General features: G+C 42.4%; 3 protein-coding genes across 3 annotated transcripts; 1 reads left to right on the top strand and 2 right to left on the bottom strand.

Moving 5' to 3' along the window:
* The first annotated feature begins 298 nt into the window (after positions 1-298).
* Positions 299-92,932, top strand: NID2 (nidogen 2). The gene is made up of 20 exons (XM_019968677.2): positions 299-593; positions 1,244-1,552; positions 10,495-10,727; positions 17,610-18,295; positions 30,563-30,712; positions 31,128-31,373; positions 32,795-32,995; positions 34,292-34,522; positions 70,244-70,387; positions 71,082-71,210; positions 72,404-72,547; positions 81,786-81,905; positions 84,973-85,194; positions 85,806-85,975; positions 87,821-87,950; positions 88,349-88,520; positions 89,155-89,312; positions 91,032-91,155; positions 91,890-91,999; positions 92,242-92,932. The coding sequence occupies exons 1-20, from the start codon at positions 366-368 to the stop codon at positions 92,250-92,252; spliced, it is 3,918 nt and encodes a 1,305-aa protein (XP_019824236.2). The 5' UTR covers positions 299-365; the 3' UTR covers positions 92,253-92,932.
* Positions 25,667-26,972, bottom strand: LOC109565037 (large ribosomal subunit protein uL3). Its single transcript, XM_019968679.2, is given in 3 exon segments — positions 25,667-26,378; positions 26,381-26,661; positions 26,664-26,972. Coding segments are annotated over 3 exon segments (1,212 nt in total). The 5' UTR covers positions 26,950-26,972; the 3' UTR covers positions 25,667-25,733.
* Positions 92,933-93,047: 115 nt separating the features above from the next.
* Positions 93,048-107,643, bottom strand: RTRAF (RNA transcription, translation and transport factor). The gene is made up of 8 exons (XM_019968678.2): positions 107,482-107,643; positions 105,617-105,741; positions 102,718-102,817; positions 98,477-98,566; positions 97,496-97,584; positions 95,397-95,465; positions 93,476-93,524; positions 93,048-93,368 (listed from the first exon to the last, which is right to left on the bottom strand). The coding sequence occupies exons 1-8, from the start codon at positions 107,540-107,542 to the stop codon at positions 93,214-93,216; spliced, it is 738 nt and encodes a 245-aa protein (XP_019824237.1). The 5' UTR covers positions 107,543-107,643; the 3' UTR covers positions 93,048-93,213.
* Positions 107,644-107,960: the final 317 nt, after the last annotated feature.

Below are 107,960 nucleotides of genomic sequence, written 5' to 3'. Positions count from 1 at the left end.
CCCAGTCAGGAGGGCGGAGATGACCTCCCCTCCCCGCGAGCTCTCGGGGAGGGGAGGCGGAGGAGAAGTAATTCCGATCACCCCTAGCGGGGGCTTTCACCTCTCCAGCCCCCGCCGCTCCGGTGACCGCTGCCTTAGAGAACTTAACGAGAACCAGATGTGGTGGCCGCTGTCGAACTTTCTCAGAGCCGGCGATTGGGTCCGGGCCCAAGTCCGCGGCCAATCAGCGCTTTGGGAGGGCCCAGAGTCCCGCCCCGCCCCGGCACCCGCGGGGATCCAGGTCGGAGGCCCGCTCGGCGCCGCTAGTGGGCTGGCGGGCCGGGCGGGACGCGGTCTGTCGCGCGGCAGCCCAGGGCCGAGCAAGCATGCGAGGGGACCAGGCGGCCGGGTGGCCGGCGCCGCCGCCGCCGCCGTTGCTGCTAATGCTGCTGCTGCTGCTGTCGCGGGCCGCGGCGCTGCACCCAAGCGAGCTCTTCCCCTACGGGCAGTCGCGAGGGGACCAGCTCCTGCAGGAAGGCGACGACGAAAGCTCAGCCGCCGTGAAGCTGACGCTTTCCTTGCGCTTCTATGATGCCCAATTCAGCGACCTCTACGTAAGTTTAGCTTCTTCATAGTGCGGGACTCGGCAGATTTCTAGCAGCTTCTGAACAGGGGTCATTGGTAGTGTGGATTTCACCGGACCCCTGCCTTCCGAGGGGAGGAAATAGTCCGCATCGTCGGCTGTCCCCGAGCGCCCTTGGGGTGGGAGCTGGCTTTTTGCCTTTGCCAAACGCACTGCTTTCCCCTGCTACAAGGGGACAGTTAAGAATTGTTCTCAGCTGCATAAGCGTCCCAGGCAGAAAAGAAGGTGGGATTCCTAAGGCGGCCAGTGCGTGCGGTCTAAAGTTAAGTTCAGCGAGAGGGCCGTGCAAATTTGCAGAACTGGGTGCGCCTTCCTCGAACCCAGAGCTTTTCCCCCAGGGTTGTGCGGGAAGTGAAAAGGTATGTTAAGGAGTTTAGGGCTCCTGGAGCTATTGCACTGCACGTGTGGGATAGGGTGGCAGGGCGGGGCGGGGGGGGGGGGGGGGGGACGACGCCGGTTGAAGTTGCACTGGTCGCTCTGAACCAGGAGTCAGGCTTCCAGAGGATGGGAAAGTGGGGAGTTTCATGCCTCGAGGGCTCCCTTCCCTCCTTGCGGTGCCAGGGTAGGCTCTCACGTCCTTGGGCTTCCTGCGGTCACCTTTTTGTCCCCCTCATTCCCCAGGTGGGCACCAACGGCATCATCTCCACCCAGGACTTCCCCAGGGAGACCCAGTATGTGGACGACGATTTCCCCACAGACTTCCCGGCCATCGCCCCCTTCCTGGCCGACATCGATACCAGTGGCGGCAGGGGCCGGGTCCTGTACCGCCAGGACACCTCTCCTGGGGTGCTGGGCCTGGCCGCCAGCTATGTGCGCACAGGCTTCCCGCTCTCCGGCGCGCACTTCACTCCCACCCACGCCTTTCTGGCCACCTGGGAGCAGGTGGGCGCCTACGAAGAAGCCAAGCGTGGGGCCCCGCCTTCGGGAGAGGTAAGCGACCACGGATGCTTGGCCTCTGTGCTTACTGAAAGATGGGCTTGAATTCTGGGTTGGAACCCAGGCTTGAAGTTTCTCCTGAGTCTGGTCTCCTGATGAACCTCATGTAGGGTTTGGTGGCACCGGGGCTGAAGTGGCTTGGTTTTCTCCAGGCTTTCTCTGAGGGTCTGAGAGGTGGTCACTCTTATAAGGAGAACTGCTTAGGAGATGTGAATGCCCCAGTGCAGATGCAGGAGGGAGTTTATGATTTGATTGTTTCATTTTAGAATCACCTCATATATACAAAGAATTGTTTCTATGTTCATTGAAGGAAAAACATCAGAAGATGGCAGGCAGTTTTGAAAAGAACAGCCACTCATTTTCCTGCCACTTAAGATATCCACTATTAAACAGTTTTGTGTGCACCTGCCAGAGCTTTTTCCTATCCGTATCTGTATGTGTCTCTATTAATGATGGATTCACACTCCACATACTGTTTTGTAAATTTTTTTAGTAAGTTGCGAATATATTTCACTGTCAATAAATATTTCTACAACATCGTTAACGTTTGTATATTCCATCCAGTGGATTTCTCACTGTGCTGTGTGGTCAGCAATGTCATTTCCAATTTTTCATCATAAATTTGTGAAGCACTTTTTCTTTTTTAGGCTAAATCTTTATGCCATGTCACCACTTGACTTTCCAGGAAGTGGAATTGATGGGCCAAATTGATGCATTTTATATGAAGTTTTTGATAATTTTTGCCCAACTGTCACTCAGGTACCAGTTCACATGCTCCCTACTTTACAGGAGACTGCCCTTGAGCCATTGTATAGCCTCTACCTGAGATATTGAGAACCTTCTTTGTGCAGGGTATTGGGCTAGGTGGGGGGTTGGAGAAAGATAAAGAAGGTAAGTATGTTGCATGCATTCATTCACTGAGGTATTCCAAATAAATTATCAGATGGGTCAGGGTGGTTTGGCAAAAGGTTACTTGCCTCATTCCTGGGATAGGTAAGGGTTCCTACATGAAATTCAACCTGAATCTAAAATGTCGTACTCCAAGGGCTGAAACTCTCAGCTTATCTCTATTTAACTCATCAGTGTGATTTTTAGCTATATAGAGGCAGTACATATCCTCCTTCAGGTTCAGAGAGGTTAAGTAGCTTGCACACTCTCCCTGAATGATTCAAGATAGTGGCCATTCCTACTGTGTTCCCTGAGTGAGAGGAGTATCTTCTAAAGACTCTACTAAGCAAAGAGGATCTAGAGATGTAAAAAACCATTTGAATTGATTTTAGCCAATTTTTTGGAAACATCTAGTTCTGTTTATTGAATAACTTTTTAATGCATAGATTTGACATTTCAGTTATTCAATTCAACAGAGTATATTTAATTCAAACACATATATTGAGCACCTTCTTTGTGCAGGGCATTGGGCTAGATGGAGGGTTGGATAAAGATAAATAAGGTAAGTATGTTGGTTGATTCATTTATTTTTGCCCATAAGTTTAAAAAACATATTTAAAGTTTAACATACCTATAATACAAAGTTTAGAAAATAAATGCAGTTTATAATTATACTAATCAGAGGTCACCACTGCTATTTTGTTTTCTTCCAATCTTCTTTTCTAAACATATATATGTGATATATTAATATATGTATGTGTAAGTAATTTGTATTTAAACATAGTTGAGATCTATTTATCCAGCAAACTTTTTTGCACACTTACTGTATGTCAGGATGTGTAGACACTGTGAAAGGACACATTCTTTACTTTCAAGAATCTCAGGGTTTAATATTGATTATGATTCAATATAAGTGAAGTGACACCTTGAGACTAACTCCACCCCTCCCTGGTTAGGGAACCTAATCTGGGAAAGTTTCAGTGAGCAATTGTCTTTAAATCGGAGTTGAGCAGAGTTGAACATTCCCTATAGAAGGGGTAGCATATGACGTATCACCTACGTACTGTATCGTTAATGTGTTTTGGGGCATTACATGTGGTATCCTATTACTGAAAAGGAAGGGTGGTGGGAATGAGGCTGGGAAGGCCGTGGGGTAGGGGCAGATCATGCTCTGCTAAGGGTTTGGACTTGGTTCTTTGGCACTGGGCAGCTCTTGAGGGATTTTAAATAGAAGTTTTGTTTTTCAAAGAGTGCTCTTTTTGACTATTGAGGAGGTAAGGGTTCAAAGGAAAGGCTGACTACTTGGACAATGATTATGTGTGTTGTTTATTCAGGATATCTTGTTAATTCTTATAACAACACTTTATCTTGCTGTCTTCTCACAACACTGCTGCAAGACAAGTACAGCAAAACTCACTGTTTGCCATTAACTAGTAAGTTAAGGTGAGTGTGCATAATTCTGTACGTAGTAAGGCAAAGGCAGGTTTAGAATACAGACTTTCTTTTTCTTCTTTTTTGTGGTGTGTGGGATCCTCCATTGTGGCATGTAAACTCTCAGTTTCAGTATGTGGGATCTAGTCCCCTGACCAGAAGTGAACCCAGGTTCCCTGCTTTGGGAGCGTAAAGTTCCAGTCCCTGGACCACCAGGGAAGTCCCTATAATATAGACCTGTTGATTCTTAGGTTTTTGTTGTTGCTTCTACCCAGACTTTTCATGCAGGACCCATTCTATTGGCACAAGTGATGTAGGCAGACAGAGTAGTTATGCCTTTTCCAAACATTTCCAGTAAATGAGGCTTGTTTTATTTTTTTGATGTGATCTTAGTACCAGAAGAGTCCTTGGACTCATATCTCATTCAAAGGAAGAATGAACTTGGAATGAAATTTGCCAAGGATACTATTGATGCCTTATTACTTCCAAATTAGTATTCCAGTGGTCTGAAGTGAATCAAGCTGCATCTGTCTTTTTCAACAGAGAGAAAAAAGGTAATGTTGAGCTGAGTGAGATGATTTGTAGAGATGAGCAGTTGCACAGAACCTATGGGGTGATGAAGTCACTCTTAGAGCTTCAGGAGTCCAATTTTATCAGCACTTATTTGAAACTGAAAATTGTAATGCAGACAAATATTTTTCTCTTTCATCTGTAGCATGGAAATAATGCTTCTGATGTGAAGATAATGACAAAAAACGTTTTGAAAGAAGTAGTTTATGAAAGGTTATCCAGTGACTTTGGAAGCAATGATCCAGCCTCAGTCTTAGTTTACTAACCTGTAAAATGAGGTAGCAATGCCTACCTTACAGGACTGCTGTGAGAATTCACTAAGGTGACATTTTAAAGTAGCCATCGTAGTCCCTTAGTCTTAGCAGGTGCATTTGCTCAGCAGATCTGTGTTCCCCTACATGGGGTTGATGTAGGACCAGATTCTGGTTCTTTGATTTCTCTATCTTGAAAGGATACTGTGATGTGAGTCTTTTAACTTAAGGACTCTTTAAATACAAGGTTTTCTGCATTGCAACTTCTGTCTGGGCCTCTTTATGGTGGGGGCGGAGCGTGGGAAGATTTGTAGAATCCATCTCTTACTTTTCTAATTAAAATTAATCTTCAGAAATGTTGCCAAATGTTGAGCTGGCTTCAGAATGTTTAATTTAAAAAGGAGATAAAGATTCTGTTTGGAGAGAGGATGTTTTTTTAATTACCCACATTGAAGGTTCCTTCTGAATACTTTAAAGAGCCCTGTGACATGTGTTGTAGTTTTAATAGTTCTTTGGAAATAGATTTTGGCAAACAGTAATCTACTTTGCTTGAAGGACTGTGTGGGTTCTACATGGCCTTCTTAAACCTTGGCATATAACATGTTGCAGAGTTACCAGAAACTTGAAGATGTCAGAGGAAAGGCATTTTTACCTTTTAAAACTGTTTCAGATGTTGTCCTTTCTCACCATGGACATTCGTGATGGATGTGATGGGATGTGGTACCTGATACTGTAGGAATCTAAAAAGCTATGACCAAATAGTGTTTGTCAGCACAATCTGAGACACCTTGAATTGTCATAAGTACATCACAGAGCAAAGTCACAGTTTAGTTCAGTTGCTCAGTAGTGTCCGACTCTGAGACCCCATGGACTGCAGCATGCTAGGCTACCCTATCCATCACCAACTCCCAGAGCTTGCTCAAACTCCTGTCCATTGAATGAGTGATGCCATCCAACTGTCTCATCCTCTGTCATCTCCTCCTCCTCCTGCCTTCAGTCTTCCCCAGCATCAGGGTCTTTTCCAGTGAGTCAGTTTGACCTTCAAAGAACTTACTGACGGGAGACATAAAGAGGACTAATGTTTACTTTAGCTGTGTCTTTTTCTCGAGGGTGGTGTGGGTGAGGGTGTTGTTATTTGAGGGATGAAGGGGGATAGAAAACTGGGCTTCATAGATCTGTGTGGTACAGGGAATGTTTTGTCGACTTTTAAGTTGGGCTGAAATGATGGATATTGAGTATGTGGCAACAGGACAGATTGTGCTGGCCGAGGATGTGTCCCGGGAGAAGGCCAAGAGAGCTGAGGCTGAAGATATGGATGAAGGCAGATGTGGGCAGTAAAATAAGATGAGCAGAAGGCTTCCTAGTGGAGGCCTCACCTCGGGAGTGAGATATGCCAACATGTTTCAAAGAACGATGGTCATTGATGGAGGGGGTTGGATCCAGTGAGAAAATGAGAAGTACAAGCAGGACATGGTTGTAGCTTTTTTTGAATTTTGAAGCTGAGGTCCCAAAGAAGGGAGGTCTACAGTCTGTCTGAGAGAGTTTAGCTTGTGTCTGAGATCTAGCTATGCAGACATAGAGAACAGAGACATACATGGAAATTGGTTAAAGAAATGCTGAAGTTTTACTAAAGACCAAGTGTTAGAAAAGTTATAATATTAGGGATGTGATAGTACTGGGCATTTATTTTGGTATTTTTGGCAGGATCTGTAGGATTAAGGGCAGAAAAAATGAATGAGGGAAAATCATGCAAGTGACAGTGATGTATAGGTAATGGTAGATAGAGAAATATACTAAGGAATGGAGATTAGCATTCACACCAAACAATGGAGACAAGAAGCTAATAATGCTAGGAGTGTAGAGAGCAGCAGCTGCTGCTGCTAAGTCGCTTCAGTCGTGTCCGACTCTGTGCAGCCCCATAGATGGCAGCCCACCAGACTTCGCCGCCCCTGGGATTCCCCAGGCAAGAACATTGGAGTGGGTTGCCATTTCCTTCTCCAATGTATGAAAGTGAAAAGTGAAAGTGAAGTCGCTCAGTCGTGTCCAACTCTTCGAGACCCCATGGACTGCAGCCCACCAGGTTCCTCCGTCCATAGGATTTCCAGGCAACAGTACTGGACTGAGTTGCCATCGCCTTCTCCGAGTATAGAGAGCATGAGGCCCTAAAGAAGACAGGAAGGGGAACTTTGTGACCCTACTTCTTAATTTTCATTATAATTTTTGTAAGCCACTTCAGGCAAACCCTTTGGGACATGGATGGTATTGTTGTGATATTTGGCCAGATGGCTGAAATTAAATAAATTGCATAAACTGGGAACTCATTGAGGAGCATGCTTTGTACCTGTCAGCCTGGCTTTGCCAAGCATCAAGTCAGGACTGATTGGTGATGCCCTGCACCTGGAAGGGAGAGCCCGAAGCTGATTGATTTCTCCTGAGGGCTCTGGCTTTTCTCTTTCTGATAGCAGGAAGGTGGATCCTGAAGCTGCACAGCACAGGCCCTGCTCCTCTCCTCCCTGGGATCTTGAGGAAGTTGGAAACTGCTGACCCTTTTGTGAGGTTTGGCAGCCCATCTGAGGCTTTTCCTTCAGGGACAGAGCATGTGGGGTTCTTGCAAAGTCTTTTCTCCAGGAATGTGTAGACCTTTCCGGTTAGGAAGCCAGTTAAAGAGTGTTCTAGGGGGAGGATCCCTGCAGGACATCATGAAGCAGGCTCTTTAGGGATTAGGTAGAATGTTGTGGAACTGAGAGAAAACTTTAAACGTGATCATTTGGTGTGCGAATGGTTTTTAAACAGCCAGACTTTTTTGGCTGGTACTCTGGGATCCTAAATTCTATTTAAACTTTTTCTATTTGCCTATTTCAGTGAAGACAAGTATATTAAATAAATGCTTGCCACCTGTAATAAGTGCTTGTCTCAAGGATGGCATATAAAGACGTTGAATAACTTTTCATTGAAATAAATTTGCTCATTGGCTTAAAGAATGAATAAAATTTGTTGACTAGCTAAATACCCAGACCCCACAGTAAAAAGCCAGACTCTCCCCTTCCCAGCTGTTTACATTTTCCTTCCCTTTCCCATCCCCTTCAATTCCTTCACAATCTATAGGACCTCCTTATCTCACAGAGCTTCTCTAGATGTAGAACCAGGATTCCTCCTATCTGACATTTATTGTGGGCAATCAATGCCAGAAGCTTTGAAAGCTTTGCTTCTTAAAACAGAGTCTCTTTCCTTGAGTACCTTTCTTTCTCTAACTGAACTTTATTTATTCTGAGTAAAGTAAAACTCTGAAGTTACTGAATTGCCATTAATCGATCATGTATACATTCTGTATGGACATGATACAGAATGGCCTTTGTTTACATTTGGCAGAAGTTATGGCTTCCGAGCTTTGAGAAATTCTAGAAAACATCCCTTGCCTTTTGTTTTTGGAAAAGTCAAGCTTTCCGGCTGAAACAATCAACAACGAAAACAATAACAAATATTTGAGGGCCCCCCCTTGTCTTTAAGTTTCTGAACTTAAAGGAAAGCAAAAAGCCAAGCCATGTAAGGTGACCTTTTCTATGTTGGTGATCTAGAAGAAAAGTTGGATAATATTTTGGTTTTTTTCTGGAAAAACATTTTAACACCTAAACTTTATCTTGTAAGTAAACCATCCAAACTATACTTCAAAATTAAACATCAAAAAAGAATAATTAACATTAGAAAAGAGCTTGGCCAGCATTTGGGGAAGGATGTAGGACAGGCCCATACCTATTGTCTGCTGTTTTATTTAGTAAAATGCGATATGTTTCTCTCTGCCTAACTGTGTGTGTCTAGCAAAATGGGGAGACAGTGCTCCTTACCAGTAAATAATGTTTCTAGGAGTCACATTATTTAGGGAGTAGTGGTATTTATAAATACTTCTCCTGCTCCTTGCTAAGTTGCAAAAAGAATGGAGTTTAATGAGAGGGGTGTCCTCAGAGGCCTATATATAACATTTTTTAAAAGATACTCAAGTACCATTAACTGATCACTTGAGTGTTGTGAGGGAGATAGCTGGATGTAGATAAAAGCAAAAAAAAAAAAAAAAAAAAGTGTCCTGTTGAAAATACTAGAGTAAATTGAACTTTAAGGAGTGATTCTATAAGGACCTGGGTGTTGCGTTTGTGGCTAGTTCAGGCTCCTGGCCTGTCCTTCTGGTCTGCTTTGGCTCCTGCAGTGTTTATTACCATTCACAGTCAGCCTCTGCGACGCCTGCCCATTCCAGCCCTGAGGTCTGGGGCCCACGCCTTCCTCTCTGGCCTCTACTACCTTCTCCAGCAACTCTCCTGGAATCCCAGCCATGGCTGCTCGCTGTCGTGAACTCTGAGACTGTCCTGGGTGGAGGCTTCCATCCTTTGCCGCTTTGCTTGTTCCCACCAAGCATACTGTCCAGTGCTTGGCTGGCACCTGGCTTTCTGAATTAATGTACAAATGAATTAATGAATCAAGTTTACAGACATGTAAACAGCTAATCAGGCTAAACGAGGTGACTGCTAACTAGAAACACTCATTAAGATGTTGTGGAGGGTCAGAGAACAGCAATAAATCTACAGGGAATCTCGAAAACCCCTCAGAGGTCAGTACTAGAAGGTCAGGAGTGTTTCTAGGCACAGGAAAACGTGAGTAAATAAATGTTCAGAAGCATCAAAGTACATGGGACAGATGGGCAATATTAAATAATCTGGTGAAGATACAGTGGATGTGAGCCTGGAAAGAGAGTTTGCAGCTTATAAATCACCTGGCGTGGCAGGCCAAGGAGTGGTTGGCACGGCCTGGTGGTGCAGGGCAGGGACCCTGGAGCTGGCTGGCCTGCCACTGCATACTAACAGCCTAGCCCTAGGCAGGTCTCTTAGCCTTTATGTCCTGGTTTCCTCATCTGAGAAATGAGGATAGGATAACTCTGGTGCTGGTGTCAGAAGGTAGATGGAAGAGAATAGAAAGTGAGGCTGTGAGAACAGTAATGAGGCCTTTTGATCAGCCAGTGCCTCACACCACCCCTGCCCATAAAGGGGATTCAATAAATAAGTGAATGAGTGAATGAATGAATGAATGAATGATCCCAGTAAGTGCCCAGAGCAGTAAACTAGGGCAGTGACTATGGGAATGTACACATTAATTTTGCTATTTACTCTCAGCTCTGAAAGAAGTTTGGATGATAGAAGTTTGAAACCTTAAAAAATAGTTTTATTTTTTTAACCCGTGTTTTTAAAAAAGTCCTTTATTTTTGGTTGCGCTGGGTCTTTGTTGAATTGCGCAGGCTTTCTCTAGTTGCAGCGAGTGGGGGCTACGCTTCGTTGCAGTGTGTGGGCTTCTCATGGCAGTACAGAGCACAGGCTTTAGGTGCGCGGGCTTCAGTAGCTGTGGCACGTGGGCTCTAGAGCACAGGCTCAGTAGTTGTGGTGCACGGGCTTAGTTGCTCCGCGGCATGTGGGATCTTTCCAGACCAGGAATCAGACCTGTGTCCCCTGCGGTGGCAGGCAGATTCTTATGCACTGTGCCACCAAGGAAGTCCTAACCTGTGTGTTGTTTTTTTTTTTTTAACCTATGCATATTTCAACTATTAATCTAAGTTGATAAAAGATGATTATAATAATACAGCTTATGTAATTATGCTTATAACTTGGAGAGGAAATGTAAAAGAATATTATGTTAAAACAATTTAGAGAAATCCTGAGAAGGGGGACAACACTTTGCATTTCATAATGCTTTGCTTGCGGTTTTTTTTTGTTGTTATTTGTTTGATTTATTAAGAATATTGTCTATTTTTTTTCACAGCTGAATACTTTCCAGGCAGTGTTGGCATCTGATGAATTTGACACCTACGCCCTCTTTCTTTATCCTGCCAATGGCCTTCAGTTCTTTGGAACACGCCCCAAAGAATCTTACAACGTCCAGCTCCAGCTTCCAGCCCGGGTGGGCTTCTGCCGAGGAGAGGTTGATGACCTGAATAGACAGGGACCATATTTCAGCTTGACTAGCACTGAACAGTCTGTGAAAAATCTCTACCAGTAAGTAGCATAGGGCTTAAGCCCTTTCTTGTTGGAATGTAAGGACCCTTAGGAGCTACCCAAACTTCAGTGGCTCTAAGACCATTAAATAGTATCTTGGTAGTTTCTAACTAAGCAAGGCATCAATGTCAAAACCAGGAACTAGACTAGGCCCTGGGAGGAGCAAGTTGACCAAAATATAAAAGGTTCGTTATTTTTCCTGCCGTATTGGCTAGAGATACCAGAAACCAAACTGTGTGTGTGAGTATATGTGTGTGTGTGTGTGTTTGTGTGTGTTTGTGTGTGTGTGTGTGTGTGTGTGTGTGTTAGCACAGCCACTGAGGCTTGCTATGGAAAACATTGCTCTTGGAACCACATAAAAATATTCAGTAATATAACTGCCCAGGTTGAGGTTTTTCCAGGTTAATCGTTTCACAGCTGGAAATGTTGTAAGTTAGTCTTTTATACAGATAGGTGTTAAAAGTTAAATTAAGAGTTGTGTAATTTGGAAAAAAAAAGAGAAAAACCAACAAACAGATCGCTAAGGTTTTGGAAGTCTTGGGATTTCTCAATGGCTTCATTATCTGAAATCGTCCAGATGGGTTTTTCATGAAATGCCTGGAACTGGGCACATTCCTTAGTCCCATCACGTGAGCACACTTTGCTTGTCCACATCATGCTCAGTATCTGGGTTGGCATCAGTTGATATTTACTCATTTCTGGGCTTAAAAAAAACTCTCTGCTTTTATGCTTCCCTGAATACGGGTCTACAAGCTGGACAGAATGAGATTACTGGGTACTGGAACACCTTACACTTTTGCATGCCATCCGCTCTACTCAGAGACCAGAGAGCGGGCCCTACAGCCAAACAGGGTTACTCAGAGCTGACATTTATGGAGAGCTTACTGTTTGCCAACATTATGCTAAACACTTTCCAGAAGTTCTCTTAATTAAAACTCAACAAGAGTCTCAGGGGGTAAGTCCTGTTCTTTCGTTGATGTGACAAATGAGCTTAGGAAAGTTCAATTGCCTATAATCTCAAAGTTATGAAGTGGCAAAGCCAAAATTCAAGCATGAGTCTGGAGCTCTGAACTACTGTTTTTTTTTATGCTGAATCCTGGCTTGCTTTCCCATTCTCAGGACTCACATTAGGCATCTTATGGGCTCCACTGAGGTTGCCTTTTAGTCTTGACTCTGGAGAAAACTTAGCTCCTTGCTTTTTCTGCCCTGGCTCCACCACCCTCTTCTCTGGAGCCCATGGATTCTCTGCTTTTCAGACATTATCCAAGCGCTGGAAAGACAAAGATGTCTAAGGCCTAGGCCCTGTATACTAGCAGCCTGCATTCTCCTAGACTAGATGGAGGAGCAGTTTGACAGTTCCAGAGCATGGGACTAGGTGCTAACACCGCCTCAGGGTACAGGAGGCAGTGGAGGCCAAAAAGCCTGTGGGAAAAAGCAGTTATGCTTCCCCGCCACAGCCGTAAAGGCCCCTAAGAACTCACATAGGCACACATGGACACGCAGACTTGTACACATATACACTGCTTCCATTTACCTTCCTCCATGTGGCTCAATGGTAAAGAATCCACCTGCCAAGGCAGGAGATGTGGGTTCAGTCTGTGGGTTGAGAAGGTCACCTGGAGGAGGGCATGGCAACCCACTCCAGTGTTCTTGCCTGGAAAATCCCATGGACAGAGGAACTTGGCAGACTACAGTCCATGAGGTCACAAAAATCAGCCATGACTTAGTGACCAAACAAAGCAACAACGCCTACCTCATCTTTGTCTTTCATGCTTCCTAGAAACCTCCGAGTTGCTTGATTGAAAGTGGAAGATAGGGGGCCAGAATGACTGGCAGAACAAGTTTTCTTTAGTAAAATCTGTTTAGTATAAAAACTGAAATAAGGTGCAAGTAATGCTGATGATTGTGAAATAAAAGTAAAAATCACCCATTATCACTGCTTCAAAGTGATAACCATTATTAATAGTCATTTCAGAAGTTTAGGTGTATACAAAACCTTTTTAAAACCAAAAAGGCTCTTTTGTTATACATATGCAATCTTCCCATTTACCACTGTCTTATGGACATCTTTCAGTAAGATATCTTTATATTATTATTTGAAGGCTATAAAACATGGCATCATATATGGCCTATATTATTAAAACAATAAACTGATGAACATTTAAACTATTTCTGGTTTTTCCTTTTATAATTATTGTTGCAGTAAACAAAATAATATACATTGTTTGGATGCTCATTTGTCTTAAAGATAAATTCTTAAAAGTAGAATTGCTGAGAAAAGGTATATGCAGTTTAACATTTTAGTGCACGTTAACCAAATCACCCTTCAGAAACCCTGCACCAGCTTACAATCCCACCAATAATGGAGAGCTGTGATTGACAATGTTCATTTCCTACAGGCTTCTAATCTTTTTAATATTTGTGAATCTGATAGGTGTAAATGTTCATATTTTCACTCTAATTTTTATGATTACTGGTAAAACTGAGCACCTTTTCAATGGTTAATAGCCATTTCTTTGCTCTTTTCTACTGAGGTATTTACAGAGATCTTTTACAAATAAGAAAAATCTAGTAAAAATATTTTCTCTTAAATGCCATCCATATTTTTATCCAGTTGTTCATCTTTAAAGGTAGTTACGATCTAAAAGGTATAACTTTAGGGTTGTCAAAGTTATTGGCCTTTTCCTTTATGATTTCAGGTCTTGGTATTATTCTTAGGAAGGCCTTTTCTACCTCCAAATGATAGAACAGTTCCCCAACTTAATCCTCTATTTTACTTTTTTCTTTCTTCTTTCCTTCCCTTCTTCCTTCCTTCATTTTTTTCTTTCCTCCCTCCCTCTCTCCTTTCTTTCTTTCCTTCCCATTATTACAAGATATTGAATATAGTTCCCTGTGCTATCCAATAGATTCTTATTGGTTATCTATTTTATGTATAGTAGTGTGCATGTGTTAACCCCAAACACCTTATTTATCCCTCTCCCACTTTCCCCTTTGGTAGCTGTAAGTTTGTGTTCTGTGTCAGTGTCTTTCTGTTTTGGAAGTAAGTTCATTTGTGTCTTTCTCTTCTTTTAGATTCCACATATCAGTAATATCATATGATATTTTTCTTTGTCTGGCTTACTTCATTTAGTGTGATAATCTCTAGGTCCATTCATGTTGCTGCAAATGGTATTCAGTTCAGTTCAGTTCAGTCGCTCAGTCGTGTCTGATTCTTTGCGACCCCATGAACCGCACCACGCCAGGCCTCCCTGTCTATCTCCCTGTCCATCACCAACTCCCAGAGTCCACCCAAACCCATCTCCATTGAATCGGTGATGCCATCCAACCATCTCATCCTCTGTTGTCCCCTTCTCCTCCTGCCCTCAATCTTTCCCAGCATCAGGGTCTTTTCAAATGAGTCAGCTCTTTGCGTCAGGTGGCCAAAGTATTGGAATTTCAGCTTCAACATCAGTCCCTCCAGCGAACACCCAGGACTGATCTCCTTTAGAATGGACTGGTTGCATCTCCGCAGTCCAAGGGACTCTCAAGAGTCTTTTCCAACACCACAGTTCAAAAGCATCAATTCTTCAGTGCTCAGCCTTCTTTATAGTCCAACTCTCACATCCATACATGACCACTGGCAAAAACCATAGCCTTGACTAGACGGACCTTTGTTGGCAAAGTCATGTCTCTGCTTTTGAATATGCTGTCAAGGTTGGTCATAACTTTCCTTCCAAGGAGCAAGCATCTTTTAATTTCATGGCTGCAATCACCATCTGCATTGATTTTGGAGCCCAGAAAAATATAGTCAGCCACTGTGTCCGCTGTTTCCCCATCTATTTGCCATGAAGTGATGGGACCAGATGCCATGATCTTAGTTTTCTGAATGTTGAGCTTTAAGCCAACTTTTTCACTCTCCTCTTTCACTTTCATCATTACTTCATTCTTTTTTTATGGCTCAGCAATATTCCATTGTGTATATATATATACACCACATCTTTATCCATTCATCTGTTGATGGACATTTAGGTTGCTTCCATGTCTTAGTTATCGTAAATAGTGCTGTTATGAAAATTGGAGTGCATGTATCTTTTCAAAGTATGGTTTTCTCTGCATATATGCCCAGAAGTGGGATTGCTGGGTCATATGACAGTTCTATATTTAGTTTTTTAAGGAACATCCATACAGTTCTCCATAGTGACTGTACTGATTTACGTTCCCACCCACAGTGTAGGAGGGTTACTTTTTCTCCATGCCCTCTCCAGCATTCATTATTTAAAATTTCAAAAATATGCAGAAAAGTGGAGGTAATCTAGATTTACAAGCTGTTGACATTTTGCCATCTTAATAATTTTTTTCTTTTTTATGTTACTAATTTAAAGTAAGTGACACCCATCATGCCACTCTCCCCTCAGTGCATCAGTATGCATTTTTAAAAAATAAAATTCTCCTAGTCAATAGAATTATTTTCTTCCTCAAACTTGTCTTATAAGTTTAGAGGTCATAAATTATATAATTCATAATGTGTTTGTAATAATTCTCCTTCTGCACATTTAAATATGAATGTACACATTTGCATTTTTTGAGATTATTCTTTTCTGTCTCCTAGAAAACAGTAGTTACTAAGCACTTATTATATGCAGGGCCCCATGCTGAACATTTTATGTGATTTTCTAGCTTAATCCTCCTAATACCCCAGGGAGGAAGGCACTGTCCATCTCATTTTGTAGCCTTGTTTTCTTTCTAGGAAATAAATTAACTTCTTTCTATCGCTAAGCTTTCCAAATGACCTTGGATTTTAGGATAAACTCAAACTGGCTTCTTTCCTATCATTTACAATGACAAAAGCCAGGGTAGTGATTCATATTTAAGTAGAAGGCTATTTTATTTAGCTTTTATCTGCCATAATTTGTACTTTCCTACTCTTTGAAGCTTTTATAGTTCTCTGTTTCTAACTTCAAGAAGAAATTTCACAGCTGCAACACCTCCGATGTGATAACAAACTCAACATCCTCAGATTTTCTGAGTCCTCTCTTATCTTCTCTAACATTCCTTGCTTGCTTGCCAGAAAGCACCAGCATTTAATTCTTAGAACTTACCGAGCTTACAAAGCATATTGCACAAAGGATCAAAACTTTTTCTTTCTACACTCGTTTCCCTAAACTAATCGCAACAGCAGTGGTGGTAACAACATGTGAAGGGGTGGGGACTGATTGATTCTTGGAATTGTGTTAATAAATATTATTGCTACAGAAATCCACATGAAGGTGAGCAATACCAGCCCAAATGAGCAAAATTCTCTTGTCCTCATATGAGTCAATGAATTTCCTGTTAATATTATTAGTCACTAACTGACTTCTCATGGACTGGCTGCAGAGAAAATCCCACAACACGAGAGACTGAGAGCCTGGTGTTTGGTCCGTATACCAGAGCATATAGAGATGGGTGTATTCAAGCCAGCCAGACCCTTTCTTTCTTCGGGTTTTTCCTTTTTTTTTTTTTTTTTAATTGTTTGTGGGGTTATTCTCTTTAGAATGTATCATTGACTAAAATAATGGGTCGCTGGGATATTTGGAAGACTGAATGGAGCCTGTGTTCTTTTCTAGTGGAGGTGTACAAGTGAGCTCCCTGGCTCCAAATGTTTCTGGACGCCTCTTACCTGTGACCCGTGGCAGTTAATTAACCTGCTTTCTTACCCCTCCCCCCGACTCTTACCTTTGTTCTACATCTGCTCAACATTTTTGATACTTAGGTATTTCTATTTCTTTGAGTTTTTTGACATTGATTTACCAGGGTTTGTGAATTAGTTAATTGAATAATCCATGTGACTAAACAGCGAAATGTTTCTGACGTTCTGTAGTGTAAAAGAATTAGGATGTGGACTGACTATGGTGTACTGATTATCTGACATGATGTGGATATTCAGAGCATAGGCTTTGGTGTTATTGCTGAATTCAAGTCCAAGCTCTGCCAATTATTATTGTGCAACCTTAAGAAGATTAGTTAACCTCTCTAAACCTGTTTTCTCCTCTGAAAACTCAGGCATATCACTGCCTCTACCTTGCAAGTTGTGTTGAAGAATGTTAAGCACTTGGCATGTAACTCTCAAATAAAAAGGACTCATTATTATTTAGGTGTTTGGCAGAAATGTTTAAGCATATGTTTTCTTGACTTTGTTAAAAGTGTGTGTGTGCTTGCGTTCAGTAGGTAAGTCATGTCCAACACTTTGTGTCCCCATGGACTGTAGCCCACGAGGCTCCTCTGTCCATGGAATTCTCCAGACAAGAATACTGGATTGGGTTGCCCTTTCCTTCTCCAGGGGATCTTCTCAACCTAGGGATTGAACCCATGTCTTCTGCACTGGCAGGAGGCTTCTTTACCACTGAGTCACCAAGGAGTGTTAGTTGCTCAGTCATGTCCGACTCTTTGCCACCCCATGGATTGTAGCCTGCCAAGCTCCTCTGTCCATGGAGTTCTCCAAGCAAGAATACTGGAGTGGGTAGCCATACCCTTCTCCAAGGGATCTTCTCAACCCAGGAATTGAACCCAGGTCGCCCATGTTGTGAGCAGATCCTTTACCATCTGAGCTAGCAGGAAGCCCTTGTTCCCTAGGTGTTTTCATATAGCCATTTAGATAAAACATGTAGTACAGAATTCTGATTTGAGTGTCCAGCAGTAGGCATATGGCCTTTGAAACCCATTGTTTAATAAGAGATTGTTTGCATCAAAATTCCAATATAATGCTTTTCAGTTATCATGTAAGTCTGGTTTTGTTTGGTTCCCTGCCAGTGAAAACTTAATCTGATCTGAATAGTCTTTCAGTTTTCAGATAAATTGCTCACCTTTGTAAGAAGGTGGTGGGTGGACACGTGTGCTACAATATCTTTTTTCCTTTCTGTTTAGACACAGCAACCTGGGCATTCCTGGAGTGTGGGCTTTTCACATAGGCAGCACTTCCCCGTTGGACAACGTCAGGCCAGCAACCATTGGAGGAGACCTTTCCAAAGCCCGTCCTTCAGCTCCTCTGGGACAGTCCTTCAGCCATGCTGTGGCCCTGGAGGACGACTACACTCAGGACACTTTGGATGATTATGATGAGAATGAGGAGGAAATTGAATACCCGCCTAGTGAGCCAGCGGAGGCATCAAATGGCCACAGCTCAGTCGATGTTTCTTTAGGAGGTAGGATCTCTGCTCCAGATTCTGACCTGGCCTCTCCTGAGCCACGTTCAGCATCTCAGAGTGGGCCTGAAACAGAATCTTCCCCCTTGGACCCTCACACCAAAGAGAGGAGACTTCAGGGGGAGACCGATGCCCCGGATTTAAAAGGGCGAGTCAAGTCTTCTGAACAGCCAGGGACGAGAGTCCCTGCTCCTCCAGAGACTGAAGGAGATTCACCTGCTCCTCCCGGGGAAGCCCCGCCACCCTCCCCAGAGGGAGGGGCTGGGCCAGCGGACCAGGATGCTCTTCCAGCCCATCCCGGAGGAGAGGCGGCCCTTCCCAACTACCCTGGGCCTGACCACGGCCCGCACCTGGGTCAGCGGGGGCAAGTGGTCGGGGTGGAGGACGACATCAGCTCCAACACTGAGGGTAAGTGGATTCGAACCCTGGTGCTAAGAATTCATTGAAAAAAAAATACTGGTCTTGCAGAGACTCATGAATTTTCTTTCAAGTGAGTAGATGAAGAGTTTAGCAAAAAGAAGCTGGGGATTTATTTTTAAAACCCAAGTATCTTTTCTTTGCCAAAGAAATCTTGGCAGGCAAATTCTGTTTGGAATCTGTTGACCATTAATAATACTTTTTTTTTTTTTTAAAAAAAGAGGGGCTTCTTGAGCACGTGGGGAAAAACTGGGGGTTGCTCGTGCCAGCTACGCTCTCAAGTGGAATGAAGTATTTTAGTCTGAAAGTTCAACAAAGCTAAAGCGTTTTTGAGGCCTCACACGTATTATGGTGATGGAGGGCTTCGGGCTTTGGTTTCAGGTGGTGAGCTGTGCTGGCTGGGATGAACATTCCAGACTCTTCCTCCATAATGGGATGACCTCAGTGCTCCCCTCAGTTAGGAACATGGTGGTGGAGTGTGTGGGAGAGGGGACCCCTGGGGAGAAAACTTCGAACCACCTGTGTCTTGTCATTTCTGGTTCACGGCTGTGCAGCTGTGCTATTCAGCTCCCTGGAGCCTTGTCCTCATTTTCATGACTCACTGACTAGAGCGAGGGGCCAGCAGAGAAATGCCCAGGGGAGGCCTTGGTTAATTAATATAGACACGGAGCCCATGTTGCCTTCTCTTAAAGGCGAGACTTGTCAGGTCAGCTCTTTCTTCCCAGTCAGAGATGTGAACACCTGAATGGGAAACTGGCCACAGATTTATCCCATTTGTTCCAGGGACTGCTCATCTGACCTCTGACAGGAGGAAAGAGGTCAGAGGTGAAAGCATTCTTTAGAACCTTTGTATTTTTTCTTCACCTTTCCTGTTTCCCATGGTTTTTATGGTAAAACAGGTTGACCTAGCAAAAGGTCTTTCAGGTGGTTCTTCAGTGGTCCCTGACCTGCAAGAATTTGCTTGAAGAAGCACTTCTTTTGGGAGGTGGGGGGATGAAACTATTTCATGACTGAGGTGACGCTGGATAATGATGACAAGGAGAACATTGGTGTCAGACTTAGGGTTGAATCTTGGCTGTCATGCTGGCTTCATGTAACCCCCAAACCTCTAGTTTCTCCTACATTTGTTGAGAGAATTGAAAGAGATAATGAAGTTCTTAGGTTAGTGTCTGTACTAGTTAGATCTTAGTAAGTGGTGGCTGCTGCTGCTGCTAAGTCACTTCAGTGGTGGCTGCTTTTACTAATTATAGAGGATTTAAAGCAGTGGGAATGGGGGTGGGGTGGTAGAAAAGGAAGAGTGGGCTTGTTAAGAATTTGTGCCTAAGGACCGCCTTTCTCTCAAGAGAGAGAAGTCCGTTTTATGGGGAGGCTTCAGAACTTTCACACCTTTTTAGTCTAGTCTCCTGAATTTTCAGTATAAATGACATATATCTAAAGAAAATATAAAGCCAAGTATCAAAGACTTTTTTCTTTTTTTAAAAAAATATTTATTTTTAATTGGAGGATAATTGCTTACAATATTGTGTTGGTTTCTGTTGACCAAAGAGATTTTGAGGTAAAGATGTGCTCCAAAGTGGTCTTTTCATTTGTGGGTTGTGACTTCCTGCCCTGAGAAGAGCTTGGAATATTAGAAAGCAGATCCCTGGAGTGATTCGTTAAAGGGTTAAGAAGAATGGGCTGCACGCCCTGTTTTGAGCTGTGAGGGGCTGAGAGAAGCTGGCCGTAACTGTAGGAGGCCAAGGGAACTGGCCATAGAGAACAGAGGCAGCAGCCATAACTCTCATGGGGCATGAACTATGATATTTACCAGCTGCTAGATAACGCCTACCCCTGACATCTCGGAAATGGCAACATGCGTTTGAAACATCTGGGTAATACAATGAGACATTTAGGGAAAAAAATCTATAAGTTTTTGAACTTTGAAAAATCAGCCACCATATTAGCAGAGAGGGAAAGCTTTAAAACTTGAAAGCAGAAATGAAAAATAGTTGAACCTCTGGTTTCATCTCAGGCTTTAGGAAGACTCAGTGTCCTCGGGGAATTTGTTCCCGAACCCCCTCTTCCCGTGCAGATACCAAAGTCTGTGTATGCTCAAGGCCCTCAGTCAGCCCTTCGGATCCCTGGTTCTGCAGCCTCAACTCCCTCAGCTGTGGGTTCCCCAACCGTGAATCTTAAATACAGCACAGGATCCGCAGCTCCTTGAATATGCAGGTGCAGAACTTGTGGATACCAGAGGGCTGACTGTATAGAACCATGCAATTATTAATTACTTGGTTTTTCTTGGCAGTGAAGTTTGTTGTTTTCAAACAAAACATTAGCATCCCACAGGTCTATCAGGCAAAAGTAGACTCCCTCTGGGAAGGTTAGTGGGTGGGGTGGCTGAGACTCACATTGAACACTGCCTGCTAAAACGCCAACCTTGAGCCACGTTGCCAGCTTTTTCTAATGATGGAGTGGAGGAGTGTGAATTTTGGTTTTCAGTGGACTTGAGTTTGATTTCCAGCTCTGTTATGTGGTTTGGGATAAGACATTTGCTCTGCTTGAGTCTCATTTTCTTCAGCTATGCGGCAGAGATAATGTGTGTGTGCTGTGTGTACTACGTTGCTTCAGCTGTGTCTAACTCTTTGCGACCCTGTGGACTGTAGCCCGCTTCTGTGCGTGGGATTCTCCAGGCAGGAATACTGGAGCGGGTTGCTGTACCCTTCTCCAGGGGATCTTTCCAACTCAGGAGTCGAACCTGGGTCTCATATCTCCTGCATTGGCAGGCAGGTTCTTTACCACTAGTGCCGCCTGGGACCTCATCGAAGAGCTGCAAGAATTAAAACTGGGCATGGAACCACCAGGCCCAGTAGATTTTACTTTCGCCTTTAAGTTTCATAGTAGTTAACTTGCTAAACCAAGAAATTAAATAGATTTCCCTTTTCTTTAAAAAAATTTTTTTACCTTAGTGACTATTTTTATAGACTTTTTGTTGAGAAATCTAGATTCTTTCTAGATCATGTCCACACTAGGCAAAAATGTCCCAATTTCACTCTAATTCTAGCCTCAAGCTTATTGTTTTCTTTATGTTTTTGTAGACCACAAAACCAGCAGTAAATTGGCTGCACAAACTTTCTCTGTTTCAGGGGTATTTTTTCTCCAAACAACTCTGGAAACTTGTTGTCAAACCAAAAATTACCTGAGCAGTGCCCTCCTCTGATCAGGGCACTATCGGGTATCCACTTGGACTCTGAGCGGGAACTTTGCTTGGATGGCGCTAGCGCAGTTAATCCTCAGAATTGCCCTGTGCAGTAGATCCTTCCCACAGTGCAGAGAAGGAGGCGGAAGCCTGAAGTACTGAGTGATTTGTTGGGGTAAGAGGCAGGCCAGGACTGCAGCAGAGCCGTGTAAGGTCAGAGCAAGCACCATGTAGGGCAGATCCACCTGTGGTGCGTTGGGGACATCTTCCTGGAGAAGGAGGACTTGAGCCAGGCCTTGAGGTCAAAGCCTCAGTTTTGAGAGATAGAAAGTGGGGCATATTCTGGACAGAGTAGTGACAAGAGTGGAGGTTGTAAGGTGGAAATGGGGAGAGAGAGAGTTGCAAGGGGTAGGTGTAAGAGGCAGCTGCCAGCAAGGCTCTCGCTGCCTGCAGCCTGCCAGGGTTGTGGGCAGCAGGGACGAGCTTGATTCACAGGGACCATAGAGGTTCTTAAGATTCTGAAACCTACCTGCCCAGGTGGTGCAATGAGGAGCTTTATTTGACCTCAGCTGCATGATGAATTGGAAAGGGGATACCTGGCTTTCAGCACCCTCAGGCGTTCTCACTCTGTCCTGCGATGCTGTTGATTGTACTTGGATGGCAGTCATGCAGGGAAGGCCCAGGATGTGAATAGGATTTCCCTGTGGCTTCTGGCCTTGGGAAAGGCCTTAGGGATGTGTCTCAAGTAGCTTCTACCCTGGGATGAACTCAAACAGGCTCTGCTGCCCAACCCAGCCTTCCAAACACAAAAGCCCCTCTCCAGGGGTGGGGGCACCCCCAGGTTGCTGAGGGAATGTGAACAAGAGGGTCACCCATACCGCTGAAAACACCTTAAGGGAGAGCCTTCTAGGGTCAGATGTAACCCTCCCCCAACAAAAAACAGGGTCCTAATACCTGTTTGCCCAGCCAGCTTCACTATGTACCACACATATACACCAAAAACAAATGAACACTGGAGGGAAAAGCCTGCCACTGGTTTTCATTATAAAGCTGGGTGTGGTTTTTCTTAATTTGTCTATCATGCTGTGAGGTGGGAAACTTAGAAAAAAATCTGTCCTGCAGTGAAAAATGTAGGTTCTTTATCTTGAGGTAGCAGGAAGAGCTGTTAAAGTAAAGGTCAGCCCAGTTGCCAGAGGCAGGGCCAGCTCAGGAAAGCCCTTGGTCCCCGTTTGCACGGTGAATCTGGTCTGCACTGTGGAACCTGTCAGTCTTCCACGTGGCTGGGCCAGGGCTGAAGACGAGTGTTTAAGGGTTTTTGGAGAAATGAAGACTGAAGGATGGATCAGAATAAGTGCAGAGGAGGAGTTTTCCATTTGTGTGAAAATCTCCCAGTTAGGACAAGTCTCAAGTGCCCTGGCAGTGCCTCTCCTTCTTCCTGTTATAGCCCCGTGACTCCACCCTCATTTTTTCTTTCCGTTAAGGATAGGAAAAGAGTGAAAAAACATTCAACGAAAAAAACAGAAACGACGTTTTTTAAATCCTCATTAGGGAGATGCTTTTAGCAACTGTCTAACTTCATTTAACAAAACTGCTGCAAACTGAGCCTGTTCACACCTGGCTGCCCTCCACCCTCCTGTGAGGTCCAAGTTGCCAGCAGATTTGTCCCTTCCTTGTGACAGGAGCCGCCAGGCAGAATGTGGGTCCCCAGAGGGTCTGGAGTGAAGCCTGCCCAGTGGGTAAAATTTGGGAGAGAGGAATCTGTGGGATGAAAACTAAATTTCTTGAAGTGTGGCTCTAGTCCACTTGTGGTTCTTTCTTTCATGGCCCTGGTTTAAAATGCTGATTCCACACCCCTCCTCCACCTTCTGACCCAGAATCTGCCTGTTTAAGCCAGGTCCCCTAGTGATTCTGAAGCCCACTTCAATTGAGTATTGCTGATATGAGGGAAGGAGTGTTGGATTTAGAGCCAGAAGATCATATAATCTTTGTGGAACAGGAAGAAGTGTGTGAAAACACATTTATAGGTGTGAGATAAAAGAGGCATAGAAATGACCACTGAGAAAGAACAGGTACTCACTGCACATCTCATCCAGCTGGGATTCAGACACTGAGTCCCCACCTCCATGGGGTTCAGCATCCTTGAATCTACCTGCAGTTCCCATAGAAGTTTGAGAAGTCACATTGGCCAGAAGTCTGGCTTTTCTTGCCCCGATAAAGACCCGGTCCTGGGCACCTGGTTTCCTCCATTAAGGATCTTCACATGCCACGCTTGTGGACTTAGCCTAAGTGGGCCATCCAGCGCAGCGTCCTGCTTCTCAGTCAGGGCAGGAGTGAATGCTAAAGCATTCCCTGAAACCCACCCACCCCAGGAGCTGCTAATTAATTGGTCAGATGAAATTCATTCACTACATGAAACAGCATTCTCCAACTCAGGGAAGGTTTGCAAATACGCTGACCATTGTCATCCATGGGCATAAGAGACCCCAGGAGTGGCTAAGGTGCAGACTCTTGGGATCTGCCCTCTGAGTCTGAATTGGTAGGTCAAAGGTATGCTCTAGGAATTTGCATTTTTAGTTAGGATCCCAGGTGATTCTGATGCAGCAGTTCCCAGAATTCATAGGAAGGAAGGCAGCTTTCCTTCTGCCTGGCACCATGCTGAAGGTGTAAGTCCCTGTCAGAGCCAGAGTGGAGCTTCCCAGGTGCCTCAGAGGTGCTGCCAGAACTGACCTCCCACAGACCTCCTCCAGTAAGTGGCAGCTCCAGCCTTCCAGTTCCCACACCAGGAAATGAACATCCCTGTGGAGCCCTCTCTTTCTCCTCCCCACCCGCCTCCCCTCTCTCTACCTTACCCCCTACTCCTCCTCCTCTTCTCTCCCTCTATCCAGTCCATCAGCCTACCCTGGCAGCTCTACCTCACAGCACTCCAGATGTGGTCTGTTCTCCAGCCCCTCCATCAGCACCTCCGACGACCAAGCCACCAGTCCCTTCCCACACAGCATCACCCTTCTGCTCCAAACCCTCCAGCAGCTTCCCACCTCGCTCAGACTAAAACCCAGATCCTCCCCTTGACCTCCCAGGCCTGACAGGAGAGAAGTGGCCAGGGCTACTTCTCCGGCCTTCTCCCCTCTCCCTGCCCCTGTTTCTCCCACGTGCCTGCCTGCCTGACAGGGCGTGCCTGCCCTCACTCATCCTCCCCTCCTCTAGGCCTCTGCCCAAAGTCACCTTCGCCCTCCTGTCCCTCCCTGACTTAAGTTTCTGCATAGCTCTGGATATTATCCCCGATGCCAAATAATTTACCTGTCTGTTGACTGTTGTCTAGGGAGGGGGATATAAGCTTCAGGACAGGAAATAATTTTTTTAATTAAATTTATTTCTGGCCACGCTGGGTGTTGGTTGTTGCGCGAGGGCTTTCTCTAGTTGCGGCAAGGGGGAACTAGTCTTGGTTGCAGTGCGCAGGGTTCTCATTGCTAGTGTCTTCTCTTGCTGCAGAGCACAGGCTCTCTAGAGCATGAAGGCTTCAGTAGCTGTGGCTCACGGGCTTAGCTGTTCCGAGGCATGTGGACTCTTCCCAGACCAGGTATTGAACCCATGTCCCCTGCAAGGCAGGCAGATTCCCATCTACTGCGCCACCAGGGAAGTCCAGGACAGGAATTTTTGTTTCTCTTGTTCCCTGCTGTATCCTCAGTTCCTACTCCAGGGCCAGGCGCATAGGGAGTTCTTGGTAAATACTTGTTTGAATTACTGAAAGAAAATTGTAGCGTTTGCCTTTCACCTAAGTTGGCACTGTCAGTATTACGTGTGCTCATCTGCACACGGAGGCAGGTACAGAAAAGGAACCAGATGTTCCTCTGACCAGGAGCATACCCATGTTCCCCCGCTGTGCTGGAAAGCACAGCTTGTATTCCTGGCTCAGCAAGTCCCATCCTGAGCATGCAGCTCCCCTCCCCCCTACATACACGGTTTTAAAAGATCCCCAAACCAGCCTACCAGTAGCTAACCCATTATAATTATAGTTTCAGTCATGTAATAGACTTTCATGGGGGCCTAACTTATTTTTTGTTAGAAACATGCAGATGGTGTGCCCATAAACTTTTAAACTTTGGCACAGTTGCATTTGTATGTTGCTGGCTATACTGCCAAGCCTCTCTTTTTGCCCATAGCATTTCCATGCCTCCGCCTACTAGTTTATTTACTTTTTTTCCACTGGAAAATAATTTTATTGAGATTCTACCAGCTGTATAATCTGTTCTATTAGGCCCCTTCTTCCTTTGCAATTCGGTCCTTCTTAAGTGGTCCCATGAAGGCTTTCTTCTCCTCCACAGTCTGGAAGCGACCATGACCAAATTTGGAGGTGGTGTCAATACATTTGAGGTCGATCTTCTCCAGGGCCCGCCATTTGGTCTGTACCAGCAAGGACTTGTGCAGAGTGAGCACTCACTTCTTGGTTCCCACCACGCAGCCTCTGAGCATGACAAAGTCATTGGTCACCTCACCGTAGTGGACAAAGCCACCCAGAGGGTTGATGCTCTTGTCAGACAGATCGTAATCAGTAGAGGCATTGTTCTTGATCAGTTTGCCGTCCTTGATGAGGTAGCCCTGACCCATCTTGTAGATCTTCTTGTTGATCTCAGTGCGGTGATGGTAGCCTTTCTGCCCAGCTGGAGCCACAGAGAAGGCCACCCAGGCAGGATGCCACGCCCCAATACAGGCAACCTTGCGCAGCCCTCGATGGGTCTTACAGGGCAGCTTCTTGGTGTGCCAACGGCTGGTGACACCTTTGTAGCCTTGGCCCTTGGTCACCCCAATGACATTAATCATCTCATCCTGGCCAAACACTTGGCTCACAGGGACCTGCTGCTCAAGCCTCTCGCGGGCCCAGTCCAGTTTCTCGGCCTCTGAACAGTGCCTCCGTTCACCTGGACCTCCATGAGGTATGCCTTCTTCTGGCGCAGAGGAAGCAGGCACATCTGGGTGTGGGCAATGACACGGATGACCTGACAGTACTTTTTCATGCTGCTGAAGTCCCTCTCAAGGGGCTTCTTGCTGTCTGCGTCCTGCCACTTCTTGCAGTATTTGGTGAAGGCCTTCTTCTTGGACTTATGCCAGTTCTTGTAGAAGCGCCTTTTGCACTCGTCGCTGATATGCTCAGCAAAGATGGTCTTAAAGGTCCGGAGCCTCAGGGTGTTTCCACGTAGCCCACGATGCCCACAATCACCATGGGTGGAGTCTCCATGATGGTCACAGCCTCCACAACTTCCTTCTTGTTCACCTTGGACCCTGGCCTATCGACCTCCCTCACAATGTGGGTCATGCCAGCCTTGTAGCCAAGAAAGGCAGTGAGGTGTACGGGCTTGGAAGAGTCATCCTTGGGGAAGCTCTTCACCTTCTTGCGGTGCTGGCTGCTGCGCTTCCGAGGCAGGAAGCCCAGGGACCCGTGCCTGGGAGCAGAGAACTTCCTATGAGACATCCTGCCGTCGAAAGCTGCCGGTAGAGCTCCACCTACTAGTTTAGTTCAATTAACCCAACTCTACACATCTGTAGGACTTCCCTAGTGGCTCAGATGGTGAATCTGCCTGCAATCCAGGAGACATGGGTTCAACCCCTGGGTAAGGAAGATCCCCTGGAGAAGTAAATGGCAACCCACTCCAGTATTCTTGCCTGGAGAATTTCATAGACAGAGGAGCCTGGCAGGCTCAAAGAGGGGTCGCAAAGAGTTGGATACGACTGAGCAACTGAACTGAATACAAATCCATCATTTATTAATTTGAGGGCAGAACAGTGTTTTTTAAAATTGTAATACAAACACTTTACAACATTAGTTTCTGCTGTACAATGAAGTGAAACAGCTATATGTGTGTGTATATACATATATCAGTTCAGTTGCTCAGTCGTGTCTGACTCTTTGTGACCCCATGAATCACAGCACGCCAGTCCTCCCTGTCCATCACCAACTCCCGGAGTTCACTCAGACTCAAGTCCATCGAGTCAGTGATGCCATCCGGCCATCTCATCCTCTGTTGACCCCTTCTCCTCCTGCCCCCAATCCCTCCCAGCATCAGAGTCTTTTCCAATGAGTCAACTCTTCACATGAGGTAGCCAAAGTACTGGAGTTTCAGCTTTAGCATCATTCCTTCCAAAGAAATCCCAGGGCTGATCTCCTTCAGAATGGACTGGTTGGATCTCCTTGCAGTCCAAGGGACTCTCAAGAGTCTTCTCCAACACTACAGTTCAAAAGCATTATATATATACATACATATATATACACACACATGCACATATATCTCCTCCCTCTTTGGGCTTCCCTCCACCCGCATCCCACCCCTCTAGGTCATCACAGAGCACCGAGCCGAGCTCCCTGTGCTTTATAGCAGGTTCCCACTAGCTATCTGTTTTACGCATGGTAGTGTATATGTGTCAATCCCAATCTCCCAATTCATCCCGCCTACCTTTCCCCCTGTGTCCACATACCTCTTCTCTCATCTGTGTCTCTACTCCTGCCCTGGAAATAGGTTCATCTATACCAATTTTTTTACCTGAATTTCCTGAAGATGACTATCCTTTAGTCCTGCATCAGGTCACCTTTTCACCTTTGCATCCAGAAGTACGCTAAGAAACGGTGTGATTTCTGGTGACGAGGGGTATGTGTGTGTGGAGGGGGTTCATCTTGATTTTGGAGAGGAAGAAACAGACTGCATCTCTGTGGTTTCCGTGGAGCCATCTGAGCCAGGCTGCTGTTGAGTGTCAGACATGGGGTGCTTTGCCACCCAGTTCCCTTATGCTCCGGGAGAGGAGGGTCCTGATGGCAGCTGAGGCCGTGAACACACTCACACGTATGCCAGTTCCTCCAGGGGCCGCTTCTTAACACTTAGTCATGACTTTCTGAGCTGGAGAAATCTGAGATTTTGATAAGTTATATTCATTTATTTTTACTCAAACTGGGATTTCCTGCTCTCTTTCTTATTAAACCAATGGTAAATAATGATGCACAGTTTTTCCCTCATAGCCATTTTTTACAATCTTTTTTATTATCTGTTTTGTTTTTCTGCATTGAGTTTTGTGTCATTTTCCTGTTCTTATTTTTTCCCAAATGTTCAGAGTGATGCCTAGTTTTCTATTTTTAACGAACTGGAATTTCTCAGCCATGTGCTCAAGGCCCAGTACCAAATCTTGATTCACCAACTTTATTTTCTGTTCCCAGTCAGATATTCCACTTGAGTCAAGATCGTCTGTCCTGCCAACCCTCAGCTCGCTGCTTTCTCAGGAACCTGTAAACAGCAGTCAGATACTGTCCAGAAGTGGCTGCTGCTACTCAGTTCCCTTACCTGTGCCTTTCTGCCAGGGAGATAGCCCTCTGGGGGATCTCTGCTGTCTTCTCCCATTCCATCTGATATGTGAAGTATGACTCAAACTCTACTGGTCGAAGCCTGTGTTGATTAACGCTAGTTACCTGACCAGCTCCTTTGCCTGGCTCTCAGGATAGATGTTCTTGGGCCCCACCAGTGGGTGGTCAGGTGCAGCTGTTAAGAATCTGGAGCAAGTGTCTCTGGGTTCAAATCCCACGTTGGCCACCTGTGTGACTTTAGGAGAGTCAGTTTGATCTGTGCCAAAACTTCTTTATCTGCATATAGGAATTTGAAAAAAGTCCCTGCTCTTGTGCAAACTGAAAAAATTAAGTTAAAGTTCCTGGCATTTAAAGTACCTGGCATTTATTAGGCACTGTTGCAATGTTCACTTTGTTATATTCTCACTTGCTAGTACAAGTCTTTATGCTGGCTCCACTGTTAACTTCTATGGTGGTACACCCCCCCACCCCCACACCGCCCCCCAATTTTGTCTTCTGTTCTCTTCTGGAATACTGGGTAAGTATTGGTTTTCCCATTTCTTCCTCCCCTTCCCATTTCCTCCTTTTCAGACCTAGTCCTGGATCGCAGCTGCCACTCAGTTTTTCCAAAGAGCAGGTTATCCGTGGTCATCACAGCAGCTCGGAGGCTAGCCCTAGATTCTGTGCTGTCTTTTCTCCTCGGTCTGCTCGGGGAGTCTCCACCCAACTCCTAGTTCAGGGGATCCCGCGGCAGAGGTGTGCACGGCCGCTCTGCCTCCTAGTGGCCGTGCTCGGAACTGGCATCGTCCCCAGTGTCCGGGAAAGCCTTCTTTTGTCTGTCAGCACCCCGGGCCACACCCCACCTCCTTGGCCATTCGCTGTAGTGACAATGGAATCTGGTCCAGTTCCCTTCTTTCTTGGCAGCACAAATGGTCCTCTTTCTTTTTTTAATGGGCAGAATAAGCAGGAGATGGAAGGGACAGCTACTGGAGCAATAAACTTACCTGGGGCCACGTGGCTTCCTAGAGAGGGGTGACTGTGCCCAGGCTCTCCACTACTGCCCAGACATCCCGCTTGGGTCACACCCACCACAAGAAACCCTGCTAAGCCCCAGAACTTTTCACGCCTGGGTTCCCTGCTCCTCTATCTCGACCTGCCTCCCCATACACGTTCTTTAAGGGGTGTGCGTGTATGTGTGTTCTTTCTTTAACACCCTTCTTCTCTTTCCGAAAAACATTTTTTTTTCCCCTGGGTAGTAAGACAAGCTATAGGTTATTCTCTCTCAAGTTCAGGGTTACCAAAAAGAAGAGAAGAATGGTTAGACATAAGACTGCATTTGTTAGTTTTTCTCTTTGGTCATCCTCTCAGAAACTCACTGCTAGTAATTTGAACCATATAAAATTGCTGACCTTTGGCCATTTTTTGACCCAGAAAATGGCCGTTTTGTACAGTTCAGCCTAAGACCTACTTCCTGGCTGGCTTTCCTGTCCCCACACAGAGGGTCTCAGCCTCATCCTTGCTCAACAGCTCTGCAGGGAGACCAGATGCGAGCAGTCAGCAGTGCTTCTTGCCAGAAGACCAGGCAGGTTTATTCTCCCTGCGTTGAATGTCATCCCTGTCTCTGAAACGTCAAAACTGCACTTGTTTATTACACTCTAAATGGATTTTATGGAGCAGATGCTGTGTCCATGATGAAGCTTGGCAGCCACGACATCAGAATCACTCAGTCCTTTTCATGCGAGTTTGTTTTACTTTCCAGTCTTCACGTACAATGCTGCCAACAAGGAGACCTGTGAACACAACCACGAGCGCTGCTCCCGGCACGCCTTCTGCACTGACTATGCCACGGGTTTCTGCTGCCACTGCCAGTCCAGGTTTTACGGGAACGGGAAGCAGTGTCTACCTGAAGGTGAGGGGTGATGGCTTGATTGGGGCAGGGGGCTGCTCTGGGTCTGTTCCTGCCGCTTGCTGTTTCTAGCGGCCACTTTTGGACATTGTGTCACTGCTGTTTGAGTCAAAGTGCTAGCAACTTGCGGGTGCTCCATAAATGTCTGAGGGATGAACACGTTTGAGCTGATTTCCCAATTTGAGGATTAACCAGAAATGTTTCCTCCCATTTTGCTAGTGCGTTAGAGTCAAAGTGGATGGGAGAGAGGGAGGAGGGGAGGAGAGAGATGGAAGGCAGGTCTGTCTGGTACCTAGATGGCCAGTGGGATGTTAAGGAGTTGGGAAAAGGGCTGAAGATGGAGACTGGGGAGTTGGTGGGTGGCTTTATCTGTGCGCCTGGATGATGGTCAAGGTTGACAGGGTTTTCTATCTCTTAGGGGCACCTCATCGAGTCAATGGGAAGGTGAGTGGGCACCTCCTCGTGGGCCATACACCCGTGCACTTCACCGACGTGGACCTGCATGCTTACGTGGTGGGCAACGACGGCAGAGCCTACACGGCCATCAGCCACATCCCGCAGCCCGCGGCCCAGGCCCTTCTCCCGCTCACGCCGATCGGAGGTCTATTTGGCTGGCTCTTTGCTTTAGAAAAACCAGGCTGGGAGAACGGCTTCAGCCTCACAGGTGAGCAAGGCCGCGATCACCACTGCTTTGGTGGCTTGGAGGCTTGGGTTTCCACTCAGTGGAAGAGGATTCACTTGCTTCAGAGCCACATGGGTGGGCTTGTTCTGTCCAAGGTGGTGGGGGATGGTTTGGCCTTGCAGGACTGTTTTTAAGACCCTGTGATTCCTTCTAAATGCTTTCAAGGTTGTTCTGAGAAGTAGGATGATTCCATTTGGATTATTCATGGTCTCTTACCCCATTTGTTGAAGCCTGTGTGTCACAGCCCATGTAACTGAGTTGTCATGTACGTATCTGTCAAATAGGGATGCATGTGAAAATTCTAGGGCCCCTGGAGGTGATTTCTCTTCATGGGGAGGGGTGCCTTTCCTCCTTGTCCCTTGATGACCCGTACCTATAATGGTATAGACAGCACTCCTTAGACTTTAACCCACATGCACATCACCTGAGGCCTCAGGAAAGGATAGGTTCTGATTAAGTGGGGGGAGGAGAAAGTTGCAGGGAAGGGGGGTCAGGGGTATCTGGGATCCTGTTTTCCTAGCGAGCTTCCAGGAGGTGATAATTCTGGTCTGAGGCCCACCGTTTAATAGCAAGGGTGTAGGGAATACATCCTGGCTTCTCACCTCAGTACACCTTGTTCCTCAGTGGATTTATCTTTATTGCACATAAAGTGTGAGAGAGAAGTTCTTTGCTCACCTCCAGCTATAGAGCTCAGTAGCTGTTTGTAGGGTCTTGCTTTTAATCAAGGTTTGATAAAACCTTGAGTCAAAAGTAGATAAATAAAATACAGTATACCTAGTTACATTTGAATTTCAGATAAACAATGATTAGTTTGAATAATTTCTGTAAGTATGCCCCAAATATTGTATGGGACATAACTTATACTAAAAATCTGTTTTTTTATTCACCTGAAATTCAAATATAAATGGGTGTCCTGGGGAGTTTTGTTTGGTTTTTCTAAGTCTGGCAGGCTTTGAAAGAGAAAGGTCAAGGATGTTCATGCTACTGCTGCTGCTGCTGCTGCTGCTAAGTCGCTTCAGTCGTGTCTGACTCTGTGCGACCCCACAGACTGTAGCCCACTAGGCTCCACCATCCCTGGGATTCTCCAGGCAAGAACACTGGAGTGGGTTGCCATTGCCTTCTCCGTCAGGATGTTCATAGGGGTTTATTTTTCACAGAAAACAAGTTCCTACAAAGAGAAGCAGTGTGAAATGGGATAGGATGGAACCACACTCTTGAACAGAAAGTTTGGGGAACTCATGAAATCAACAGCTGATAGTACTTTATCCTGGTTATCAGATCTCCTTAGGTACTGTCTCCAACAGCAGCAGAAATGGGGAAGTGGAAGTACGCACTGGTGATTATTGCTGAAAGATGCAACGCTTCTTTTCATTCCTGTGCTGAATTTTTATTTTTCTCTCCAGGTGCTACCTTTATCCATGACGTGGAAGTTACTTTCTACCCAGGAGAGGAGAGGGTTCGAATCACTCAAACTGCTGAGGGGCTGGACCCAGAGAACTACTTGAGCATTAAGACCAACATTCAAGGCCAGGTGCCTTACATCCCAGCAAACTTCTCCGCCCACGTGGCTCCCTACAAGGAGCTCTACCACTACGCAGACTCAGGTACATGCCGCCATTCTCACATCTGTTACATGGGGATGGTACACATCTCACAAGATAGTTATGAAGCTGATGTGAGTGACTCCATGGAAGGTCCTTAGAACAGTGCATGGCCCGTGAAATGAGTTCAATATTGGTTTGATTATTCTTGTTATTTTGTTAGTCTGAGAAAAGTGCTGGCTGTTGTACACAAGAATATCAACATCCCTACCCAGTACTTGCAAATAATAATAACATAATCAGTTACAACCTTGTCTGTGGAGTGGGAAGGGATGGTATAATTATGTACGGTTTTTAACTCTTGTCCCCTCTGGACCATGGAAAAGTACTGATTATTGGAATTTATACTTGTTCTGTAACCTCGTTTGGAGCTGCAGTGTTGTAAAACTCCTGTTAAATTTGGAGTCAGAAGATAGGAATTTTTGTCATGTGTCTAAAGAATGTGGGGAAGAAGGTCATGTACATCAGAGAGCCTGTTTGCTCATCTCTAGAATAATAACCCGCTTTCTGTCTGTCTCACATGGGTGACGTGTTAACTGTGATGTGTTCTGTGAAACACCACTTGCTTTCAAGATCCTGCCCCGATCTCAGCTCCTGTCCTGCAGCACAAGGGTTTTGATTGTGCTTTTGCTTCTTCTATGATGAAATCAGGCAAGAGGCATAGGGAAGAGAATGGGCAGCAGAGACCTGGCCTGGGCACAGGGTGACTGATGGCCAGAAACCTGTCAGGCCTCCCTACTCTGCACTCAGATGGAGATAAAAGACACCCTTCCCCACTTCCTTTCCCCAGAAGCCTTCAGACTTAAGTGCAAGGTGTAGGAAAGCTTCTTTTCTGTGCACTGATGGATGGATTGGCTGAAAACTTGGGAAGTAGAGTCAGGCCAACTTGAATTCCAGTTACCACTCTGTGTTACCAGCCTTGTGTCTTAGACTGCTTCTTAACTACTCCTTAACCTCTGTAAGGCTCTCCATACAAGGTGACAGGGTCCACCTTACTGGCTACTGTGATGAGTAAATGAGGCAGTGCATATAGAGTGCTGGGCATGGCTGGCACATAACATAGTGTATGCTTTGTGAATATTGACAGCAGGGTTTATATCTCCTGCCCTCAGCGCTTTGGTTTTACTTTTACACCCGTTCTTGGGGTTGCCTCGCAGGTTCCCGTTTAAACTCAGGAACTTCTGAGGGGGACACTCCAGCAACTACATAAAGACTGTGCCAAGAAACTCAACCCACATAAACAAACCTGTTTTTAATATTTTCAAATTTTCTTGTTTGACTGTATGATGTCTCTTGCAGCTGTGACCTCCACAAGTACCAGAACCTACTCTCTCATGTCTGGTGCCATCAACCAAACACAGTCCTACCGCATCCACCAGAACATCACTTACCAGGTGTGCAGGCATGCCCCCAGACACTGGGCCGTCCCTGTCACCCAGCAGCTGAATGTTGACCGGGTCTTTGCCTTGTACTCGGATGAAGAAAAAGTGCTCAGATTCGCCGTGACCAATCAAATTGGCCCTGTTGAAGGTATGGTTTCCCTTTTCTGTTCTTACTGGACAAAAATTACATTGAAGCTTCTCTCTTCATTCCTTTTTAGTGCCTCAGAACGATTTACATAGGTTACTAAGGGTAACTGAGTGCCAGGCTCTGTTAGGTGCTGGGTGTAAGGATGAATAAAGCAGGATCCTGTCCTTGAGGTGGAGACAGAGGTAGAAATGGAGCTTTTAGATAGTGTCCCTGCCAAGATCGGGAATAGAGCATAATACATGAGGCTGGTTTGTTGCAACACCCAATTGTGTGCACCCATCTGTGTTGGGGGCACACCTGTGATCAAGGCGGGGCCAAGTTAGGAGGGAGAATGATGCTGACAAATATTTATTATGATAGTGATAAGCACAGGGTGCTGTGAGCCTAGTTGGGAATTTCAGGGAAGATGTCCCCAAGGAGGTGACATTTAAGCTAGTTAAAGTGTAATAAGGATTTCACCAAATCAAGCTGGGACAAAGACCCAGTGCCTGAACTGGATGCAGATAAGTAGTCAGTGGGGGCTGGTCATTGCAATTATGGTCCTTGAGATAATGGTTGTTAGGATGATGATAAAGATGATGGCGTTTATTAGTATAGGAAGGATATAAACTAACATTTTCAGAGAATGGGCTTGATAGCTTATTTAGCTGACATTACTATAGAATACCGTGTAATATGGTAACACTAAGAATTCTGGACTCTTAAGGGCAGGTTCAATTTCTATGATTCTAGACATATGAGGGTTTAAACTTCTATTACTTACTCTAGCAAAGTAACTTTTATCAGACTTTTTTTTTTTAAAGAATCTTTTTGTCTTTATTTTAAAATTTATTTTTGGCTGCACTGGGTCTCTGTTGCTGTGGGCGGGCTTTCTCTAGTTGCGGTGCATGAGCTTCTCATTTGGTGGCTTCTCTTGTTGAGAAGCATGGGCTCCAGAGTGTGTGGGCTCAGTGGTTGCACTGCATGTGCTTGGTTGCCCTAGGCCATGGGGGATCTTAGTTCCTGGACCAGATGTTGAACCTGTGACCCCTGCATTGGCAGGCAGATTCTTAACCACTGGACTACCAGAGAAGTCCCTATCATACATTTCTTACATTTGTGGAGGGTGATGCTTGATGTTATAAGAGGTAGTGAGATGTGTCATAGGCATGGGAGCTAGTGTTAGTGGTGGGAAGTTTTTTCAGAGTAGATATATTAGTTAATCATATGGGAATCGAGTGTAAGATGCTTTGCTGCTGCTGCTGCTAAGTCGCTTCAGTTGTGTCCGACTCTGTGTGACATAGGCCGCATAGACCCCCATAGACCACAGCCCGCCAGGCTCCCCCGTCCCTGGGATTCTCCAAGCAAGAACACTGGAGTGGGTTTAGTTTAAAGCAAGGAAATTGTTGATAGTGTTTTATAATGAAGTTGATTGTATATAGACCCCCATAGACCGCAGCCCACCAGGCTCCCCCGTCCCTGGGATTCTCCAAGCAAGAACACTGGAGTGGGTTTAGTTTAAAGCAAAGAAATTGTTGATAGTGTTTTATAATGAAGTTGGTTGTATATAGTTCTGGTATGTGGGGGTTGTGGAATATCCTAGAAAGAGGATTATTGTGAGAGTATTTATTATAATAATGTTGGCATGTTCTGCTAAGAAAAACATATCCAATGTGCCTGCTGCATATTCTACGTTGAAACCCGCTGCGAGTGTAGATTCTCCTTCGGTTAGGTCAAAGGGGGCTCGGGCTCGGTTAGTTTCTTCTAGAGTGGAAATAAATAAATTGATTATAGCTAGGAGTCATGATAGGAAGATTATTCATAAATGTTCTTGTGATGATGGTTGAGAGTGTTAAAGATCCATTTATTAAAAGGATTGATAGAGGAATAATTGCTAGTGTTACTTCGTATGAAATTGTGTACTGCACATAAGGCTCTGATAAATGTATATTTCGAGTTGGAAGCCCATCTGGATCATAAGATGGAATATAGAGCTAGGCTTGGCATAGCTAGTATAAATATTACCCCTAGATTTATATTAATGAGGGGATAATGTATGGGTAGAGCAATTCGTATAATTAGGGCCAGGGTTAAAGTTAGGACTGGTATAGAAATGGAAGATGTAGCTGGTTCCTTAAGGAATCAGATCAGATCAGATCAGTCGCTCAGTCGTGTCCGACTCTTTGCGACCCCATGAAATGCAGCACGCCAGGCTCCCCTGTCCATCACCAACTCCCTGAGTTCACTCAGACTCACGTCCATCGAGTCAGTGATGCCATCCAGCCATCTCATCCTCTGTCGTCCCCTTCTCCTCTTGCCCCCAATCCCTCCCAGCATCAGAGTCTTTTCCAATGAGTCAACTCTTCGTATGAGGTGGCCAAAGTACTGAAGTTTCAGCTTTAGCATCATTCCTTCCAAAGAAAACCCAGGGCTGATCTCCTTCAGAATGGACTGGTTGGATCTCCTTGCAGTCCAAGGGACTCTCAAGAGTCTTCTCCAACACCACAGTTCAAAAACATCAATTCTTTGGCACTCAGCTTTCTTCACAGTCCAACTCTCACATCCATACATGACCACAGGAAAAACCATAGCCTTGACTAGATGGACCTTTGTTGGCAAAGTAATGTCTCTGCTTTTGAATATGTTATCTAGGTTGGTCATAATTTAAGGAATAGTGGTTCTTTAATAAATAATTTGACTGTGTCAGCAATAGCTTGTAATAGGCTGTATGGTCTGACAATATTTGGTCTCTTTGGAAGTTGCATATAACCTAAGATTTTTGGCTAAATTAATGCAAGAAATGCCATGGCTAAAAGAAGGGAGATGATGAATATTAAGAGGTTAATTATGAACATTTGTTAGGGAAAGGATTTGAATCTCTGGTTATAAAGGGTTAAATTTTACACAATTACTGTATTCTGTCACCTTAATAAACTCTGTTCTTGGGTAATATTTTGTATATATTAAATTAAATCATTAATTGGTTGTGTGTGTGTGTGTGTGTGTGTGTATATGGCAGCTTTTTCACATGGGCATTATTTCTCTTTGTCTTTCCACACTGGAAGAACTATATAATAGAAAACAACCTTGATTACTCTGGCCTGAAATCAGATCATGTAGGACTTTAATCATTGAACAAACACATTTTTAATAGCAGTTATACCACTGGGGTGTCCTGATCCAGCATCGAGGTCATAGACCTTTTGTCAATATGGACTCTAGAATAGGATTGCACTGTTATTCCTAGGGTAGCTTGTTCTGTTGATCAATTTTTGGATCAGTAAAGGATAATATTTTGACTAGTAAGTCTAGACTTTAGTCATTTGGAGATATTTTTATTCTCTGAGGACACCCCAACCAAAAATGTCAACCTATATAAAAATTTGTTATCCCTTAGTGGTTTAGTTAGTTTTCTGGGGAGTTAGTTAATTAAAGCTCCAAAGGGTCTTGTTTTATTTTGCTATTGCTGCCTCTTCACGCGGAGGTCAGTTTCACTGATTGAAAGTAAGAAACAGTAAAACCCTCATGTGGCCATTCATACAAGTCCTTATTTAGAGAACGAATGATTATGGTGCCTCTGTACAGTCAGGACACCATGGCGGTCTACCAGTTGTCACTGGGTGGGCAGGGCCTCTAATACTAGTTGTGCTAGAGGTGATGTTTTTTTGTTTGCTGTGTTCCTTTTACTTTTTAAAAATCTTTCCTTGAGTGCCTGCCTGCGTTGGATTAATAGCATAATTACTGAATAATCTTGAGTTGTGTTTATTTGCTGTTAATTATCAGCATATTGGGCTTCCCAGGTGACATTAATGGTAAAGAACCCACGTGCCAATGCAGGAGACACAGGAGACGACAGTTTGAGCTCTGCATCAGGAAGATCCCCTGGAGGAGGGCGTGGCAACCCACTCCAGTGTTCTTGCCTGGAGAATCCCACAGACAGAGGAGCCTGGCGGGCTATAGTCCATAGAGTTGCAAAGAGCTGGACACGACTGATGTGACTTAGCGTGCATGCATGTGTCAGTATATTATTAGTATACTGACACAGTATATTATATAATATACTGTATACAGTCAGTATATATGTATATGTGTCAGTATATACAGACACAGTATATAATAATACAGTATATTATTACTGATGTAAGTTTATGTAAGAAATACTTCTAGTTACTCATATTAACATTGTTGCCTCTATTGGTCAATAGATTAGTTCAGCATAAAGCTAGGAGTTGATTTGCTTATTATTGGTATTAAGATAAAGTTATTGAGGGCTTCCCTGGTATCTCATCTGGTAAAGAATCCACCTGCACACTGTTCACAGTAGCTAGGACATGGAAGCAACTAGATGTCCATCGGTGGATGAATGGATAAAGAAGTTGTGGTACATATACGCAATGGAATATTATGTATAAAAAAGAACACATTTGCGCCACTTCTAATGAGGTGGGTGAAACGGGAGCCTATTATACAGAGTGAAGCAAGTCAGAAAGAGAAACACCAATACAGTGTATTAATGCATGAAGTGAAAGTCGTGTCCAACTCTTTGTGACCCCATGGACTGTATAGTCCATGGAATATAGTCCAGGCCAGAATACTGGAGTGGGTAGCCTTTCCCTTCTCCAGGGGATCTTCCCAACCCAGGGATCAAACCCAGGTCTCCCGCATTGCAGGCGGATTCTTTACCGGCTTAGCCACAAGGGAAACCCAAGAATGCTGGAGTGGGTAGCCTATCCCTTATCCAGTGGATATTCCTGACCCAGGAATCAAACCAGGGTCTCTTGCATTGCAGGTGGATTCTTTACCAACTGAGCTATCAGGGAAGCCCATATTAATGCATATATATGGAATTTAGAAAAACGGTAATGACAATCCTATATGCAAGGCAGCCAAAGAGACACAATTGTAAAGAACAGACTTTTGGACTATGTGGGAGAAGGCTGAAGGTAGGATGATTTGAGAGAATAACATTGAAACATGTATATTCAGTTCAGTTCAGTTCAGTTCAGTCGCTCAGTCGTGTCTGACTCTTTGCAACCCCATGAATCGCAGCACGCCAGGCCTCCCTGTCCATCACCAACTCCCGGAGTTCACTCAGACTCACGTCCATCCAGTCGGTGATGCCATCTGGCCATCTCATCCTCTGTTGTCCCCTTCTTCTCCTGCCCCCAATCCCTCCCAGCATCAGAGTCTTTTCCAATGAGTCAACTCTTCACATGAAGTGGCCAAAGTACTGGAGTTTCAGCTTTAGCATCATTCCTTCCAAAGAAATCCCAGGGCTGATCTCCTTCAGAATGGACTGGTTGGATCTCCTTGCAGTCCAAGGGACTCTCAAGAGTCTTCTCCAACACCACAGTTCAAAAGCATCAATTCTTTGGCACTCAGCTTTCTTCACAGTCCAAATCTCACATCCATACATGACCACTGGAAAAACCATAGCCTTGACTAGATGGATCTTTGTTGGCAAAATAATGTCTCTGCTTTTTAATATGCTATCTAGGTTGGTCATAACTTTCCTTCCAAGGAGTAAGCATCTTTTAATTTCATGGCTGCAGTCACCATCTGCAGTGATTTTGGAGCCCCCAAAAATAAAGTCTGACACTGTTTCCACTGTTTCCCCATCTATTTCCCATGAAGTGATGAGACCAGATGCCATGATCTTAGTTTTCTGAATGTTGAGCTTTAAGCCAACTTTTTCATTCTCCTCTTTCACTTTCATCAAGAGGCTCTTTAGTTCCTCTTCACTTTCTGCCACAAGGGTGGTGTCATCTGCATATCTGAGGTTATTGATATTTCTCCCAGCAATCTGGATTCCAGCTTGTGTTTCTTCCTGTCCAGCGTTTCTCATGATGTACTCTGCATAGAAGTTGAATAAGCAGGGCGACAATATACAGCCTTGACGTACTCCTTTTCCTATTTGGAACCAGTCTGTTGTTCCATGTCCAGTTCTAACTGTTGCTTCCTGACCTGCATACAGATTTCTCAAGAGGCAGGTCAGGTTGTCTGGTATTCCCATCTCTTTTAGAATTTTCCATAGTTTTTTGTGATCCACACAATCAAAGGCTTTGGCATAGTCAATAAAGCAGAAATAGATGTTTTTCTGGAACTCTCTTGCTTTTTCCATGACCCAGCGGATGTTGGCAATTTGATCTCTGGTTCCTCTACCTTTTCTAAAACCAGCTTGAACATCTGGAAGTTCATGGTTCATGTATTCCTAAAGCCTGACTTGGAGAATTTTGAGCATTACTTTACTAGTGTGTGAGATGAGTGTAATTGTGCGGTAGTTTGAGCATTCTTTGGCATTGCCTTTCTTTGGGATTAAAATGAAAACTGACCTTTTCCAGTATATGTATATTACCATATGTAAAATAGATGATCAGTGCAAGTTCGATGCATGAAGCAGGGCACTCAAAGCCGGTGCTCTGGGACAACCCAGAGGGATGGGGTGGGCAGGAGGCAAGGGGGGTTCAGGATGGGGAGACACATGTGCACCCACGGGTGATTCATGTCGATGTGTGGCAAAAACCACCACAATATTGTAAAGAAATTATCCTTCAATTAAAATTAATTTAAAAACAAAAGAATCTACCTGTAATGCAGGAGACCCCAGTTGAATTCCTGGGTCAGGAAGATCCACTGGGGAAGGGATAGGCTACCACACCAGTATTCTTGGACTTTTGTGGCTCAGCTGGTAAAGAATCTCCCTGCAATACAGGAGACCTGGGTTCTATCCCTGGGTTAGGAAGATCTCCTGCAGAAGGGAGGGAACCAGCTACCTGTTCGAGTATGGTGGCTTGGAGAATTCCATGGACAGAGGAGCCTGGCAGGCTACAGTCCATGGGGTCACAAAGAGTTGGACACAACTGAGTGACTTTCACTTTCATCATCATATTAACACCGTTGCCCCTATTGGTCAATAGATGAGTCCAGTATAAAGCTAGGAGTCGGTTTGCTTATTATTGGTATTAAGATAAAGTTATTGAGCTTGAATGCTATCTTAATTGGTGGCTACATTTAAAGCCAACTGTGGTGGTGTTTTTAACCTCTAGATAAGGTTGTATCCATGTCTAAAATCTAACTTTTTTATATTAACATTTAAAAATACATTAAAGTTTTTAACCTTTTGGTAATTTTAAAAGTTGAACTAAAATTATTTTCCTGGAGAACCAGCTATCACTAGGCTCCTTAGACTTGTCCCCTCTACTTATATATCTTATTTGGCTACATAGATGAGTCTGTTCATAAGTAGCTCTTCTGGTTTCAGGATATTTAACTTCTCTTTGTTAATGTTTGCTAGTTAAATGATTATGCAAAATGTACAAGGGGTAAACTTTTCTTTTTGTTACTTTTAATGTTTCTTTCATTATTCCCTTACTGTACTTTCTCTATAGTGCCAGAGGATATTTTGAATTTCTGTCTCCTATACTTTAAATGTTGAGTGAATGTTTTATTTAATTTGCTTATATTAGTAAAACTTGTGGGGGTTTGGCTTGACTTAGTTCAAAGTATTCATAAATTATGAAATCTTCTAAGTGTAAACTAGATGCTTTTATTTAAGCCATGTTTTGACTTATTTGAGCACACTTTGCAGTATACTTACTTTGTTCCGATTTGTCTCCTCTCGTATACTTAGTGTTTATTACAGTACTTGGGGAAGGTGATGGGTGGTGTATGCATGCTCCATGGCTTTATTCGATTAAGCATTCTATTTTCTTTAAAAAATATTTATTTTTGGCTGTGCTGGGTCTTCATTGCCGTGTGTGGGCTTTCTCTCGTTGTGGCGAGCGGGGACTAGTCTCTAGTTGCTGTGCTTGGACTTCTCATTACAGTGTCTTCTCTTGTTGCAGAGCACAGGCTCTAGGCACGTGGGCTTTCATAGTTGCAGCACGTGAGCTCACTAGTTGGGGCACGCAGTCTTAGTTGTCCTGAGGCATATGGGATCTTCCTGGACCAGGGATTGAACCCATGTCCCCTGCATTGGCAGACAGATTCTTAACCACCGGACCAACAGGGAAACTCAAGAATTCTATTCTTAATTTACTACTAAATCCTCCTTTGGTTTTTAGTTTTCATAAAAACTTCTGTGTAGTGAGAAATATATTCTTGAGATAGAAAATACAGCCCATTTCTTTCCACCCCATCAGTTATACCTTGACTTAACATTTTTATTTATGATAATTATGCTTTTATTCCTTTCTTAGGGTTTGCTAGAGACAGTGGTAGATAGACTGAATTAGCAAGGGTGGTGGGGTTTATGGATTATAGAACAGGCTCCTCTAGAGGCATGTGAGGCATAGCCAAGTCCTTTGAGTTTTGAGCTGTTGCTAGTACTACTCTGGTGAATAATTTTGTTATTATTTGGATTTATGGCCAAGCATAGTGGGATATCTAATCCCACTTTGGGTCTTGTTGTCATGTCGTTAAGAAATACTAATCACTTTCATAGTCTATTTTTATTTAGCTATGGCTTTTTACAGCTTAATTGAAATTTAACTTTATATTACTCTTTAACATGTTTTGCACTAAATTTCTATTAATTTGAGTTAATCGTATGATCGTGGTGGCTGGCATGGAATTTACCAACCTTAGTTAATATAACTTAGTTGAACTTTTGTTTATGGCTTTATTTTTATTCCTACTGGCTTCCATGGGGGTGTGGTTAAGCAAGAGGTTATGAGCTACTACTGTTAGTGTGCTTGATGCCGGCTCCTTTAAATCTTAGTGATTTAGAGGGCATTCTCATTGGGTGTGGATGATTGCATATGTAGTTTTATGGAGATGTGGACGCGGAGAACAGACTTATGGACAGAGGGGATGGAGAGGGTGGGATGAATGGAGAGAGTAGCATGGAGGCTACTCCATGGTACATTTATATTACCGTATGTAAAATAGATAGCCAGTGGGAATTTGCTGTATGATGCAGGGAGCTCAAACCGGGGCTCTGTGGCAACCTAGAGGGGTGGGAGGTGGGAGGGAGGTTCAAGAGGGAAGGGGACATATATATACCTGTGGCTGATTCATGTTGATGTATGCAGAAACCAACATAATATTGTAAAGCAATTATCTTTCAATTAAAAAAAAACTAATAGAAATGCTGGGACCAAACCTATGTATTTATGGAATTGATAAACTTATCTAGGCATTTTCAGTGCCTTGCTTTAGGTTTTAAGCTACACTGACAAATTGTGTTTATATAATGAAGTAACATGTATATAATGTTTTGTGTGATTTATGCTAAATTAAGTATTAAAATTTTTATTAAAATGGTTGATCTTGGGAGATATCTGTCTATATAAATGGTAAATATCTAAGTAATTCTTTCGTATGATTAATGCTTATTTTCTAGGTCTATTTTATTTTACACATTACATTGTTGGATAGATTAAATTCTATGTATTTATATGTTTCTGCCCTGTTGTGGGGGTTTGACAGGGCATTAAGGACATGTAGAGTATAGGATTTAGTGGGGAGTGAGGGGGGTTTGTTAAATAGGTCATTTACCTGTTCAGTCCATACATGTATGTACGTGTGTGTAATTTCCTTGTTTTATAACCATTGACTGAGTAACACCTTATGGTTGACGTTGGTAAATAATATTCAATAATATTCAATTAACATTCAGTTTATTTGACTGTGTTAAGGCCTCAGATGGCCATAACTGAGTCACAGCATCCCTTTATGGGTTTTTTTTTTTTTTGTCATTTATTTTTAATTGGGGGAAAATTGCTTTACAGTGTTATGTTGGTTTCTCCTGTACAACAGTGCAAATCAGCCATAATTATATGTGTATCACCTCCCTCCCCACCCGCCCCCATTCCACCCTTCTGGGTCATCACAGAGCACCAGGCTGGGTTCCCTGTGTTATACAGCAACTTACAGCATGCCTTTAAAAATTAAAAATATACCAAATGCATGAAACCCAAGTTATGTGTGAGCATGGCTGATTAGTCGTTAGTCCAGCAAGATGTCTTATTTAAGAGGAAAGGGCAGGTCATTTTAGGTCCCGAAGAACCAGATATCTGATGAAGTTCAGACATTAATAGAAACCACCCCAGGTTATTGGCCTGGAACAAGAGGAGGGATGCCAGCCAAGAGGGGTTTATGGTTTCATGTGATTTGCTGATTAAAGTTGTGATCTATTGGATATGATGCACATGTTGACTAGAATTGATTTGACTTAATGTACTATGTACAACCAATAATACGTACCATGTAATAATAGTATAACACATATGCTTTTAAGCATGGAGTAAATAATGAATTTATGTATAGTGTATTACAGTGGAAACAGTGTCAGACTTTATTTTTCTGGGCTCCAAAATCACTACAGATGGTGACTGCAGCCATGAAATTAAAAGACACTTACTCCTTGGAAGGAAAGTTATGACCAACCTAGATAGCATATTGAAAAGAAGAGACATTACTTTGCCAACAAAGGTTCATCTAGTCAAGGCTATGGTTTTTCCTGTAGTCATGTATGGATATGAGAGTTGGATTATGAAGAAGGCTGAGTGGTGAAGAATTGATGCTTTTGAACTCTGGTGTTGGAGAACTCTTGCGAGTCCCTTGGACTGCAAGGAGATTCAACCAGTCCATTCTGAAGGAGATCAGCCCTGGGATTTCTTTGGAAGGAATGATGCTAAAGCTGAAACTCCAGTACTTTGGCCACCTCATGTGAAGAGTTGACTGATTGGAAAAGACTCTGATGCTGGGAGGGATTGGGGGCAGGAGGAGAAGGGGATGACAGAGGATGAGATGGTTGGATGGCATCGCTCACTAGATGGACGTGAGTCTGAGTGAACTCTGGGAGTTGGTGATGGACAGGGAGGCCTGGCGTGCTGCAGTCCATGGGGTCGCAAAGAGTCGGACACGACTGAGCGACTGATCTGATCTGATCTGATTATGTACTATCAGTAGGTTCATGTGCATGCTTATAAGATGGGGTAAATAACAAATAATTATACATGCTGTATATTATGTATAATATGTATTTGTATTTATTAATGTGGTAATACATGTTATGCACGAAGTACACAGTAATTTATGGTAAAAATAGGTTATTTTAACACTGAGATGGCACTTAGTAAATGTAAATTCTTGTAAATATCCCATAATAAATCTTCAGGGACTAGTTTAAATAGAATTTCAGCTTTAGGTGCTGATGGTGGAGCTGGAGCTTCTTCCTTGAGTCTTAGGGAGATGTATTATTCTCCTTTTCTGGTTTACAAGACCAGTATTATAGATATACTACAAAGACTCTTCACTTTAGGAGGTTATTTTCAATGATGCTAGTTACTGGCATTGTGTGCATGCATGCTAAGTCTCTTCAGTCGCGTCCAACTCTGTGTGACTGTAACCAGCCAGGCTCCTCTGTCCATGGAATTCTCCATGCAAGGATACTGGAGTGGGTTGCTGTGCCCTCCTTCAGGGGATCTTCCTGACCCAGCGATTGAACCCAGGTCTCCTACATTGCTGGTAGATTCTTTACCACTAGCACCACCTGGGAAGCCCTACTGGCACTGCACTAGAATTAAAAAGAAATATATGAATGCTAATTGTTGGATAATAATGAAGGGGTGCTCTACAGGTTGTCCTCCAAGTCATGTCAGTGTTACAGGTCTGCTGCTAGTACTCAAAATACATATTGACCGAGAGGTTGAAACATTAAACTTCATTGTTTGGATGTGTGAAGCATTGGGATAAATGCTAGAATTAAAACTGAAAAGATTAGGGCCAATACTCCTAATTTATTAGGAATTGGCTGTAGAATTGCATAGGCAAATAGAAAATAGCACTCTGGTTTGATATGAAGTGGTGTGTTGAGAGAGTTTGCTGGGGTGTAGTTGTGCAAGTCTCCTAGTAAGTGGTGAAAATACTGCTAATGTTATTAGTATTAGAATTAGTAATGAGGCACCTAGGATGTCTTTGATTGCACTCATGTGCGCATGCTCAGTCGCATCAGTCATGTCCGGCTCTTTGTGACCTCATGGACTGTAGCCTGCCAGACTCCTCTGTCCATGGGGCTCTCCAGGCAAGAATACTGGAATGGACTGCCATTCCCTTCTCCAGGGGATCATCCTGACCCAGGGATTGAACCTGGGTCTTCTACGTCTCCTGCATTGGCAGGCAGATTCTTTACTAACTAAGCCATAAAGGAAGCCCCTTTGATTGTATGGTAGGAATGAAATGGGATTTTGTCTATATGAGATGAGATTCCTGTGGGGTTATTAGATCCTGTTTTGTGAAGGAATAGTAAGTGGACAGCTGCTAGTGCTGCAATGATAAATGGGAGAATAAAATGGAAGGTGAAGAATTGTGTAAGATTTACTTTATCTACTGAAAAGTCATCTCAGGTTCATTTGATGAGGCTTGTGCTAATATTTGGAATTGCTGAAAGGAGATTAGTAATAACTGTTGCCCTTCAGATATTTGTCCTCCAGTATGACATAGCCTATAAATGCTGTAGCTATGACTGTAAATAAGTTGATTTCAGTGCTTCATGTTTCTAAAAAGGTATGGGATCAGTAATATAAGCCTTGTCCTACATGAATAAATAGGCAAATAAAAAATATGGAGGCTTCATTTGCATGTAGATATTGGATAACTCATCCATAGTTTACATCTTGGCAGACATGTGTTACTGATGAAAAAGTGATGATTGTGTCTGATGTATAATGTCTTGCTAGGAATAAACCTGTCAAGATTTGTAGAACTGAGCAAATGCCCAGTAGGGAACCAAGGTTTCATCATGATGAAATGTTTGATGGAGCTAAGAGATCAATAATTACATGTTAATAATTTTTATTAATGGGTGTGATTTTTGGATGTTGATCATTAATGTTCTTTTTAAAATTAATTTTTGACTGTGCTGGGTTTTTGTTGCTGCATGGGCTTTTCCCTAGTTGTGGGAAGCTGGGGGCTACTCTCTAGTAGGTGGTACACAGGCTTCTCATTGTGGAGCAAGGGCTCTAGAACACACGGGCTTCAGTAGTTGTGACGTGGGCTCAGTAGTTGTGGCTCAGGGGCTCTAGAGCACAGACTCAAGAGTTGTGATGCACAGGCTTAATTGTTCTGTGGCATGTGGGATCTTCCCAGACCGGGGATCGAACCTGTGTCTCCTGCACCGGCACACGGATTCTTCACCACTGAGCCACTACGGAAGCCATAGTGTTCTTATAGCTGAATTAACAGTGATGATTTTTCATTTCATTGGCTATGGTTAGAGTCCATGTAAGAACAATAATATACATTGTGTTTAAGTACTATTTTTGCAATTAGTTTTGCGGGGTTTTCTTCAAAACCGTCACCTAATTATGTGGACTTAGACTGATTGTAGGTGGTGGTATTGGTTGTGGGCTTGTGTTGAATTACGGTGGTTCATTTCGGGGTTTAATAGTATTTTTTATTTATTTAGGCAAAATATTAGTAGTATTTGGTTATATGTCAGCTATGGCTACTGAGAAGTATTCTGAGATTTGAGTCTCTAGTAAGACTCTTGTAGATATATTTCTTTCAAGGTTGATGATAAAATGTTCAGTAGTATTTTGTGTCTTAAATGGTGAGGAAGGAGAGATTGTATTTAAGTTTAATGGGCTAGATGATTGGGTTATTTATGATACAGGTAATTCTGAGTTTTTTGATGAAGAGGTACAGGAATTGGGGTGTTGTACAGCTCTGGTACTTGATTGATAATTGTTACTGATGTATCATTGCTTATTGGTGTTGTGGTTATTATAAAGGTTTAGTTCAGTCGCTCAGTCATGTCTGATTCTTTGTGAACCCATGGACTACAGCATGCCAGGCTTCCCTGTCCATCACCAACTCCTGGAGCTTACTCAAACTCATGTCCATTGAGTGGGTGATACCATCCAACCATCTCATCCTCTGTCATCCCCTTCTTTTCCTGCCTTCAATCTTTCCCAGCATCAAGGTCTTTTCCAATGAATTGGCTCTTTGCATCAAGTGGCCAAAGTATTGGAGCTTTAGCATCAGTCCTTCCAATGAACACCCAGGACTGATCTCCTTTAGGATGGACTGGTTGGATCTCCTTGAAGTCCAAGGGACTCTCAAGAGTCTTCTCCAACACCACAGTTCAAAAGCATCAATTCTTTGGCACTCAGTTTTCTCTACGGTCCAACTCTCACATCCATACATGACTACTGGAAAAACCATAGGTTACTCATGATAATTAAATAGATTATGCTTAGGGTGAGTGTAATGAGGGATGAAAGAAAATATACTTCAATTAGGCCTTTTTGGTCTGACACTAGTGTAGAGAATTTTATTTGAATAAGGGAAGTAGTTTTCATAGGATTCTTTCTAGTCAGATTAAATCTAGGAGGGATGATGCTGATTTCTGGCTTGTTGATAAATTTAAGTATGGTGGGAAGTGATGTATAATAATGAGAAAATATCCTAAGAGGCTGGAAAATTTGAAAAATATGAAGGTATTTAAAGTCTAAGTTTTGTGTAGTGAGATTGATTTCGAATGCCAGAGTAAAACCTAGGATGGTCACAGCAAGGGAAGTTAGTTTCGAGTAATAATGTAGAGTTATTTGTAGGATTGCTGTTGGGGGAATATTGTTGGAAGTAATGAATCCAGTGAAAATACTTCCCACCAGTAAATGTTTAATAGAATTGATTGGGAGTGAGTTGTTTTCATTAATTAAAGTTAATGAATTGTCCTAATAGTGTAAAGACAATCACGTGGGTGCTATAGACAGCTGTAAGAGACGTGGCGATGAGACTTGGGCTCAGGTGTTGGTATACGATGTGTTGGCAGTGTTGATAATTTGGGTCTTTAGAGTAGAAGCCTATGAGGAACGGTATTCCCAGCAGTGAGAGACTTCTGATAGTGAGGGCTGTTGTGGTACAAGGTAATGCCTTAAATAAACCTCCTAACTTTCAAATGTCTTGTTCATCATTTGGGCTATGTATAATGGATCCAGACTATTATATGGATCCATATAAACAGTATGGCCTTTAAAAAGGGCTGTGTGCAAATATGGAGAAATGCTAGATAAGATTGGTTAATATTGATTATTAATGATTATAAGGCCTAATTGGCTTGAAGTAGAGAAGGCAACAATTTTTTTTAATGTCATTTTGGGTAAGAGTGCATATTGCTGTAAATAATGTAGTGATATTTATCCAAATATAATGTTGTTTGGATAAATTTATTATTCTGTTAAAGGGTAAAAGTGGATAAGTAGGAAAATACCTGCTATAACTACTGTGCTTGAGTGGAGTAGGGCTAAAATGGGAGTAGGGACTTCTGTTGCTGAGGGAAGTCACGAACAGAGGCCAAATAGGGCGGATTTTCCAGTTGCAGACAACACAAGTCCTATTAGAGGTAGGTTTGAGTAAGCAATTTGTTGTATGTCTCATGGGTTTAAGTTAAATAGAAATTATACTACTGATATAATCCAATGTCTCCAGTGTGATTATATAAAATTGTTTGAAGAGCAGCTGTATTTGCATCTGCTCATCCATATCATCACCTGATAAGTAGGAAAGATATAATTCTGACTCTTTTTCACCCAATGAAAAGTTGTGAAAGATTGTTTTCAGTGACAAGAATTAGTATTGTGATAAGAAAAAGTAGTATTTAAGTATCATATTGAAAATTCCTTAACTGATCATGTGAGAAATAATTCTACTGGAACAAATATTATTGAGAAATAGTCTAATTTGAAGCTAAGTGATGATTTAAGGGTTCAGATTGAGATAATTATCTCTTGACATATATGAATGAATATTATTGTTGGAATTAAGCTGCTGATAGAAGCATAGTGGTTTTTACGTAGGATGGATATGTATTATTTTTGTAGATGTTGGTGTTTGTTATTATAATCGATACAGTTAGTATAAATATGTAGTGTGAAAGAAGTAAATAAGTTTAGTTTATTTGTAGTTGCACCAATTTTTTGGTTCCTAAGACCAATGGGATAACTACTATCCAGTTTGAAAAAGCCATACTATTATATGGGGTAGCATGAATTAGCAGTTCTTGCATACTTTTTTTTGTAAATAAGAAGGTATAGTCTCCTGTTACTAGATTCACAAACTAATATTTTTTTAAAAAAACTATATTTACAGTATAAGAACCCTAAAATGATTCAAGGGTTTAATGATAGGAGTAAGAGAGGTAAAATGTGAGAGGTTATGAGGCATTTTCTTGTGTGAATGATAGTTTAATATTACTGATATGGTATGTTTATTTGACTCATTGTGTTACAATTAATGTATGTAGGAAGATAAGGCAGTAATTATTGTATTGTGTTAATTCCTATTAAGATAATCGTGATATTTGATCATGAGAAGGATGATACTACCACAAGTAGTTCTCCAGTTAGAGTGATAGTTGGTGGTTAGAGCTAGGTTGGTTAAACTTGCTAGTAGTCATCATGTATTAATGGGAGGAATGTTTGTAGACCTCATGCTAGAATTATTGTTTGGCTGTGAATTTTTTCATAATTTTAATTGTCTAGGCAGAATAACATGGATGATGTGAGGTTGTGGGCAGTTATTAGATTTGTGGCTCCTGTATAATCTTTAAGGTGTTAAGTGAAAGAGGACAGTGAAAAAGCTGGTTTAAAACTCAACATTCAAAAAACGAAGATCATGGCATCCGGTCCCATCACTTCATGGCAAATAGATGGGGAAACAATGGAAACAGTGAAAGACTATTTTTGGGGGCTCCAAAATCACTGCAGATGATGACTGCAGCCATGAAATTAAAAGACGTTTGCTCCTTGGAAGAAAAGCTATGACCAACCTAGACAGCATATTGAAAAGCAGAGACATTACTTTGCCAACAAAGGTCCATCTAGTCAAAGCTATGGATTTTCCAGTAGTCATGCATGGGTGTGAGAGTTGGACTATAAAGAAACCTGAGCACCAAAGAATTGATGCTTTTGAACTGTGGTCTTCTCCAAGTCCAAGAGTCCCTTGGACTGCAAGGAGATCCAACCAGTCAATCCTAAAGAAAATCAGTCCTGAATATTCATTGTAAGGCTGAAGCTGAAACTCCAATTCTTTGGCCACCTGATGGGAAGAACTGACTCAATGGAAAAGCTGCTGATGCTGGGAAAGATTGAAGGCTGGAGGAGAAGGGGATGACAGAGGATGAGATGGTTGGATGGCATCACTGACATGACATGAGTTTGAGTAAGCTCCGGGAGTTGGTGATGGACAGGGAAGCCTGGTGTGTCCATGGGATCACAAAGAGTCGAACATGACTGAGCAACTGAACTGAGCATAACAAGTGCTGTGTGACTGACAGATGAATACACAATCAGTGACTTTAGGTCTGTTTGGCGTAAACAAATTGAACCTAGTTATGGTTATTCCTCCTAAAGTGAAAGTGAAGTTGCTCAGTCGTGTCCGACTTTTCACGACCCCATGGAATGCAGCCTTCCAGGCTCCTCCGTCCATGGGATTTTCCAGGCAAGAGTGCTGGAGTGGGTTGCCATTGCCTTCTCCAATGCATGAAAGTGAAAAGTGAAAGTGAAGTCGTTCAGTTGTGTCCGACTCTTAGCGACCCCAGGGGCTGCAGCCCACCAGGCTCTGCCGTCCCTGGAATTCTCCAGGCAAGAGTACTGGAGTGGGGTGCCGTTGCCTTCTCCATAAGGAGAGTATAAAAAAGGGTATGTTATGAAATCTGTTAATGTGTTTAGAATTGTTGTGATTCACAATATACCACAGCCTCAGGATCTTACTGGGTCAGCCGCTAGGACTATGGATCCTGCAACAGGGGCTTCTACCTGCGCTTCAGGTAATCAAAGGTGAAGGCTGTAGAGGAGTGGTTTTACTGTAAAGGCTGTCATACATGCTAGTTGTGTGAAAATGTTGAATCAGGAGTTGGATGTTGCTTGTGTTCAATATTGAAGTATTAGAAAATGTAGTGAGCCTGTGACAGTTTTTGTTTGTTTTGGCCATGCAGTGCAGCATGCAGAATCTAGGCAGGATCTTTAGTTCCCTTACACCCCTTGCAGTAGAAGCTTGGAGGCTTAACCCCTGGACTTCCAGGGAGGTCCCAAACCTGAGATGATGTGAGTATATACTAGTGCTACTAAGAGTAGAAGAACTCCTACTAGGGTATAAAATGAGAAGGTTCTGCTTTAAGATGTTCTATTTGATTACCCCATAGGGTAATGATAATAAGTGTTGAAATTACCGTTGCTTCAAATAAAATATAAAATGAGATTAATTCTGTGGCTGTGAATTTTATAATTAGGAATATTTCTAATATAATTAGTATGGTAAATATTGTTTCAAGCTAATGATTCTTTGAGTAGGCGAAATTGGTTGGCTATTAATATTAATCATGAGTCATATTGTTAAAAATTAATAATGATGCTGATTAAGGAGTTAGAGAAAAAAATTAGTGAGAAGTTAAGGCTACTGTCATTAAATTAAGACGAAAAAGCTTATAGACTAATTAATAAGCTATGGACTGTGGTATTAATTTAGATTATGTTCTTTGATAGTCATGTCTGTGGTATTAGTATAATTGTAGGAATAATTTTTTGTTTATGTGTTTGTCACTTTTCTTTACTTTTTTTTTTTTTTTTACTTTTTACTTTTATTTTTTAACACCAAAAACATTTTGTATTGGGGTATAGCCAATTAATGATGTTGCGATGGTTTCAAATGAACAGTGAAGGGCCTTAGCTATACCTATACATGTATACATTATCCTTCAAACCCCCTTCCCATCCAGGCTGCCACATAACATTGAGCAGAGTTCCATGTGCTGTACAGTAGATTTTTGTTATCCATTTTAAATATAGCAGTGTGTACATGACCTTCAAAGTCCTTAACTATCCCTTCCCCCCAGCACCCATGAGTTGGTTTTCTAAGTCTGTGAGTCTCTTTCTGTTTTGTAAGTTCATTTGTATCCTTTCTTTTTAGGTTCCATGTGTAAGGGATGTCATATGATATTTCTGTCTCTTTCTGACTTACTTCACTCAGTATGACACTCTCTAGGTCCATCCATGTTGTTGCAAATGGCCTTATTTCATTCTTTGTAATGTCTGAGTAATATTCCATTGTGTATGATATACACCACATCTTCTTTATCCATTCCTTTGTCAGTGCACATTTATGTTGTTTCCACGTTTTGACCATTGTAATCGGTGCTGCAATGAACATTGGGGTGTATGTATCTCTCTTAAATGTGTCTCCCAACATTAAACCACAAAGTTCTGTCAATTCTCTCATCAAGGTAGCTCTATTTTAAGTTTTTTAAGGAACCTCCATACTTACTGTTCTCCATCGTGGCTGTACCAATTTACATTCTCACCAACAGTGCAGGAGGGTTCCCTTCTCTCCACACCCTCTCCAGCATTTGTTTGTGGCTTTTTTGATGATGGCCATTCTGACTGGTGTGAGGTGATATCTCATTGTAGTTTTGATTTGCATTTCTCTAATAACTAGCGATTTTGAACATCTTTTCATGTGCCTATTGGCCATCTGTATGTTCTCTTTAGACAAATATCTATTCAGGTCTTCTGCCCATTTTTTGAGTGGGTTGTTTGTTTTGATGCTATTAAGTGGCATAAGCTGTTTGTAAATTTTGGAGACTAGTCCCTTATCAGTCACATCATTTGTAAATATTTTCTTCCTATCTGGGTTTTGTTTTTGTTTTGTTTATTGTTTCCTTTGCTGTGCAAAAGCTTGTGAGTTTAAGTAGGTCCCATTTGTTTATTTTTGCTTTTATTTCCATTATTCTGGGAGATGGATTAAAAAAGATTTTGCTGTGACGTATGTCAGAGAGTGTTCTGCCTGTGTTTTCCTCTGAGAGTTTTATTGTATCTGGTCTAACATTTAGGTCTTTAATCCATTTTGAGCTTATTTTTGTGCATGTAGTTACCGAATGATCTAATTTCATTGTTTTACATATGGCTGTCCAGTTTTCCCAGCACCATTTGTTGAAGAAACTGTCTTTCCAACATTGTGTAGTCTTGCCTCCTTTGTCATAGATTAACTGACTGTAGGTGCGTGGACTTATTTCTGGGTTTTCTATCCTGTTCCATGGATCTATATTTCTATTTTTGTGCCATTACCATACTATTTTGATGACTGTAGCTTTGTAGTATAGTTTGAAGTCCAAGCGCCTGATTCCTCCAGTTCCATTTTTCTTTTTCAAGATGCTTTGGCTCTTTGGGGTCTTTTGTGTCTCCATACAGATTTTGAGATTTTTTTTGTTCTAGTTCTGTGAAAAATGCCATTGGTAATTTGATAGGGCTTGTGTTGCATCTGTAGATTGCCTTGGGTAGTATAGTCATTTTGGGAATATTGATTCTTCCAATCCATGAATACAGAGTATCTTTCCATCTGTTTATGTTTTCTTTGATTTCTTTCATCAGCATCTTATACTTTTTGGAGTACAGGTCTTTTATCTCCTTAAGTAGGTTTATTCCTAGGTGTTTTATTTGTTTTGATGGAATGGTAAATGGAATTGCTTCTTGAATTTCTCTTTCTAATCTTTCATTGTTAGTGTATAGAAATGCAACAGATTTCTGTGTATTGATTTTGTGACCTGCGACTTTACCAAATTTGTTGATGAACTCTAGTAATTTTATGGTAATGTCTTTAGGATCTTCTATGTATAGGATCATGTCATCTGCAAACAGTGACAATTTAGCATCTTTTCCAATTTGGATTCCCTTTACTTCTTCTCTGCTGTAGCTAGGACTTCCAAAACTATGTTGAATAAAAATGGTGAGAGTGGACAGCCTTGTCTTGTTCCTGATTTTAGAGGGAATGCTTATAGCTTTTCACCATTGAATATGGTGCTAGTCATAGGCTTGTCATATATGGCCTTTACTATGTTGAGGTATGTACCCTCTATGCCCACTTTCTGGAGAGTTTTTCCATAAATTGGTGGTGAATTTTGTCAAAAGCCTTTTCTGCATCTATTGAGATGATCATATGGTTTTTATTCTTCAATTTGTGAATATGGTGTATCACATTGATTTGTGGATGTTGAAAAATCCTTGAAACCCTGGGATGAATCCTACTTGATCATGGTGTATGATCTTTTTAATGTATTGTTGGATATGGATTGCTTGTATTTTGTTGAGGATTTTTGCATCTATGTTCATTAGTGATATTGGCCTGTAATTTTCTTTCTTTCTTTTTTTTTTTTTTGTGGTATCTTTGTCTGGTTTTGGTATCAGATGGTGGCCTCATGAAATGAATTGGTGAGTGTTCCTTCCTCTGCAACTTTTTGGAATAGTTTCAGAAGGATAGGTCTTAACTCTTCTCTAAATGTTTGATAAAATTTGCCTGTGAAGCCATCAGGTCCTGGACTTTTGTTTGTTGGGAGTTTTTTAATCACAGTTTCAATTTTAGTGTTTGTGATTGGTGTGTTCGTATTTTCTGTTTCTTCCCCGTTCATTTACAGGGATTGTAACTTTCTAAGAAATTGTGCATTTCTTCCAGTAATTCCAATAAAAATACCATTTTACTGGTGTAAGTTGTTCATAGTAGTCTTATGATTCTTTGTATTTCTGTGGAGTCAGTTGTAACATCTTTTCTATTTCTAATTTTACTGATTTGAGTCCTCTCCCTTTTTTTTCTTGAGTCTGGCTAATGGTTTATCAATCTTGTTTATCTTCTCAAAGAACCAGCTTTTAGTTTCATTGATCTTTGCAATTGTGTTCTTTGTCTCTATTTCATTTATTTCTGCTCTGATCTTTATGATTTCTTTCCTTCAACTAACTTTAGGTTTAGTTTGTTCTTCTTCCTCTAGTTGTATTAGGTGTAAGGTTAGGTTTTTTATTTGAGATTTTTCTTGTTTCTTGAGGTAAGACTGTATTGCTATAAACTTCCCTTACACAACTGCTTTTGCTGCATCCCATAAGTTTTTTACCTTTGTGCTTTCCTTTTCATTTGTCTCAAGGTATTTTTTAAATTTATTCTTTGATTTCTTCAGTTATCTAATGATTGTTTAGTTGCATGTTGTTTAGCCGCTACATGTTTGTGTTTCTTAGAGTTTTTTTCCTTGTAGTTTATTTCTAATCTCATAGCATTGTGATTAGAAAAGATGCTTGATATTATTTCAATTTTCTTAAATTTACCAAGGCTCATCTTGTAGCCCAGCATGTGGTCATGTGTGGGCTATACATGACCGTATGTACTTGAGAAAAATGTGTAGTCTGCTGCTTTTGGATGGAATGCTCTATAAATGTCAATTATGTCCAGTTCATCTAAAGTGTCATTTAAGGCCTGCGTTTCCTTATTGATTTTCTGTCTGAATGATCTACTGATGAAAGTAGGGTATTAAAGCCCCCCACTGTTGTTGTGTTACTGTTGATTTCTCCCTTTCTGTTTGTTAGTATTTGCCTTACATATTGAGGTGCTCCTATATTGGGTGCATATATATTTATAATTGTTGTATCTTCTTCTTGGATTGAACCCTTGATCATTATGTAGTATCTTTCTTTGTCTTTTATAACAGTCTTTGTTTTAAAGTCTATTTTGTCTGATATGAGTATTGCTACTCCAGCTTTCTTATGATTTCCATTTGTGTGAAATACCTTCTCCCATCCCCTTACTTTCAGTCTGTAAGTGTCCCTAGGTATGAAGCGGGTCTCTTGTAGACAACATACATATGGGTCTTGTTTTTGTATACACTCAGCCAGTCTGTTGGTTGGTGCATGTCTTTTGGTTGGTGATTTAATCCATTTACATTTAAAGTAATTGTCAATATGTATGGTTCTATTACCATTTTGTTAATTGTTTTGGGTTTATTTTTTGTAGAAGTTTTCCTTCTCTTGTGTTTCCTGCCTAGAGAAGTTCCTTTAGCATTTGTTGTAAAACAGGTTTAGTGGGGTTGAATAATCTCAGCTTTTATGGTTCGTCTATTCAAGGCTGTGGTTTTTCCTGTGGTCATGTATGGATGTGAGAGTTGGACTGTGAAGAAAGCTGAGTGCCAAAGAATTGATGCTTTTGAACTGTGGTGTTGGAGAAGACTCTTGAGAGTCCCTTGGACTGCAAGGAGATCCAACCAGTCCATTCTGAAGGAGCTCAGCCCTGGGTTTTCTTTGGAAGGAATGATGCTAAAGCTGAAACTCCAGTACTTTGGCCACCTCATGCGAAGATTTGACTCATTGGAAAAGACTCTGATGCTGGGAGGGATTGGGGGCAAGAGGAGAAGGGGACGACAGAGGATGAGATGGCTGGATGGCATCACCAACTCGATGGACGTGAGTTTGAGTGAACTCAGGGAGTTGGTGATGGACAGGGAGGCCTGGCATGCTGCAATTCATGGGGTTGCAAAGAGTCGGACACGACTGAGCGACTGATCTGATCTTTGCTTATGTGGAAGCTTTTGATTTCTCCATAAAATCTGAATGAGAGTCTTGCTGGGTAGAGCATTCTTGGTTGTAGGTTCTTCCCTTTCATCACTTGAAATATATTCTGCCATTCTCTTCTGGCTTGTAGAGTTTCTGTTGAGAAATTGGCTGATAACCTTATGTGTTTTTCCTTGTATGTTATTTATCTTTTTTCCCTTGTTGCTTTAATAATTTAACTTTGTCTTTAATTTTTGTCAGTTTGATTGCCATATGTTTCAATGTGTTCCTCACTGGATTTATCCTGCTGACGACTCTCTGCATCCTGGACATGATTGACTATTTCCTTTCCCATGTTGGGGAAGTTTTCAGCTATTATCTCTTCAAGTATTTTCTAGGGTCTTTTCTTTCTTTCTTCTCCTGGGACCCCTATAATGTGACTGTTGGTGTGTTTAATGTTGTCTCAGAGGTCTGTTAGGCTGCCTTCATTTCTTTTCATTCTTTTTTCTATATTCTGTTTTGCAGCATTGATTTCCACCTTTTGTCTTCCAGGTCACTTATACATTCTTACCCTGCTGTTGATTCCTTCTAGTGTATTGTTCATCTCTGTTTCTTAGTTCTTCTATGTCCTTGGTAAACATTTCTTGCATCTTCTCAATCTTTGCCCTCCATCTTTTCTGAGATCCTGAATTATATTCACTATCATTATTCTGAATTCTTTTTCTGGAAGATTGCCTATCTCCACTTAATTTACTTATTTTTCTGGGAATTTATCTGTTCCTTCATCTGGACATAATCCTATTTCTTTTCATTTTGGGTAGCTTTCTTTGATTGTGGTATTAGTTCTGGAGGCTGATGGAATTGTAGTTCTTATTTCTTCTGTCAGCCCTTTGAAGATAAGAGGCTTGTGAAAGCTTCCTGATGGGAGGGACTTGCTGGGGAAACTGGTTCTTGCTCTGATAGGCAGGACCATACTCAGTAAAACTTTAATCCAGTTGTCTGCTGATGGGTGGAGCTGTTCTTTCTCCCTGTTAGTTGTTTGGCCTGAGATAACCCAGTCCTGGAGTCTATAGGCTTCTATAGTAGGGCTATTGGTGACCTCCAAGAGGGCTTATGTCATGACGCAGCTCCTGGGACTGTTGCTGTCAGTGCCCCCATTCCCTCAGCAGGCTCCTGCCAACACACACCTCTGCAGGAGACCCTCAAATACTCACAGGTAGGTCTGGCTCAGTCTCCTGTGGGGTCACTGTTCCTTTCCCCTGGGTCCGGGCACACAAGATTTTGTTTGTGCCCTCCAAGAGTCTCTGTTTCCCCCAGTCCTGTGGAATCTCTGTAGCCAAATCCCACTGACCTTCAAAGTCAGATTCCCTGGGGATTCCCAGTCCCTTGGCCAAATCTCCAGACTGGGAAGCCTGACGTGGGGCCTAGAACTTTCATAACAGTGTGAGAACTTCTTTGGTATTATTGTTCTCCAGTTAGTGAGTCACTACCTGTCAGGCATAGGATTTGATTTTATTGTAATTGTTCCCCTTCTGCCATTTTGTTGTGGCTTTTCCTTTGTCCTTGGATGTGGGGTGTCTTTTTTGGTGGGTTCCAGTGTCATCCTGTTGATGGTTGTTCAAAAGCTAGTTGGGATTTTGTTGCTCTGGCAGGAGAAGATGAGTGCAAGAAAAGAGATCAAGAAGGTCTGTTACTATTTCCATTATTTCCCCATCTATTTGTCATGAAGTGATGGGACCGGATACCATGATCTTCGGTTTTTGAATGTTGAGTTTTAAGCCAGCTTTTTCACTTTCCTCTTTCCCCTTCATCAAGAAGCTTTTCAGTTCTTCTTCACTTTCTGCCATAAGGGTGGTATCATTTGAATATCTGAGGTTATTGGTATTTCTCCCAGCAATCTTGATTCCAATTGGTGCTTCATCCAGCCTGGCATTTCGCATCATGTACTATGCATAGAGATTAAATAAGTAGGTTGACAATATATAGCCTTGCTGTACTCCTTTCCCAATTTTGAACCAGTTTGTTGTTCCATGGGTGGTTCTAACTGTTGCTTCTTGACCTGCACATAAATTTCTTGGGGCAGGTAAGGTAGTCTGGTATTCCATCTCTTGAGGAATTTCCCACAGTTTATTGTAATCCACACAGTCAAAGGCTTTAGCATAGTCAATGAAGCAGAAGTAGATTTTTTCTGGGATTCCCTTGCTTTTTCTGTGACCCAACAGGTGTGGGCATTTTGATCTCTGGTTCCTTTGCCCTTTCTAAATACAGCTTGTAAATCTGGAAATTCTCAGCTTGCATACTTTGAAGCCTAGCTTGAAGGATTTTGAGCATTGCCTTGCTAGCATGTGAAATGAATGCAATTGTATGGTAGTTTGAACATTTTTTGGCTTTGCACTTCTTTGGAATAAAAACTGACCTTTTCCAGTCCTGTGGCCACTGCTGAGTTTTCCAAATTTGCTGGCATATTGAGTGCAGCACTTTCACAGCATCATCTGTTGGGATTTGAAATAGCTCAGCTGTAATCCCATCACCTCCACTAGCTTTGTTCATAGTAATGCTTCCTAGGGCTTCGCTGATAGCTTAGTTGGTAAAGAATCTACATGCAATGCAGGAGACCCTGGGTTGGGGTCGAATCCTGGGTCAGGAGAAGGGATAGGCTACCCACTCCAGTATTCTTGGGCTTCCCTTGTGGCTCAGCTTGTAAAGAATCTGCCTGAAAGGCAGGAGACCTGGGTTTGATCTCTGGGTTGGGAAGATCCTCTGGAAAAGGGAAAGGCTACCCATTTCAGTATTCTGACCTAGAGAATTCCATGGACTGTATAGTCCATGGGGTTGCAAAGAGTTGGACACGACTGAGCGACTTTCACTTTCACTTCACTTCTCTCAGTGCTTCCTAAGGCCCACTTGACTTCACTCTCTAGGATGTGTGGCTCTAGATGAGTGACCACGCTGTCATGGTGATCCAGGTCATTAAGTCCTTTTTTGTACAGTTCTTCTGTTTTCTTGCCACCTTTTCTTAATATCTTCTGCTTCTGTTAGGTCTATACTGTTTCTGTCCTTTATTGTGCCTATCTTTGCACTGAATGTTCTCTAGGTATCTCTGATTTTCTTGAAGAGATCTCTAGTCCTTCCCAACCTATTGTTTTCCTCTATTTTTTTGCATTGTTCACTTAAGAAATCTTTCTTATTTCTCCTTGCTTTTCTTTGGAACTCTGCATTCAGATGAGTATATCTTTTCTCCTTTAACTTTTTTTAAGGCCTCCTTAGACAAACATTTCACCTTTTTACATTTCTTTTTCTTGGGGATGGTTTTGATCACTGCCTCCTGTACAGTGTTATAAAGCTCTGTCCATAGTTCTTCAGGGACTCTATCAGATCTAATCCCTTGAATCTATTTGTCACTTCCACTGTATAATTATTAAGGGATTTGATTTAGGACATACCTGAATGGTCTAGTGGTTTTCCCTACTTTCTTCAATTTAAGTCTGATTTTTGCAATAAAGAGTTCATGATCTGAGCCACAGTGAGCTCCTGGTTGGTCTTATTTTTGCTGATTGTATAGAGCTTCTCCAACTTTGGCTGCAAAAATGTAATAATCTGATTTTGGTATTGACCATCTGGTGATGTCCATATGTAGAGTTATCTCTTATGTTGTTGGAAGAGGGGGTTTGCTATGATCAGTGTGTTCTCTTGGCAAAACTCTATTAGCCTTTGCCCTGTTCATTTTGTATTCCAAGGCCAAATTTGCCTGTTACTCCAGGTATCTCTTGACTTCCTACTTTGTATTCCAGTTCCCTATGATGAAAAGGGTGTCTTTTTTTTTTTTTTGGTGTTAGTTCTAGAAGGTCTTGTAGGTCTTCAAAGAACCATTCAACTTCAGCTTCTTCAGCATTAGTGGTTGGGACACAGACTTGGATTACTGTGATATTGAATGATTTGCCTTGAAAACAACAGAGTTCACTCTGTCATTTTTGAGATTGCATCCAAGTACTGAATTTTGGACTTGTTTGTTGACTATGAGGACTACTCCATTTCTTCTAAGGGATTCTTGCCCACAGAAGTAGATATAATGGTCATCTGAATTAAATTTGCCCGTTCCCATCCATTTTAGTTCACTGAATCTCCTGTTTGACAACTTCCAATTTACCTTGAGTCATGAACCTAACATTCCAGGTTCCTATGCAATATTGTTCTTTATAGCATCGGACTATACTTTCATCACCACGCACACCCACAACTGGGCATCTTTTCTGCTTTGGCTCCATCTCTTCATTCTTTTTGGAGCCATTTCTCTGCTCTTCTCCAATAGCATATTGGACACTTAACAACCTAGGGGATTCATCTTTCAGTGTCGTATCTCTTTGCCTTTTTGTACGTTCATGGGATTCTCAAGGCGAGAATGCCGAAGTGATTTGCCATTCCCTTCTCCAGTGGACCACGTTTTGTCAAATCTCTCCACCATGACCTGTCCGTCTTAGGTGGCCCTACACGGCATGGCTCATAGTTTCATTGGTACACAAAGCTGTGATCCACATGATCATTTTGGTTAGTTTTCTGTGATTGTGTTTTTCATTCTGTCTGCCCTCTGATGGATGAGGATAAGAAGCTTATGGAAGCTTCCTGATGGGAGGGACTGGCTGGGGGGAAAACTGGGTCTTGCTCTGGCAAGGCCATGCTCAGTAAATCTTTAATTCAATTTTCTGCTGACGAGTGGGGCTGTGTTCCCTCCCCGTAGTTTGGCCTGAGGCCAATCTATGGAAGGGGTAATGGCAGCCTCCTCCAAAAGAACATACACCAGCATGCCATGCCTCTCAGGACTGCTGCTGTCAGTGCCCCTGGCCCTGTGGCAGGCTGCTGTTGACCCACGCCTCCACTAGCGACTCCCAAACACTCATAGGTGAGTCTGATTCAATCTCTTGTGGAGTCACTGTTCCTTTCTCCTGGGTCCTGGTGCGCACAAGTTTTTGTTGGGCCCTCCAAGTGTCTCTGTTTCCCCAGTCCTGTGGAAATTCAGTAATCAAATCCTGCTGACCTTCAAAGTCAGATCCCCTGGGGATTCTCAGTCCCTTTGCTGGATCCCCAGGTTGGGAAGTCTGTTGTGGGGCCTAGAATTTTCACAACAGTGCGAGAACTTCTTTGGTATCACTGTTCTCCAGTTTGTGGATTGCCCACCCAGCAGCTCTATAGAACGGCTAATGGCGACCTTCTCCAAGAGGACTAATGCCACATGCCATGCCTCCCAGGACTGCTGCTGCCAGAGCCCCTCTCCCCATAGTGGGCCACTGCTGACCCATGCCTCCACAGGAGACCCTCAACCATTTACAGGCAGGTCTGGCTCAGTCTCTTGTGGGGGGTCACTGCTCCTTTCCCTGAGTCCTGGCGCGTCCTCTCAGTTCCTCTGGCGGGCATAACGTTTGATTTTAGGTGCAGTTGGGCCCCTCCTACTGTCCTGTGGTGGCTTCTCCTTTGCCGGTGGACATGGGGTATCTTTTTTTGGTGGGTTCCAACATTTTCTTGTTGATGATTGTTCAGCAGCTAGCTGAAATTTTGGTGTTCCCTCAGGAGAAGATGAGTGCTCATCCTTCTACTCTGCCAACTTGTTCTAGGAACTTTAAGTGCATATTACTAACTGAAAGAAGCCAGTATGAAAAGGCTTCATACTGTGTGATTCTAGACTTTCTAGGAAAGGTAAAATTGTAGGGACAGTAAATAGATCAGTTGTTGCTAGAGGCTCAAGGGGAGGGAGGGAAGGAGGGATGAATAGGTGGAGCACAGGGGAAGCCATCTGTGACACTGTAATGGAGGATACGCATCATTATACATTTGTCAAAACCTGTAGAATGGTACAGCACAGAGAGTCTACCCCAAAGTAAACTACAATTTTAGTTAATAATAATGTGTCAATATTGATTTATCAGTTATAACAATTGTATATACTAATCAGTTCAGTTCAGTCACTCAGTTGTGTCCGACTCTTTGTGACCCCATGAATTGCAGCAAGCCAGGCCTCCCTGTCCATCACCAACTCCTGAGTTCACTCAAACTCACGTCCATCGAGTTGGTGATGCCATCCAGCCATCTCATCCTCTGTCGTCCCCTTCTCCTGCCCCCAATCTCTCCCAGCATCAGAGTCTTTTCCAATGAGTCAACTCTTCGCATGAGGTGGCCAAAGTACTAGAGTTTCAGCTTTAGCATCATTCCTTCCAAAGAAATCCCAGGGCTGATCTCCTTCAGAATGGACTGGTTGGATCTCCTTGCAGTCCAAGGGACTCTCAAGAGTCTTCTCCAACACCACAGTTCAAAAGCATCAATTCTTCAGCGCTCAGCTTTCTTCACAGTCCAACTCTCACATCCATACATGACCACTGGAAAAACCATAGCCTTGACTAGAGGGACCTTTGTTGGCAAAGTAACGTCTCTGCTTTTGAATATGCTATCTAGGTTGGTCATAACTTTCCTTCCAAGCAGTAAGCGTCTTTTAATTTCATGGCTGCAGTCACCATCTGCAGTGATTTTGGAGCCCCCAAAAATAAAGTCTGACACTGTTTCCACTGTTTCCCTATCTATTTGCCATGAAGTGATGGGACCGGATGCCATGATCTTAGTTTTCTGAATGTTGAGCTTTAAGCCCAGTTTTTCACTGTCCTCTTTCACTTTCACCAAGAGGCTTTTTAGTTCCTCTTCACTTTCTGCCACAAGGGTGGTGTCATCTGCATATCTGAGGTTATTGATATTTCTCCCGGCAATCTTGATTCCAGCTTGTGTTTCTTCCAGTCCAGCGTTTCTCATGATGTACTCTGCGTATAAGTTAAATAAGCAGGGTGACAATATGCAGCCTTGACATACTCCTTTTCCTGTTTGGAACCAGTTTGTTGTTCCATGTCCAGTTCTAACTGTTGCTTCCTGACCTGCATATAGGTTTCTCAAGAGGCAGGTCAGGTGGTCTGGTATCCCCATCTCTTTCAGAATTTTCCACAGTTTATTGTGATCCACACAATCAAAGGCTTTGGCATAGTCAATAAAGCAGAAATAGATGTTTTTCTGGAACTCTCTTGCTTTTTTCATGATCCAGCAGATGTTGGCAATTTGATCTCTGGTTCCTCTGCCTTTTCTAAAATCAGCTTGAACATCTGGAAGTTCACAGTTCACGTATTGCTGAAACCTGGCTTGGAGAATTTTGAGCATTACTTTACTAGCATGTGAGATGAGTGCAATTGTGCAGTAGTTTGAGCATTCTTTGGCATTGCCTTTCTTTGGGATTGGAATGAAAACTGACCTTTTCCAGTCCTGTGGCCACTGCTGAGTTTTCCAAATTTGCTGGCATATTGAGTGCAGCACTTTCACAGCATCATCTTTCAGGATTTGAAATAGCTCAACTGGAATTCCATCACCTCCACTAGCTTTGTTCGTAGTGATGCTTTCTAAGGCCCACTTGACTTCACGTTCCAGGATGTCTGGCTCTAGGTGAGTGATCAGAGCATCATGATTATCTGGGTCGTGAAGATCTTTTTTGTACAGTTCTTCTGTGTATTCTTGCCACCTCTTCTTAACATCTGCTTCTGTTAGGTCCATACCATTTCTGTCCTTTATCGAGCCCATCTTTGCATGAAATGTTCCCTTGGTATCTCAATTTTCTTGAAGAGATCTCTAGTCTTTCCCATTCTGTTTTCCTCTATTTCTTTGCATTGATTGCTGAGGAAGGCTTTCTTATCTCTTCTTGCTGTTGTTTGGAACTCTGCATTCAGATGCTTATATCTTTCCTTTTCTCTTTTGCTTTTCACTTCTCTTCTTTTCACAGCTATTTGCAAGGCCTCCTCAGACAGCCATTTTGCTTTTTTGCATTTCTTTTCCATGGGGATGGTCTTGATCCCTGTCTCCTGTACAATGTCATGAACCTCTGTCCATAGTTCATCAGGCACTCTATCAGATCTAGGCCCTTAAATCTATTTCTCACTTCCACTGTATAATCATAAGGGATTTGATTTAGGTCATACCTGAATGGTGTAGTGGTTTTCCCTACTTTCTTCAATTTAAGTCTGAATTTGGCAATAAGGAGTTCATGATCTGAGCCACAGTCAGCTCCCAGTCTTGTTTTTGCTGACTGTATAGAGCTTCTCCATCTTTGGCTGCAAAGAATATAATCAGTCTGATTTTGGTGTTGACCATCTGGTGATGTCCATGTATAGAGTCTTCTCTTGTGTTGTTGGAAGAGGGTGTTTGCTATGACCAGTGCGTTCTCTTGGCAAAACTCTATTAGTCTTTGCCCTGCTTCATTCCATATTTCAAGGCCAAATTTACCTGTTACTCCAGGTGTTTCTTGACTTCCTACTTTTGCATTCCAGTCCCCTACAATGAAAAGGACATCTTTTTGGGTGTTAGTTCTAGAAGGTCTTGTAGGTCTTCATAGGACTGTTAAACTTCAGCTTCTTCAGTGTTACTGGTTGGGGCATAGACTTGGATTACTGTGATATGAATGTATATACTAATACATAATGGTAATAATAGAGGAATCTGTGTAAATTGGTTAGGGGGTGGCTATGGAAACTCTATACTTTCTGCTCAATTTTTTGATAACCTAAAACTGTTTTAAACAATAAAGTGTGTTTAAACTTTTAAAAATGTTCTGGGCAAGCCAGAGGATGAGCCTGGAAGTCAGGGAACCCTACTGATGGGAAATGACTTTGTCAGATCAAGGCGACATTTTAATTCTGAAAGCCAGTAGGCAGTTTTGTTCTTGAAGACTAGAGGCACATGATGAGAGTGAAGGTTTCCCTTCAGTTCTACTGATACTCAGCAGTACTGATACTGCTGAGTCCAGAATCTGCACCTCAGATGGGTGGGTTCATAACTATATTTTACCACTAGAGCCGAGGCCTCCTTTATCACCTCCTTGGGCTCTCTGGGCAGGTGTCACTTCAGCAGTATGATAACAGGAGATAAAGAGGACTGGGTTCTCCTGTGGAATGTAGAGGTGACACAAAACAGGAATCCCGAGCTTGTTGGTGTGCTTGGTTGGTTCAGTTTTAAGAAACTTGGTTGGGGGCATAGCCGCTGAGTGTCTGAACAAGGGATTATAATGTAGCGAATTAACAGCATGAAAATAGCTGACTTTATAGAAACATGTACCTCAGAAGGAAGGAAATAATCAGTTTTTGCTGATTTCTTAAGGAGAGATTTCAACAGAAACACCTAGGGAAAACGACCATCACCTTTGAATGTCCAGTTCAGCCCTTCACTAGGTGTAGGAGTCTGGTCTGTAAGAGAAGTAACTTAGTGGGAGAACCTCCCAGGCCAGAGTCCCATTCAGACTCTGGAATCATTTATGGAAAAGACAGATCTCTGGGTGTATCTTTCCTCGAGACTCACCCTAAGGGAGTAGCAAAAGGTCAGAAAGCCCACAAACTGGTGGGTACCAGGCTGCTAATTTGCTTTTAGAATGACATGATTTTTTTTCCTTTCTTACCCAGGTCTAATTATAATAATAATTAGTACCGGTAGTAGTGGTAGTAGTAAAGGAGTTTTACTTAATGCCAAGCACCATTCTAAGTACCTTTCATGAATTTAACTCATCAAATCCCCACAACAACCCTACCAGTCAAGGGACTGTTACTCCCTTTTACAGAGACAATGGCGTAGACATGATGTAATTTGCATGGTCACAGCTGGAAGAGTTGAGCCGGGGCTCAAATCCAGTGCCAGCCCCAGAGCCCACTCTCACCCCTCACTCATGGCTGTTCCCCGTGGACCCCACAGACTCCAGGACTGCCTTGTAACATAGATCAAATTTTAAAAGAAGGAATGTGGATGTTTAACCTTTGTGTTTCAACCCTGCTCATCCATCCACCCCTGTGTAAAATAGCAAACTGTTCATTCTATCCAAATGGGAGGAAAATGGGGAAGAAAGAAGAAAATTAAAAAGAAAAACACAGCCTCTTTTCTTTCCTCTCTCTGCCTGCAAGTATCTTAAGAGCCTTTCCCTTTTTCCAGAGGGAGCGGTGATCTGGTTGGAATGTGTGTGAAACAAAACAGCAGCCCCACCTGACGTGGGAGCTCCCAGCTGGGTGTCCAGGGTTCAGGAGGCAGTCTTCCCAGGGAGCCCCTTCTCCTTAACCACCAGCCAGCCCCCTGGCTTGCGCAAGTGTTTGAGCTTCCCGTGTGGCTTGGCTGGTGTTGGTGGGGTTGCAGGACAGGATCCAGGAATGCTTCCTGCCCTTGCTCCCAGTTCAGGGCTCAGCTCTCCAGTTGAGGAGCCTTTGGGCAGAGGGCCATGCATTGAAGCTGAACGGACTGTTCCTTTAAGGAAAACCAGTCTTCTCCTCTTGATTAAATGACTAAATTAGTTCCAGATCCTCTGTCAGAGAGTCAAACTGTTCAAGAGGGAGAGGGAGAAATAGAAAATGTCTTAAGAAGGATACAGCTCTTCTTTACTTACTATAATAGGAGAAAAGCTAACTAGTCACAGAGAATGAATAGACTCACAGTTTTAAAAATGGATTTTTAATATAGTGTTTTTGGAAACCAAATTCTGAGCACAGGGCCTCAGGCTCAGAAATTGGCTGATACTTGGTTTAAAGCTGTGCTGTCATTGTCTTGAAACTCTTAATAATTTTGAACAAAGAGTTCCACAGTTTTGTTTTGCATTGGGCTCAGCAAATGATGTGGCCACGCTGTCAGTGAAGGCTATTTTAAGTCAGTATGATGCAGGTATTCACACTTTCTCCTCAATTTCAGGCAGGCTAGTGTATCCTGTCCAAGTTGGCCAATCAACTTCTGGGCTGCATTTTTTTTTTTTTTTCCCCTCCTTTTAATGCCTCTCAGGCTGGTAAGCTCCTGACATTATGTATACCCACTAATCTCTGCTGGAATGCGCCATGGTGCAGTTTTGATGCTGGAGAGCACTGAACAAGAAGGCTAAGTCATCAGTATTTATAAACTAAAGTATCTCAAAGCTCACTTCTTCCTTTGGCTGGGTAGGTCAGGAATTTGGTACAAAACCTTCTCCTAAAATGGAGAGAGAATAATGGGAGGCAGTCAGGTCTTTGTTTCACGTGGGGCCTTCAGTGAAGACATGACCCTGTTGTTTTCAACTGCAGCACACTGGGGACTGACTCAGTAAGTCAGTAACTTGGTCAGTAAGATCAAGTTAACCCTGCCGCCACAACCCAAATGCTATACTTCCAGACCGCCTGGCAAGAGAATCAGAGGGGAGGGATGAGGGACGTCCAAGCATGCCTGTGTGATTTGGGGAGCATGGCCTCCGCCTGACTTTTGGACCCGTCCACCTCTTCTGGCTCTGTGACCTTGGTCAGGTTACTTGAGCTCTCTGTGCTGCGGTAAAAAGAAGATGATAATACATTCCTCACAGTATAGTCATGAGTAATTAATAGAATAGAGTAAGTAATGGTTTAGAACAATGCCTGGCACATAAGTGCTTAATACGCATTACTGTTACACTCAATCTAGTAGATCAAAGGAAGATTTCAGATGTTAGCTGTCGTCACTGCCTGGTGGTTGGATGGAGCCATGGCAAGGTTAATCCTAAAGAGTAAATACTGCACAAGTAATTCCCATTTATTTGGTCTTATAAATCTTAAAAAAAAAAAAAAAAAAAAGACAAGATTTTCTCATTAATTGAACTTTGAAACATAGAATAGTGCACTTAGTGAGACTGTCCGATTTAGAGGCAGAAATTTTTGGTATAACTTTTGCTGTCCCATTTCCTGGCTTTCTGAGCTTGGACAATTTTTCTAATGTCTCTTGCTTATTTTCCTTATTGGTGAAAATTACCAATAAAAGGAATGACAGCCTGCCTCACAGAATTATCCCGAGAATCACAGAAGATGATAGAATGAAAGTACTTTTAAATAAAAGGATGCTGCTGCTGCTGCCAGGTCACTTCAGTCGTTTCTGACTCTGTGCAACCCCATAGACGGCAGCCCACTAGGCTCCCCCGTCCCTGGGATTCTCCAGGCAAGAACACTGGAGTGGGTTGCCATTGCCTTCTCCAATACATGATAGTGAAAAGTAAAAGTGAAGTCGTTCAGTCATATCCAACCCTCAGCGATCCCATGGACGGCAGCCCACCAGGCTCCCCCGTCCCTGGGATTCTCCAAGCAGGAACACTGGAGTGGGGTGCCATCGCCTTCTCCTAAAAGGATGCTATGTGTTGGCTATTTTTATTCCCTGGACACAAACCTGCTGTAAATAAGAAAAGGTTAGTTATCTGCAGAGAAGGCAAGAGGAAGCCATTCTGGAATTGAGAACTGCAATGCAGATGATCCACCCTCACTTTAGATATTAATAATTTAGTCAGGTCTCCAGGCAGGCTTCAAACTTACAAGTCCACAGCCAGTTCCACTTGCCGATCTACTTCCTTCTGTGCCATTCTCTTGATGACAGCCAGATTGTGCTTTTCCTTTGTATTTTCTCTCTACCCACCCAGGAGACTCCGAGCCCACCCCAGTGAATCCTTGCTATGATGGGAGCCACACATGTGCCACCACAGCTCGGTGCCATCCGGCGACAGGTGTGGACTACACCTGCGAGTGTGCATCTGGGTACCAGGGAGATGGACGGAATTGTGTGGGTAAGACCCTGGTGCTCTGTGTTCCTCCATGAAGGCCTCCAGCATTCTGTCCATAGAAGACAAATGTCTGCTTTGTCATCTCCATGGATCAATGAGTTTAGCAGCTATTCATCTAAAAATACCAACTATTTAAAAACCAGGCATATTCTGGTTAGGTTTGCCAGAGCAGTTTGGAGTGGGTATTTAGGGCTATTGTAATTCGTGGATATTTTATGCTCTTAAATATTGTCGTTTTGAGCCTGAATCAAGTATTTTTTACATTCATTAAAGAGTACATTTTTCTGGTTACCTTCAGATTTCAGACATCCATTTCATCCATTTCTTTCAGTTACTGTATCTCAAAAGCAGTCATGGAGATTTCTTTACACTTTAAAAGAAACATGGTTACTCTGTGTGTTTTTCTTCTCAATGTTCAGAATTGCTTAAATGTTTAAAGAATTCTCAGAAGATTTGTTCAGAACACATCTCCCTGGGGGTCATACATGAATGACTTGAAATAAATGTTTATTTTTACGACGGTCTGCAGTGCGCATCTACATCTGGTGCTGAGCAGCCTGAACTTTGCCTCCCATTTAGTCTACCGACCGCTAGTCCCACCGAAACCTCTCAGGGCTGAGAGAATACCGAGTCTGCAGACCTTCCACTTGTGGGGCCTTTGGATTAAGCAGCCCTTTCTGTTCTTACTCCTCTTTAGATGTCAATGAATGTGCGACTGGCTTCCACCGCTGCGGCCCCAACTCTGTGTGCGTCAACCTGCTGGGGAGCTACAGATGTGAGTGCCGGAGTGGCTACGAGTTTGCAGACGACCGGCACACCTGCATCTGTGAGTGCCCACCCGTGCTCCAGGGTGCATGACTTTCCACTGTGGCTCTACAGGAGATCTGCTGCATGGTTTTCTAGGAAACAGACAGTTCACATGGGAAGAACCCAAAGCTATGGCTCAGTTCAGTCCTGTGTGTTGGGGTTTTGTTTTTGTCTGGGTTTTTGTTGTTGTGTTGTGCTATTTATCTATCTAAATAGAAATTTTTGATGTAAGTCATGGAAGGATGTTCACCTCTGTCAGGACTGCTGTGCAGCTTGATGTTTGGCCCAATCATGTAGTAAGACTATGAACTTTTCTAATACAAACAGCTCTAGGTAGAGGTCAAGTGTTTCTCAAATCAGAATGACATAGATTTTGTAATTTAAAGAGGCTTGTCCTATTTGATCGGAGAAGGCAGTGGCACCCCACTCCAGTACTCTTGCCTGGAAAATCCCATGGATGGAGGAGCCTGGAAGGGTCCTGAGGGTCCATGGGGTCGCTGAGGGTCGGACATGACTGAGCGACTTCACTTTCACTTTCATGCATTGGAGAAGGAAATGGCAGCCCACTCCAGTGTTCTTGCCTGGAGAATCACAGGGACGGGGGAGCTGTCTATGGGGTCGCGCAGAGTCAGACACGACTGAAGCGACTTAGCAGCAGCAGTCCTATTTGACTGACCAAAAGCTCCATTGGTAATAAATATACCCTTTCTAGAGTTCCAGATAAATACTTGACATAAGAGTGGATCCAAAAGAACTAGAATTCCGAAGTCATTTCATTGTTAGAGCCAGATGATATTAGAGAAAACCCACTTTTGAATCCAGTGAGATGAAAAGGTAGCAGCAATCATAAAGACTCGTGTGTGTGTGTGTGTGTGTGTGTGTGTGTACATGCACACGTACACACAGGCATGCCAAGCAGCAGTGTTCTGCTTTAGTCAAGGACATTTGCTGATGACTTATTTTCATGCCTAGTATTATAGACACAAACCAAGACCGGCACTTCTTAGATTGTAATTTGCATACAACCATCCAGGGATCTTGTTAAAATTCCTATTCCGGTTCACTGGCTCTGGGTTGGGGTCTGGGAACTGCATTCCTTATAAACCCCCAGGTGTCCCCATGCTGTTGCTGTGCAGATCACACTGCAAAGAGCAGGGCTCACCCATTCGCAGGCCAGGGCTCTTGGACATCTTTGCCTTCTTCTCTCTTCAGTGATCACCCCACCTCCCAACCCCTGTGAGGATGGCCATCATAACTGTGCTCCCGCCAGCCAGGCCCGGTGCATTCACCATGGAGACGGCTCCTTCAGCTGCGCCTGCCTGCCTGGTTATGCCGGAGATGGGCACCGGTGCACTGGTGAGTACCTGTGGGTGGCTCAGTGACCCTGAAAGTTGCTTTGGATGCACATCCCCACATCCCCAGGGCCTCTCAGAAACCTCTCCTTTCCTTTGACTCACACTCCCTGGAACTGCTGGAAGAGAAAAAAAAGGTGCCCTTTGAGTCAGAGGCCAAATGTGATTACCTTGGCACCAGACTGTTGAGCGAGTATGGTTGTCCTTGGAGGAGACGTGCCTGGATCAGTGCGGAGCTCCTGCCAGCTTGCAGTCTCCTGTTCCCTGGAGCTACTGTAGCTCAGAGGGATGCGAGGGAAAATTGTATATTCCCCTGGGAGGAAGTCTCCATCCTTCAGTCTCTTTAGCTAATGGCTTAATTCAGCACTTCCAGTCTTGCCCAATTTTTAGTTGCTATTCCCCTGCTTGAAGTGGTATTTGAAGCAATCTCTAAACATACATATAATTCTTTCTGTGTAATTTATTCCTTTGTCTCTCTCTCTCTCTCTGAAAGGGGAGAGGGAGAGAGAGAGAAGAAAAATCCACAGATATAAAAGGATATTAATGCATACCTAAGTACTCAAAGATTTCCTTCCAGAAATCTAACTATCTTTAAGACTTTATACCATATTTTGTAAAATCACTAAACCAGAAAGCAGGACTGACTGTTCAAATTTAACTTCAAGATGTATGAGGTTGTTACTGAAAAACTAGGCATAACACTCTGATTATAAATGTTCATGAAACTGGGATTAGTAGTACCTTAATATAGAGATCATTCAGTAAGCCTACATAATTCACTAAAGATCTTCATGTCAGTAATACACACAAATAATGGTTAAATGAGATACTTGGAAATGAGAGGATGGTGGGAAAGGAATCAGTTTTAGGAACAGAAATCGAAAATGCTGTTTTCAAATCGCTTTTTGCATCTGGCCCCGGAATACCTGGGTGCACTGAGCAAATCTGCTAAGAACAGCCTTATAACTCAGGACTTGCCGTTGTTCAGTCCCTCTTGTGTACGACTCTTTGTGATCCCATGGACTGCAGAATGCCAGGCTTCCCTGTCCTTCACTATCTCCTGGAGATTGCTCAAACTCATGTCCATTGAGTTGGTGATACCATCTACCCATCTTGTCCTCTGTCGTCCCCTTCTCCTCCTCCTCAAACAGAGAAGCCTGTTCTTAACTAGATCAGATCTTAAACAGATCGCATAGCCTGGCCCTGCCCTCCTCACCAGCCCGTTGGCTTCTCCTTCCCTTTCCCTTTGGTTTCATCTGGATGGGCTGAATGGACCAGCAGCCGAAAGCCACATGTTCTTGACAGAACAAATATGTCAGGGCAAGCACAGTCCTCTGCTCCTTTCCAGATGTGGGGCTTTTTGAACCTGGCTCTTGAACGTTTCCACTTCTGATGTACAGAAGCTTAGCTGTATGGCTTTCTTGAAAACACAGTTTATATTGAAATGACCCCAAACTGTGACTCAGTTCAGCCCTGAGGTGGTTTTTTCTCCCTAAAAACACCCCCAGGTTTAGACAGAGCTCAAGGGCTTTTCAAGTTAGGATGGAGTAGAGGTGTAAGTCACGGATGGTTGTCCCACTTGACAACAGACACTCTCTACAGATGGAGGCACCCTCTAGGTCTGGGGTGGTGGGGGTGGGAGGAGGCATCAGGTGATGCACACAAACCTCTCACGTTTCTGCTGAGCTCCACAGTAGGAATACTGCTTTTTCCTCCCTTGTAGAAACTCATCATTCAGTTTGACTTAACGCACTACTGGCTCTCAGAAATGAGAACCAGATAAAAAAATCTTGTCAGTAGAATTTCATATTTAAACATCTGGCTGCTCAGGTCAGTAGAATTTCATATTTAAACATCTGGCTGCTCAGGTCAGCTGAGATAGTGTTTCGAAAGCATTTCATTCCTTAGGTCTTTGGTTTAAAGCAAAGAAGTTGAAATTAATCGCCGCTTAGATGTGGTGAGGATTAAAATCAGAATGTTAATGTAGGTGAGCTGCTGCTTGTCCTAACCCCTTTGAGAATCATTCTCCCTTCTTTTAACTTCTGCTTGTCTCGGAGGACTTGGGTTACCTTCTGGGGTTGTAGTAGAACCTTGAAATTAGCTACTTTTCCATGCTGGGAGTTTTCTAGGATTGTCATTCTTTGCTATGGTTGCCCTCTTTCTGATTTCAGGGACATTTTCAATTGTCCCTATTTCATCTCTGCTTCTCTACTTTTGGGATTCTCTCTGGAACCCACAGACTTAAACATAGGCCAGGCCAATCTGTTGCTTCCCCAGTGTATTAGTAATCTATTGCAGCATAGCCATTTACCCCAAACATGTAACAGCTTAAAACAGTACACAGTATTATTATGTGTATGGTCTAGCTCATTCGTTTGCTTTAGGATCTTCACAAGGCTGCAGTCAGGGGGTCTGCCAGACCTGGGGTCTTATCTGGGGTCCAGGTGGGGAAAGAGGCTCATGTGGTTATCGGCAGGGTTCCTTTCCCCAAGGACTTTCAGGTCCCTGCTGGCTATTGCCTGGAGGTGACCTTCAGCTTCTTGCCACTCAGACATCTCCCACAAGGTAACTTTCTTTATCAAAGCCAGCGTCAGGAGGCCAGCTAGCAGGTTGGCAGTGACCATAAAAGTGATGTCTCCTCAGTATTGCTTTAGTGTCTTGGTTGGAAGCCAGCTACTCAAAGGAAGGGGATTATAGAAGACCCTGAATACCAGGAGGGAAGGGATCTTTGGGACCATCTATGAGAGGCTGCCTCCCATAGTCAGTTACCCTGTGGTTGCCGTCCAAGCTTCGGGGCCGTAGAAAGTAACAATCATTTTCCTAAAGACCTCTGCTGTGCATAAATCAGGCTGGGCTACTCGTGGAGGTGGCTTGCAGGAGAAGTGTATAAACGTGTGTGTGTGTGCATGCAGTTTTAAAGGCATGACACAGTGTGCATGTGTCCCAGTGACAACTGAGATAGAGAAAACAAGAGAAAAATGGCGATGAAGGCTCTGTTTTGTGAAGTGAGCACACTTAAAGCGCACATTCGTTTTCAGTCCATCAAACTGGCATTGAAAGAGTGTGTGGGTTTTCCTTTCTCCAGCCAGTTTGTTAAAAACCAGTTTCCCTGGGGAGGCTGCCCTTGGCTTTGGGTTCTCGACCTAGCCTGAGTCACAAGCAGGAATTATTTTTATGCAAGTAGAATGAAATCTTTTCCAGCTCCCCTCAGTCAGGGTTGATTTCAACCCTGCGTTGGCGTGAGCTGGATATTTCTCAGGCACGTTTGTCCCTGCAGCTCTTAGTGACTCTGCTGGATGGAAAAGCAGATTGTTGTGAGCTGAGACCTTTTCAGGGAGGAGCACATGTGAGTTGAGGAACTGGGTTACAGATGGCCCATCACCCACAGAAGGGCCGTGATGAGGGGTTCTTACACTGTTCTCGCACGTGGCTTTTGTGGGAGGAGTGCAGACTCTGGATAAGGTGTAGTAAAGTTGGTGTGGCCACAAGCGATGTAGAGACCAAGGCTTGAAGGGAAGAAGCTGCCTCTACTCAAAGGTCCCAGAGAGCAGGTCACTGCATGCCATGCAGGACCCTATGGGCACAGCCAGAATCCGGGTTCTGACTGAGTAGGTGGGGAGTGACAACTCATGGGCCTTCAAGCCTTTGTTGGGGTCTGGAGCGGGATCAAGGAGAGTTGGCGCCAGGGAATTTCACTGGGTGGTTCAAAAGCAAACCAGGGGAGGCACGGGGGGAAAGCTAGAGTCCAGGGGCTGGCTTTGTTTTGAAGGGATTTCAGCTGGGTTTTGGGTGTGGATTCAGAATTAAGGCAGGAAGAATGTTGAAGCACCAAAGCCTGCACTCAAAATAGAGAATTTTAAACACATTTTCCAAAGAGGTTTTTTTAGCTGCTTGGGAGCAGATAGAATGGAGAATTGCGCTGAGATTAAGCCATATGGCATTGTCTGACTGGCCAGAGACTCTCCTGTGCCTTGAACCTTGCTGCCTTGACCTACCAGCACCTGAAGACCCTGACAGTGATGGTTAAGCAGGCCCCTGTCCCCAGGGGTATAAGAAGAAACTCCTCCCTTGCTAAGGAGTTCAAAGTGCCTTTATACTTTCTGCTGACACCTGATCCCCTGGGAAGCTAGGAAGATTTCTCCTTTACACAAAAGCTCTGGTTCCCCCTACACTCCTCAGGGTTGGCCTTCTGAGGAAGGTGGGTAGCCTGCTCTGCACTCAGGCCCTGGAGTGGCTGGTGAGGCTCCAGTTCTCTGACATGGTGCGAGAGCCTCCAAGGAGGAGATGGGAGCTTGCTTCAGGGAATCTTAAGCTTCTCCAGCTTTAGGGGACAGGAGTTGTTCACCTGTGATGTTCTCAGTCTCTTCAGAGATTCTCCCTGTTCATTCGTAAGTTAGTCTCCCCATGACTTTGCCTTTGGGAGGATGGCTGCTCTTTCACGTCTGGTTGGCATTCCTAGGCCATAGGCTTTAAGAACACAACTCAGAACCTCTGGGGAATCCTCTTTCTCTTTGTTCAGAAAAGTAATCACAAGCAACTGATCTATGGGTTCTAGAAATAGGCCCTGTGTCTCAGGAATTCCTGCTTCCTGCCATTGCCTGGGGTTCCTGTTACCATGAGAAGTACTTTTAGCATATGCATTATGAATAGCTTTAATTTCCTGCATTTGGTTGGATGTTAATTTTTGCAGTTTGGTTTTATAGCATCATAGAAGGCACAAGGAACTGAATGGGCACCGATTCAGCCAACTGGACATTGGTATTGTCCTTCTGAACAGACAGGGCCAACCTCAAAGATAATGAAACATGACAATATACAGCCCTGACTGATCAGACTGGAGATAAGTTTCTGGTTGTTGTAATTAATGTGGTTTCAGTTCAGTTCAGTTCAGTCCAGTCGCTCAGTCATGTCCAACTCTTTGCGACCCCATGAATCGCAGCACGTGAGGCCTCCCTGTCCATCACCATCACCAACTCCCGGAGTTCACTCAGACTCACATCCATCAAGTCACTGATGCCATCCAGCCATCTCATCCTCTGTTGACCCCTTCTCCTCCTGCCCCCAATCCCTCCCAGCATCAGAGTCTTTTCCAATGAGTCAACTCTTCTCATGAAGTGGCCAAAGTACTGGAGTTTCAGCTTTAGCATCATTCCTTCCAAAGAAATCCCAGGGCTGATTTCCTTCAGAATGGACTGGTTGGATCTCCTTGCAGTCCAAGGGACTCTCAAGAGTCTTCTCCAACACCACAGTTCAAAAACATCAATTCTTCGCTGCTCAGCCTTCTTCACAGTCCAACTCTCACATCCATACATGACCATAGGAAAAACCATAGCCTTTAGTTTTGGTTAACTGAGGAGCCTACCACTAACCTTGCAGATAAATTTATAACCACTTTCCTGCCATTGTCAGTGAAAGGAAGGCATCCAGGCAGGCCAAATGCTCATCTAGGCAGAGTCTATCTAGGTGGCATTAACTTTGGTCGTGTCAGGCAGTCAAGGTTTTTCAGACTTCAGAGTGAAGTAATTTATGGGGGCCAAATGCCGGATCCGGAGGATAAGCAGTGTAAGTGATTACATTGCTAATTATGATGTCAGAGATTTTCCTTTCCCCTGAACAGAACATCTGTGCTGTGTCCAGTACATCTACTTACTGGTAGATGGGAAAAGCCCTTAGTGATGGAGAGGTGGCTCAGGGTAACATGGTCACAGCAGGGGTGGCACTGATCACCCCAGGAGAGAATTCATCTGGGACCTGGGAGGCTGGGCGAGGAGCTATGTTTGTCCCCAGCTGACTGACGTCACATTCAGGGCTGTAAGTCTCCAGCTTCCGGGGTGCCATGTGTCTCTGTCACAAGCTGTACAGAATCGACATAGTGCATTCCGTGACTCCTGTTCTCTTAGTTTAATGCTGATCATCCTGTCCCATGTTTTTTCCCTCTTCACACAATTTTAAAACTTTTTTTGTATATTAGCTCGGGTGTGACTGCTTTATTTTCCATTGAGCCTTGATCAGATCCACCTCCTTGATCCCCTCTTTGCTCAGGAAGACTTCCTGTCTCTGAAGATGGCTTATCTCAACTACTGGCCATTGGTTTCAGCAGTTAGATTGTCAGACTTTTTTTTTCCTGGCAGCAGGGTGGAGGGTAGAGGCGGTGTCTTGCTATTGTTAGCCTGCACTGATTTCAGTAAATAAAAGGAATGTAAGTCTGCCTTTGTTTGAAGTTTCAGGATGTTGCAGCTATGAGAAATATGAAAATTAATCTATGTGGTACTGTGTAGGAATGTTGGGACCTGAATTGTTTGTACTGAAAACCTGGACAAATTTAAATTTTCTTTTCTATGTGTTGTCTTAAATCCTCTGATAATATTTTTCTTATACTTTTATATTTCTTCTAAAGGTGGAAAGTAAATTTCTGACTAAAAAAAATTTTTTTTTAAATTTCTGAGTTTTTTGACATTCTAGGTAGTAGGAGTCTCTGAATATGTAAGACTGAATGGGTTTGTTAGTTGAAAAACTAAGTTGGAGCTTCACTGGGTTCTTTTGCATCTATAAATCAGTACTATAGGGAGATATTTCTCCCAGCAATCTTATCTGAGGTTATTGATGTTTCTCCCGGCAATCTTGATCCCAGCTTGTGCTTCCTCCAGCCCAGTGTTTCTCATGATGTACTCTGCATAGAAGTTAAATAAGCAGGGTGACAATATACAGCCTTGAGGAACTCCTTTTCCTATTTGGAACCAGTCTGTTGTTCCATGTCCAGTTCTAACTGTTGCTTCCTGGCCTGCATATAGGTTTCTCAAGAGGCAGGTCAGGTGGTCTGGTATTCCCATCTCTTTCAGAATTTTCCACAGTTTCTTGTGATCCACACAGTCAAAGGCTTTGGCATAGTCAATAAAGCAGAAATAGATGTTTTTCTGGAACTCTCTTGCTTTTTCCATGATCCAGCGGATGTTGGCAATTTGATCTCTGGTTCCTCTGCCTTTTCTAAAACCAGCTTGAACATCAGGAAGTTTATGGTTCACGTATTGCTAAAGCCTAGCTTGGAGAATTTTGAGCATTACTTTACTAGCGTGTGAGATGAGTGCAATTGTGTGGTAGTTTGAATATTCTTTGGCATTGCCTTTCTTTGAGATAGGAATGAAAACTGACCTTTTCCAGTCCTGTGGCCACTGCTGAGTTTTCCAAATTTGCTGGCATATTGAGTGTAGCACTTTCACAGCATCATCTTTCAGGATTTGAAATAGCTCAACTGGAATTCCATCACCTCCACTAGCTTTGTTTGTACTGATGCTTTCTAAGGCCCACTTGACTTCACATTCCAGTATGTCTGGCTCTAGGTGAGTGATCACACCATCGTGATTATTTGGGTCATGAAGATCTTTTTTGTACAGTTCTTCTGTGTATTCTTGCCACCTCTTCTTAACATCTTTTGCTTCTGTTAGGTCCATACCATTTCTATCCTTTATTGTGCCCATCGTTGCATGAAGTGTTCCCTTGGTATCTCTAATTTTCTTGAAGAGATCTCTAGTCTTTCCCATTCTGTTGTTTTCCTCTATTTTTTTGCATTGATCACTGAGGAAGGCTTTCTTATCTCTCCTCGGTATTCTTTGGAACTCTGCATTCAGATGCTTATATCTTTCCTTTTCTCCTTTGCTTTTTGCTTCTCTTCTTTTCACAGCTATTTGTAAGGCCTCCTCAGACAGCCATTTTGCTTTTTTGCATTTCTTTTCCATGAGGATGGTCTTGATCCCTGTCTCCTGTATAATGTCACGAACCTCCATCTATCGTTCATCAGGCACTCTGTCAGATCTAGTCCCTTAAATCTATTTCTCACTTCCACTGTATAATCATAAGGGATTTGATTTAGATCATACCTGAATGGTATAGTGGTTTTCCCTACTTTCTTCAATTTAAGTCTGAATTTGGCAATAATGAGTTCATGATCTGAGCCACAGTCAGCTCTTGGTCTTGTTTTTGCTGACTGTATAGAGCTTCTCCATCTTTGGCTGCAAAGAATATAATCAGTCTGATTTCAGTGTTGACCATCTGGTGATGTCCATGTGTAGAGTCTTCTCTTGTGTTGTTGGAAGAGGGTTAGCAGATGACACCACCCTTATGGCAGAAAGTGAAGAGGAACTAAAAGCCTCTTGATGAAAGTGAAAGAGGAGAATGAAAAAGTTGGCTTAAAGCTCAACATTCAGAAAACTAAGATCATGGCATCCAGTCCCATCACTTCATGGGAAATAGATGGGGAAACAGTGGAAACAGTGTCAGACTTTATTTTTTTGGGCTCCAAAATCACTGCAGATGGTGATTGCAGCCAGGAAATTAAAAGATGTTTACTCCTTGGAAGGAAAGTTATGACCAACCTAGATAGCATATTCAAAAGCAGAGACATTACTTTGCCAACAAAGGTCCGTCTAGTCAAGGCTATGGTTTTTCCAGTGGTCATGTATGGATGTGAGAGTTGGACTGTGAAGAAAGCTGAGCACTGAAGAATCGATGCTTTTGAACTGTGGTGTTGGAGAAGACTCTTGAGAGTCCCTTGGACTGCAAGAAGATCCAACCATTCCATCCTAAAAGAGATCAGTCCTGGGTGTTCATTGGAAGAACTGATGCTGAAGCTGAAATTCCAATACTTTGGTCACCTCATACGAAGAGTTGACTCATTGGAAAAGAACCTGATGCTGGGAGAGATTGGGGGCAGGAGGAGAAGGGGATGACAGAGGATGAGATGGTTGGATGGCATGACCGACTCGATGGACATGAGTTTGGGTAAACTCTGAAGTTGGTGATGGACAGTGAGGCCTGGCACGCTGCAGTTCATGGGGTTGCAAAGAGTCAGACACGACTGAGCATATGGAGATAGTGCCAATAAGGAAAGGAAAAAATAAACTATTGTTACATATATTTATTTATTGTAGTGTTACTGAAAGGAAATGGTTTATGGGCTAAAGGTTAGTTCAAAGGTAATAACTTCCTGGAATTTACTGTAGATGAAAGATGCCAGGATATATTTCTGTGTGAGAGACCACGTTTGACTTCTACACTGAACGTGTCCCTCGACTCTGTACCCTTAAGCTTGCCTTTAAGGTGCCGGTATGTTTCTGCCCCTGCCCGAGGGTCTTCTGAAGCGGATGCCTGGGTGTCGATCCATGCACACTGAGGCACGTGTAGCACAGTCTGTGTTCAGTGAAATCATGCTCCTTCCTTCCCTCCTTCTCTGTCCCTGACTGCTGCAGATGTTGACGAATGCTCGGAAAACAGATGTCACCCCTCGGCCACCTGCTCCAATACCCCTGGCTCCTTCTCCTGCCGCTGCCAACCTGGATATTACGGGGATGGATTTCAGTGCACACCTGGTAAGGTCTGGGAGGCCTCCCCATGTAACTTTGTATCACTTAACTCTGACTTGCGGAGTGCAGGAAATAGTCTGAAGTCTGTTTTAATCTCAGTGGGGAAAATAAGTATGACCCTTGTAGGTGGACCCCGCTGGTTTACTCTAAGCTAGTAACCCCAGCCCTCTTCCCAACATGTTGATGGGGAATCACTCTTGCTCCTGCCACCTATAGAAGAGGTGCAGGGATCTGTTTTGTTCACCTTAGAGACCCCAGATGCTGCTGATGAACTTGTCTGTTATGGTCTAAGCACTCCCCGTCTGCATGGGGCGTGGGGTGTGGTTTCCAAGCACTCAAGAGTTCATGCCAACTGTAGGTTGCCAAGGCAGACTGCTGCTCCTTTGTTGAGTTGTTCAAAGATAGGAAGAATTTTTTCTTTTAATACAGAAGAACTTTATTAATGAAACAGCATTGGTTTGGTATCATTTTAACCAAAATAATTCCTATACAGATCCATGAGCTCACTATTCAAAGATCACTTTTTACCACTGAGGAAGGTTCCATAAGTACCAGTCTTGGCTTTTAATGTACGAGAGTAAGAAATGGAAAATTACTTCATTTTTTAAATTTTGATTACAGTTTTGATTTTGATCGCCAGTTGCCAGTTTTGATCCTTTCAATAATATGAATTATTATGGCCAAGACATTAGTGCTTCTAAGATTCATATAAGTAAACATTGGTAATGTTTGCTCTAGATGTCTATATACCCTTGCTTCCACTATAACATTCCTTTTTCTTTCCCCTGTTTCTGGGGAAAGATTTTTCAGGTCCCCGCCCTGCCTCCCCCCACCAAAAAAAAATACAGAGAAATTCCGTTTCACTCATGCCTAGTCTTTAAAAAGTCTTGATTAAATTCCAGCTGGGATTTGAAGAAATCAGATGATTGGGAGGTGCCCTAACAGAATGGTTCAGAATCCTGTTAAATTTATTAAGATAGGCATGTATTAAGGAGAGTGATCCAGAAGGGAGCCAAGAGAATGAGACGTTAATTACAGAAAGAGGGGCATGTTCCTTTGTGCAGACTCTTTCCCATGACCAGGCCTCTCTTGGTGCTGGTTTGGCCTTGGTCGCCATTTCTGCTAGTCTCATCTGCATAATAGGGTCTGCTTTCAAGGGTGAGAGAACACTCTGTGCCCAAAATTCAAAAGTATTTAAAACCCTGCCAGCCAGAAAGAGAAATAAATCCATGATTGGATTGAGAAACAGCTTGAAATAGTAAGCAATGACAGATGCCCACGTGTAAGTGACGTGAGGTACTCCTTTCCCAGAGGCTGACTGCTGTGTGTGCCTTGTTGGGTGGTCCCCCGAGAACTGATGATCTGAGTTTGGCATGTGGACCAGGGGTGATCCTGGCAACTTCTTCAGGGAATCCCACCCGGTGACAATGGCGAGTGTCTGAGGAAGTAGTATTTCCCTCTCTGGGTCCTGAGACACATCTGGGTGAGGAAGTCAGTCTTTTTTCTCCATGATGTTTTAAAAAGAGCTTTGCTTCCCGAGGGTTATGAGCTCCAGCGGCAACCTGGAGCTTGCCCCAAACATTGTGAGTCTTGGAGTTGTGCTCCTTTGGTTGGAGCTCTGAAGATTTTATTCACCATCTTCTGGCTTTCCAGGTGCTCAAATGTAATGTTTCCAGCTGTTCTTTGAACTCACTGGAGGTTTTGACCAAAGGAGGGACATGAGATGACTTTATTTTTTTTTTTAAAGGGACTCTTTCTGGCTGCTGGTTGAGTTTACAGCAGGGCAGGGGGTGGGGAGCAGGAAAGATGATGGAAGCAGGGAAGCCAGTAAGAAGGCTAACATACGTAGTAATTCTGGCATGAGATGACAGGGGTAGATGTGGTAAGATGTGAAGATATCAGCCGACATGTTTTGATATATCAGATGTAGAGTGGGAGAACGGAGTCAGGGTTTAGTGAGTCTGAGCAATGGAAAGATGGAGATGCTGCATAATGCTATGCAGAAGTCTAGGGGAGAGAAGCTTTGAGGGGAGAAAGCCCAGTTTTTGTTCTCCTCTGAGATCTGTTACACATCCACATGGTGATAGAAGTAGATACTTGGCTGTGTGATTCTGCAGGCTCTGAGTTGCAGGAATTAATGAAGGAAAAATACCTTCTATCAGTACTTAAATTCCTGTAGGTCGTCCTATCTTAGGAGACTGTCAAGTTAAACCACGTCAAGCAGAGTCCTCTCAGATAGAGAACTGCTGTATCTGGGACAGAGCCTTGGCAGCCCTGTAGAAGCAGTCTGGGAAAAAGCTGCTGGTAAGGAAGCTGCTCTGCCACGGAAGCTAACAAGAGTTTCAGCACGGTTGTGAGGAAGGAAGGAGGAAGGATGGGGAAAGATGCTGGAGAAAGGGAGGGACCAAGCAACACGACGGGAAGCTGGGGCCTCAGCTTTGAGATAAACCCAGGGCAGGGTGGCCAAAGGACTTCAAGGAGCTGGAGTGTCGCAGTCTGTATCAAGTTGTTTGCCACCAACTCTATGATCACACATACTAATTATAGTCAGTTTTACTCAATAGTTTTCCAGTGGACAGATACGTAGGGCCACACGTAAGCAGGGCATTTGGTAATACTTCCTAAGACACACTGGCCAGTCTCGACAGCCCTCTCAGATGCAGGTCCCAGAGTTTGAAACAGAAAGAATAAATATTGGCTTTAAGCATCATGTAGGCCACTGAGTCCCCAAGGAGAGTCCCCAGGAGTGCTGTTAGCAGAGGCCCCTTCCCAGGCTGAGCAAGGCCCGCACCCCAGATGTTACCGCCTCTTGTTCTTTCCTGATGTGGCTGGGTTGATGACATTCCTCCTGGCCTGAGGGTCACAGGAGCATCAGGACAACCCCTTCTCCCGATCCCCAGCAGAACCTCCTGGAGCACTTTGCTGCTCAGGGCCAGAATCCCGGGGCTTGGCTGAGGCCTCATATGGACATGAGGAGGAAGACGACGAGGAGGCCAGGCCTGGGGATCTTGAACCACATGCTACAGTCTGTCCTTGGCTCACACTCAAAGGCTTTTTGTCCACATCTGCTCAGAGCCCACCCAGAGGCCCCGGACCGTCTGTGAGCGCTGGAGGGAAAGCCTGCTGGAGCACTACGGGGGCACCCCCAGGGACGACCAGTATGTGCCTCAGTGCGACGACCTGGGCCACTTTACCCCGCTGCAGTGCCATGGCAAGAGTGACTTCTGCTGGTGTGTCGACCAGGACGGCAGAGAGGTGCAGGGCACCCGCTCGCAGCCAGGCATCACCCCTGCATGTAAGCACCCCAGGGCAGCCCTCCCTCCCCTCTGCCGTGTTGAGGTCCCTGTAGGGAAGCTGCCAGCTGTGGGTGAAGGTGGGGGAATGAGGGGCGAACAGGTCCAGTGGAAGAAGTCGCTGATGGGCTATGCTGATTTATAATCTTGTCCGCCCCAGATCCCAATGCGGATTTAACGTTTGGTTTTGTCATCAGCAGTTGCTGTAATTAGAACATCTGGAGCTCAGTTCAATATGTAGTCCCACTGCCTGTTCCCACTACTCTGAGCCCGGGGTGTAAGGGGACACGTGTCACCCTGGGGCCCCAAAGAGAAGCTGACACAACACTGGCTCTGGATGTATTTTTAAGGGGGATGTTCTGCTTTGTTCAAAGGGAAATACTTTGTCATCTTCCTCCCCAGTAATTGGCAGTGATTTGTATAATTGGTCTTTGGGAGAAAAAACCCTGGAAATTAGAATTTCTTTTAAGGCACATCTGGGGCACATCTGTCCAGGGTAAAGAACTGCTGATGTTTCTGGAGGCTCTGGCAAATGGGGAAGTAACTTTTCTTCTCCTCTCCACTGACCGTTTCCTTCGCTCTGCTCCTTCTACCTCCCTCTTCCTCACCACAGGTATACCCACCGTGGCTCCACCCACGGTCCGGCCCACACCCCGGCCCGACGTGACCCCTCCACCAGTGGGCACCTTCCTGCTCTATGCCCAGGGCCAGCAGATTGGCCACTTGCCCCTCAATGGTACCAGGCTTCAGAAGGACATGGCCAAGACCCTGCTGTCGCTGCATGTAAAGTGGACTTCTCCCCTGGGGGTGGGACTGTATTGGATTATCAGATCTGGGCAAGGTCTGAGGTGCGGGGGTGCTCCTCGAGGGCTTCTGTTTGGCAGTTGTCTTTGGGAACCTTACGCACAGAAGGGAGGGTGCTGTTGCTGGGAGCCACATTGGACTGATCAAGGCCACTTTCTCCAGTTGGTGTGTGGGGTTTCAGCTATGTGGAAAGTGAATTTCAGAGTTGTCAGGATACTGAGGCAGCGTTGGAGATCCACGGGAAAATGATAGGTTAACCCCAGCCCCCAGCGTTCTCTTTAAGCCATAGACATCTCTGCAGATTCTGGAAGTCAACTAGTGATAGCCTTGTTGCGGACCCCTGCCCTCCTCTTTGGTCCTGTTGATCAGCTGCTTATCTTCTCTGAATCTGTCATAGATGAAAATATGGGGAGCACGTGATCCTGGAGAGGAGGAGACAGGGCTTTCCCCAAGGGATGCTAGCTGCTTCCCGAGCTGACAGCTTCCCTATGGTCAACACACTCCATTTTGGAGCAGGGATTTCTTCACTAAGATGGGAGGAAAGAGAAGGGAGTTCAGCAGAAAGGCACTGACACTTATAATGGGTTCCCCTCCCCACTTTAAAGATTTGAATTGTGTGTTATTCCAGACACTAGCTGCTGATTTTTAGTTTCTCTACAAGATTTAAGTGGGACTTTTTCCTCCAAGAAATCTTGAAATCATTAATGGGCTTATGAATCCCATGATCCCCTGGGTTAATGGAGGCCTGTATAGATGTGCCCCCTTGCTCAAAATAGGTAACTTTCAATTTTCAAGTAAAATTGAAAATTAAAATCCTCCTATATAAAACTGCCCACTTTCCCACAGTAGCCTAATGCTGCTTTTCTTGTCCTGACTCCTCTCCCAGTCAGGCCACCCCCAGGAGGCTTTGTTAGGCAAGCAGGGAGCTTGCGAGACCTCAGGGACAGCCTCGGTGTTGGCTTTGCACATCTGCTGGGCTTCTCAGAGCAGGAGTCTGGGCTGGAAATTCAGTGAAGCAACTTCTGTGCAGAATTTTGGAAAGGAATATCACCGACTCAGCACTTAAAAAAGGATTTTGTCATTTATTTAGCAATAGGGAAGGAGGGGAGAGCTCCCAAGACAGAAGTCAGGTGGCCACCATTCCCCAGTTCCTTCAAGTTGTAATAGACTTTCTTTTACACTAGAGTACAGCCCAAGGACTGCTTTGTAGTAAGACGCAGAGGCGAGGGTTAAGGGTGTCTGCACTTCAAATAGCAGAAAGATCTCACTGACAGGGCAGGGGAGGGTTGATTTCATTATATGTTGGCAAATTTTAGAGAGGCTTTTTCAAAAAGTGCTGGATTACATTTGGCAGTCAGTTTTTGTCCAGTGAAACATTACTTACTTTGCTGAGACTAGTATTTGTCCTCTAATCACTGAATGGGCTGATCTTTTCATGAAATCACTCTTGCTTTTACCACCAACAATAATAATGCTTATTGAAAGCTTACAATGTACTCATCACTGGTTGGGATACTTTATAAGCTTTTATGGTATTAATGTTGATAGCAGCTGTGTGAAGTAGGTTCTGTTAACCTCTGTATGCCTTTGTCACCTTATCTGCAAAATGAAGGTAGTGCCGAAGGAAGTGGCCAAGCCTGGCGCTGGCTCAGGGAAGCCAGCCTCCATCGCCTATACTTCTGCCCACTGTGCCCCGCTGTCCGTAAAACCGTACAGTGCAGCTGGTCAGTGCTGCCATGAACAAACGAGTGAGGTGGCTGAGCATGAAGTCGGGGGAAGTGCAAGGAATCCTAATTCTTCCAATTCTGTGTTTTGGTCACACAGGGCTCCATAGTCGTGGGAATTGACTATGACTGCCGGGAGAGGATGGTGTACTGGACAGATGTTGCTGGACGGACAATTAGCCGCGCCAGTTTGGAACCAGGAGCAGAGCCCGAGATGGTCGTTAACTCAGGTCAGCAGCTCCACCCAGAAGACACTTCCCATTTCATTTCATTCTACTCAGTCCAGGTTATTTGCTTGCTTTGTGCCTAAGTCTCCCATCTACCTTCTAGATAGGACTCTGACCAGGAAGGGTTTGTGTAGGAACTCAGGGAGTGGCCCCAGCCCTGGGGACGCTTGGTGCCACCAGGCTTGGGGTGGGGGGTGGGTCTTATGAGGGTAGAGTGAACATGAGGCTAGAGTGAACTAGACATGGCAGGAAAACCACAAAGGACCTACCCCTCTATTCAGCCTGTTTTTTAGAGACTCTCAAGACTTTCCCCTTAACTGTGGGAACATAGTAGACCTCTCTGCTTCAGATTCTCCTTTCATAGCTGCGGTTGCTTCAGTCTTGCCTTTGTTTTATTTCAGGTCTAATAAGCCCCGAAGGTCTTGCCATCGACCACTTCCGTAGAACAATGTACTGGACGGACAGCGGCCTGGATAAGATAGAGAGGGCCAGGCTGGATGGCTCTGAGCGTCGGGCCCTCTTCCACACGGACCTGGTGAACCCTCGTGCCATCGCTGTGGATCCAATCCAGGGGTCGGCTGGGCTTCCCTAATTCTCCTGTTACCTGTTGACCCTCACTTGAAGCCCTTGGGTTCTAAGTACGGTGTAAGGAGGGTCAGAACATGAGCATAAAAGTGCACGTTAATTTAACAGTATTCACAGAGGATCTACTAGGTGTCAGGCACTGTTCAGGCAAAGACAGAAGTCGTCTAAGTTCTACTACGTTCTAGGAAATAAGACAGTAAACTAATGAATAACAGAATAACAAGGAAATTACTAAGCCTGTGATGTGGTATGTAGAGAATTCAAGAGTATGTGAGAGAGACTGGGGGCTACTTTGGATCAGGCCAAGCCTGCGACTTCAACTGGAATGAGGTGGGTCTCCCTCCAGCAACACATTAGGAAATCCCAGTTGTTAAACCCATAGTGGGGTTACCTGTGTAAAATGGCGCAAGTAAGCAAAACTCAGACACCAGACGTGTTATTCCTCTGGCCCCTTTTCACAGTGGCAGTGGTTAACAGAACAGTTTCCTGTCTACAATAATTGCTAAGGTCATCAACTGGGACATACAACCTTCAGCTTTAACTTTCAGCAGAGTTTTTGACTCTGAAATTTGGATTCTATGCATTGAGGAAGGTTTATCTTTCTCCATTTCATTTACCACAGCAACCTGTACTGGACAGATTGGAATCGAGAAGCACCTAAGATTGAAATGTCGTCTTTAGATGGAGAAAACAGAAGAATTCTAGTGAATAAAGACATTGGACTACCCAATGGTTTAACCTTTGACCCCTTCTCCAAACTGCTCTGCTGGGCAGATGCAGGTAATACTGTTGATGGAGTGCAAATACAGAACACTACAGCGTGCAGTGAGTGTGAGCACTCTGATTTTACAACAAAACCAGATCCCACCCTTCAGAACGTCTGGTTTAAATTTATAACACTACAGCAAATGCTCTACGCCTTTCACAGCAGCCATCCCCAGCCTTTCTGGCACCAGAGACTGGTTTCGTGGAAGACGGTTTTTCCATGGCCGGGGGAGGACAGGACGTTTTGGGATGATTTGAGCAGGTTATATTTACTGTGCACTTTATTTCTATTATTAATTGTATTAGCCCTGCTTCAGATCATCAGGCATTAGAGCCCAGAAATTTGGGACCCCTGTTTTAAAGGACACTTTGTAACGATTGTTACAGTGAACTTCCTGAGGCCTTATGTGTATAAATGAGGCAGTAAGTTTGAGAGCTAGTTCAATGTCCAACTTATTTTTTTACTGCTTTCCCTCCCCCAACACAAGCACTTGGCACATCTTTTAGGTTAAAAATAAGTATTATACACTGTTGGAATCGACAGGCTTAGATAAATGAACAAAGGTTATTATTTTCTTTTCTCAGTATTACAACATCTATCAGATCAGATCAGATCAGTCGCTCAGTCGTGTCTGACTCTTTGCGACCCCATGAATCGCAGCACGCCAGGCCTCCCTGTCTATCACCAACTCCCGGAATTCACTGTCTATAAATATCTGTTATTCTAACAGTCAGTATGCTGTTATGCTGGGGACATTCTTTGAAAAGCGATGTGGCAGGATGGCTTCCTTTAGTAATAAATTTGGGCTGCCTGTTCCCAGGTTCTCTCTCTCTGTTGTATAATTTCATTACTATTAGTACAACTGAAAAGATAACTTTGTTTCATTAGATACTAAAAAAAAAAAAAAAAAAGCTGTTCTTAAGGAATTTGATTTTAATAAAAGGGACGAAAATGCAGGTGGGTCAATATTACAACCCAGCTGCCCAAAACAAGTGATATTTTTAATAGGTATTTGAAATTTACTTAAAGGGTTCCATGAGAAAACGGCTTCCCCAGTGGCTCAGCTGGTGAAGAATCTGCCTGCACTGCAGGAGACCTGGGTTGGGAAGATCCCCTGGAGAAGGGAATGGCTACCCACTCCAGTATTCTTGCCTAGAGAACTCCATGGACAGAGGAGCCTGGTGGAATACACAGTCCATGAGGTCACACTTGGAAATTCTTGCCTTGTTTAGCTATTAAAATATTTACATTGAAAAATACAAGTCAGGCTAGTATTTTACTTTTTATTCCTGCATAGAAAATAATATAGTCTAAAAAAAAAGGATTTCAGTTAAAAGGCAGCCTTGGCTATTATCATACATTGCTTACAAAGGGCAGGTATTTATCCAAATATTTTAACAGTTTATGAGCTCACAGGTAGACTTCTTTAACACTGATTTAACTTTTATCTCTATTTCCTCCTCTGGGAGAAACTTAGCCAGGTTTCTGTAAATGCAATCCTGTTTTCCAAAACAGAATTAAGAGTTTAAATTCCAGTAAAAACTAGAATGCTCTTAAACAAACTGAAGACTGGTAATAGAACAGGAAAATTTTACAGTTTTTAATTTGTATTATTGCAATGGTGATAAAACATTCCACCTTTGTTTTCTCTGAGAATAAATTTACTTGCCACTGTTTTTGGTAAAAGAAAAAGAATTTTTTCATCATATAAAAGGACCTTTTTGTTTTAAAAGGAACTAAAAAACTGGAGTGTATACTACCTGATGGAACTGGACGGCGTGTCATTCAAAACAACCTCAACTACCCCTTCAACATTGTGAGCTACGCAGATCACTTCTACCATACCGACTGGAGAAGGTAAGCCTGACACACTCTGGACAAGCCTGAAAAGGCAAACTGTCCTGGAGGAGACAGCACTTGTTGTACCACGTTAGTAAGTGACTTTAGTAATTAAGCCCTATGCTTAAGGTTTTTTTTTCATTCTTTCTTCATTAGTAGATAACATTCTTCAAGTGTTACTGAAGACTTTTAAAAGCATACTTTTATATCACCCAGAAATTTATGAGGTATGCCATTTTTAAGCTACATGTGAGCAATACTATTTGGTAATAAACTATCCAAAAAGCAAGGACATTAGTCTGATCTTCAGAGAATAAAAAATGACATGGACATATTAGTTGCTCCCCAGGAGAATGAAAAATACTATACCTTACACTAGTTTGCTAAGAGGAACTGGGAAGCATTAAAAATAAGTGTATGTCCTTCCACTCCACCCCCAGCAATTCTGATTTGAACAGTGGTTCTCAAACTGTAGCATGACATCAGAATTATCCCGTGCTCTTGACAAAGCATATTGATCAGTCCCATTCTAGAATCTGAGTAGGAGCCCAAAGAATCTGTACTGCTATCCAGTTCCCAGATGATGTAGAGAGAATCACTGATACAGACAGATCTTCAGAGTCCGAGTCACAAGTCACAGTTAATTTAAAAAATGTATTTGAGAAGTCTGGCAGAGATTTCGCTTATTGATAAACTGACTTTTTCTACCCAGTCTTTAATCCTATGAATTCACTCTTCCTTTCTGTTACCAGGGACGGTGTTATAGCAGTAAACAGAGATACCGGCCAGTTTACTGATGAGTATCTCCCAGAGCAGCGATCTCACCTCTATGGGATAACTGCAGTCTACCCCTACTGTCCAGGTAAACAGCTGCTCAGGCAGCTCCTTTTGGATCAGCTGAGTAGAGGATAGATCTAGTAGCTGATCACCCTTGGCCTGCTGCCACCACCAGTGAGAGCCATTCTGAGCTAGAAAAGCTCCTGGCCAACACATAGGGGTGACCATTCTGCTACCTTAAGTCTACCAAGCTTATTTCCCCTTTAAAAAGACTTGCTGTTGCAAATTAGATATGAAATACTCACATACTGTTCCCTCCCTCCACAGGAAGAAAGTAAATATGGACTTGGAGTTTACAATTGGAATCTGGACCCTAAAGAGCATTTACCAGGAACAAAGGTGAAAGTGAAGAAGGAATTGGCCATTAGAAGTTCCTGGACATACAAGATGAACATTTTCAGGCAAAAAGACTAAGTATATTTTGTGAAAAGTTTATACCTCAATCCTTACTACTGTATTTTTAAAAAACAAGTTATTTCAAGATTAAAAAAGGCAACAGAATTTTAATTGTTGCTTATAAGCAACTTTCCATAAACATTTATATCATATTTAAAAGGTCAAATTCATTCAACTAAGAACCAATTAGAGCACGCTGAGACCCTAAATCTGATTTTTGCTTTCTGGACAGAAATTAAAGCACACGTGATCAGTATAAAAATACAATCCTAAAAGATCATAAACCCTGACATAGTTAAGACAAGGTTAATGCAGAACTGATGGGAAATAACCAACTTATTTATAGTTTCCCAACAAAAGTTCTAAGGGTTTTTTTTTTTACCTCTACATCAATGCATTTCTATTTATATTAAAAGGTGCTAGAATGTTTCAATTTGTATTTTCTGATCCTGTAAGTCCCTCTATAGGATTACCCACGAGATTACATTTATATATAAATACCAAAGATGTAACAGTTCTCAAATTTTCTAGATTACTCCAATAAAATATATTTTTAAGTTTTCCTATGACTTAAGGATTTGTGTTGTCTATAATGAAGTTGGGGGGGTGGCATGAACTTAAAACCGCAAGGCAGAAAACAACTTTTATAGATACATAACACACAGCCAAAAAAAAAATCGCCTTCCCAACTTTATTAAAGAAAAAGCAATGATGGTAAATCTCTAGAACATAGTCAATTTTCTGGGATTCTTCCCTTGAAAACATGACATTTCCAAACACATGCCAAAGCTTACATGGTTCCCAATTGTACTAAGTAGGTGAGAAGCTGAAATCCTAAAATGTTCATCTTCCAACTTTTCCCAGTCTGTGGTCTGTCTTTGGGTCAGCAATAATCGCCTGAACAGCTACTATGGCTTCATTAATTTTCGTCTGTAGCTCTCTGAGCTCTTCTATATGCAGCAATCGCAGAATCTGAGCAGCTTCATTAAGAACTGCATCTGTTTCATAAGAAACACTGCATTAATCAGTAACTTTTGCATTTATTCACTCACTTCCCCCAAATAATCACCAAGTCTCTCAAAAGTTTGAATTAAAAATCACTTACCCCCCGTGTCAAAACCAAGAATATGCTTGTCTAAGGCAACAGGCAAGCCCTTAAGGAAAAAAGACAAAAATCAGACTATATATAGCGATACATGTCTATTTTCTTACCTCAAACTGAAAAGCAGCTAGCTAGTTTGTTATTTTAGCCCTTTTAGCTGCAGTGGCAAGATGCCTGAGAATTTTCTCTTTAAATATGCCTTTTGATGAGTGACTTTTTTCCTACTACCAAAAAAAAAAAAAAAACCCCAAAAAAAGGCTTTTTCCATGTAGTAAGAAGCTAGTTTCATAACATAATCCAATCCTTTAAAACCAGGCACTATAAAAGCATAGCTCCTTTCTGCAGCAGTGCTATCATTACAGCTATGGAGCAAAGGTTGACAGGGCTGCTCTTGTCCCACTTTAGTGACAGTAAGCAGCCACTGTACAGAACAAACAGGATTACTTCCATTCATGAGTTTCTTCAACTTTGAGCATATCAATTTGTCTTTATGAACTGTACAACTCTAAAATATACTTAACTTTTTTATGGTTATGACATTTATCAGATTGTATATTATTTAAAAGTTATTTTGAAATGGTCTTGGAAAATGAACAGAATCTAAACCATTTAGTTAACCAGTCAGCACTGTATCATAATCACCATCTTTGGTATGATGCCAAACCATATAAAGTTCACAATAACTATCAAAAATAAGGAAGGCGGTTTAGACTTTCTGCTTATTATATACTGTATAAAATCATTACCAGTTAAAGTCAATCCTTTCAATGTTACAAATGCTAAACTGTCACTTCTCGCTTCATGCCCCAAATCCAGTGTACTGAATGAGTGCAAACAAGAAACTGTAGAACTCTTCCACTGTTATTATAGTAGCACAGTATCTTCCGAGATGACACTGAAGTTAGGATTTATTTGGAACACTGAAAATAAACTGAATTTTACTTGGCAAATAAAAGCAAAGATTATTTGGTTACGGCCTTATTTGCACTGCCTTCCAAACCAAAGGCATAGTTTTGCTGAATGATTATGAATGATTTTATTATGCCAAAACAACTTACTGTTTGTTCTATAGTGGGGGTGAAATAAGCTGATCTTTAATTTCCAGTGGCCTGATTCATACATAATTAATAAGCCAATAAGAACCTTTAAAAGAAACCGAGTGTCTTTCAGAGGGGCACTACCCTGCCCTGGCATTAATAACCTTTCAAAACTACTGGGCTTTGATAAAGATGAGGTCAGAGGACAATAGACACTGGGGAATTAGAGGGTGAGGGAGGCATGACCGAAGGACCAGGGTTCAGAATACAGACTGTAACCAAGACATTCATCTATGTAGCAGGAAGGGGCATTATCAGATATCTGCAGCTGCTAACCCAAGGACACTGTCTGCACTGACCCATACTCAAGAAGACTTTAGGGACATTTGGATTTTTGGTACACTTCATCTGAAACTATCCTAAAATTATGAACAAGTTACTTTATCATGGTTTATGGTAGGAAATGAGATTTCTCTGAAGAAACAAAAGGGTGAAGATAAAGATTTATATAGAAAAGGAAAACTAACGAGTAACAAAGAGGAGGTGTGTCCTGTTTTCTAGTAGTTAGTCAAAATAACCCAGTAAATTTCACAAGGGTAAGTTCTTTTAAATTACCTGAGCGCACACAGTGGTTTTCTACCGGTAGGCTGTAAATGTGCTACTGGTAGCTTCTTAAAAGTAATGAAGTGAGATAAATGTGAAGTTCACTTTTCACTCAAATATGACTGGGTACAATTTGCTTAAGAATCTAATTCCACCCTGCTGAAGTACTTTCTCTGGGCAGTTCTAACACAGAATATCTTAAGCATTGTCAAGCAAAGTTCAAACTCCAAAAAAAATGTTCAGTAATAATTTAGAATTTATTTAGATTAAAAAAAACAACGTACCTCTTTCATTTGATTTGCTTTAGCAACTGCATCTTGTGTCAGGCGCTCCTGGACCAAAATGCGAATTGCCTAAGAAATCCCCCAAAATATTATTTTTACTTTTTATTGGCTGTTATCTTTTCTTCTCTCAATATATAGAATAAGGATGCTCAATATGATGAAATTAGAAATACTTAATTCAGTACCAAACTCTCCAGCAAGTTAAAAATAAATAAAACAGCTAATGTAATGAAAGTTTTCACTTTTAACATTTAATAATGTGGAATGATGTTCATAACAATTACATTTTTTGAATAAGTAATTTGTGTGTGGTAAACATTTTTAATAAAGGTCTCCTTTCTATCCAAGCCTCAGTTATCGTTTCAGAAAACAATTACTGCTAGCAGATCCTTCTACATACTCACAATGTCTCTAACAAATTACAAGCTCACCAGGGATATGCACATGCGTGTGTGCATGCACACAATCTTTGACACAAAGAGTAGTGTATAATACTGTCCTTGGGTTCTTCACTATAGTAACATTTTTTCAGATTATTCATAGGACACATTTTTTCATTATCAACACATTTTATCACTGCAGACACAAGTGCAGACATGTACTTGCACACACTCGAAAAGATTTTAAGGAATTTTAGTGAATCATAGTGAAAACCCCAAAATAAGTGTGAAAAGTGTGAAAAATTATTTTTAATAATAAAAACCTGGAAAAATACATTTGCAAAATAACTAAACCAATCTAACAGTCACTGCAAATACATTACATAGTCCAGTTGCCAAACAGTTAATGCACTGATTCTCACACCTAGCAAACCTATGAGGATGTCCATATTGTCATGTACTGTTTGCTTCAATTAACTCAAAAGAACAAACATGCAGTTAGGATTAGAATTTTATAGTTTTTGATTATAATTGACTTATACTTTAGCATCCCAAATACACTATTTTCCTCTCTCTAAGTTTATGATTAAGGCTGACACAACCACTGTAGAACCATTCCAAAATAATTTCTGTAATTGCCCAAGAAAGGAACAAGCCTTTGAAAGAGCTAAATTTCACTAAAAACAACTTTTGTCTCTTGGCATCCAATTGGAGTTGAGATGATCCAAGTTAAACATTCAGATTCAGCAGAAGGAATTACAATAATCTAGGAATAGAATAGTCTTCCCCTTCTTACAATTGTCACTTAATATAATTCTAAAAAGGAGAATAAATTATGGCTTAATCTCTTGTGGGGAGAGTGAAATTAATTTCCTGAAAAGTGGCTTAAAGTAATTTAAAGCTCTGTCTCATAGAAATCAATAATAATTTCTAAAATAACTTCCAAATCTGGTATCCTAAGGACCACTCCCTTGCCCCTCCCCCACAAGACTATCATAGTTACTCAACATGAATTGTCTGAAGCAAGAATAGATTTTCCTCTCAGAAATAAGACATATCTTTCAGACCATCAGATTCCCTGATGGAAGGATTGAACTGAATGGCCTATTTAGGATGGGAGGCTTGGAGGACAGAAACATTCATTCCTCAGAGAGACTTGGGGGTATATATCTTTGACCAAATGCACCATTTACTAGTTTGGCATTTTCCATGATCTTAATGAATTATCGACCATGAATCTTTAGAAGGACTAATTAAAAAGAGGTGGGGTGATACAGGAGGAAGATTGGACCGAGTGTCTAGTTTAAGGTCAAGTGTCTAGTTTAAATCCTATCATTTTCTGTGTCAGCTTGAACATTATTTATCTATTATCATTCAGTCTGTTTCTTCATATACATATTTTTTAAAAGATACCAGTTAACTACCTCTAGGATTGTTGGGAAGACTGAATGAGATCATCTTTGCAAAAGATTCAGCACAGAGGCAGGTACATAGTAAATACTTTGATATTAGTTGTTAGGTAATCTAAAACCAATGAACTAATTAAATCCGGTTTATGTCCTACATTCCTCCACATTTTACTCATTCAACCATAGCTTTAAATATCAAACAATTATTTTTAGAAAATGAAGATTTAAAAAATTATATATAAATATGTAATTACTTAGAAAATGAGTTTTTAAAATTGTTACATGTATGAATCAAAAATATGAATCTGACCTTAAGCATTACCAGGTAATCATCATGACGCTGAATCTGAAGAAGGTTAGCCAAAGCCATTACACCAGCCTTAAAATCAGGATTATTTACTATAAAAGATTAAAAATGGAAACTTATAGCTCTGTAAGCATGTAATTACAGACATAAATGTAAGCATATATTAAAAACATTTTTATTTTCTAGTAACAAAAAAATCTCTTAATTTCTAAAATTAATGCTGACAAAAGTAGTATGGGGCATCATCATTAGGTAAATTGATGAGATCAATGGTTTTCCTACTAATCAACCAAAGTGAACAACCCAATAAATGACTAACTCACATGAGGTTTGTCCTGTAACTTTCTCTGCAAGGCCCATTTATGTACCACTTTTAATTAACTTTTCTCAAAAAGCTATTAATTTTTTTTTAAAGCTATTAATTTTAATACACAGATTCCCTTCAAAGGACAGTTTTCCCAAAACCTTTTCTCCGAGCAGCAGCCCTAGAGTGTCCAAGCAGCTTATTAATTCATAGGGGTAACTCATAAATAACAGGTCACCATAAGTCAGCAAAAGAATATTTAACATAACCTAAGTAATTAGAATCGTCATACTTTTAAATGGAGAAAGAACTACTTAAAGACATCTGGGACTTACAAAAATGAAAAATTTTAACACTTGTTTCATAGTCATTAGATTAATATTTTCTGCACCTAGGAAAGCAATCACCACTATGATTAAACACAAATCAATTACCCAAGTTACTATGGACAGATGAAAGCATAGCATTTTAAATTTCAGGTACTCAACTATATAAGGGAGAAAGGACACTGTCACAACAATAAAAAACAGCATAAAGAATACAAAAATATGAACACAAATGTCTGTCTCCATGAAACATTCTTAACTACTAAAACCAAGTAAACCCAGACTTCATTCTAGAAGTAAAAAACATTTAAGAAACCAAAAATGTTGATAATTTTTATGCATTTATAAACTTACCATCCAAATTGATCAATGGCTCTGCATTTTTAGCTGCATTGTCAGCATTTTTTGTATTATCAGGTACCAAGTCCTTGTTGTATTTTTCAGCTGTAAAGACAGGGAAAAATACAATTTGTAGGACTTCAACTTAAGGTAAAACAAACACTGCTTATTTACTGAATTTAAGCCAAATTGGTTGTAAGCACAGACAACTCATCCATTCAAAATTACTTTTTGCTATTAAAAAACTCTACAAGACAATATGAGTAGTTTATTGTTTTAATTAAGGTAAAATGATTATCTAACACAAATACCTTTTCATTAACGTTTCTTTGGTATCTAAATTTTGAGAAAGTCTGCTTTTCAGCTTCCTCTGAAAGTTGGGAGGGGAAGAATGGGAGGTGGGTAAATGTAAGTCACATGAGGTTAAATACAAATTTACTAAGAAGTTTCTTCTCAAATCTTCTTTTGAATGCTGTATACAGAATCAAAAACTTTGCTTTCTAGAAAAAACAGCACTTCAAATACACCATGATACACAAAGCTAAACTTTGAGTCGTAAAATGCAGAATTCCAAAAATAGATTTTATTAGCTTTACTTGAAAAATAGTATTTTAAGATTTTACAAATAAAAATATTTAATAGTAATTCACTAAATTTAATGCCCCCAAAGCCATCTTTGGCTATAGTGCTTTTATGATTTGCTTAAAAAAAAAAGGCGGGGGGGAAATAAAAGCATTAAAATTTAAGTCAGACAGAAGTTAGCTGAAAGGAGTCCCCACTAGCCAAATCTGGAACAAACATTTAAATACACGATGACAAATAAGGATTAAAACCCACTGAGTAAAATAAGAATTCACATATCTACACTGATTTGAATAAAAACATACATTGGTAAGAAGGGAACTGCTCTTAAAGTCCTTTCAGTGGAAAGCCAAAAAAAATGTAGAAGAATGATGGCATCAGAAAAACACCTTTTGGCCATCATAATCTATATAATAATTGACTCAGGCCAGAATCATCAAATGGATACTAAAGCTAAGATTTAAGGAGGAAAAGCACAGAGAAATCATCTCAAAGTATCTCTTTTCCAAGATATGTATCTAAGGAATTTCAGTGACTAGGACTCTGGTCTACAACTGCAGAGGGCATGGGGTTTGATGAACCAAGGTCTTGCATCCTGTGAGGTGCATGTCAAAAAGAAAAAAATAAGATACATATTTACTGCAAAGGGGAAAACAGTAACTTGACACTGAAGAAAGCTTACCCAAGTGATCAGAAAAATGACTAACATTTAGGTGTATCACTAACACATGCATCCTAATATGAGGTACTTACAAGAATGCAACATAACTTGTGTTATTCTTAACAAACTACAAACTCTCCACCCAACCATGAGGAACCATCAGACGCACGCAAACTGAAGGACATTCTACAAAATAAATGTCACTGTCCTAAAGCACAAAGACTGAGTAAATCGTTCCAGAGTGTAGGAGAATGGACACAGAGATGAACGAGAATGAACAAAACACACAATCCAGGATTGCTTTGGAGGTTTTTGTTCGCTTGTTTTTGCCGTAAAGAACATTACTGAGATAAACACTGAAATGTGAGTAATACCTACAGACAATAGCAGAGAATCAAAGTTAATCTCCTGATTATGATAACCATGCTGTAGCTATGTAAGACAATGACTTTTTCTTTTAGGAAATGTGCATTTAAGTGCTTCAGAAATCATCTACAATTTAGTGTCAGATGGTTCAGAAAAAAATTAGGAGTATGTGAATACACAGAAAAGGATAAGGCAAATGAAGTAAAATGTTAATAACACCTGCAGAATTTGAGTATGTAATAATTCTTTTTATTATTCCTGCAACATTTCTGTAAATTTGAAATTATCAAAAAAAGTTAAAAGAACTTAAGTTAGCTTTTAATCACCTTAATTGACAAGCAAGCTAAAGGCTTTACAAAATATTAAGGCATAAATAATAAAAATTTATAATTTATCAAAAATAAAAATTTAAAATAACTTAAAAGTCAAGAAGAATGAACTCATCAATGTAAAGCCGTAAGAGAACAACAGTGCCTCCTACTGCTAAGGGGCAGTGTTTCAGATATAAACTCAGCTTTTTTATACATTAAAAGAAACCATGCTATCACTGAGAAATAACTGTACTTACATTCATATATTGCACTTACCAAAGATTTATTAAAATTGATAAGCACATCTACTGTACATAAGAAACTACGTCAGGCACTGTGGCAGAGAGAATCATGACTGCTCCCTCCCCACAAAAGATGGCCATACTGCAATCCCCAGAAGTAATGAATATGTTATCTTACATGGCAAAAGGGACTGTGTGGGTGTGACTGAATTAAGGACCTTGAAATTGGGGGTGGCAGGTTACCCTAGATGATCTAGGTGGGCACAATGAAATCACAGCATCCTTAGAAGAGGGAGGCAGGAAGGTCAGAGTCAGAGAAGACGTGACAATGAAAGCAGAATTACAGAGATTAGAACTTGTTATGTGGCTAGATTTGAAGATACTGGGAACAGAGTTAAGGAAAGCAGGCAGCCTCCAGAAGACGGAAAAGACAAAGAAATGAATCCTCCCCTAGAGCCTCCAAAACAAACGAACCCTGTCGACAAACTGACTTCAGTCCTGATACAGGTGTTGGACTTCTGACCTCCGAAACTGTAAGATACTGTCTTTTAAATCACTGAGTTTATGGCAATATGTTACAGCAGCAACAGGAAATTAATAGAGGTACCATGTAGAAAACAAAGCTGAGTATCAGCTTACAATTTAGTGAGGCAAGTAACACGAGCAAAATGAAAAGTGCAAATGATCTAAAAAGTTATTGAGGTAAAAGTTATGAAAGTTAACAAGGAAGTATCATTGCTGCTAGCTGGCATTTGAGCTGGATCTTACAAGGACAGACAGGATTTATGTGTGTAGAGATAGACTGAAATGGCATATTAGCCAAGGGAAAAGTGAAAGCAAAGAAAGAAGGGGGAAAAAAGGAGGTGGAAAGAGGAAACAGCATTACTCTAGTTTGGCTGGGGTGGCAAGTATATGAATACTAGTTTAAAGGCTTTGATATCATGCTAAGGAGCCTGGAATTCCTTTTGTAGAAAATGGGAAAGCAATGGTGTTTGTGAATATATAAAAGGGACTATTCTTTGGAGACAAAGTGTAGAATCCTAAAACATTTATGTTTCAAAAAATTAGCTTGGTGGGGGCCATGTGGATGAAAACAGAGGGTGACACAGATGGGAGACTACTATGAAAGGTGTTATGATAATCTCAGGAGAAAGGGACAAGAGCTAGAATTTGGGTGACGGCAGTGGAGATGGAGAAGGAAAGATACAGCAGACAAAGGAAAAGATGGATGGGAAGAAAAGAGGGGCCAAAGACACTGAAACTAAACCTGGAGCGAGAAATGGCAGCCCACTCCAGTATTCCTACCTAGGAAATCCCATGGACAGAGGAGCCTGGTGGGCTACAGTCCATGGATTCCCAGAGAGTCAGACATGACTTAAGAGACTAAACAACAAAAGGCATTAAAAAGGCTTCAAAAGCGAATGATTAAGACTGGAACTGATAGTCCCAAGAAAGAGAACATAAATGCAGAGGATGGAGATAAAATAAGATAATCAGATCTTAGATTTAGATGTTAGCAGGCCTTTCAAAATGAAATGGCCTAATGAGAGAAAATGGTTTATTGGAAAACTATTTTCACGATAAGTACTAATATTCAAAATATTCCAATGATACAAGTATGTGTAATAAAATGCTAAACATGAATAATAAATATATTTTGGCTTATAGTGCATATTTGCATTAGATGTGTATTTCAGTCTCCAGTGAAACCGGCTGCTGCACCCAAGACTTGAAATCCTATCAATCCTGGGACAGTAGCAACAAATGAACTTGAAGGCTAAGGTGCAGACTGTGCCAAGCCGGCAAATTCACTGAAGTGATGTGACTTTGTAAGAGGACATCACCTTCAAATTCTAAAAAAGAAAATCTAGAATGACTACAAACAAAAAGTAAAATTTTAATCAGATACTGTAAAGTGAGATGAGGATGTACAAAACTGAAAACGAATCAAAGGTAAAACAATCTAAGACAAATGGGCAAGTTCCCTACATTTTTACCCTCCTTTCCCACCCTTTCTCTCCCTCTCTTTAAAACAATATATTCCGCACAAAACATACCATTAAAAAAATAAATAAATAAAAACAAAAAACATACCATTATCTCCATACTCAAGTCTAACAGCTAAGCCAAGAAGCCAGTCGATTGCTTCCTGTCGATCTTGAATCTTGAAAGGACAGTTAACATCTCTGAGATACTGTGAAGGAAAAGGAAAATTGCTTCATTGTTACTATAAAGTCACAAAATAAAACATGGTGGAACTAAGAGACCTGAGTTTTTATCTCACGAATTTCTTATAACATTTATTTTACTAAACCTTTGATGCAATTATACCCATTTAAGTATATACTACTTTAGGAAAGAAATTAAGTACTCCCATCATGCTTTATGAAAGTTTTACTTTTGCAGATTCCAGACAGGGCATCACTGATCTACAATAACTTCATTTTGTAGATGAGAAAACCGAAGCCTATAGGTCAACACTTCTTGACAGTTACACAACTTAAATCAGGGACCTGAATCTAAACCATGATTCTAGGTCTCAATACACAGAGTAGTTAAATAAAACCATGTATCAAAAAACAAAACCCAATTATTATCTAAACCTTAGCTTTCATATTTTGGAATGCTTCCAAGAGAGTAAGCTATGTGACACACAGGTGTTTTGAATAAACATCAGAAGCAATATATTCAAATAAGCATGTCCTTAAAGTAAATGTCTCAGGAGCTTAAAATCTAATCCCACAACAATGCTATAACTCAAACCTTCTGGAAATCCTTTGGGGGATATCTAATGAATCAGCACTTTTTAACCATACCTTATTTTCTAACCAAAAATTTTATTCACCTGCTTTTAAAAAAAAAAAAAAAGCACCTCATTCACAAGATTTAGTCATGATACAAAAAGCAAACCCACCTTCAAAGTATAAAAAACTGCCAATATTCAAAATATGTCTCCTGATCTAAATCTTTTGATTCCAAAAGAAGTTCTAAATATGCTTTAAGCAATGACATCATCATTCCAAAGAGACCACCTTAAGGACAGTATCTGTGTAAGTTCCAATATATTTATCTTTAGATTATACTACTTTACTGTCATTTCTGGGTCTTTTTCATTGGAAAGTTGATTATTCTTCAACACCCTCCCACATGTGGAACTCTGTATCGTCTTGTACACGAGTCGACTATTAAGTAAAATGTGATAAAAGCAAATATAAAATTCTAATAATGTATTTCAAAGTCTTAACAAGTCTGTCAAAAATTTCAATATACTTTTGAAGGGTAAAGGAAAATGATCTAGTGGTACCAATATTAGTAGCAGAAGCAGGCATATCAACAAATATAGCACTTGCGATGGGCCAGGCACCTCTGTGACAGGCTCATAGGTATATTTCATGAACAATATGCCACTCCTGAGATAAGATACCTCTGTTATCCCCATTTATTGATAAAAATCTCAAGCCACAGAAAGGTTAATAAACTTACTCATTGTCACAGAGATAGTATGTAGCCTACACAATTCCCTAGTCCACAAAAAGAGAAAGTTAGCTACCTAAACACTCTGTTCCACTCAATGAAAAATTAAATCATTTTCAAATTCTTAAAGAAAAAGATCTCATCAAAGTAACAGAGCTGATAAAAATGTTTAATATAATGATAGTGTAAAATGTAATTTTTACTCTAATTTGAAAAAACTCTGTTTTCTGCAAAAATGTTACTAAAATTAAACTAGGTCAATGAAAAAGTTATTCTACCCACAAAAATAATAGTTTTTTAAAAAGTATTATTTCTATTGTACACAAAAAGGACAACTGTGTATGTTAAATATAAGCAAACACAAGAGAACCTTAGTTTTCAATCATGTTAATAATGTCTTAATACTATTTCGGCTACACTTTTAATGTAATATAAAAAAATCTGATTTTGGCCATTTTTACTATTTATATAATATGTGTCCCTGTTTAATTAAGAAGTCTCTGTTTTTTGGAGTACACTATTTCTTTTGAGTGTCTAACTGTGCCATTACTTTTATTAGTTAATAGTCTATAAAGTTAGTTTTCAATGGGCAGCCTGCTAGTCAGGTACAGGGCCCTAGAGGATTTGAATAAATTTTGCTATACATTCACTCATTTATATTCATAACATATATGTATACAAATACACACTTATAAATATATATTTTCATGAAAGAAACAGGTCTTTCCGTTGAATGTCAGGCACTCATCTAAGTACTGGGGATAAGGGCCTGCTTTCCAGATACATTAGCTTAATGCTGACAGTTTCAAGAAGCCAGGGATTGGTTGGGAAAGCTGAGAATTGGCAACATTAGTCCAGTCATATCACCTAAAACTGTGAGAACTCCCTAGTTGGATCAAGCTCAAACTCTTTATCCCCTATATTCCTGCCCCCACCCTCATGCCTGATGATTCACCATACTGTTTCTATCTAATACTGAATGCTTGGTAGGAAGAGATAATATGCTTTAAAAATATGGTTAAAAAAAAAAAAGTTATATCCCTGAAATCAAGCTTTTCTAACACTGATTATTATTATTATTATTGTTTGGAGTATAATTGCTTTACAATGTTGTGTTAGTTTCTGCTGTACAATGATTAGTTATGTCTGTGTGTGTGTGTGTGTATCTGCTCCCTCTTGGACCTCCCTCCTACGAGACCCCCCACTCCACTCATCACCCATCTAGGTCATCACAGAGCACTGACTTGAGCTCCCTGCACTATATACACTGACTTCCCAGTATCTACTTTACACATGGTAGTGTATATATGTCAATCCTAATTTTCCAATCTGTCCCACCCTCTCTTTCCCCTGCTGTATTCAAAAGTGTGTTTTGTAAGTCTGCATCTCTCTTCCTGCCCTGCAAATAAGTTTTGTGGATGTTTTATCCCGCTATATTATTTTAAAAGAAAAATTATATTATTTTAAAAGCTGTCTTCATAGACAAGCTCTCGGTATATTTTACTTTCTAATTTATTACCTTTTCAAAGAACTTGGGCCAGTCACTGCTGTGGATGTTTCTTAAATTACCTCTGTCTTCAATTTTATAGTGTCTGATTTTCTGGTCTTCAAGCCAAACAATGAAGTTCCTAAATTCTGTTTCATCTGTAATAAAAACACCATATAAATCACAATAAAGTGAAAGTTGCTCAGTCATGTCCGACTCTTTGCCAGCCCATGAACTATACAGTCCGGAATTCTCCAGGCCAGAATACTGGAATGGGTAGCCTTTCCCTTCTCCAGGGGTTCTTCCCAATCCAAGGATCGAACTCAGGTTTCCCGCATTGTAAGCGGATTCTTTACCAGCTGAGCCACAAGGGACGCCCATGAGAAGAACCAGGTAAAACACTTCCTTCTCCACAAATAGTCTTGTGCAGTTAAAAAAAAAAAAAAAAAAAAAACTACAAAATCATAAATTACTTGAGCTGCTTGAAGTAAAAGTTGAATGTACAGACTTTGGATTAACTTTTGTTCATATCCTGGCCTGAATTCAAATTCTGGCTCCAGAAATTTAGTGGTTGTGTGAACCTGGGCTAATTAACTAAATTTTCTGTGCCTCAGATTCTTGAGTTACAAAATGGGGACTTACCTCATAGGCTTGTTATGAAAGATTAAATAAAATAAGAATAAAAACAGTGCCTGGCACACAATTTTGCTACTTAAGTGTCAGTTATTATTTCAGTTCCTGTGAGGAAGAGGGGGAGAAAGGACTGAGAAAGGTTAAATTAATAGTAACAATAAAGTACAAGAAATTAAATGGCGATCAGAACAAGGATACCGACTATCACTGTCATTTGGTATTAAGGACATTAAACACATTCATTGAATAGTGTGTATGTTGTTTCATTTAATCCTTCCATATGCTTTTGAGGTAAGTAATATTCCCATTTTACCAGTGAAAAGTTGAGGCTTAAAAGTTTCGAATCCAGATCTAAGCTCTATTCCTACTGAACCTTTTTTGTTAAATAAAAGGCAAAGCAGAAAAACAAGATTCTGTAAGTTGACATGCTTCTACAGGAGATGACAAAACACTGTCATCTTCAATTTCCAAATTCAAGCTTGAGTTCAAATTTAGGCTTCCCCAAGTCTTGAGAATACACAATGGTCTTAACATCTCAGGTGTTACTTGATCCCTTTCAAACTTAATCTACCACCGGCCAAGAATTCTGGAAGAAAATAGTGGTGGGTGGCAGGTGAGTAGCAGTGGGTAGCAATCTTAACACTTTCTACAGTTTCAAGCTGTGAAATCCCAAATACCTTTGTATTTGCAATTTACAACCCGCCCCGCTCGTCTATTAACTCCCCCCCCCACAACCCCCACACAGTAATTAGCTCGTTAGTACACGCGCTCACCCCAACACTGTCAGTCTTGGACTTCATTTTGTCTTGGGCTCAAGCTGCTGGATGGGTTCTGACTGCCCTTACTCCTACCCCGTCCCCTCCTTAGTTCCCTGAACGAGTCTTCAAGTTACTCAGCAGTTTCCTAGAATTCCAGCACTGTGCCGACCCCCAGCAGGTGCTCAGGGTATCGCCCAATCACCCGTGAAACACGGGGCTGAAGGGCTAAAAAGCGAAGACTTTCCTTCTAGAGTGCTGAGGGTGCGGGCGAGGGCTGTGGGGGTGGTGTCTGGAGTTCAGCAAGTGCAGAAAGTGGCGATGCCGAGGCAAGAGTGGGTAGCGGATAAGGAAGGATGGGAGAAAGCATAGGTATTCGGGGCTGGGAGGAGAAGGGCGCCGGGGAGACAAGGCCGCGGACTGTCCAGGTGGAGAGCCCAGAAGCGGGCGCTGAGAAAGCGGCGGCCGGCCGGTCACGGTCGCGCTGCGGGCCTGGGGCCGCCTCCTCACCTTTGCAGTTGAAGCCGGCAGGATTGTGGTAGTCAAGGGCCGTCAACTTGCGTCGGAACATGGTCCCCGCTGCTCGCTCCGGTCCCGCGGGATGCGGCCGGGAGAAGCGAGGCGAGGCAAGGAGGAGTAGGAGGCGCAGACGCGGGTGACGCGGCGAGAAGGCGGGCGGGCGCCGGGAGCTCCGAAATGACGGCGGGCTTAGCCAATCGTGGCTTAGGAACGGCAGCCGCCGGACAATGCCCACCAATCGCGGCTCTGGCTGGGGAGGCGGGGCCACGTCGGGGTACGTCGACGCTTAAATAAACTTTATTGTCAGCTTTCTAGTGGAACAATAGGCAGAGAGCACCTGAGAAACAGTTACCGCTTGCTTTCTTCGCGGTCTTGGTAACAGCACGCAGAGAACAGTATCCTTAGAATTTCTGCTATCGGCCATACCTCTTATTGGACCATACAAACTGTTTAGTATTTTCAGTGTATTC

Source organism: Bos indicus, chromosome 10, assembly GCF_029378745.1.
Source record: "Bos indicus isolate NIAB-ARS_2022 breed Sahiwal x Tharparkar chromosome 10, NIAB-ARS_B.indTharparkar_mat_pri_1.0, whole genome shotgun sequence".
Taxonomy (NCBI): Eukaryota; Metazoa; Chordata; class Mammalia; order Artiodactyla; family Bovidae; genus Bos; species Bos indicus.
The sequence above is the reverse complement of the archived record's forward strand: the minus strand, read 5'-3'. Positions and strand labels throughout refer to the sequence as shown.

Excerpts from the sequence above, each read along its gene's own strand:
- NID2 (XM_019968677.2), top strand. The coding sequence starts at position 366 with ATGCGAGGGGACCAGGCGGCCGGGTGGCCGGCGCCGCCGCCGCCGCCG. Across the intron at positions 18,296-30,562 it reads CATCAGCTCCAACACTGAGG|TCTTCACGTACAATGCTGCC; the intron begins GTAAGTGGATTC and ends TTTACTTTCCAG. Across the intron at positions 30,713-31,127 it reads GAAGCAGTGTCTACCTGAAG|GGGCACCTCATCGAGTCAAT; the intron begins GTGAGGGGTGAT and ends TCTATCTCTTAG.
- RTRAF (XM_019968678.2), bottom strand. The coding sequence starts at position 107,542 with ATGTTCCGACGCAAGTTGACGGCCCTTGACTACCACAATCCTGCCGGC. Across the intron at positions 105,742-107,481 it reads TGCCGGCTTCAACTGCAAAG|ATGAAACAGAATTTAGGAAC; the intron begins GTGAGGAGGCGG and ends TTTTTATTACAG. Across the intron at positions 98,567-102,717 it reads ACTTGAGTATGGAGATAATG|CTGAAAAATACAACAAGGAC; the intron begins GTATGTTTTTTG and ends CTGTCTTTACAG.